This window comes from Talpa europaea (genome assembly GCF_964194135.1).
Source record: "Talpa europaea genome assembly, chromosome: 1".
Lineage (NCBI taxonomy): Eukaryota > Metazoa > Chordata > Mammalia > Eulipotyphla > Talpidae > Talpa > Talpa europaea.
The window spans coordinates 3,084,241-3,218,661 of NC_140073.1; the positions used below are offsets into that span (position 1 = coordinate 3,084,241).

Here is a 134,421-nt window from a genome sequence, read left to right on the forward strand (position 1 = left end):
AACCAACATGGAGTCAGCCCATTGGCCAAGACCTGGCCTTTTTCTAGAACTTGCAGAACTGAAGATGGTACTTTTCGGGCTGCTAGTTGAGTGGGCCGTGCAGGCATCCCCCGGCTCTCCTGAAGGTAGCAGTGAAAGCGGCTCGGTGTCCTGGGGCGGACTTGAGCTCTCCAGAGCTGCTGCCCCAGGGTGAGGAGGCAAAGGGAAGCAACAGCGCTGGCTGGGAGGCTGGAGGTGCAAACCCCCGCACCCCCAGCTAAGCTGCCCGGGGCCCTGGCGCAGGCGTGGCCTTTGATAGTGGAGTCCCACTTTGGTGATGAAGTGTCCGGGCCCGGTAGTGGACCAGCAGCACCCTCCCTGGCTCCCCCCAATGACTGCAGGGCTGCTCTGATCCCCCTCCGGGGGTGGGGGAGCAGAATCAGGTAATCCACATTGAAAATCTTCACACCCAGTAAGAAGCCACTTGGTGAAATGGCGTTTCCGGAAATGTTTTTAGGTGTATTTTTATTTATTTTCAAAAATATTGATTTACACAAGCACTGGGGTACAGGGCAGGGGCACGGGAGGGTGAGAGGACCCACCGGAACAGAACAGGCAGATGGATGAAACACACTGCTGAGGGGAGCAGCGGCCGAGACAGGAGAGGTCTGCCGCGCCATGTGGGGATCTCGCCGGCCGGGAATCGAACCAGCGCCGTGGAGGCTGCGGACAGCTTCACAGCGCAGCGCTTGGCGCTCAACCCGCTGCGCCACCAGGGGAGGCCCGTTAGGTGTATTTCTAAAAGGAAAGACAAGCACAGAGTTCTGCGGCCCTGCCCAGCGGGAGGCACGAGCCCTGGCTGTCCTTGGGGACCCCCCCACCTGCCCTCCCCGCGCGCACACATACCGAGGCAGAAGAGGTTTTGTTTTTACTTTTGTTTTTAAAGTCTTTTTATTAAAAAAAAAAAAAAACCCAAATCAAAATAGTTCCCATTGGAGGCTATTTCTTTTTTTGTCTTTTTAAAATTTTATTACACAAATATCTCCATTCCCACGTGTCAGAGGAAAGATTTCCTTGCGCGCCTAAAACCAATAGTGGAGAACGTTTAGAAAACAGAAGTCCAACTAGCTCCCTCTTTCCCTGGCCCAAAGTAACCCCAACGCGTCCACTGAGACCGCATGACTCGTCCCCTTAATGCTTACATTTAATTTAAAATTTTTTAGCACAACATTGGAGATTGACTCTAAATCGGCAACAAAAAATATATATTTACAATATTTCTCCGAAAAAACAAAAAACACAACCAAACCCTTTAAACATAGTGACTTTAGGAGTTTTATTTATGGAGCAGTTATTTTTTTTAATCACCAAGTGATTTTATATTATATATATATAAATTTTCTTCCTTTCCTTTGTGGTTTTTTGCCCCGGTGCTCGGAAAGATGGAGGCAGGGTGTCTGGTCCTGCGGTCTGAGGCGGGCGGGCTCTCCCGGCAAGGCCGGCGCGAAGAGCAGGTCGCGGGGAACGCAGCGCGACTCCGGGTCCCTCTGTCCCCAGACGGAGACGTTTCTCTCCTCCGCACAGACCAACCCTCACCCCTGAGGCCAGCTCCCCCCTCAGAGTCCCAGGGAAAAGGAAAACCCAGCAAGGGCACGTGGGTCCGTCTGCCGCCGCGCCAGGGCTGCCCTTCCTGCTGACCGGTGGACGTGCGTGGTGAAAATGCTTGTTTTTCCAAACCCCAAACTAACCAAAATAAAACCCAAAACAAACCACCAGCTTGGAAAATTCTGTGGATGAAATGTCCCAAAGTCAGAGGCACTCTCCCGGCACAATCCCTGCTCTGAAGGGGTCTCTCCACCTCCCCTTTTATAAAAAGTCAACAAAACAAAACAATCTTCAGTATTTTTCCACAGGAGCAACCAAGAAAAGGCAGGAAGCTTCCAATTATAGATCATTAACAATAATATTAATAAGGTTTTTGCTCGATACCCAGGGTTCTTTGCAGAGAAGTCCCCTAACTGAGGCACTCTTGAGTAAGTCACTGGCATTTCCTCAAAGTCTCAGCCCCAGGTCGCTGGGGCCTGGAGCCCAGTGGGAGGGGTGGAGGGTGGGGAGCAGACTGCTGCTTTTAAGGTGCAGCCAAGAGAATCAGCAGATTGGAAGAAACAGACACAACGCCACCCCCTGCGGGACCCAGTTCTCTCTCAGGCGGCCAGTCGGTGCCAGGGTCAAAGCGGTGCTAGGTGGCAGAGGGGCCCCGTGGCCTCTATTGCTTTGGAAGTGGCAAGGGCAGAGCTGGGGCCTCTCCTCGGGGTGGCTCACTTCAGAGCCCTGGTGCCTGGCTCCTTCCCCTCCCCCGTGGGGCTTCAGGAGGAGAGCCTGGGACTGGGCAGCAGGAAAGGGGCCAGCGAGGGGTGGGGCGGGAGGGCGAGGAGGGGCAAGGTTGTGCTATCACTATCCTTACAGATGGGGAGCAGAGTGCAAATCCGCGTCGATCACTTCTCAGCTCTTGCCGCAGGCCGCTGCTACGAGCATCTCCTCACACGCTTAAATATTGACCCAAAAGAAATTCCGACCTTTCTTTTTTTTTTTTAAAGTGCAAAAAGCTCTCTGCTGCCCTAGAGAGAGGATCTTTGGACAGGCCGTTCAATGCAAAGTGAAAGGGGGCAGCTGCTGGGGCTTGACACAGGGCGGTGGAGCAGGAGACGGACGCCCCCCATGCCTAACACACTCGGCCACACACACGAGGCACATGCACACCCCCTTCCATGGCTGCAGGCAGAGGGCAGGAGGCTGGCTCCTGAGCAGGACCTCCCTCCCCGAGCCTGTCGAAGGTGCCAGATCAGTGGGCCACTGGAGCTAGACATGGCCCCGGGCTAGGGGGGGCCGCACCAGAGCAAAGCCGGGAGCCCGCTGGGAGGCAGGTGGGGCATGTGGCCCAGTTCTCTGCTCTCCCCCCACCACCCCCACACTGGGGGAGACAGGCTGCTCCCTGTGAGGACACACATCCGGGGCAAGCCCTGCTCGGGCAGGAGGAAGGGCTTGTGGGAGGCGAGAGGGGGAAATGAGATGGTGCCTCAGAATCTGACTAGGAAGCAAATACAGGGGGTGTCCCTGGGCCCGACAGTTCCAGCTCCTCTGCAGAGCCTCAACCCCATTAAGTGCAACAAGGACCTAGACTAGCCGGCATCCGGGGGTGGGGCCACATCATGGGAACCATCACAAGCACGGACAGGATCAAGTACAGGGCGAGGAGAGGGAGCGCAGACGTGGACGAGGTCTGAGACACCTCAACAGCACCGTGTATTCTGGATGGGTCTGGCGTTTCTGGGGCTGCTGGCCCCTCCTGCATAAGCCGGGAGAGTGTGACGGAGGAGAGACACGCACTGGACACAAGGAGAAGCTGGCCACAGAGACAGGGCCACTTTCTTCCCTGGGAGTTTGCTCAGAACCAGGCACTGCTGGGGCCCTTGGGCAGGGAGGAGGGCCCCAGGGCCCAGCACAGATGACAGCTGCAGACACCCCCAACCTAGAGCCTGGCCTCCTGGCGGGCGGCGGGACTCGCGAGCAGGCACCTTGACAGCACACGCCTGTGCTTCCCCTCGGAACAATTTGCTGCTCCCTTCTCCTCAGGAGGGAGAGGAGTGGGCGAGCCTGGTGTCCACCGCCCTCTCTGCCCCGTCTGCAGGGGAAGGGCTCGGGGGCAGGAGAGCAGAGAGGGAGTGTGACGCTGGCCTCAGCCCGTGCAGGGTCGGGAGAGAAGCTCTCCTGGCTGGGGAGTCGGGGAAGATCGCTCTCCTGGTCAGCCTCGGCGTGTCTTAGCTGATCTTCTGTATCAGCTTCTCATCAGACAGGCAGTAGAGGCTGCTGATGGACAAGTCTGAGATGAAGTGCTCGCAGGCTTTTCGAGTGATCTGCTTGCATCCTCGAAGGTCGATCAAGGTGACATTGGCGATGCGTCGTAGGTAGATCAGGGTCTGGTCTGTCAATTTATTGCAACCTGTGGGGAAAGTGGCCGTGAGGACAATGCTGTGGACACAGCCAGGGGCCCTGGCCCTGCTGCTACCGCTTGCCCTGGAAAAAGCTACCCCAAAAGCCCACTCTGCCCCACAACTCTCTGGCCCTGAGACCAGAAGTGCCACCAGCACGCGCCGTCAGAGGCCCCGCCTGCAGCCTTGCACCCTGGCCCGCCGCGAGGGCCAAACTGCAGCTGGGCGGGCCAGCTCAGGCACTGCACACCGACTCGAGCTCCTGGACTCTCAGCACATAAAAATGGACGCATGTCCAGGTGTGGAGACCAGCTGACACGATTCTTTCTGATCACCTGGGGAAGCTCCGGAGAGGGCTGGGGTCTTGGGGAGGAGCACGGCTCACCGGCAGAAGTCGCAGCGGCCTACCTGCCATGTTGAGTTCGGTGAGGGAGTAGCGAGTGGAAGACCCGACGGCGGTGAGGAGGTTGGAGGACTGGTCTGTAAGGTGGCTGCAGTGACTGAGGTCGAGTCGAGACAGGAGGGGCATGTGGCGAATGATGAGGCGAAGTGTGGCATCCGTGATGTCGAGGCCGGCCAGCCGGAAGTCAGTCATGTTCCGGAGCTTGCTGCGATTGTCCTGACCTGCCGGGAAGAAAAGAGCCCAGACCCATACTCTGCATCCACTCAGGCCGCAGGCAGCTCCAGCTACTTACTGGCCAGGGCCCCTCGCAAGGGTTAAGCGGAACTGCCCACACCCAGCCCTGCTTCAGGGAGTGAGCAGCGTGTGGGGGCAGTTTCTAGGAAACCAGACACGATTTTTCTTCCCAGATGCTAGCTTGTGCCTCACGTACACAGCAAAAGGGTATGCGTGGAATGCTCTCCCTGCCACACTCCCACACTTGCCTACACCACCACACGAACAGTTCTTAGCATTCTACCTCGACCGTGAAGTCTTCCCAGACTTCCACAAGCTATGCCTCCCGGGCCCCAAACGTGGCTCTATCCTGTTTACTGGTGGGTGGCGGGCTGTGAACAAGGAACCTATATCTACTGTGTGCACAGGGCATCGCTGTTTTCTGTTCTTCCACAGTGCCACTGCTGTGGCTCCCTCAGCTTCTCCCTGACGAGTACAGAGACGCCAGAGCGTACCTGGTTTATCAGCCGGTGGAGTCAGCAAGTCCCGAATTTGAGGGTCCTTGATTCCGACCGCCCACCGAAGATCAAGGGTCCTGAGAAGGGGGCAGCTGGAGGTGCTGAGGGCAGAGACTGCAGACCAGGAGCAGCCTGCGAGGAGGAGGTCCTTCAGTCCTGCAACGAGAGGAGACGTGAAGTAACCTCCGTCGGCCAGTGCGCCGAGGGCCTCCACGACCTGCGGGTCTGACCAAGATAAACAGACCCCAGCCTGACAGGGGAGAGGGACCGTGTCCTACTCTGCTAGTCATCGGTCCAAAGACACCAGGGGTCCCCCATGACCTCTACTTTGGCAGCAACAAGACCGACTGCATAATTCCTACCAGAACAATGTTAAGTGTGAGCGAATTCCTGTCTTCCTGACACCTTGAAGGGCTAAAGGGAAGCAGGGCTTACAAAGGGCTGATTAAGGCCGCATCTGACTCAAATGTCCTCTTGGTGGCTCTGCTGAGAGCACCTGCAGGGCTGGCAGTGCTTGGCTGTGCAATGATTGGCCTGCCAGTCCAGGGGTGCCCTGGGGACTGCAGTTACGGTGGCCCAGGGTAAATCTGTCGCCAAGCAGGAAGGCAACAAAGGCATGGGAGCGCTGCCCTGAGCAGTCCTGAGAAGCGATGCTCCTGGGCCATGAGGACTGCAGTAGGACGCTCACCTGGCAGCCTGTTGACCAGCCACGTCAGTTGTTTTTTGGAGATATTGGTCCAACTGAGGTCGAGGCTGACTGGCTGCCTCTTGATGATGCCGCTGAGAGCCTGAGGGACAATAGCCTTACACCTACTTAAGTCAATTTTTGTCCAAAGTCTCTTGTCGCAGCACCTGTGACAGAGGAGAGAGATCTGTCAGTAACCCGATACCTCTTGTCACAGGAACTCCCCTTACAGGCGGCTGGAGGCTTCTGGGAAATGCTAGCAGGGCATCCGGAGGGTCACCTTCCCTGGGTGCCTCTACAAGCTAACAGGGGTCAAAACCCGTTGTCGCCTTTCTTGCCCTCTATGGCAAACCCAGGAGAAGCCGGGGAAAACTCAGCCAGTTCGCCATGATTTGCTTGGGATGGCTGGAGCCCAACTGCGCAGGACACACAGCGGACAGTGTAAGCCCTCACTTGCATTAAAATGGCTCCTACCAAGGCACATGGGAGGGAGCATTCACACATCTCCCGACTTCTTCTTGCCGGAGGTTGAAGGCTGCCCTCACGCTCGCCCTGGTCGGTCATTCCTGGCGCCGGGGCCGTAGGGCGCTCCCTGGCACACCTGCAGCTTGTCCTGCTTTCAGCTTTAGAACGCGCCTGGTACAGTATCAGGCCGAAAGAGGCTCTTTTATCAGGCCTGGGAGGCCTGTTCTACCTCGGCTTTCTCTCGGTGCTATCTTTACATTTCCCAGCCAGGCCAGACCAGAGCCCAAAGGAAGAGGCCTGCGTTTCCACCGTAGTCTACGTGTTCATAGGCCACAAATAGCACTGCAACATGCAGGCTTCTGTTTAATCTTTTACAGCCCCCGCCCCCAGCCAGGCTCCGAGTCTGGCTGGCAGGGGAAGGGGGAGGCGGCACATAATGGGAGTCTTATGCGGCTCGGCCTGGAAACCAAGGGGCAGCGCCAGGCGGCCCACTAGCCCCACAAAGAGAAATATTAGGAGAATTTAGGTAGGTCATGTATTAATTCAGATTTGGGAAATAAACTTGTGTTCGCAAAGAATGGGTTCCTTATTCAAAGACTGAAAACATTTCACGGTGGCACATGGGATTTCTATGGCAAAGACAAGCAGCTTACGATAGAGCAGTGGACTTCAAGGTAGACTGGGGTCTCCTGGAGAACAGCTGCGGCCCCCCCCCCCCCGAGGTTCTAACACAGGAGGTCTGACAGGTCCTGAGAACCTGCACTTCTGACAAGGTCCAGGTAAAGCCACTGGCCCAGGAGTCTGACTCTGAGAGCTACTCTGACAGGCCAGACTCGGATCTGAAGGACTCAAGAGAGGACCCAGGAGTTTAAGGAAAAACCCACAATGCTCTCTGGGAATCTCTGTTCATCACCTCCAGGGTTTTGCCCCAAGCGTCTTAATGTCTAACTTGGGAAGAAACGGTATAGGTCTGGTTAAAAAGGATGACTAACTCTCAGGAAGTTTCAAAGTACGATCTGGCTTGCTGGACAAAGGAATTCTAGTCCAGGTTTGGGGAATGAGGAATTAAAACTATGAAAACTTGTGAGCACCTTCAATTCTTTGGAAAAGCCACGTGTGCTTCTCTTGTTCACTAGAGGCAGCTGAGGCAGGGGCTTAGCGGTGTGACCAGCACCAGGCGAGTGACTGGCACCTCATGGACTCTCAGGAAAATGGGACGAATTCTGCGGACTTGGGGGAACAATCTTTGGCTCTCAGGGTACTGAGCACCAAGTGTACAAACCCACCTCCCAGAACCACTCCCCATGCCCAGCTGAGAGTGGGGCAGCACAGAGCAGGGAGGAGGCAGAGGGCCCAGGCTCCCTGAGGACAGCGGCAGGCTCGCCTGCCCACGCCTCTACCAGACCCTCCACAGCCCAGGCGGCTGCCCCCTCAGGAGCGGGCAGGCCTCCAGAGGCCAGGACACATGCTGTTCTCACACCGACAACCTGCCGCCTGTCCCATCCCCCTAACTCTTGATCCCTGTATCCCTGCTCACCATTTATACCACGTCTTGCACACTCGCATACATTCACAAAGTTCTCTGCGGCTGAGGTAGCGGAAGACAGACATCCAGACCTCCCGCTGCATCCAGCTTTCGTCTCCATCCTGAGCCCAACTGCCCCGGCCATTCAGCCTGGCTGCACCCCCCTCCTCTGCACTGTCATCTTCCTCCTCCTCCTCCTCGTCCTCCTCATCTCCCCCCAGCCCCTCCTCATCCCCACGCTGTGGGGTTCGGGCTGGGCAGTGCTGCACTAGCACACGGGGGGAATGGCGAAGGTTGGCAGAGGAGGCCGTGATGGCCTGCAGCTTGGGCACAATGGATGTCCCGTGGAGCTCTTTGGTGGGCCTCTGCAGCGTGACCGTGAGGTACGATCCCCGGATCTTGGCTTTCTCAACTTCAGACAGCTCCTTTTTGCCGCTGGGGTTGTTCTCCTTTTCCCGTACCATGGTGCGCTCTGTGGCCTGCAGCCGCAGCAACTGCCGCCGTTTGAAGCGCTCATCGCGGCTGGCACTGTGGTGGTCGCTGGGGCCAGCCCCAGGGGAGGACCGAGTCACCATACCCCGAGGGGAAACCGGGTCGTGGATGAGCTGCAGCATGGAGGTGGGTGAATGGGGCGGGGGTGTGAGGGGCTCGTCGCAGCTCCGCAGGGGCCGCAGGACTTTGGCTTGCACGGCTTCTTCATCGCTTTCTTCCATTTTCCGCTTCTGCAAAACAGGCCCCCAAAGCAACGTCAGTGCTGCCTTTCTTCAAAATCCTCTAAATGTACAGAGAGAGCCTCACAGTGGCTCTTCGGGGACTAGAGAAAAGCTCCTTTGTTGTGGGGTAGGAACACTGCCTGCTGATGGGCGGCGTCTCCTCAGAGTCTGCCGCAGGCCAGACTCGACTCTGCAGGAGTCAGCACACCTGAGCTCCCACCCGTGCAGAGAAAGCTGATCACAGAACAAAATCCTCAAAATAGGTCATTTGGGAAATCTACCTGTGACAGAGAGGCTGGCGCCAGAGTACAGAGTGGGCTCCAAACTGGGCTGCATGTTCCAAAACCCACCTTATTACTCTTGTCCCAATTTTGCGATTATAATTCTCTGAGTAAAAACATCCTTTAAAGAGGTCACAACTCCACCCCTATGTAATCTGACCATTTTTAATCCTGTCTCTAAATTAGCTTTCACCCAAGAGACAGTTCTCATTTTAGCGGCAGAAGCAAAGTGGCCTGCACAGGCCCTCGGCACTAGGACGCGCGGGGTCTGAGGCGTCAATGGCACGACTGAGCTCTCCCAGCGTCTGGGCTTGACTCTACCAGGCTGCTGCTTCCACTCAGCACCCCACCCTCTCCCTTGAGATCAACCATGTGGGAGAGATCGAGCAGAGAATGAGAAGCTCTGTGAGAAACGGCAGGGCTTCCCAAGGCCTACTCAGGAGAAAATGAGGAATTCAGGTCTGGTGAAGCCAACATTCTACAAAGGACCATAACCATCCCCCTGCGACTTGTGCTCTGCAGCCCCTGGCCTCTCTCGCTGCCCCTGTCTGTGCGGTCACCACAGCCACATCAGTGTGTTCCGCTGGGCGGCACAGCAGTTCCGACTTTCCTTAAGGAGACATTTTATGTCCCTAAGCAACCATCCTGTTTCCCTTTCTTCTTACGTTCTTAGATCACCATGATCACTACGGTTGCAAGAGAACAACCACCTTCTGCGTGCTGATTTTTACAACATGTCAGAGGGCAATCTAAACTACAGCATCCCCCAGCCTCCCTGCTCCAGCAGGGAGCATCATCACCGCCGCAGCCACCACCACCGAAGACAAATGGAATCGGGAAGAGGACAAGGAACTATGTCCTGCCCCTGTGGTATGCCCGAACAAGTCCTGATGACTGATACTAGGCCTGCTGCCTCCTCAGTGTGTGTCCCGACCAGGCTGTGTCATGCCCATCTGAGTAACGGGAGTCCTGCTGGCCCTTTGACATGACTGGTGACCACTGGGCCAGCAACCACAGCTGCTCTGGGCCAAGGTCATGGCACTGGTCCCCTCTGGGGGAGTGCCTGCCTCTGGAGGACATAGTTGGGCATGAGGGCAGGTGCTTTCTGGGAGGCCACAAAGGTGAAATGACAAAAAATGTGAATCTGCTTGACTGGAAATGCTAGCACACCATTGTGCGTCCCCTCAGGTTTCATTCCTCAGGACCAACCCTGCTCACCCAATGTCCCTCCTCAAGCAGCCCAGCTCCGGTTCCTCTTTCTAGGGCCCCAGATGGTAAAAAGGACCTCAGGAAATTGCAGATCCCAAGTGAAGTAATATTTAATACAAAACAAAAACCAAAAAACATTAAAAAACTCAAACAAAGGAAAACATAATTAACCAAGGTGAGGCGGGAAATGTAACATAAGGGGAAAAAAAAAAATTTCCTGGGCCTCCCTGGTGGCGCAAGGGGTTAGGTCTCAGCACTATGAAGCTATTGGCAGCCACTGCAGCAAAAGTTCCATCCCTGGCCAGGGAGCTACCCACCTAACACTTCTGTCTCCCCGCTGCTCCCCTTAGTGGTATATTTCAGTAGCTCTGCCTGTTCTGCTCCCCACTCTGTCTCTGGTGAACCCTCTTATCCCCCGGACCCTCTGGCCTACACCCCAGCTCTTACATGCATAAATAAATAAAATAACTCTTAAAAAAAAAAAAAAAGGAGGAAAAATCATCTCCCTGGTTCAGAAAAACTGTGTGTGAAACAAGTTGCAAAGGCAAATGTAGAGCCGTTGCCCCTGAATGTAGTCTCTTAATGTGGGTCTCAGTCAAGTTCGCCTTACCTGGGCTTTCTCTGAGCTGTCCTCCTGGTAGCACTTTGGACACTCCCAGCAATTTGGCAATTCCTCGTTAAGCAGCCCCTCTCCATCCATCTGTCGGCAGACAGGGATGTTAGAAATGTCTCATTTAAAAGAAGAAAGTCACATGGTAGGAAGAACCTGGAGGAATTACCCATTTCTGTGGATGGTGGTCCACAGGGAAGAGAAACTGGGAGCCGCTCACCCTCACTTAAATGCTCACTCCATCAAAGTGAAGCTCCACAAGGAAACCCCAGGCGTCTGGGTTAATCTGGGGTCTCTCCTCCTGACAAGTATATTCTTCTCAGGGCACCATCCCCCTCTGCAGAAGGAACTGAACACCCAGGAATGATGCCAGACATGACCCTGACAGTGGAGCACGCTAGTTATGGCAGCTTGTGTTCAGACTAGTGACCTAGTCTCAGTGACTCAGGGTCTCAACTGAGGTCACCTTTGTGGCCTCAGAAAGCATCCTGAGGGGCCTCCCTGGTGGTGCAAGGGGTTAGGCACCATACTCTGAAGCAATCCGCGGTCTCTGCAGCACGAGTTCAATCCCAGGCCGGCCAGAGAGAAACCTACATGGCGCAGCAGACCTCTCCTGTCTCGCCCGCTGCCCCCCTCAACAGTGTATTTCGGTCAGTCTTCCTGTTCTGTTCCCCACTCTGTCTATGGTGAAATCTCTCACCCCCCACATCTCTGGCCTGTACTCCAGCTCTTGTATGCCTAAAATGTTTAAAAAAAAAAAAAAAAAAAAAAAAAGCACCCTGAGGCTAGATAACAATACCCACCTTACAGGGTTGGTGAGGTTTAGGTTTAAATGAGTTACATATAAAGGAAAGTGTTCATAGAAGTGCCTGGCAGATATTAAAGTCTCTCTATTAACCACTATCATCATCATGGAGATAATACCCTATTTTATCAATTCTAAGATGCATATTTTTCACTTTCTAAAGCTGGGCTGCTTCTTATAATTGATGATGTCTTATAACCATTGGCAGTCACGATAAAGCTGATACCTCTGGGAAGATCAATAAAGTACCAGCACCAGTGTCCTTTAGAGTTACAGAAATATGAAAAAAGCAGGCGCTCCCAACTTCTTAGGGTGTCCTAAAGATTAACAGAGAAGGCACATGAACACTGGCTCTTCACCCTGGCTACACAGTGGAATCACTAGGGAACATCTGAACCCACGGAGGCCCAGGCCCATGCCAGAGGGGATGATGCAGCCTCTGAGGCTGAGACCTGAACTTCTGACTACCGTTCAGATGTGCCCTGAGCCTGACCTTGACCGGGTACTCATTAAATGTCAGCTCACATTACAACCTGCCTTTAGCAGGTAGCAGAGATGCCTAAAGGTGCGAAGCACTCCAGAACAGACAGGATGGCGTGGGGACCCCAAACACACCCTCCAGAGGTCAGACCTTCAGGGTGGGGGCCAGGGCTATTTTGTGGTCAATTCTTACTTAGCATCTATCACGGATGTCGGAATCAAGGGTTGAGGGCACAAGCAGATGGCCCGCGCAGTTGGGATGTAGGAGCCTCAGGGACAGACACCCCACTCTCCTTTTGTCGCCTCTGTCACTTAGACACACTCTTGTTGACATGTGAGGGTCCCTTAGGCCTCTCCTCACCTGGAGGCAGCCAGGATGAACAATCTCATTACAGATACAGCATTCCATAAGTTTCTTCTCAAAGTCTTGTGTCTCCTCATTTTGATCCACCTCGCCACAGAGGGAACATGTTACGGAGTGGGGCAGCCTGGGCTAAAGGGACAAAAAAAAAGAAACCAAGAAGACAGCAGACTTAGATCCTGATCATTTCAGCGTCCCTTTAGCTGAAGATGAGCAGTCTGGTTCCTGCGGTTCTCCAGTCCTCATGGAGGGAGCATGGAGACCGTGTGGGGAAGAGGTTTTCGGTGAGAAAATGGCTGAGGAAAAGAAGATGGGGGAGAAACCACTAGCTGGGCTCTAGAGACCAACAGAGAGACCAGTTCATTTTCAGTTGGCCAGTCCTTGGCCTCTCAAGGCCTTCTCCGCTAATCCATTTAAAGAGGGGACAGGCAGCAGTGATTTGCCCTTCGCATGCTGGTCTCTCATTTGAAAATTAGGTGAGGCCAAACGACTGAGTCAGAGTGTTCTGAATCCGGGGGGAAGGGACAGATGAAGAAAGCTACAAAGAGCACACAACTCCTCCCCCTCCCCCCACCCAGTTCTGGGGTCTCCCTGGCTGTTCCCTTGTGTGGTTGAGCCCTTCGGGCACTCTACCCCTCCCCAAATCTTTACCCAGCAGACCACTCACTGCTAAGCACTGCCGGAGGACACAGGACTGCTTCATGCGGCCAGGGCCCCCAAACTTCTTCATGTCCCTGCAGTAGTGGCACACACCGCACTCCCCCTGCACACAGGCCTTGCACTTCCGACACCGCACGCGTCTCCGCCGGGCCCCCGACACTATGGGGGAGGCTGCCGCAGGCCGCACAGGTGTTAGCCGTGGAGCTGGCTTCATAGTGTGAGGCTTGGTGATGGGGATGGTAGGAACCCGCACCTTTGGCCTGGTGGGGAATTTAAGCTGGAAAGAGAAAGTAGTGAGGTCAAATAGATCAGGTGGCTTTAAAGGCTGCAAAGGGTGGAAGATTACACGACTTGGCAAACTGCGAAGGCGGGGCAAATCTGCCTGCTCTTGTAAATAAAACTGTGCTGGAACAAAGACGCTCATTTGTTTACATGTCACTTATGGCTGCTTTCATGTTACAAGATCAAGGACCACGTTTTCTACTTATTTCCCAATGTGGCCTGAATGCCTTTCTGACACAAAACACTCAATAGCCAGATAGGACTAAATTATCTTGAGGTGGTCTGTGTGGCCGAGGAGAGGCCAAGTGGGACTCCGACACCTTTGGAGGAGGTGGTTCTCTCAAGACCTCTTTCACCACACACCTTCACATTCTTCCTAAACACCCTGCAATGTGTGATGGCTTTGCCAGTTTCAGCTGGGAACATCAAAGAAGGACCGAATATATTTGCCAAAATCAGAAAGCTAATCACTTATTTAATAAATAACCTTGACAAGGACAATATGGGAAAAAGTTATACAAGAGCTAACTTGAAGTGGCAGGAAAATTCACAGCTGATGATTTAATAGCTGATGCGAGGTTCCTTCCTTCTCTTCTCATTTCAGTTCACTACTAAAAAGTCCACACGAAGGGGAACCCTGAGAATGTGGTCCAACTCCAACACACCAGCACTGGCCTTTTAAACGCGTGTATGTATTTCACGTAGTTTTAAATCCTAGATGTGCAAATGACTGCTCCTCTGGGGCAGAAGGATGAGAAGTGATCCCCTCTGTGATCGGTTTACTTGTTTAAGTCAAGAGAGTCTGTTGAGGGAGTCACCTCCAAAGATGTGATGGCCAATTATCCTGACCTAAGAGTCAGAGCAGAACTGAGGAATGACACTCTGTCAGTTTATATTCATGCGCTAACAGCTGTCTGCTTCTAGTTCTTTTTCTTCCCAGAATGGTAATGGTTGACCAGCAATGCTTCAGCAGCCTGAAGTTCAAGAACAGTTCCTTACCTTATCCCTTTTTGGCCACTGTACTATAGGAACTCCAGTGAGGGCTAACTTGGGGTCGCTGTTGGCAAGCTCCTCCAGCAAAATCTACGAGTAGGGCAGGAGAGAAAAGGGAACAGGAGAGCACAGTGAACCAAGAGCCAGGCACTCCCAGTGGCATCTAGATTGAGGCAGAGTCCCCACAAGCACCGTGGGAGGGGCAGGACGGGGCAGGACGGTGTCTGTGTTTCCCTTCATACACTGACTGACTGTGAAACAAGTAAACTGAAGATGAAAGAGAAAACTCAAACTAGAGCAGTACTATCAAGACGGTGAGTTTACCTTTGCTCCCAACCCCCCACCCATGTAGCCACCTCAAGAAACACAACTTTTAGACACAATTCTATATAGGACAGTAAACTTTGTATCACCCCTTCACTTTTCTGTATCAGTTAACAGATATGATGAGGTAGTAAGGACTGGCTTCATTGTGCAGACGTCAGCAAAGTGGCCAGAAAAAGAGAGTGGCTAATACTGAATTAGTAAGATGAACAGCAGAGTCTTAATATGTTGATTCAGTTGACGGATCTGTTCTTCCAATGCTGATTACAGACATCTCAATATCAAATCTCTCTCTCTCTCTCTCTCCACACACACACACACACACACACACACACACACACACACGAGCACGCACAGTTATTTGCCTTTATTCTTATAACTGGGGCAGGAACTATCTTAGGGGCTGTAGCTCTGCCTTTAATCAATCTAGTGTGAATGGCTTGAGAAACAATGTTACAGTAAGAAACTTCCACTTAAGTGATTCAAGCTGGTTGAGTGTTAATTTGAAACAAATCATTTATGTTTTAGACAAGAAATTTCTGAAGCCCAAACCCTCTACTAGAATGAAATCTGACTCTGACCTCATAATCTCTAAAGCAACAGCAATAAATAGCAAAAGAACACAAATCCAGAAGACAAGACAAGCTTCCTCTCTGCTTGCCTGAGGAGCACACAGGATATTAACTGTTCCAGTGGAAACAAAACTTTGATCCTGGACAGGCTGGCACACCTGGGTCATCACTAACACTCATCAATTTTGGGGACTCAGCCTGGGACTTTTTTGGGAAGCATGAGGCCGTTCTTTATCAAGTGTTGTCATCTCTTCAACCTAAGGATCCTGCTCCATATCCCAGAGTTGGGTCACAGAAAAACTCTTTAATTTGCACCCCAAAGCTCCTCCATGAAGATCCCCTCTGCCAAGTCTCCAGATGCTTCTCACCCTCCCCCAAACTGATTTCATTTGCAGCCGGTTTATTTACTTCGAGTTGCTATGGCATCCTATTCTGGAGCCTCCTGTTAGCACCGCACTGCGTGGGGGTGAAGAGGCGGGGTGCGGTGCCACGTGGGACAAGGCTCTAGGACGGGCTCCTAACCTCCCTAGGGTGAAAAATCCAGGTCCATTCAAAATGTGTGCTAGGGAGGCGGCGCTCCCTTCCCCCACCTCCACCGCCGACCAGCAGGACTCTGCCCATTTCCTCCGCCTGAGAGAAACGGGCTGTCCACAAACAGGGACTTTCCACTTTCAGCAAAACAGACCGCACAGAAAGATCCACGATCGTTTAAGAGAGTAGAAAAGGAAGGTAACAGTCGCCCAAAAGCCGTCTCATTCGACCTAGCAGATCTTTGCAGGGGGCCTCGGAAGGGTAGGTGGAGAAACTGTCTGCATGGGGGTGGGGGGCAGCTGTTCACACGTACACGCCTCGGTTGCTGGGGTCTGTGTGGGTGTGGAGGGAAATGCAGATTTCCTTCCAAGCCTTATTTCGCTGGGGCCCTACAACCAAGCCCGCCCTGCCTTCATCAAAAAAGGCAGACTCCAGCTGGGGCCCTTCAAGAAACCATATAAAGCAGCCACCACCCTTCACCAGAGGGGGTTTGGGACAGGAGCGGGGGTGGAGTGCGGAAAGGCTGACGCCTATCTAGGCTCCCGGCAATCGGGGAGAACATTCAAACACAAGCCCACACCCCACACATCACAGGAAGGGGAAGAGAAACGCGGGGCTGGGCAGAGAAGGGGGAAGAATTCCCCAAAGCCAAGCGACCCAATTCGAAAGCACATCCCACCGGGCGAGGGAGTAAGTGCAGGACGCCGGGGAGCCGGTGACCCAAGCATTGTCCTGGGCTGGCCCCGCAGGCAGTTCCGCCGCCTCTCTGGGAGGCAGCGTCCCTCCAGGCACACAGACCCCGGCAGAACGCACTCTCCGCCCGCCTGCCCGCCTGACCTTGTGCTGCTCGTCGCCCTGGCGCTGCCGAGGCTCTTGGTTGAAGTTTCCCCGGCGTCTTTGTTTTGTTTTCTGTATTGGAAGTTGTACGGAAGGAGTTGGGTTTTCTGCTCTAGGAAAATCCCGATGTACTTAAAAATCCTGGAATCCCCCCCAGTACTCGAGGCAGGGCCGTCCGGCCAGAACCCTTCCGGCTGCCCGGAGGGAGCAGCGTGCAGTGCGCTGAGCTCCTTCTCGAGCCTTCAGCTCAGCCGCGGCTTCCTGTGCCTGCGAACAATGCTGCTGCGTCACCCACATGCAGCTCCCAGAAATGCTTTGCAACGGAAGATGGCAGGAGGGGGAGCAGAGCTCGAGTGAGCGAGCCAGGCAGAGGGCCCAGCCGTCCTGCTGCAGAGTCGGAGGGAGGAGGCGGCGCGCCGCGGGCGCCCGGGCGCCGCGATTGGAGGAGCGGCCGCCGGCCCAGCCCGCGCCGCCCCCGCCCTCCCACCACTGCAACCGGAGAACCCTGGGCCGGCCCCGAGGCTCCCGCTGGCCGCCTCCGAAGGCGCCAGGCTGAGGGCGAGCTTTAACCCGTTCCGCCTCTGGTTTGGCGTTTGTCCTTGTCTCAGTCCACACCCTTCCCCTCAGGGTCACCTCTCATTGTTACCGCCAGCGCTCTCGCTCTCCGCTCTCCGGCTGACTGCGCCCCACTCTCCCAGCTCCCAGGCAGGCAGGGAGTTGCCCGAAGTTCAACCTCGGTGGGTGAGCCAGGCACCCCACCCCACCCCCCGCCGGAGTTACCTTCTCCCCAGTCCCGGCCGGCTTCACCTGCCCTCACGGCTGTTCTCCCACCAGGAATCCAGAACCAGAAAAACCAGGTTCCCAGAAAAACCCTCAGGAATGACACGTTTCAACCAATACTGAGCTCTTGGATACAAGATGTCTGTTTAATATCAACCACTGCTACAACAGACGCCTGCCTCTGGTTATGACCGGCGCTCCACGCCAAGGAAGCTCTTGCGGCAGATCCACCGAACCCTGGCCACTCTCAGTCAAACAAGCAGAGGCCCAGGTCGGGCCTGGGAAGCAGGTGCAGGCGGCATGCACTCCACCTGCCAGCTCCACACCTGCTGTCTGGAACCTCTGCCCCTAAGGTTACCCCACCTCCAGGACAGCACTCCTGCTCTTCCTCCTTCCCCTCCGTGTTTTGCCTGCCTCCTTCTTGACATTCCCCAGAGTAAGCTGCCAGCCCTGCCTCCCGTCAGACACACCTCCTTGCCACTCAGATGCCACTTAGAGACGTGTCACCCACTCTTTGTGCACTGACCCAAGGCCAAGGTGAAGCTCAGAATGAACCACCACACTCTTGGGCCACAGTGTGCTGTATTTTGTGTTTGAATTTATGTAATTTTTTGACTCACACAAATGTAACTTGGCTACTTGGGAAATTTCAGATGCTGCTTTGACATAAAGATCACAGGCCACTAAGATGCCAGCTCTTACCCCTGGAGATGGCATTCTTCTTTACTTCCAGCACAAAGCTCCATTAGTTTATGTGTACAGTCAAAAGCCTAAGGTAAGAGGCCTTCTGGGGCCCGGGCTTTGCTACCAGGGGCTGTATATCTAAATTTTTACAGTAGTTTACCAAGGAAAAGAGACTTCCTTGCTCTTTGGTGGAGCTCTTCCTGGAAATGTTTGTATGGTCATCCTCCTGCGCGCACTTTATCAGAGACTCAAAGACCCAGCGCAACTACCTCAATGTGTTTGGAAACCGCCCCCCCCCCTTAGCAGTGTGAGAGGTCTTGGAAAATACTTATTTTGGTCTTAATGCTATCTAATCTTCAGAGAGGGTAAAGTACAAATACTTAAGAGAAACATGTTATCCCTAATAAAAATACAAGTTCAAGTTGCAGCAAGTGTAAATCCTAGAGGTCACTAGGAAAGGCTAAAAACCAGGTAGGTCATTAGGGAATTCATTCCAAATGAGTTTCCAAATCATAAATCAAACAAGGCATAATGTTTTCTCTATATATTTATCTATATAGTTGTTGCCTATCTTGATAGGCAACAAAGATTAGAATTATTAAGAACATGACATTAAGGATAAAAACTTTAAAAAAGAATTATGTCTACTTTAACCTAAACGCATATGCCTTGTAGCTGAGTTAAATTATTATTTCAAACTTTTTACTGGGTGAGATGTGTGAATGATTACAAATATCTTGTTAGTAAAAATCACAAGTGAGGTCTTATTTTTACAGGTTGCCCCCATCTGTTTTAAAGGATTAAGTTCTAATGACACTGGGTCCTCTATTGCTTTATCAGTATCAGATGAAGAAAATTTCTGGTTAGTGTTTCTGTATGTATTTGCAACATAACTCTCTGCTTCAGTTCCATCAGACTCCTGGGATGGAGCCTAGTGTAAGTTTTGAGCTCACAGCTAGAAAATAAAATGTTAGCACCTTAAGATCACAGCAGCAGTATCCACTGCATCACAAAGAACAATGTTCAAATTTATAACGTTTATGTAACAGTTCGGCAATCAATTTGCACCATCCAACAGCACAGTTGATAAACCGGCGAGATAGGGAGACTGGCACCAATTTCCCTTAGGCAGAATTTCGTGCTTGCTGGGTGCTCACTCAGGCCCACCCTGCACAGCACTGCCCACCTAGAGCTTGGTTCGCCTCTCAGGCCCCAGAACTGCTGGCTCCCTACTGCTGGGCAGTAAGCCCCTTGAGGGCTTGCTAGACAGCATGTTTGCATTTTTACCCAACACTCAGCCTGGTTCTGGGCACAGAGCCCGACAGGGATTATTCACAGTAGTGGAATAAATGAAATTCACAGAATTGTGACATCTGCTTTTTTTTTTTTCTGTAATAATCATATTGATTCTTAGTATCATTAATTTTCACCACAACCCCACTTATTTTATGTAAGAGAAAACCGACTAGTTTCCTAAGTATGTTTGCTAAGCTTATCAAAATCTTTTAGAGAAAAAGGGAAAGCAGAAAATACTCAACACTGAATTTGGTTCATTAAGAGAGCTGGGCAGCCAAATTTATCAATATAGTAAAAGTGCCTTTTAATATATGTGTACATACATTACAAGTTCCTTTATTACCAAAACAGACACAAACAAAACTGTAAGCCTGGCCTAGCTGGACCAGCTGTCAGCAGCTGGGCACCCCCCGGCCCCTCTGCACACACACACTCTTCTCACATGACTGTCCTGCCGCTTTACTGGACATCTATCAAGGACGTGACTTGTCAAGTTTAGAAATGGGGAAAAAACCTCACATAGGAGAAAACTCCATTTTATTTACCTTTAGCTCATTTTCAGGAGTCAAGGTCACCCACACATGCCCTTTATACACACTGATTACTACCTCGAACTCTCCCAGAGCTTTTTAATGCTCCGTCTTTCATCAAATCATCTTCTAACTCTATAGTCTATGATTCTTTCTTCAACATTTCAGAACTTAACAGCAGAACCTTCAAAGCCCATTTACCTTATCACCAAAACTGACTGTTCTTCCAGGGAATATGTAATGATGGTCTATCTCATCTCACCACTTCTCCTCTGAGCTCTTCCTGTGAGCTGTCTGTGACAGCCATGCAGGTTACGACAAGAAACAACTCCTCTCTCTGCAGGAAGGGTAAGTGCTGGGCTTGCTTGTGTCCTCCACTGCAGTGTTGCCTTCTGTGCTACCAGCACCAAGTTCTCTAGCACTGCAGTCTCCAGCTGTGCAGTGATTCGGCACCTACCCAAGTTAATGCTTTCTCTCTTTGGGTGATGCTCAGATTTTTATCAGATGCAAGCTCTAAACTCACTACTTTGTGACTCTCAGATTAAACAAATGGTCAAATGTAGGAATAATTAACCCATTTGATCTTAAGTGAAACTACCTGCAGAGTGGGGATTTCTATCTGCTGTCTTTTCCTAGCAGTTGCATTTTGACTATGGAACCGGGTAAAAAGAGGTGGTGTGAACACGCCTCTGCAGGGAGAATTCACACACTGTCGGCCCAGGCAGTCATTCCACTGGCCGCTCAGTCCTAAGGTTCTGGCCACTCTCTTTAAACTGGATGGCAGTCATGTCTTTTTATGATGCCTGAGAAACAAAAGGAAGCTTCTCTCTAGACACTTCTCATAATACTAAGAATTCTCTTTAGATGTCTCTTTTTAGTTCATTCCCCTTCTTGTCGTCTCCTTTTATTCTGCTCAATATTTGACCCATATCTTTCTACATTTCTCCCCAGGATGCTGCTTTACCAACTGTGTCTTCTCAAATATGATTATTTAGATACTTTACTTAAGGGAGTCTGTATATTTTTATCATGAAACTTGACTTCATACAACCGATCAGTGGATTATAATATGGCTTCCTGCACCTGGATTAAGTTGGATCGATAGACATAGAAGACTGAAAAGGTATTTTTCTCTTTCATGAATTAGGAATACAGATACCCAGGACAACAAAATGTCAGTGACATATGAACTCAGAAACCTTTCTTTTTAAGGTTCACAAAGGCAATTAAGCAAGTTAACAAGTCTCAAAAGTCACAATTCATGATGGAATAGCTACAGAAAAAAGAAACTTCTATAGAAAAAAAGATGTTTTACTCAACTCTCAGGATCACACAATTACATATGCCTCTTCAGAATGGAAAAGGAAAAATGTTTAATGTCATTTGCTTACTCAAGGGCAGGAAGTGAATCTGGAATCTGGTCTGTGAGTATAGAAAGGTATGGCTAAGTTTGTTTGCTGCACATTAATCATTATAGAAATAGAGCCACACCTACCTGGGACTTTGTCATTGCCTTTCCTAAACATAAGCTGCATGCATACCACCTGCCTCTTTTAGAGCAAACCTTATAAAACCAAACTGTGAAACTCACCATCCTGCTTCTGTTACTATTGGCCCTCTCCTTTCAACCTCACCAGGTTACCACCCCTTTTTATTCTCTTTACCTTTTTTACCTTTTCGGTGATGCATAAACAGTAAGATACAATTTTACATGTCAACCTTAAAAAGAGAGCCACAAAGTTGAGATCCTACCCCAGTTTTTGGAATTCTTTCCTGAGAGGGCTTGTAGAAGGTAGGGAACACCTCAGTTGATTATATGGTAACCAAGGAAAAACATGAATCAGAAATCAGGGATAGAAAAGACTACTACTATGAAGCATTTAGCCCACCTTCCTTAAGTGCACATATAATTATTTCCTGTAAATTCTACGATGTGAAGTAATCTGATAGATTTTTAAAATAACATGTATTACAAATTGTGTGCTAGCTCTCTAATACACAGCTTAATTCCTGCACCCAAGCCAGTGTTCTAACACTGATATTAAAAAAAATCATTATTCCATAATTTATATTTTTTGGTGTTCATGTTAATGGTTTACTTTTGAGGAAAGACTCATAATTAACTCCCTCCAATTTAAACCACTCAAACCTGGATTCCTAAAAACAAACAAACAAACAAACAGCTTTTTTCTTTGAGATCAATACATGAGGGTTGGCTAGGCCTTGAAGATTACTAAAGCCAGGAGACTCTTCGAAGAAAAGAAAAATATACAGTTAGAAAAAACTTGACACTTTTCTCAGAAGTTGCCCTGGATGTCTTCATACTAGATAAATTTGAAACATGGTAAAACCCTACTCAACATAACCCCACAAAGAACAATTTCTTTCATGTCAATCTGGTTGGGATGAGACAGCTAGAGACTTGTTATCAAGCTACTTTTGTTCTGAAATAGGCCTCTTTATCTGAGGGTAAAACTTAAGTTTAAAATAGTATTTCTTAATTACAAACACCTTTTCAGGTTCTCCTTTATTTTTAGGGTCAGCCAGAAGCCTGTGTTTTTAGAACTAAATTTAAGTCCTAACTGAACATACAATGTTAGTATTTTCATAATAGGGACCTAACCTCACTCCATTTGAAATACCGCAGCCCCAAATCACACCTGCACACATTAACTTCTCTCTGACAGAACCAGAGTACATCCCAAATCCCTCTACTTTCTCTCCTGGAATCCAAAATCTGACCGGCCTGGCCAGATGAGCAGGTGTCACGCAGCATAACCCAACCTTACCTTTACATCAGCAATGAGGGCGTCTTCATCTTCTATTCCCGTGGGGACACATTTCTTGTGCAGTGGCAGAGACTCCAACTTATCTACAAGGCAGCGAAGGCCTTCAAGCTCAAAATGGGTCAGATGCACCTGCCTGTCTTTTCGGGGGCTACACTGTGGATCCCACACCTGGCCATTGTGGGAGCCCCGGCTAGAGTCAGAGGATGAGTCCCCAGACAAGGTTTTCTTCAGGCTTGGGAGACTTCGGCAAGTTTTGCCCAGTCCGTCATAATCCAGGTTGACTCCATTGGCTACAGGGCTAGTGAGGATGGAACGCCTACTGCTCAAGCGTCGGGGTTCTCGATCCATGGCTTCCTCATCCCCGTTTCCAGACTCCAACCCATTTAATTCCAAATCTGCCAGTATGAAGAAAAGATGCAATGAGAACATGTACTTTGGTCACAAGGAGAGAAACTGGAGTCATGGGCGGGGGCCTGGAAAGTCATAAATGATGAAGCTGTCTCGTTTTAGAAATGGCCTCTCCTTATTCCAACCCATTTGCCTGTTGTTGAAAATCTTATTTACAGGCAAAAACATGATCCTGACCCAAGACAACTGGGGTAATTGTCATTTGGGTTTTCAAGAAAACTGGGAAAGGCCTAGTCTTTGAACCGTGTGCTAGAAATAAATTACCTATGAAAATGGCTGTAAATTAGTTTCAAGTAAAGCTTAAATTTGAGATTGTTTCATTATGTTTTAAAAGAACAGACTGTATAAAATGCATATATTTAAAAAGTAGCTTTGCTCATAAATTAAGCTTTGGGGTTGATGCTGCACATGCAACTCTGCATCCTGCTTCCACATACTGGATGAGTTATTTTGTTTTCAAATGAAAATATAAACTATTCTCTGTGGAAAATGCTAAAGTAAAAAACATCCACCTTTTGCACTGCAGTTACCATGAAATATGTGTCTGTAGGATAGTATAATGTTGGCTCCCCTCCACTTCAGGACAAGGAACACCCTAAAAATGTGTAAATGAAACTGTCCTGCCAGTCAATAAAAATATTTCTTTTAATAGAAGTTAGGGATATATAAAAGTGTAGAGGTTAAGGATATATATTAAGGACATTGAAATCTTACCAACCTAAGTTGAGCTGTGCTTTCTCATTTATTAATTGTAAAATCATAAGACAAGTTTTTACATCTCCTTAAACCTTAATATATTTCCATTTGTAAAATGAGGATTATAATACCTGAACCTCACAGGTAATACATAAACTGCTTAGTATACTGCCTGGAATATAGTAAAAGTTGTTATGATGACGATACATTTCTAGTTTTTATTGAGCACAAGATCATTTTTTGTACAATTAATACATATTTGACAATAATCTCATCTGAGGAGCTAAGTACTAACAATTCAGACAAAGATTAGACCCCAAGTATAGGTTTCTCCACTCTCTAAAAGTAGAAAGTTCTACTTTCAGATAGTGGGGGAAACCTGTACTTCATTTAGTCTACTAATTCACATATGAGTAGGAGATCAGCTTTGACTAGTGTTTTATTCTAGTGAATGAATTTGGTATTTCCAGGTAGATAAATAAAAAGCCAAAAAATAAAAACAGAGCTACTGAGCAACAGCCTGCTACGGAGAGTCTTGAAAGTTCATGCAGACAGAATACTTACCCATGTTGAGGGACTCTTTCTGAAACTCCTTAGTCAGGTGAGAGCGGTTGGTTATACAGTACACATAGCGCTCCAAAACGTACCAACACATCTCATAATAAAATGGATAGCGGAACTTATTTGGAACCTACATAGGAAGAGAAGGAGAAAGGCAAGCTAGTAATTTTCAAGGGAAAGAAAGTAAGACAAACTGAATCAATGCAATAATTAACCCTGGGCGAATTCTAAGTCAACCTGCAAACCCAGGTTGGCATTTGGGGCAAGATTTTAAGAGGATCTGTCAACCTAGGAAATGTTGTTCTTAGAAAACAATCACTAAAGATAAAAGGTACTTGGAAAAATTGTTCAGAACCACCAAGAAGCTGTCTTGGTTAAGTGGGAAAGCATCAAAGAGGTTTTGGGAGAGAGAGTAAGATGTTGAGAGTAAAACACATTATACTTCAGTGAAAAAAATTGTTTCAGAGGTCTTAGGACACAAAAGCATGTGTGCCATGCACTCCTGCCTTTACTGCAGTTTTATCCTGGGGTAGAAGGCCATGGAACAAAGACTCTAAAGAAAAAAACAGGAAATGAGGTGAATGCATGTTTTATTATGTCCTTACATACATGAAATTACTGTGTACACATATGTAGAGACCCAATGAAATTTATTTTTTAAAGATTTATTTTATTTATTTAGGTATACATGAATTGAGGTATAGGCCAGAGGTAAGGGGGGTGAGAGGATTCACCAGAGACAAAGTGGGGAGCAGAACAGGTGGATCTACTGAAATCCACTGCTGAGGGGAGCCGCGGGGAGACAGGAGAGGTCTGCTGTGCCAGGTCTGTCAGCTCTCTGGCCAGGGATGGAACTCGTGCTGCAGTGGCTACAGATAGCTTCATAATGCTGAGACTTAACCCTTTGTACCACCAGGGAGGCCTACCCTAATAAAATCTTTTTTTTAAATATATTTTACATCGTTCTTTTTTTTTTTTTTTTTAAGATTTATTTATTTATGCGTACAAGAGCTGGGGTACAGGCCAGAGGTGCGGGGAGGTGAGAGGATTCACCAGAGACAATGGGGGAACAGAACAGGCAGATAGACTGAAATTCGATGCTAAGGGGAGTAGCAGGTGAGTCAGGAGAGGTCTGCCGCGCCAAGTGGGTATTTCCCTGGCCGGGGATTGAACTCATGCTGCAGTGGCTGCAGACAGCTTCATAGGTTGCATCTTAACCCCTTGCGTCACCAGGGAGGCCCCACTGTTCATTTTTTTAAACATTGTTTGCTTTTTCTCAGGTGTAGTTTGCATAGAATTTCTACTACCAATTCACCCATGCACCATCACCACAGTCACCTGTGCTCCACCCTCCCCAAAAGAAAATTTATAGAAACACAGAAGGGTTCCTAATCTGGAATAAAAGAATTAAGCTGTACTTAGGAAAGCTGTACTAAAACAGTGGTTAGACACTGAAAGTTTGAGTTTTCAATAAACAAAGTCTAGAAAAATTATATTGGTGAGTCAAGACCCTTTTCACACAGACCTAAGGCATTCATTTCATCTATGCTTTTCTCTCTTTCCTCAAAATAAGCAACAAATAAAGTCACGTTTCTAATAGCATAGCAGCAATCTTTAGCCAAAAAAAGGGAATGCTCTCTAAAAACTAATTTGCAGATTGAATCTTATAACAATGAGATGGTAGTAATCTCTTTGAATGAATTTGGTTACATAAAAGCATTTTACTATGAAATTATGTAATTTTTCCTCTTCTGAACCACTGGAACTATATTATTACAATTTCAAACTTACTAAGTTATTCTTCTGTAGTTGTATTTTGTAGCACAGAAACTCACTTTTATAAAATTTATTTTATTTTTTTAAAAAGATGTATTTATTTATGCATACAAGAACTGGGGTGTAGTCCAGAGGTGGGCGGGGCTGAGAGGATTCACCAGAGTCAGAGAGCAGGTGAGGTGGGGAGATAGGTGAGGTCTGCTGCACCATGTGGGTCAGCTCCCTGGTCAGAGTCCGAACTTGTGCTGCAGCAGTGGCTGCTTATAGATTCATAGTGCCAAGACTTAACCCTTTGCACCACCAGGGAGGTCCTGTTTCCTCCCTTAATGTGACCAATAGAACAAGTCCTTATAACTCCAATAATACAACCTTGTGTTTGAGATAACAGGTAGCTCTTAAACCAAAATGTTTCCAAATAGGCACCGTAATGGACAACTGACCATGTGCAGAGTAAACAGCTCAATGATCATTCCTTACACTTTGTAAATTCTATCTGCTATTTTCTTTCTTTTTTCTTTTTTTGCTATTTTCTAATTTTGAAAACAAAATTCACATCGAAAACTTCTATATTCTCCGATATTCACCTAACAGTAACATTTCCTCATGTTTACTAATATTTAGTCATATACACGCTATTATTTTGCTGAACTACCTGAAAGTTGTGAGCATAAGGACCAGTAAATACTCTATACACACTAACACTTTAATTGCTCTTTTAATGCCAATACAATTTAAATTTTAATCATATATAATTCAGCCCTTACCAACTAGGGTTCTGGTAAAGAAGTAAGTCCTATTTCCCTAGGGCACAGGTACGTCAGCAAACAGCAGTTAGTGGGCTTGATTTGCTGCCTGTTTTTGTAAGGCCTTTGAGCTGCGTGTTTTTTACATATTTTTAAATGGCGGGAAAGGAACGTAAGAGAGCACCTTATAACACAAGAAAATTATGTGACATTCAAACTTCTGTGTCCATAAAGGAAAAGGTTATTTTATTGGAGCCATACTGGTATAAGTATTTCAAACTACAAGGCATAACTAAGTACGTATGTGGTCCACAAAGTTCAAGTATTTACTCTCTGATCCTTTATAGAAAAAGTTCGTCAACTCTTGCCTTAAGATAGCAACAGCAGGCTAGGACTGGGGGAGTCTAGGCGGGGGAAGATGACAACAGCAAATAATGAGCTAACATTTTCCCTATACATCCAGAATGGTATCAGCTTTGTACATCCTAGGGAAAACTAAGAAAATAAGATACACAGGCCTCCCCGATGGCGCTGCGGTTGAGCGCTGGGTTGCAAGGCTGCCCGCAGCCTCTGCAGAGCCGGTTCAAGCCTCTGCAGCGCCAGTTCGATCCCCGGCCACTGGGCGAGGGTCCCACATGGCACACAGACCTCTCCTGCCGCCTGCTGCTCCCCTCAGCAGTATATTTCGTCGGTCTGCCTGCTCTGTTCCCCTCTGGATCTGGTGAATTCTCTCACCCTCCCAAGCTTCTGACTGTACACAGTGCTTGTATAAATAAATAAATTAATTAAAAAATAAGATGCACGAATCATTGTCTAAAGGACTTAACTGTCTCACCGGAACCCCTATTGAGAAAGACTGTATACATACTAAGTATGATAGCTGGAGTGTTAAACTGTAATCAAAGTAAGGAAATATATGTGAATTTAAAGTTGTGAATCTTGAACTGATAAATTGCATCATGCCAAATTATTCTAGGACATAAAACTGAAAAACAAGGGTCAACAGATTAGCAGACATCTATCCCATGCCCTATAAAAGTCCTAGGAGACACCAAAAACCTCAAAGAATTGGGAGTCCCCAAAACCAAGCATATAGATTTTGTTAAAACATTTTTCTCAGTGTTACTGAAATGTGAATTTTAACCCAAAGAAAAACTGAAGTTTTGAGACAAAATCTCTTGTAATATCGGTCTTAAATGGAGTAAACCTCTTCATATACTCCTGTTACATACGATTACTTACCCGTGTCCGATCTTCAATGTTGTATATTCTTAACTGCATAGGAATATTGAAACTATGCAGGAAATTGCCTCCAAACACTAATGTGTCTGTAGGAGTGTACACAGCATGGATCCAGCCTAGAAGAAAGGCAATGGAGGGCAGAGGCTGTAAATGCACATGATAACACCGCTCTCTCAGAGAACTTAGTGGTCTCTCAAGATCACATTTTTACCCTGATTCTGCCTCTAAGTGATTGATCAAGATACTTAATCTCCTGAAGCTTCAATATCCTTTTTAAAACCAGGATAAATTATATGGGTGTTGGGTAAGTTTTCAATGGTGAGAAAATGCAGGTGAAATGCTTAGCATGTAATTAACTTTTAATAAATGCTACTTCCATTTATTGGAGCAACAACTAGAATCCAGGTATAGCACAAGCATTTACATGTATTCTCATTTACTCCTCACAACAAAATGAAACTCAACGAAATTTACATTTGACTAATGTGGTATCACTAGATAAATACAAACTCAGAATTCTAACACAGGTCTGTGATTGCAAAGTCTATGTTCTTTCTAAGCACTATTGTTGGAGCCAGTGACTTGATCAAAAATATTACTGATTTAGCACTCTGGTCTTCAGAGCCATCCCTTAGAAGAGCAGGTAGTTCTTAATTATGGGATATATATCAGTGGTTAAGCAGCCCTTGTACCTAGAGTCTGCATATCTGAGGTTAATGTGGAACCCAAACATGCAGGTCTGAAAAGTCTCCACTGGCAATTCTGATACACACTTTAGTGGAAAAACTACCTTTATTATTTATTATTTTTATTTATTTATTTATTTATAATTTATTTATACAAGAACTGGGGTACAGACCAGAGGTGCGGGAGGGTGAGGGAATTCACCAGTGACAGAGTGGGGAGCAGAACGGGCAGACGGACTGAAATACACTGCTGAGGGGAGCAGCGGGTGAGGCAGGAGAGGTCTGCCATGTCATGTGGGAATCTCCCTGGCTGGCCAGAATTGAACCCGCTCTGCAGAGACTGCAGACAGCTTCATAGCGCTGTGCTCAACCGGCTGCACCACTGGGGAGGCCCATCCTTTATTATTTTCTAAAATAAATTCTCATCATCTATTCCACAATGAAAGGAGAGGAAAGTAATGTATTCTGCCTACCCTTGCACCATGGCCAATCTTGGTGGAAAGAAGGAAAAAAAAAAAGGCCAGACAGCCCACTTTTCCCCATCTTGCTTACCTGAGGGAATGACGAAGGTATAGCCCTGCTTGAGCTCAATGCGTTGACAATCTGACACCCGGTCACCCAGAAAGATGTCTCCCTGTTTCCCTGACAGCAGCCAATTCTCGTACAGCTCCAGGTTGTGGGCTGTAGGGGGGATGAGCCAGAAGACCTGTGAGTTAAAAAACTTCAGTCTGTTAACAGCCATTGACATGACCCAGTCATCTCCCTCAACTGATAAACTTGCACAAAGTTAAAACCAACAGGCAGAATGTGACACACAATTCTCCCAGCCTACAGAACTTGACCAGCAGGGAATTGTAAGGAAGCAGATTTTTTTTGGTCTTCTACTTGATCAAAGAGCAGTTGGGCTTCCCTGTGGTTTGACTGTAGAACGCAGAATTCAGTAAGACTAAAAGGGGGAATGTGGCTTGTTACAGAGCCCTTATTCACCCCTGGCTGTTGGGCTCTATAGTTCTAAGAAGCACAGTTAGGGATAATGTCTGCAAGATTCAGGCCTGGGTTGCTTTGTTACAAGTAGTAATAAAGGCCAAAAGGACAAAACTTAAGATACCACTTTTAAATGGATCCAAAGTAAACAAAATGATTTAGATTTGGAGGTAGAGCTGTTCTGGATTAGGACCTCAGATTTTAAAAGCATGTTTTCATTCTAGTTCTATACTTTTCTCTCACAAATACATTTACTTTTAGTATGGGGAAAAAAGGCAATGATAAGAGTATTACAAACCTCTGATAGTAATTCTAGATTTCTCTTCTCACATAGCATAACATTCTGGTGAGCTATAATACAATTTATCAGCAATCTTCCACATTTATATCCTCAGAGAGCATGTAAAGTCTTCCTGTGGCCGCATTTCAGACCAATGCCTCCACATAGGGAAAGGTGTGGGTTTGGAACCAAATTTACTGATTTAATTGTGAATCTATCAAAAATTTGTGTTTCCTTCTATTTTATTATACCATCCATGTAAAGAAATTACTTGGTTCTCTTAAAACCATTTTCCTGTTTTCATTTGGAAAATTTTGCTTTGGAATCTAGAAACAGTATTGAGGTTTACTAAGTACAGTGCAATTACTGATGTAATGACAGTGGACTAGATGTATACGAACTCCTACTAATTCTAGCCAAGAAGGGAACTGAATCTATGGTCTCTCCAAATATAAGTAGGGACAATCTCCTAATAGATTCATTTTTAGGGTCTTTTAAGCATGCATGAACTGAAGCAAACAGCTCCAGGTTCCAACCCCCATCATAACTATGACCATACCTTTCCCCCTTGATGGATATGATACCAAACAGAGGTACCACCAAAGTCCACATGGAAGTCAGTATAGCAGCCTCGGACACTCATTAGACAGTACCTGACCCAAAAAAAGCAGTATTGTTAGTGCACTGACAAGAAAAAGACATGTCCCACCCGATGCCACACTCTCCCCTTGTGTACGCCCCCTCCCCCTGCCCATCTTACCCCAGATCAATTCCCAGAGAAGAATGAAATCTGAAGACACTACATTACCATACACCCTCCACATCCCCCTTTAACAATGTGATCATGGGCTATTGAACGCTCATGTATCACTTCCTTTTTGGACCTACAAAGTCTACTCTTTAAATAATGCTTTCTTTTTTAAAACCATTTAGGAGGACCTCCTTGGTGGCACAAGGTATTGAGCACAGCACTGTGACGCTGTCCCCGGCCTCTGCAGCATGAATTCGATCCCCAGCTGGCCAGGGAGTAACCCACATGGTGCAGCAGACCTCTCCTGCCTCGCCCACTGCTCCCCTCAGCAGCGTATTTCAGTCAGTCTGCCTGTTCTGCCTCCCACTCTGTCTCTGGTGAATCCTCTCACCCCCCACACCTCTAGCCTGTAGCCCAGTTCTTATATGCATAAATAAATAGATCTTAAAAAAAAAAATTTAGGACATGGTCCAAGGCTCCTAAGGGAGGAGCTACTCATTGCTATCACTTTGGTCTCTGGCAGCAGGCTGAAGAGAACACAGGGTGAGCTGCTTACTTCTGCACTTTAGGGTACTGCATCTCCAAGATGGCATTGGTTGATTCAGTCTGACTTTCCTTTAAATGCCTTGGCCACATGTTGTCAACCCAGTCAATGAAATCCACCTTTAAAAAAGAGGAGGAAACATTTAGGCTTCAAAAGAAGGGCTGGCATTAAAGACAATTTTAAAGCCAAGAAAAACAGAGTATCTCAAAATACACATGGAAAGTCTACAACTTAACTAAAACAATCTGTTGGTGAATCTTGTGAAATGAGAATGAAGACTGGCTCCATCAACATGATTCTGGACAGAACTAGTGCAGTCACTCAATGATAGAGTAGTATCCAAGCAAACCGGCTCTCGTCTGTCACTACTCATATATCGGCTCTAATAGAAAGCACTGTTGGGTAGGTACCTGTTAACCCACTGAAAGATACCATGCTGTTAGAAGACCTCAAATGCCAAAAGGGAGGAAGGCAAGGAGGAAGGAAGGAAAGAACTAAAGGCAGAAAGAGAGAGAGAAAGAAAGAAATCTAGTAGTATTTAAGACCTGTACGAGCAATGTGCTACTGGATCTAAGGCAGGAATCAGAAGGTCTAGGCCTGTCACATTTTCTCAAGATCACATGCAAGGCCCTGGGGCTCATTTGAGGGTAACTACCATTTCTTTTTAGGTTAAACTTCAGCCTCTAGGTGGGCCTTTTCTAAAGTGTCTTGATCCATAAGAAAGCAAGTCTCCACTGGGGATAATCACCAGTTTCTAATTGTTCTGTACCAGTAGCAGGTCCAAACTGGCAAAAAGTCCAATACCTAGGACCTCGTCTATTCACTCATTGTGCAAGCTCATGGCCTTCCATGAATTAATTTCCCCATCACCAAGCAAATATTCATATTGTACCCTTTGCTGTTTTTATCTACCTCTTAGTTACTGCTGGGATGACAACAATGAACTCTCTCTTCTCACCAGAGAACCTCACTTTATGCTAGCACCCACAGTGAGCACTGAAATGTTGCCTACTTTACAAATATACACTGGTCCAACCACAATAAAAAAGCTCTGTGGAGGTTCCTCAAAAAATTAAAAGTAAATCTAGCACACAATCTAGTAATTCCGCGCCTGGCTACATACACGAAAGAAATGAAAACAGGATTTTGACAAGATACACATGCTCTAATGTTTATTGCAGCATTACTCAAAATAATTAAGATATGGAAACAACCAAACTGCCCAGAAATAAATGAGTGGATAAAAAGGATCTCTCTCTCACACACATGCGCGGGCATGCACACACATACACACACACACACAGAGGAATATTTTCAGCCACGAGAAAGGACAATAACCTGGCATTTTCTTTTTTTTTTTTTTTTTAAAGATTTATTTATTTATACAAGCACTGGGTACAGTCAGAAGCGCGGGAGGGTGCGAGAATTCACCAGAGCCAGAGCGGGGAGCAGAGCAGGCAGAAGGACCAAAGTACACTGCTGAGGGGAGCAGCGGGCGGCAGGAGAGGTCTGCGCGCCATGTGGGACCTTCCTCCGGTGGCCGGGGAGCAGCCGGGGATCGAACCGGCGCCGCAGAGGCTGCGGGCAGCTTCGCAACCCAGCCCTCAACCGCTGCGCCACCGGGGAGGCCCTAACCTGGCATTTTCAACAAGAACCTTGAGCACACTGCTAAGGGAGATGAGTCACCAAAGCAAGACAAGTGCTATGTGCTATCAGTTACATGTGGACATGTAGAATCCGAGAAAAGTCAAACCTGGAAAAGACAGAATAAAACGGTGGTCTATCAGGGGATGGGGCGGGGGTTATGTGTGGGAAGATTAGATTGATGGTGTTTACAATGGATACAACTCAGCTATTAAAAAAGATGAACTTGAGCCTTCCTGCTGGCGCAGGCGGTTGAGTGCCGTGCTGTGGGGCTGTCTGCAGCCTCTGCAGCGTGGGTTCGATCCCAGCCAGCCCACTGGCGAGAATCCCACATGGTGGGGCAGACCTTTCCTGTCTCGCCCGCTGCTCCCTTCAGCAGTGTGTTTCGTCAGTCTGCCTGTTCTGTTCCCTGCTCTGTCTCTGGTGAACCTCTCACCCTCCCGCGCATCTGGCCTGTACCCCGGTTCTTGTATAAAAATGAATAAATCTTTAAAAAATAAAATAAATAAAATAAAAAAGATGAACTCTTGTCACCTGCAACAACATGGATGGAACTAGAGGGGATGCTAAGTGAAAGAAATCAGGAGGAAGACAAATGCCGAGTAGCATCACTTAGATGTGGAACAGAGAGAAACAAAACAGGTTAGATAAAGCCAAACCAGTAAGAAACCCGTGAAATCTGCATGTAGAACTAAGGCCACCACATGGAAAGGAAGAGGGCTGGCAGAGGGAAGGGAGCACAGTGGACTATGATGGTGGACCGTGGGTGCTTGGGTGGTGGGTGTGGTGTGGTAACAACACCTAAGGGAGGAAATCTTACCCTTTAAAACACAAGTATTGTAAACCAATGTTACCGCAATAATAATAAATAAGAAGACTGATGGTGTTTAAAGGTACAAACTTGTAATGAGTAAGTCACAAGAGATCTAATGCATGGTATAATGAAAACAGACAATAGTGATGTACTATAAATATGTAATGTGATAAATGCTGCTACAATTATAATCACATTATAATTTATAAATGCATCAAGGTAACAAGCTTGTCTCCCTTAAATTCATACAATGTTACATGTCAAATTTATTCAAGTGACAGAAAAAAGTTACTCACCTTCCGCTCCCCCTGGCACTACTTTTATATATCCTATTCTTACACTTAGTATTCCTTCCGTCTGGAATTTTAGTTTTCCCTCTCTTTGCTTTATGATTTTCTCCACGACAAGTTTAAGTATTATTTCCTCCAAAGAACTTCCCCAAACTCTCTTCTAGTTAAGATTAGGTGAGTCCTTCCAAAACACATTTTTATTCACTGGTGAAGCATTTACCATATTGTAGTTTACATAAAGGCCCCTTACTGTCTTTCTTCCCTGTAGAACACTAAGCATTTTGAAGACAAGAATTATCTTATTTTTCATGGTACTTCTAGCACCTACCACAGAGCTTACCATGTGGCAGGCTCTTGAATCAACGTGTTAACTTTAAAGGTGTGAAGATCATTGTGAACAAAAGATCACACAAATGAATACATTTGCCCCAAACTCATTGAAATGTATACTTTAAATGTATTCACTTTATTGCATATCAAAGGTGCCCAGTAAAGTTTTTTTTTTTTTTTTTTTTACAGCATTACTGGGATACATTAGAAAGGACCTAAATAAACCGAGGGACATATAGTGGGAAGAAAAATAACCCAGTAAATAAATAATACTCCAGCAGAATAAGCATGCTTTGTTTACATAGTGACACCATAAAAACCTTGTCTGCTTTCAGTAGGTGACTTAATTTTCCCAGCTATGTTCTAGGGACCTAACATATACTGGTACACTGTGATCTCTGCCCTATAGAAAGTCCCTCATTTCTGAGACCTTCCATAGGTTCTATTCCATTTAACAGGGCAGTATTTTTCTGATTTTTATAAAATAATGTACTATTAAAAGTAGAAATAGAAAAATAAATTCAGAATGATACAAAGAAAATTTCATGTGTGAGTAACATATCTCCAAACTTTAAGATTGGAAAAGTATAATCCAGGTCAAATTTTACTTTTAGCTACAATCACAGTATTTTTAAATTAAAATTCTGAAAGTACTAAAGTGCACATTTATAAACAATGTTATTATGAGCCCTCTCTTACTAAGTAAACAGATCGTGTCTGAATAATAAGGCTAAATTCTAACCACCTGTCTTCCTGTAGTTCTACATGACAGAACAAATGATAATTAATGTAAAAAAGGATTTTTGTTGATATAGGTGGGGAAAGTTTTCTTAAGGAGGAATTCTGTATTTAGTTGTAGTATCTCCAAGATGAAATGACAAAAAGTTAAACTGTTTCTACAGATAACACTGAAATACTACAAACATTTTCCTTTTGGTTTGTACATATTAATGTGCTAGTAATAACTATGCAACTTAAGATGAACTATGCAACTATGCAACACATATATACGCATACACACAATAACATTATAAGCAACTCTATATTCCAATTTTGAATTTAAACTGGTAATTTAAATAGAGATAGGGTAACACTGAGAATTGACTTTAAAAAAATGATCAGAACATTCCAAATTCTGCTCCTCCAGGTGGAATATTTGACTCGTGAGTACTGAATCAGGAATTAAATAAATAAAAATGGTCCAAATGATTAGGTATAATCCAAAAGTGAAACCAGTTCCCCCCAGGGAAATAGTATTCTCAATATCCTATAGTATTTTGTCAAGGGATGGGTTAAATCAGTACCGTCAGAAGAGCTAAGCATCAAAATCAAATTAATTTTCCCTTAAGATGGGTTGTCAAGGGTCTCCTTGGTGGTGCAAGGGGTTAAATCTCAGCACACGAAGCTATCCACAGCCATTGCAGCACAGAGTTCCATACCTGTCCAGGGAGCTGACTCACATGGCTGACTCACATGGCGCAATGGACCTCTCCTGTTTCTCCCACTGCTCCCCTCAGCCTGTTCTGCTCCCCCCACTCTCTCTGGTGAATCCTTTCACTACCACCCCCCACCTCTGTTCTACAAGGTTCGCCCAGCTCTTGTATACATAAATAAATAAAATAAATCTTAAAAAAAAAAAAAAAAAAGATGGGTTGTCAATTTATCACTACTAGTTATTCAGTAGAATCTACTCAAGAAATCATCTCAAAAAGTGATCACCTGGCTCTAAAATCAGTTTTTCCCCAAGCTTCTTAGCAAGTGCAAACCTATAGGATAGAAATTTATTATGCAAAGTTGCTACTTAAAGTTCTTATGAGAGTGATTTTTAAGATGCTCCTGTGTTACATCCAAAGGCCAATATTCCTAAATTAAGTTGCTGGTGATAAAAGCAGGATGACCCCTCCCTCTATCCTGATGAACCTTCTAAACATTCAAGTCATTCTTACGAAATTGTTTTGTTCATCTTCATCTTGGTATATCCAAAAAGTTATACATCCTCCCGGTAAATAACAATCCTCTCAGTGAAAACAACACATGGAGAAAGTGATCAGACTAACCGTAGAAGGCCTCTGCACCATGTTTTCCAGCCTGGTGTGGCTAAACTCCAGGCTGATAACATTATAGAGCTTTTCTCGTTCCTCCTCTGGGGTCTCATAGTAGCGAGTCCACTGAGCCATGGTCATTTCGATGCCTTTCTGGGTGTTCACATCCATGACATCCACCATGCGACGACTCCCTGCAACAAAGGATGCACCAATCATCTCAACTGAGCCACAAATATCCTTAAATATAGTAAACATATAAAACATAAAAGGAAGGAAACAAACTATCCTTTCTATTGGGGGTATTCAGTAATGAAAGAGTTGTCATTTGAGACAGATACACAAGAGAAGAGAAAATCAAGTCAGAGGATGGGAAAGACAATAGGTAACATACTATCACTCCTAATGGCATATTTACATGATCAGACATTGTATTTCATATTCAGTATCTTGCTCAAGCCTAGCACTTATAAACGCCAAGCACTGCTCTCCATGCCAGGATGAGACACAGGTCACCTGCGGGACAAGAGCCCTGGCAGTCCAACTCGGGCCACTGCTCTGGATCCACGGAGCTACACGGGTTTGATGCAGGTTTGAAGACTGACTTGGTCTACTCCACAATTTGAATGAGAGACCCATTATTTTGTGACTATTAGATTAAATTTACACCCATTTATTCTTTTTTTAAAAATTTATTTATTTATTTGTTTGTTTGTTTGTTTATACATACAAGCACTGGGTACAGTCAGAAGCGCAGGAGGGTGAGAGAATTCACCAGAGCCAGAGCGGGGAGCAGAGCAGGCAGAGGGACCGAAGGACACTGCTGAGGGGAGCAGCGGGCGGCAGGAGAGGTCTGCGCGCCATGTGGGACCCTCCTCCGGTGGCCGGGGAGCAGCCGGGGATCGAACCGGTGCTGCAGAGGCTGCGGGCAGCTTCGCAACCCAGCACTCAACCGCTGCGCCACCGGGGAGGCCCTACACCCATTTATTCTTTTGTTTAAAGGGTTATTTCCCAAACCTGTCAAGTATGTCTAATATAAACCTCCCTTTTTGTTCATACCACAAATATTTACTGAATGATAAACATACCACGAGGGACATAAAGATCTGTATCAGACTCTCAATGAACAATAACAACCACAACAGAGGGCAGAAGTGCCACAAGAAGCGGCATAAATCAGTAGGGGGGTGGAATAACAGCTCTGGATTCAAAGGAACCTAAGTTTATTATTATTTTTTTTAAAGGGACCTCAGTTTAAATCTCAGTTCTAATATTACCTGGGCAAGTTATTTACTTCTCTGAACTTTAATATCTTCCACAACTTGGGAACATCATCACCTTATGGGCCATCATGTTGATTTAGTCAATGAATTATACACTAAACAAAGTAGATGCTGAATCAAACAGTAAAAACGAAAGGGCAATATAATTTTTTAAATAGGCTGACCAGAGAAGGCTTTTAGGAAAAGAGGGGGAAGAAGAAACATTTGAATTGGGCCTTGAAGAATAAACAGAATTTTGGTCTCCCTGTTGGCGCAAGGGGTTAAGCACCGCAGCCTCTGCAGCATGAGTTCGATTCCCAGCCCGCCAGGGAACAACCCACATGGCGAGGCAGACCTCTCCTGTCTCGTCCGCTGCTCCCCTCAGCAGTGTATTTCAGTCAGTCTGCTTGTTCTGCTCCCTGCTCTGTCTCTGGTGAATCCTCTCACTCCCTGCATACCTGGCCTATGCCCCAGCTCTTGTATGCATAAATAAATATTAAAAAAAAGAATAAACAGAATTTCATTAAGAAAGATTCAACAGAGAGAATTTCAAGCAGCGGCAGATGCCTATGAGAAGATGTAGAGAGGCAGTAAAACTAAAATGTTTTAGAAATGGTGGTTAAGGTAAGAAGAAAAAGAGTATGAAGCTGCCATTGGAATGTTAGGAATATTGTTCAACTTGTAAGAATCTAATAAACACCTACTATACATCTGGCCTTGCTGGATATACCGAGTTGTATTAGGATCTCTGACTTCAAGGAGTGTTGAAGTAGGTATGGACAAGGAAACATAAAAATACAAATGATAATGTAAGGCAATGTATTACACCTACCCTTCCTATCTGAAAGAAAAATCGGACACTCAATCAAACTGCCTTGAAATACCACTTCACACCCACTAGGATAGTGATAATGAAAAAAAAGTTTAACTAGGAAAAATAACAAGTGTTGGCACAGATGCAGACAAACTGGACTCTTCAGACTTTCCTGGCAGGAATGTAAAATGGCGCAGCCACCATGGAAAACAGTTCGGAGGTTCCTCAATAAATTAAACACAGAGTGACTACATGACCCAGCAGTTCTACTTCTAGGTATATATTCAAAAGGTTTGAAATCGGATTGCACATGAATGTTCACAGCAGCTCCAGGTGCAATAAAAGGGTGGAAATAACACAAATGCACGTCAAGAGATACGTGAATAAACAAAATATGGACTAACACCTGCACAGCAGGGAATGCATTAGCACTGTGAAAAAGGAATGAGATACTGTTACATGCTACAACACAGATGAACCTCAAAAACATCATGCTAAGGGGAAAAAAAAAAAGCCAGACACAAAAATCTGTACATTTTATGATTCTATTTATGTGAAATATCCAGAAAGGGCAAATTCACAGAAAAAGAAAATACTAGTGGTAGCCAGGGCTGAAGGAAGGAAGGAATGGGGAATTACCACTTAATGGGCATGGAGTTTCTGTCTGAGGTAAAGAAGAAATTCTAGAGCTACATACTGGAGATGGTTGCACACTGTAAATATACTTGATGCCACTGAATTGCATACTTTGAAATTATTAAAAAGTGAATGTCTTCTTTCAAGAACATAGATCAAAGCAAAAGCAGTTCCATTCTGCCCATGCTGCCAGAGCACTCAGCACTCTGCGTGCACCAGGGCACTCAGGTAAGAGGACAGTCATAGCAATAACTAACATTCATTGAGCACTTTTTATGTGCCAGACAGTGCTCTAAGCACTTCACATGTAAGTGACCTGCCCAAGGTTGCAGAGCCGGTAATTAGTGAGATGGCATGTGAACCCAGACAGTTTTATTGAAGACCACTCTCAGCCAATATATCTATTAAAAATTGCAACCAGACGGGAAGCTCCCTAGTGGCACAGGGGTTAAGTCTCAGCACTATGAAGTTATCCGCAGCCACCGCAACATGAGTTTGATCCCCAGGCAGGAAGCTGACCCACAGGGCGCAGCAAACCTCTCCTGCCTCCCCGCTGCTCCCCTCAGCAGTGTATTTCAGTCAGTTCACCTGTTCTGCTCCCCACTCTGTCTCTAGTGAATCCTCTGATCCCCTCCACACCACCCCCCTCCACACCACCCCCCTCCACATACATATCTCTGGTCTACAACCCAGCTCTTGTATGTATAACTAAATACATCTTTTAAAAAAATTTACACCAGAGAATGGTTTTCTTCTTTTTAGAAAATGAACTGGCAATGGAGATGTCACATTCTACTTTAGGTAAAAAAGATTAACCAAAGTACATGCAGTGAAAATGGATTACTGTAATCACCAATATTTTGTTTACTACATAAAACACAGCTACACTTCATACAACCTGGACATCAAGCTAGGCATCAGTTAAAATTTCTGGTAAGCCTGTTAGTTAGATATAATCATTAGTTTATTTCAAATTACAGCAAATATCTGTGACCATCCACAGGTCTATTTGGAAAATACAAGGTTACGAGGGGTTGCAAAAATCATTATTAGTAGTAAACATACTATAAAGAAAATGAAAAAGTGGTTTGGAAGTGGGAAAAAAATCCAGAAGGAGACTAATGATTAAGTCCTTATGCCTGTATAGCTCAGAAGGTGGAACGCTACAAGTCTATAATGGTATCCAGAGCCTATATTTTTAATAAGTATCACAATGGTTCTGATACAAGTCATTTGTGGACCACGAACCATAAACACGCCTGACCAACAGAGGAAAGGCTGAGGTGGACCATTAACTTAGAGATCTAGGAAAAGGAGTGAAGCGATAGACTGGTGAGTAGAGTTCTGAGACGTCTTGTAATTTTAATCACTCAACAGATTTATTGAGCACCTACTGTTCTCGAGAAACCGCGCTTGGTACTAGGAAATACACAGTGACAGGCAGATAGATGGAATCTCACAGAGAAACAGTGAGGGAATGAAAAAGGCAGGGAATTAGAAAAGGTTCCTCTACCTAGGCTGTGAGTCACCTCTTGATAAATGAAGAGTTATTGAGCTCTCTGGGAAAGGCCCTCAAGTGGCCATGAGAAAGCAGTGCAACACTTGTCTCCAGGGCAAGAGACTGCGCTGCAGGAACGGCACAGAGGGTAATGCTGGGAGACAAGCGTCAGGAAATGCGTATCCTGTCCTGTCCTGCTGGAAATGTTTCTGAAAGATCCGACTCCATCCCACTGTCTTATTACGTACAGGACAGTGACCATCTCTGAACTCTTAAGGACCCTAGTGTGTCTCGGGTCACATTGAACACCAAAGGTCTGCAGAAAACTGAGCTGAACCTTTAGTGATTCCTGAAATCTTTTTTATTTAGATTGTTCTCATTTGTTCTCTTTTCCTAAATTTTGAAATATAAATCAGATTAAAGACTCACGTGGACCAGTCATTGATGAAGAGAAATTTTAATTTTATCTATTTCTCATCTTACAAAGTTTCAAATCTTGGCCAAGTTAACTAAATGTAGTGGTGGTGGAAATTTCCCTATTACTTTCAAGGAAAATTAAAGAATAACAGATATGAAAGAAGTTTCATTCGTGGCTTAGATATACAGAATTTCATTTATCTGGGTAGGCTGCCCTGGTAAGTAGGCTCTTTGTGAAGAGGAAGCAGTGATAAATATGGCAGGCAGGAAAATAGAGGTTCAAATGTTCTATGTCTAACAAGTACAAACTGAAACAACTTTTGTAACTCCCCTTCAGAAAAGCCTTAGTTGATAATGAAATAGTAGTTTCTAATCAAGAACTACTTCAAGTAGTATACAGTTCATTCAAAAATATGCCGAAAGTTAAATCTCAGTCAGAGGTATAGGTCTAAGTCTTCAATCTTTGCCTCAAAGACTCAAAGGGCATAAACTGGATACTTACCCACACACATTTTGACATCATTCACAGTGAAGTCTGGATCTGGCATCCTGGGAAACAAACACCATTAAGTACAGACAGGAAGCACCACCTATCTAATCAATAGAAAGGCTTTTTTTTAAAGATTTATTTATTTATGTATACAAGAACTGGGGTACAGGCCAGAGGTGTAGAGAAGAAGAGGATTCACCAGAGGCAGAGTGGGGAACAGAAAAGGCAGATTAACTGAAACACACTGCTGAGGGGAGCAGCGGGCGAGTCAGGAGAGGTCTGCTGCACCATGTGCTCCCTGGCTGGGGATCGAACTCATGCTGCAGAGGCTACGGACAGCTTCACAGCTTGCATCTTATCCCCTTGCGCTACCAGGGAGGCCCCACAATAGAAAGTTTTTCTGAGTTCTATCCCCGGCCAGGGAGCTGACCTACATGGCACAGCAGGCCTCTCCTGACTCGCCCGCTGCTCCCCTCAGCAGTGTGTTTCAGTCAACCCACATGTTCTGCTCCCCATTCTGTCTCTGGAGAATCCTGTCACCCCCCCACACCTCTGGCCTACACCCAGTTCTTGTATGTGTAAATAAATCAATTATTAGCAACAACAACAACAACAACAAAAGAGCTAAGAATGCTCCAGTTAAGATACATAATCCTCATATTTATTTAAAAATACAAATGATGGCATATGTAAATATTTACATAGGAAAAAAGAATATACAACAAAATCTTACTAGTGATTATTTACCTCAGGGTCGTAGATTTCAAGAGATCAAATTTGTTTTCATTAACCATGAATTGTTTTTGTAACAAGAAAAATACATACTCTTAAAATTAACTGGGAAATTATTTTCAATTTTCTTTGGGTTGGCTATCAATACACGGTCATTTTGCAACCACATCCAATCGGGGGACACTTACTTTATTCCAAGTCCTTCAGAATTCTTAAAAATCAGAGGGTCTCTTAAGCCACCTCGCTGGATATACTCTACATTAAAATCTGTCATAAGAGGAAAATACTTGTTAGAAAGGCAAGAGGTATAGCTGGGAAAAGATAAATGGAACTTAAAAAGGACCCTGAGTCACAGGAGGGGTGGGGTTTAGTATTCCCAGGTATACAGTTTTGCTCTGCTGGACAATACACCATCTCTCAGGACGTGGGGCGCGCATGCTAAGAAACAGGACTCAAGGTCTGCTGTCCGTATCTCCACGGTAAACCCAGCAATTAACAAGAGCAGGCAGCAGCAGTAATGAGAGTCAGTCATTTCATAAATCCTAAGCAAAAGTGATCATCAGCCTGACTCGTAATAGTCAAAAAATTCAATTCTATCGACTGCAATGCATACCATGACATCCATGTCAGTCTCCCAGGAGCAGAGCTGCGATGTCCACATGGATTCCCACCTCAGTGGGATGGGACAGGCATCAGAGGGTTTTTATTGTACTATTCTTAATTAATCCCAAACCAAGGGATGAGAGAGGAAAAGAAGGAAGAGGCCTTTAGAGACAAACTACAACAATGCTGCTGCCCTAACCAAAGCTTACTTCCAGTAGAGAGAGCTGACTGGCAGAGTGGAAGTGGGCGGGGGGAGAGGCCAGTGGAGGCACCATAGTAAGAGAACATCAAAGTAAACACCTTCATAGCCTCAACAGGTAATGCTCTAGCTGCACTGGTAGGCCCACGGTTCCCAGAGTCTAACCTGCCCTATATCAAAGGGCTACAGGTTTGAGCCAAAGCAATACTGACCTTTTCCCTCCATAAAAGTAACAAAATTTGCATTATATTTGTTGGTGTGGAGTTTTTCTTCCAAGTCAAAAGTTCTCTTCCCTTCAATTTCATCATCGGAAATGCCATCGTCTTCATAGCGCCGCCGCATGGTACCACGCTGGGGAGAAAGGCAGAGTAAGAATGAAGTCATGCACTTCTCCACACCTGGTACAGCGCCATGCAGCTCAGCTGCCATGTCACGCATCAGTTTTCCTTGCCTTATAGATGTTTCCCTTAACTAAAGGTCAGCTAATGTTCTCAGAATATGTAGAATAAAACAAAATTTTGATAAGCCAATTCTTTGAGTGGAGATATAATAAATTTACAATAAAAATGACCAAATATCATCTAAACATTTTATTTGTCTATCATTACTTATCAGAGTGGGACAAACCGACTATAGATATCTCAGATCAGGTTACAAAAATATCATTTTTTAATAGGGGAAAGCTGAATCTAGATCGATTTTCTAAAATAAAGCTTTAACAATATATGGAAACAGGGCCTCCCTGGTGGTGCAGCGGTTGAGCGCTGGGTTGAGAAGCTGCCCGCAGCCTTTGCAGCGCTGGTTAGATCTCCGGCTGCTCCCGGCCACCGGAGGAGGGTCCCACATGGCGCGCAGACCTCTCCCGCCGCCCGCTGCTCCCCTCAGCAGTGTACTTCGGTCCCTCTGCCTGCTCTGCTCCCCGCTCTGGCTCTGGTGAATTCTCTCACCCTCCCGCGCTTCTGACTGTACCCAGTGCTTGTATAAATAATAAATAAATCTTTTAAAAAAAAAAACAAAAAAAAATATGGAAACAAAAAAAAAGAATATATGAAAACATTTTAATTAATGAAGCAAAAGCTCTTTTACAACTCAGATAAAGGAAGACTATTAATCTAAACAATGGTGTTCTTTTTTTTTTTATAGAGGCATGTTTTTATTTATTTATTTATTTGTTTGTTTGTTTGTTTTGTTTATACATGCACTGGGTACAGTCAGAAGCGCAGGAGGGTGAGAGAATTCACCAGAGCCAGAGTGGGGAGCAGAGCAGGCAGAAGGACCGAAGTACACCGCTGAGAGGAGCAGCGGGCGGCAGGAGAGGTCTGCGCGCCATGTGGGACCCTCCTCCGGTGGCCGGGGAGCAGCTGAGGATCAAACCGGCGCTGCAGAGGCCGCGGGCAGCTTCGCAACCCAGCGCTCAACCGCTGTGCCACCGGGGAGGCCCTAAACAATGGTGTTCTAAACAGCAGTCCACCAGATACTTCGCTTTAAGGATATCTACCAAAGAAGATACACAAATGACCAAAATGCACCTGAACTGGTGCTCAATATCACTAGTCCCCTAATTAGTCATTAGGGGAAATGCAAATTAAAACCACAATGAGATACCACTTTCACATTCACTAGAATGTCTATTATCATCTTTTGGGAATGATGAAATTTTCTGGTATTATATAGTGGTGATATTTCCAAAACTGTGAATATACTAAAACCAAATGAATTGTACACTTTAAACAGGTGAAATTTATGGTAGGTAAGTTATGTCTCATAAGTTGCTATTTTTTTTTAAAGATGTTATTTATAGTTCATATTTGCCTTTTAGGATATTTTGCTTCAGCCATATTAAAACTAGCTGAAATGTTTTACATACATACATACATACACATTGGAACAATTGGTATGGGAGTGACATAGGCAAGGCTGAAGTAGCCCTATGTGCTACGAACCACCAAACCTGGACTTTAAAATTAGATGCTGATGACTTAAAATGAACTACACAGCTCCTGAATTTACATAAATACATTAGAAAATGAGACACTGGAGAAAGGCTGCTTACGGGATGTGTGTCAGCGAAGAGCAGAAATGAGTTGCAAGAAATAAGAATTAATAAAATTGAGTTATACATCAGAGGAAAACACGTTCAACTTTGTAGTTTTAGGTAGAAACATTGAGGGATACCTGATGGGTTTTTTTTTTTCCATTTGGCAAAATGTCTTCTAATATGCCTACCTAGCACCCCTGCTGTCCTAAGTCACAGTTCAAAAGCAAAAAGAAGACTTCATTTTGGTTGTCCTTTCACTTAGTCCAATAATACCATCATGGCTCAAAATATTTTTAGGCATCTTTATTGGGGAGGAGGGGAGTATTTTCACTGACCGTTTCTTACATTTTTTTTAAACGACATTACTCAGTTTTCTTCCTCACCTTATCTCACATATGCGCCCGTGAAGAGACCTCTGAAAGACGAGTTCCAAGAACAGAGAGGAAGGATAACACCGTCAGGACAAATGCAGTTTCCCAAAATAAGCACTTTCAGAACTCATTTGCACCCTAAGTTCTAATATGTCTGACAAAAGCATCCCAGTAATGTTTTCAAACATCAACCTTTCCCAGGTCTGCTATTTTACTGATTTTCCCAACATTTCTAGCACACTAGCCAAAAGTTCCTGCCTTTCTTTTTACGTGCTTTTCTTCTTTTTCCTGTCCTCACGAAGAATCATCCTTCTAATTAACACTGTTAAAACGGTCATCCTACCCAAGGCAATATACAGGTTCAGTGTAATCCCCATTCTAGGCTCCAATGGCACTCTTCAAAGAAACAGAAGGGAAATACTGAAATTCACATGGAACCACTAGCCAAAACAATGCTAACAAAAAAGAGGAAGAGTAGTGGTCACACTCCACACTTTGTACTACAAAACTACGAGATTCAAAACAGTATGCTACTGGAGCAGAAGCGCACACGGAGAGGGCTGAAACCAGACTGCCATCTCTCACCTTACATAAAAACTCAAAACGAATTAACAACATGGATGTAAGACCCTGAACTTAAAATACACTGGGGGAAAAAAAACAGGCAAAACACTCCTTGACATTGGTTCCAAGATGTCTTTGTGGGTTCATCTCCAATCACAAGAACAACAAAAGTAAATATAAACAAACGGGACCATATTAAACTAAAAAATTTCTGCACAGTGACAGGAAATATCAGTAAAACCATTTTTTTCCCTTCTCAATGGGAGAAAGTATTTGCTCATCATATATCTGACAAAGGGCTGATATCTAGGGGTTAAATCTCAGCACTATGAAGCTGTCCACAGTCACTGCAGCACAAGTTCGATTCCCGGCCAGTCTGACCCACATGGCGCAGCAGACCTCTCCTGTCTCCCTGCTGCTCCCCTCAGCATGTATTTCAGTCAATCCACCTGTTCTGCTCCCCACTCTGGTGCACGCCCTCACTACTCCCCACACCCCCGCACCTCTGGTCTACACCAGTTCTTGTAATGCATAATTCAATAAAATAAAACTTTTTAAAAGGGTTGATATCTAATAAAGAACTCAAGCAATTCCAAAAAGAGAAAAGAAAAAATGTGCAGAACTAAACAGACATTTCTCCAAAGATGGCCAATAGGCAGATGAAAAAATGCCCATTTTCGCCTCCCTGGTGGTGCAAGGAGTTAAGCCTCAGCACTATGAAGCTATTCGCTACTAGCTAACTACTGCAGCACAAGTTCGATCCCCGGCCAGGGAGATAACCCACATGGAGCAGCAGACCTCTCCTCTCTTGCCCGCTGCTCCCCTCAGCAGTGTATTTCAGTCAGTCTGTCTGTTCCACTCCCCACTCTGTCTCTGGTGAATCCTCTCACCCCCTGTACTTCTGGCCTGTACCCCAGCTCTTGTATGCATAAATAAATAAATCTTAAAAAAAAATGCCTATCTTCACTTATCAGGGAAATGCAAAACAAAACCATAATGAGTTACCATCTCATACCTGTGAGAATAGCCCATATAAAAAGGACCAGAGCAACAGGTGTTAGTAAGGATGTAGAGAAAAAAGAACCCTTGTACACTGTTGGTGGGCATGTGGAATGGTCCAGACCCTATGGAAAACAGTAAGGAAATATCTCAAAATATTAAAAATAACTAGCCACATGACCCACCAATTATCTATCTGAGAAATGCAAAAACACTAATTCGAAGGGCTATGTACGCTCCCATGTCCACTGTAGCACTACTTATTTTTTTTTTAAGATTTTTTTTTTTATAGAGGCATGTTTTTATTTATTTATTTATTTATTTGTTTGTTTGTTTTGTTTATACATGCACTGGGTACAGTCAGTAGCGCGGGAGGGTGAGAGAATTCACCAGAGCCAGAGCGGGGTGCAGAGCAGGCAGAAGGACCGAAGGACACTGCTGAGGGGAGCAGCGGGCGGCGGGAGAGGTCTGCGCGCCATGTGGGACCCTCCTCCGGTGGCCGGGAGCATCAGGGGATCGAACCAGCACTGCAGAGTCTGCGGGCAGCTTCGCAACCCAGCGCTCAACCGCTGCGCCACCGGGGAAGCCCTGTAGCCCTACTTATTGATAATAACAGTCAAGTTATGGAAAGTGTCCAACAATAGAGAAGTAGCTTAGAAAATGTGGTGTATATACACACAATGAAATACTACTCAGCTATTAAAAAAAGATGAACACTTGACATGTGTGACAACATGGGACTGGAGGGGATAATGCAAATACCGGATGATTTCACTTACTGTGGAATAGGAGTGAGAAACAAAGCAAAGAGCAAGGAAAAAAACAAACCAACAATGAATCCTAGAAATATGACTATGAATGAGGCTCTACGTGGGGGGCAAAGAAAGGAGGGGACACAATGGGCTATGGTGGGGGCTGAGGATGTCTTGTGGAAGGCATGGTGTGAAGACAACACACCTGAGGAGGTATGAATCCTATGCCTTTAAATCACATACAGTGTTGCAAACCAATGTTACCTCTCCTATGCAAAATTCCTCCTATTTGCATTTTCAACATACAGCAGATACAGACATGAGAGGCTCCCACGGTGGCCAAGGCATGTCTATTTTTTGAAGACAACAGAAAAGTGAACCTGAATAATGCAAACATGATTTGCGTCGATTTTCACACTGTCAAGGACGGGAGTTGTTTTTTTCCCTATCTCCCATCTTAATGTAAATTTTGGTGAAAGTAAACATCTGCAACAAATCTCTAAGTACTTTAAAAACACATTCAATCTTTGCAGTAAGGTGGGAAATCAGCAGGCCACAACACAGTCTGCTGCAGGTGAACCCAAAAGGTCCGGCCACTTTTTTAACAGTAAGGAAAGCAGCTGGCAATCTTCTCCAGTGCAGCAATATTATCAAATATCCCAAAATGTTTTATTAGTATGTTACGCCTTTTATCCTAGGTGCTTTTTACACAGCCTGTAGCAAGTTATTGGTCTCCCAGAGATACAGCCCTCACTGAACCAAGCAGCACAGTATAGAGCAGACACAAATGAACGTTGAAATGTAATCCAAACATATTTTCATTGAAAAGTAATTTTAACTTTGCAGGGTTAACATAAGTTGTACTCCTGAATAACCAATCACTACATTTAACGATCAAATTATATAGCAAATCCATGTTTTCCAGACTTCAAATAAAAATTATAAAATTGTCTTAAAAAATAGTCATCACTCTTGGTTAATTGGTAACTAACTATACTAAATGGTGAAAATGGCCATATAAACAAAAACTTATATTAACGCTAGTGCTGACAGATGTGCCAAACTGAAGAGATATGGATACTAGTTATACTATGAGATGGTAGAGATGAAGAAAAGATGATACCAAGACTAAATATAAATAATAATCAATTATTACACAGAAACTTCTGGTAACCTTTCTTCTAGAGCTGCGGTTAAAAAAAAAAAAAAAAAAAAAAGGTCAAAAGTATTTCCTCAAAATGTTTTTATACCTGGGCCTCCCCGGTGGCGCAGCGGTTGAGCTCTGGGTTGCAAAGCTGCCCACAGCCTCTGCAGCGCCGGTTCGATCCCCGGCTGCTCCCCGGCCACCGGAGGAGGGTCCCACATGGCGCGCTGACCTCTCCTGCCGCCCGCTGCTCCCCTCAGCAGTGTACTTCGGTCCTTCTGCCTGCTCTGCTCCCCGCTCTGGCTCTGGTGAATTCTCTCACCCTCCCGCGCTTCTGACTGTACCCAGTGCTTGTATAAATAAATAAAAAATAATAATAATAATAAATCTTTAAAAAAAATGTTTTTATACCTAAAAAGTAAAAATAATAGTCAGGAAATCAGGAATTTTGAGCAGGAAATATTCACTGGTTCAAGTAATCATCTTCCTCTCTTAGATATTTGGGGGAGTGGAATGGGGTGAGAAAAATAATTTTTTAAAAGTCAGATAAACCAGATTTATCATATAGGAAAACAGTCGAGTCATCCACAGCCACAGTCTCTGGTGAATGTAATGTGGTCATTAATATGCTTATTACAACAAACAGCACTAAAAAATGCTTATGAAATACTAAGTTTGAAAAATCAAAATATGATTTATTATTATGCCTATAAAACTGCAATGTTGTTTTCAAAAAGTATGCATAGAAAAGAAGCAATAAAAGACAGAAGTCCCTATTACTGGCTTCTAAGTGACTGGCTATGGAGCTGTGAGTCCTCAGGCTCTAGACACAATGCTTTTCCTACAATACTTGACTTTCAGTAATGCTGTTATACAAGTGAAGTGAGGAAATAAAGGACAAAAATCATACGATCACCTCAAGATACAGAAATAGCATCTGACAAAAGTCAGGACCTCCCCCCCACCAAAAGTCAGCACTTTCATGATAAAAGACATTCAAAAAACTAGGAATAGAACTTCCTTCAGCTGATAAAAGGAAATCTACCAAAACCCACAGCTAATATCACATTTAATGGTAAAAGAGAAAGAAAGCTTTCTTCCTAAGATAAAAAATAAGACAAGGATGTCTGCTCAAATCACATCTATACAACACTGTGTTGGAGGTTCCAGTCAGGCAAGCTGGCAAGAAAAAGAAACACAAGTTTGGAAAGGCAAAAGTAAAACCACCTCTATTAACAACTGACATGATCTTGTACACAAAAATGTGTAAGGGATCCATAAGAAAAGAATCTTACATAACTAATAAAAGCAGTTGTTTTTCTATACACTGGCAATGAAAAATTCAAAATTAAAATTCCATTTACAATAGATAATAAAATACCAAGAAATAATTTTAACAAAATAAGACCAAGATTTGTATAGGAAAAATACAAAATGCTGTTTAGGGAAATGAAAGTTCTAAATAAACGCAAAGACATCCTGTGTTCATGAACTGGAAGACAGACAAAGGGCCAATAAACACACGAAATTAGACATGGAATTACCATATGGTGATTCTACTTCTAGGTATCTATCCAAAAGAATCAGAAGCAGATACTCAAACAGATACTTTTTTACCAATGTTCAAAACAGTATTGTGTGTGATGGTTAAAAGTGGAAACAATTCCAGAGGTCAGCTGACAGATGAATGAACAAAATGAGGCCTATGCAATGGAATATTATTCTGCCATAAAAAGGAATGGAGTAATGATACATGCTGCAACATGGATGAATCTTGAAGACATTATATTAAGTAAAATAGGCCAGACACAAATGGATACATAGTGTACCGTTCTACTTTTGTGTAGCACCCAGAAGAGGCAAATTCATAGGTGGTCAATTAGAGGTTCCCAGGGACTAGGGGAAGAAAAATGGTTACTATTTTGTGGTCATAAGCTTTCTATATGGGGTAATGAAAAGGTTTTGTAACTAAATAGTAGAGAACAACATTGTGAAAGTAATTAATGACAATGGAGTGTACACTTATATATGATTAAAACTGCAAACTCTGTCATATTTTACCACAATTCAAGAAATTCATAATATACCCAAAATCACTCTTTGAGAACCACTGTGTGATTTTATCATTTTATACTTTATATCAAAGTTTTTCTTGCCTAAGATAGTCACTCTATGAGAATCAGGAAACATGATGGTTCTATTTTTACAACTAAAGAAAGGTATAATTGACCTACTTTAACCTTTTTTAGATAATAGCAGAAAAATAAGAAAGCAAAGTGCCCATGGGGATAACTCATCTAGTGTCAATTCTACTATTACTACTTTGCTCTGTGGTCTTAGGCAGTTAAGTAAATCATTTAACCTCTTAAATGATTTTTCCCTTAGAGGTTAAGTAACTTAAGGTCCCTTTGTGTTCTAAGATAAAGTCTGATAATCAGATAAAATCTGATTCCAACTAAGATCTCAGTCCGATTTCCGTTTATAGTACACCATACTGAAAATTTGCTACATACCAGCCTCCAAAGAACTTCTAATGCCAGACTCAGGCTTCTCTGTCTTTTAAAAAAAAAAAAATTTTTTTTTACTTATTTATGTGTACAAGAACTGGGGTACAGGCCAGAGGTGCGAGGGTGAGAGGATGTACCAGAGACAGAGTGAGGAACAGAACAGGCAGACTGACTGAAATACACTGCTGAGGGGAGCAGCGGGCGAGTCAGGAGAGGTCTGCTGTGCCATGTGGGTAGCTCCCTGGCTGGGATGGAACTTGTGCTGCAGAGGCTGGGGATAGCTTCACAGGTTGCGTCTTCACAGGTTGCGCCAGCAGGGAGGCCCTCAGCCTTCTCTGTCTTGACCAGGGACTCAGAGAGGGCCCTAGGGGTGGGTTAGCAGGGCAGCCCTCCTACAGATTTCCACACTTTCCTCTTCTCCTCCCACACACTCTCTCCATCTTAAGCAAACTTTCATATACACACCAGACGTTAGAAGCAGCTCTTCCTGGAGAGCTTCAGCATCTCCCACTCCTCAAGGGGGCACAAAGGAGTCAAAGGAAGAAGCTGTTTAAGTGTAAAAGGACTGCTGCTATTTTAAATGACACCCATAGGCTGTCTGTCTGAAGGTGAACTATGCTGCCAGAGCAAAGTAACAGCAGCAACAGCAGCTAACGCTGCAGTGCTTACCATGTGCCCGGGGCTATAAGTACTATTCATGTAGTAACACATTTAAACCCAAAATCCCCGTATGATTATTATCCTCTCTAGGAACAAGGAAAATAATAGAACTTGCCTAAGGTACAACTTAGATACAACTTGCCTAAGGCCCTACTAACTGGGGCCTTCCAGGTGGGCAGGGGTTAAGTCTCAGCACAATAAAGCTATTGTCAGCCACTGCAGCACAAGTTCCATCCCTGGCCAGGGAGCTGACCCCCTGCAACAGACCTCTCCTGTCTCCCTGCTGCTCTCCTCAGCAGTGGATTTCAGTAGATCCGCCTGTTCTGCTCACCACTCTGTCTCTGGTGAACCCTCTCATCCCCCTCACCTCTGGCCTGAACCCCAGTTCTTGTATGCATAAATAAATAAATCTTTAAAAAACAAAAAACAAAGCTGGGCTTCCTTGTTGGCGCAAGAGGTTAAGACACAACCTATGAAGCTGTCCGCAGCCACTGCAGCACAAGTTTGATCTACATGGTGTGGGAGACCTCTCCTGACTCGCCCACTGCTCCCCTCAGCAGTGTATTTCAGTCAATCTGCCTGTTCTGCTCCCCGCTCTGTCTCTGGTGAATCCTTTCAGCCCCCACACCTCTGGCCTATATCCCAGTTCTTGTATGCATAAATAAATCTTAAAAAAACAAAAAACAAAAATAAAGCTAGAAACTGACACATGTAGGATTTGAACTTGGGCGCTGTGATTCTATGATCACCCATTTTAACCATTGCTCTGCATTACTGAAATGGGTCTGGAGTGAAACTTCAGTCAGATCAGGGGGCCTCCTTGGTGGCGCAAGGGGTTAAGCATCAACACTATGTAGTAATCCCCACATGGCGCAGCAGACCTCTCCTGTCTCATCCACTACTCCCCTCAGCAGTGTATTTCAATCTGCCTGTTCTGCTCCCTACTCTGTCTCTGGTGAATCCTTTACAAGGATTCACACCTCTGGCCTGTACCCCCCACACCTCTGGCCTGTACCCCAGTTCTTGTATGCATAAATAAATAAATCTTTAAAAAAAAAAAAACAACACTTCAGTCAGATCAGTAGATTGAGACAGCTGGAAATAACTGTCAAAGGATGGCAACCCCAGACAGTTGAAATGGTTCTGGCAGAGAGGGAAGGTGAAATGCTGGGACCTGTTGGTAACAAAGAGACTGTCTCTAAATCAGAAACCATGCTCAGTACATGGAGGATTAGCAAAGGCTCTTCCTCAAGGTGGGAAGTTTCTGGTATTCACTATGGGGCATTTCTAGCTAGGCCACTGTTTAATTTTTTCATCATCATCATCATCATCATCATCATCATTCTAGACTTCTTTTTGCTTCTCCTTCCTATTTCCAATTCTAATTTTTACTTGACAAAATTATTTTACTATCATTCTGCCATTCTGACTGAAGTTGAAACAAATTTCTATTCCTAACCAGAGACCATTTTATGTCAGAGTGCTCTGAACAGTATACTTATTATATATGTGCTTTTAAAATTTATTCTCACTCTCTATTTGCAGTCAGTGACATTACACACTTTCTGTAAACATAAAATCTATTTCCCCCAAAATTCCGATGCATCATACGCCACAACTTGAGAGAAAACATTTAATTATAGAACGTCTTCGTTGTTGGGCCTCCCCGGTGGCACAGCGGTTAAGATGCAACCTATGAAGCCAGCCGCAGTCACTGCAGCACATGTTCCATCCCTGGCCAGGCGCACATGGTACAACAGACCTCTCCTGTCTCGCCCGCTGCTCCCCTCAGCATTTTATTTCCATCGATCTGCCTGTTCCGTTCCCCAATCGTCTCTGGCGAATCCTCTCACCGCCCCCCTCTGCTCCTCTGGCCTGTACCCCAGTTCTTACATGTATAAATAAATCTTAAAAAACAAAAAGTCTTTGTTGATGGTATAAGTCAAGTAACAAAGTAACAATTGGATTTTTATATCCTATCTCATGATGGGATATAAAAAAAAGATTGAGGGTATATTTAAAAAAAAAAGTTTGAGGGTATATTTTTATAAATTTATAAAGCTTATAGATTAAGTCTGAATCTTTGCAACATATACCAAACCCCCCACTCTCCATTCGTATAGCAATAATGTGAACTTAAACACGCTTTAAAGGAAAAAGTTCAGGTTCTCATCTTGCCCCTTCACAAACATCCCAGAAATCAACTGAACTTTAAAATGTTGTTCTTATTTTCTTTCTTTCTATGCTTTTGAAAACCCGACATTACCACAAGGTCACACACTGGTTCAGATACAGGTAGCTAGATGGCTGTGTCCCTGCTCCCTGTCTGTGGCTGTGTGTATACTGTAAAAACCATTACTGAATATATATTCATTCATAAAACAGGGACCCAGGAATATGGAGTAACAGCCAGATGCTCTGCACATGCAGATATAAAGGATGTCCTGCTCTCAAAGAGATAGCTGGCCAGTAGGGGGAGACAGACATGTAAGAAAACTACGGTGTTCCAATTCAATGTGGCAGCAAATAAAAAAAGTAGGTGCAGGGCCTCCCCGGTGGCGCAGCGGTTGAGCGCTGGGTTGCGAAGCTGCCAGCGACCTCTGCGGCGCTGGTTCGATCCCCGGCTGCTCCCCGGTCACCAGAGGAGGGTCCCACATGGCGCGCAGACCTCTCCTGCCGCCCGCTGCTCTCCTCAGCAGTGTGCTTCGTTTGTCTGCCTGCTCTGCTCCCCGCTCTGGCTCTGGTAAATTCTCTCACCCTCCCGCGCTTCTGACTGTACCCAGTGCATGTATAAACAAAAACGAACGAACAAACAAACAAATAAATAAATAAAACATGCCTCTATAAAAAAAAAAAAAAAAAAAAAAAAGTAGGTGCAAACATTGCAGGGGAAGACAACTAATGGAGGGTTATCAGTAAGATATAAGACCTTTTTTTTTTAAATTTATTTGTTTATTTATTTATACAAGCACTGGGTACAGTCAGAAGCGTGGGAGGGTGAGAGAATTCACCAGAGACAGAGCGGGGAGCAGAGCAGGTCTGCGCGCCATGAGGGACCCTCCTCCGGTGACCGGGGAGCAGCCGGGGATCGAACCGGCGCTGCAGAGGCTGTGGGCAGCTTCGCAACCCAGCGCTCAACCACTGCACCACCAGGGAGGCCCAGATATAAGACTCTTACATCAACCCAAGGGCTAAGGCCACAGACTCTGTCGCTCCTCTACAGCAGTGACCACATCAACGTTTTTGGGCTTTCCTCCGTGCCCTAGTCAATTTCTCAGTATCCCTAATTACTGAGAGATAAAGAGGAGCAGAGGGGCCCAGCAGCAGAGGGAACAAAGAAATACACCATTTATTAAAAATAAGTTTTTTTTTTAATCTTTGTTTAGAAAATCCGGTAATTTAATTATACCTCATGAGGGATTTTAATGGGAACACCCCAAGATAGTCAAAAACAGAGAGAATCACTGCCTTATAATGACTGAATGTTGGGCCCAAATTTTTATCTTTTGTTTTAGGTATTGCTCTGAAATAAAAAGAGGCCTGAGCGCAAGAACAGAGTAAGAACACTGGCTTTGTTGTTGTTGGTTGTTTTTTTTTTTTTTTTTTTTTTTTTGTGGGACCCTCGCCGGTGACGGGGATCGAACTGGTGCTACAGAAGCTGCGGGCAGCTCCGCAACCCAGCGCTCAACCGCTGTGCCACTGGGGAGACCCCACAGGCTTAGTTTTTTTTTTTTTTTTTTATTTTTTTTATAGAGGCATGCTTTATTTGTTTGCTGGTTTGTTTGTTTTGTTTTGTTTATACATGCACTGGGTACAGTCAGAAGCGCGGGAGGGCGAGAGAATTCACCAGAGCCAGAGCAGGGAGCAGAGCAGGCAGAAGGACCGAAGTACACTGCTGAGGGGAGCAGCGGGCGGCAGGAGAGGTCTGCGCGCCATGTGGGACCCTCCTCCGGTGGCCTGGGAGCAGCCGGGGATCGAACCGGCGCCGCAGAGGCCGCGGGCAGCTTCGCAACCCAGCGCTCAACCGCTGCGCCACCGGGGAGGCCCACCCACAGGCTTAGTTTTAACAGAAGTGTTTTAATGTATTACAAAGGACATGTACCAGTAACTGACATGGCTGAAAGAGCTTGCATTTCTTTTGTTGAAAGTTCAGCTAGATCAGCCTTCAAATATTTTCTGAGCTGGGGCCTCCCTGGTGACGCAAGGGGTTGAGCACCGCACTATGAAGAAATCTGCAGTCTCTGCAGCACAGGTTGGATCCCCGGCCAGCCAGGGAGCTACCCACATGGCGCGGCTGAACTCTCCTGTCTCGCCCGCTGCTCCTCTCAGCAGTATATTTCAGTCAGTCTGACTGTTCTGCTCCCCACTCTGTCTCTGGTGAGTCCTCTCAACCCCCACATTTCTGACCTGTACCCTACTTGTTGTATGCATAAATAATAAATCTTTAAAAAAAAATATTTTCTGAGCTAACTTACAACTTAGATCAACAGTCCATAGAACACTTTATGTATGAAAAACTCTAGCAGACCATAGTAATTCAAATAAGATAGTTATCCATAAAAGGAAACAATCACACACAACTTGGCAAGTTTATTCACATTTAATCTCCTTTGATTAAAAAGAAAAAAAAAAAAAAGACCCCTGAGAAGACTGCTCAGAAGCAGCAGGATAAACACAAAGTGAATTTTCCCTGCAAAGTTCACTCAGGATTTACATCCAATACGAACAGAGCCAATGTAAAACTCTGTGACTAACAGGATACCTCACCTGGACCACAAATACACCCTCCACAAAACCAACTGGCTGAGAAATGAGTTAAAGTGCTTTATCTCTTCCACCCTGCTTTTCTACATACCATTTAGAGTAACCAGCTCTTCAGTTTGTTCACTGCACATTTTTTTTTTTAAAGATTTATGTATTTAGGCACACAAGAGCTGGGGTACAGGCCAGAGATGGGGGGGTGAGAGGATTCACCAGAGACAGAGTGGGGAGCAGAACAAGCAGATCGACCGAGGTACACTGCTGAGGGGAGCAGCGGGCGAGATAGGAGAGGTTTGCTCGCCATGTGGGTAGCTCCCTGGCCAGCTGGGGGATTGAATTTGTGCTGCAAAGGCTGCGGATTGCTTCATAGTGCAGGCTGAAGATTGCTTCATAGTACGGTGCTTAATCCCTTGCACCACCAAGGAAGCCCCTCACCGTGCATTTAACCATGGTATTACCACAATTCTAAAATGGAAAAAACCTGACAAGTAGCAAAATTATTCTCTAAAATTTAGAATGAAGATAAAGGCATCTCAACTTCATCTTGAAGAGAAAACATCTGAGTTCAGATGTTCTATCAAGAACACATTTTTGTTCTTCCAAAAGTTTTTGCTAGAATATACATGTACACTCTTAGATACCGGCAAAGAGCACTCAGCAATATTACACTTTCCATCGACATGCAAATGTTCAACCAGTTTATCCTCACATCAGCCAACACATCAGAGAAACTAGAAATAAGCAGGTAACAATAGCATTTGTCAATGGCCATCTCGGGATTGCATTTTTAAGCAACTGCAAAGCACAGATGCCAGCGCCTCGCTCAACCTCCACCCCACTCGTTCAGGTCTTCACTTCCCTTTTGCAGCTCCAGAACAATTCTTAGACTTTACATTCCGAGGTTTAAAAATGAGCTTAAGTGAAATCATATACCAAAAGGAATATGAAATTGTTGCCTTTTCTAATTATTTTCCTCCTAGAATAGGAAAGAAGATAATTTTTGAGGGCCTAATCATTAGGAAATAGTCTTTAAAAATGACTTGCATGCACACAATAAAAATACCACCCTCTAAAAATGGAAACAATAATGAACTCAGAAATATTGCTCCTCTCTCAAGTCAACCAATTTCTTTACTTTATTTTCATTAGCCAATGAATATCCACTGAGATTCAAATACTCCCTGAACACATCTGTTTACTGCCTGATTGGTTTCCATAGCAACAGACACCCAGAACATGGAAACAAAGATAATGCCCAGCATTTTTGCCACCTTCGTAACTGATGCAACTGTAAGTCATTAGTATGATATATGGTGCAAGTCATCAAGTCATGCCATTTCAGTTCCTAGAAGGTAAAAATTAGTAGATGTTCGGCAAGAACAATTTATAGAAAAAGTAAAAGCCCCTAGAAGTTTATTATACATCTAAAGGGGAAATAAGAGTGACTTTCTGCCAGTACTATGAGCCTTAAAGGACGGCTTGTTCTAAAAAATGCTCACTTTATAGACATTTGCTCACTAAATGATATATGTGTCTCGCATGCCACTTCTCCCAAGTCTTCAGGTGAGTTCAGGCTGAGAGCGAGCAGTCACTTGAGGCCGAAAGCTATTCTATACATACACCTATGTCCAGTCTTGCTACACTTCTCTCATCACGACGCTTTCCTCCCTGACCCTTTCCTCCCTGACTCTTGGCGGTGGAGTTATGATTAATGTTTTGATTCACAAAGGTCAACCTCTTAACCAATGTACGACCTGTTTTTCAAACTATCAAACGAGATTTAGAAGAGTCCGATTTCATGTCAAGGAGTAGAAGCCCTAGAAGGAATTGGCAAAAGATCAAAAGCTGGTATTCCAGACTCTCAGCCCCAAACACACACACTCCTCCCTCCCGTCGTCCACGGCCACGATGATGTTAGGACTCTGGCAAGAGCTCTTTCCTTCTCGGCTTTCAGCCACTCAACTGTGCCAACAAAAGTTAAAGCAATGAAAAGTATATTTTCGTTTATGAATATGCTAAACTTGAACCTTGAATAAGAGCACTAAATGCTGACCCACAGCATTAAATAGCAAAAGGAATACTTAATAAATAAAGCAGTTATAGGGTCTTCCTGGTGGCGCAGGGGTTAAAGACACAGCACTATCAAGCGATCTCCAGCCACTTCAGCATGAGTTCTATGCCGGGCCAGGCAGGTGACCTACATGACGCAGAAGACCTTACCCGTCTTGCCTGCTGCTCCCCTCAGCAGTGGATTTCAGTCGATCCGCCTGTTCTGCTCCCCACTCTCTGGTAGATCCCTCACCCCAGCACCTCTGACCTACACCCCAGTTCTTGTATGCATAAATAAATAAAGCTTTAAGAGTAAATAAAAAAATAAAGCAGTTATACTCAAGCTACCATAGAAACCTAACGCAAGTTAATGATCATGTCTGTGCTAAATTTCTCCAGGCTTACACATATCACATCTAAAATATTACAAATCACTTTCAACCAAGTTAAGACTTAAAAAATTCTCCTTCAGATATCACCCTATTTGTTTTATATATGTATGTGTGTGTGTGTGTGTGTGTGTGTGTGTGTGGGTGGGTGTGTTTGTTTATTTTGGGGGGGGGACAAAGCCAGTTGAAACTTTATTTTGGAAAAAACACTCCAGAAATGACGTTTAATTGGGGGCTTGAGCAAGAGGCGGGTAGGTGAGGCTGGGAGGGTCTGCAATGGCCATTCACTTGGGCAATACAGCAGTTGACTTGGACACTTGACTCCCACCACAGACAGAAATTCCTACCACCGCAGAGGAGCTGACACGGGTGAAGGAGCTGGAGCCCCGCTGAAGTCAAAGCTGGACTGGATGAAGCTGCTGTGGAGACCAGGGCTTGTGAGATCTCCAGAGGCCTAGCTCAGCCCATTTGAGCAGCCAGGTGTTGGTATGGGTACTTAGGTTCTGCATCCCACTTGCAGTTCTCTTTGCCCTCCAGCTTGCAGTATTCATGGCAGCTGCTGTGCCATGCCCTGCTTGGCCCCAGCATGGAGCTGGCATTCTTTTCTTTTTTTAAAAAAAAGATTTATTAAAAAAGATTTATATAAGAACTGGGATGAAGTCAGAAGTGCAGGGGTTGAGAGGATGCACCAGAGACAGAGTGGGGAACAGAACAGGCAGACTGACCAAAATATACTGCTGAGGGGAGCAGCGGGTGAGTCAGGAGAGGTCTGCGCCATGTGGGTGACTCCTGGCTGGGGATTAAACTCGTGCTGCAGTGGCTGTGGATAGCTTCACAGGTTGTCTTAACCCCTCGTGCCTCCAGGGAGGCCCCTTGGAGTTGGCATTCTTAATGGCCAGCTTCCCCCACTGCTCAGCCATCAGTGATGGCAGCCTCCAGGGAAGCTCTCTGGCCTTTGAGGCCTTCAATCTCAGTGTGGCGTCTGCTAATGCTCTGGTTCATCTCCGTCGTCTGTCCTTGTGTGACAGAGGTCATCCCCATGCTTCCCAGACAGTGCAGGCAGCTCCTCGTACTTAATCTGGTACGTGGTCTCGGCCTCAACCCTGCTACAGTGGGTCATCTCCTCATACTGGGCCTTGACTTCAGCAATGATGCTGTCCAGGTCCAGGGATTAATGACTGTCCGTGGTCAGGACCATGGATGTGTCTTGAGATTTGAACCTGCAGTTCACAACTGCCTGATCTCCTTGGTCATCTCTCTCCCAGGCAGAACTCCAGCTCTACCTTGCTCATGTAAGATCCATGCATGTCCTTCTTGACGAGGGCACATTCGTTCTCTGCATGTTTGCTGATCTCATGATCACACTTACTCTTGAAGTCCTCTACCAGCCCCTACGTGTTGCCAAGCCCCACCTCCAGCATCTTCTTCTCCTGGCTCAGTGTATCCAGCTGCGGCTGAAGGTTGTTGAGGCAGTTCTCAAACATGTTATCTGTGTAGCTCTGAGCTGTCCTCTGCTGTGGCAGGAGGCTCCATCTGGTCTCCAGAATCTATTTCTGCTGCTCTAGGGTCCACACTTATCAACGAATGAGGCAAACTTGTTGAGGATCTTGATCTGCTCCTTCTTCTGGGACATTAGGTTCCACCACCTGTGGGCTCTGGTTCACCGTGACAGTTGTGTTGTCCCCCATACCTTGCCGAAGCCCCCAATCAGACTCATGTTGGTACCCAGGCCACCCTGGAGGAAGGCCAAGTGAGTGCCAGGTACACTCAAGTTAAGAGTGGCTGCTGAAGACCCAGGGGCCAAAGCTGGACGTCTTGTAGGACTTCTGGGTCACTCGACAGACATGGTGGAGGCTGAAACGGGAGTGAGTAGGCCGAAACAGACAGAAATTCAAGAAGGGGCAGAGAAGCTACTTCTCGATGGGGGACCTATTTGTTATGATTTGTTATCTATTATGTTTAGCAAAATATATAACGAGGTCAAAGGAATTGGAGTCAGACTGAATGGCAAAATTTCATGGATGGAATTAGGGGGTTGGGGGAGTTTTGCTTACACAAAATACAGCAGATGATGAGAGACAAATATAGATGACTTCACTAATGTGGAATATAAAGGAACAAAAAAGTAACAGACAAAATCAAACTAAAACCTTTGAAATTTGATTGTAGCTCTGAGATTACCAGAAAGGGAGGGTTTAGAGTGGGGTAATGGCAGTTCAATGGACTATGGTGGAGGATTATTGGTGCTCTGATGGTGGGTGTGATGTGATTACATTTGAAGAGGTGTGAACCTGTATCCCTAAAACATACATCATTGCAAACCAATGTTACTTAGATTAAAAAATTCATAATACGGGCCTCCCTGGTGGCGCAAGCGGTTAAGCACTACACTATGAAGCAGTCCGCAGCCTCTGCAGCATGAGTTCAATCCCCAGCAGGCCAGAGAGAAACCCACATGGCGCGTCAGACCTCTCCTGTCTCGCCCGCTGCTCCCCTCTGCAGTGCATTTCAGTTGGTCTGTCTGTTCTGTTCCCTACACTGTCTCTGGTGGATCCTCTCACCCCCCGCATCTCTGGCCTGTACCCCAGCTCTTGTATGCATAAATAAATAAATCTTTTTTAAAAATTCATAATACACTTGAAAAATAAAACAGAAGCCACTTCACATAACTATATGAGGATTCAATGAAATAAAAGACAAAGTAGCCAGCACAGGCTCAAAAAATATTAGCAATTTTGTGTGTGTGTGTGTATAGAATAACTGGGGTGTAGACCAGAGGTGTGGGTGGTGAGAAGATTCACCAGAGACAGAGTGGGGAGCAGAACCTGTTGATCTACTGAACTACACTGCTGAGGGGAGCAGTGGGCAAGACAGGAGAGGTTTGCTCTTCCCTGGCTTGGGGTTGAACTCAGGCCGTAGTGGTGATAGTGCTGAGACTCAACCCCTAGGCCATGAGGGAAGCCTAGCAATTGTGGTTTTGAACATGAATCAACATTGGACTGGGAAACCAACTATCTTTCCCCCAAAAAAATGGCTTGTGTGGCTGGAGACAAGTCATACTTCATATGACTTTTCTCAAATACCATTAAACATCAGACAAGATGGCATCTATTAAGTTTTCCATGTCTATCCCTTTCAGGAGCTCATTTACAATTTCACCATTTTTAGATCTCTGCACACCAAATGTCTGAAATATTATGATAGCCCAGGGATGAAATACAATGATAGCCAACAACTGTGTCCTCTTTACTTCCACACTGCCAACAATTTAATATGACGTGGTCATTTCTGGAAGGTGCTATTTGGGAGAAGCACCTGATCTAAGAGGTTGAGTTGGTTATAGCATTGATTTCTGAGTAAAGGAAGCTCAAAGGAATAGTCACATGTGAACAGGGGCAGTATAGAGCCAGAAGACAGAGTAGTAATGTGTTTATACAAGAACCAGATTCCAGACATCAAGACTGCCACTAGAGCAGAAGGTTGAAGACAAAGAAGTGACCAAGAGAAGTGCAAGATTTGGAAGGCAGGTCAATTTCTGAATCAAAAACAAATCCACACATGCTTCCCTGTGTTGCTCTACATCTCAGAAGGTGCTACAGTTGAATTATTAAATATATTTTCAAAGAGAAAGAATTGTACTACTTTGAATTACTGGGGGCATCTATTGATCTCATTCTCTTGTATTGTTGAGCTGTAATGAGAGAAAACCCAGTAAAAAGTATGAAAACTAAGTCTGAATTTCAGATGGCCAAGAGAAAGGGGCTTCACCGAAGAAATGGACATGATTTGATTTTCTATGGATACGTGTCTACATATGGGCATGCATAGTCATTCTTCACACTGCTTCTTAGAAAGCTGGTTCAGTAGCGAAAGAAAGAACCTCAGATCAATTACCTAAAAAGTTCCTTTCCCATCGCCTCTGCGGAGGCATTCTAAGCCTGTATGTCCCAGGCCGCTGCACTAAGACTTACATGTCTTGAGCACTTGCTACAGGTTGAGTACTGTCCAAGACACAACAGAAAGAGGAGAGAGCTGCTATTTTCAAGAACCTCACCACGATTCAGAAAACAAAACCTACTTAAGTAAGAAAAGTCTAGAAGTATAGGCAAGATCAGAATGAGAACAAGATCTTGAAATTTAAACAATTTAGTTTCACACAGGTTGTGTTGCCAAGAAATGTGGCAGTTAAATATCAATGTGGCTACATGTTACTATACCTTCTATCACAATAATAGCTAACTTCTTTCCTATGAGCTAAGCATTTCCAAGTCCATTTTTCTAGTTCACTGAACCCTCACAACAACCTTGTGAAGTTAAATGTCAATTTTAGTTAGTAAGAATCAAAAAGCTTGGGTAGCCTAAACCAGGATGACTAAAATAACCAAAATGCAAGGCAAGAGAGGTTAAGCTCTGTCAGTCACAAAAAAATGGGTCCTCTTTACTTCCCTCTAAATAGAGCTCTTGCTCTTAATCACAGGGTTTACTTTCCAAATGAAGGGCCTGCCTTCACAGCAAACTGGTCAACAATCACTTTGCTGTCGGCATTACAATCATTGTTCTCATGCAGAATCTACAGGATTTCTTGGGTCAAAACGGCAGTATTCCAAACAAAGGGTCAAGTGGTGGATCGCTCTCAGGATCCTGGCGAAGGAACAAATGGCAGTGGAAGGCAGAGCCTGTTGTCACCCACAGATAAAACTCCCTATAGCCCAGAACCACCCAGGACACCAGGGATCGCAACAATGGTCTCCCTGAGAATCTATAAAGACAGCAGGTAGAGAATCTATAGAAACAGCAGGTGAAATGCAACATCACTGCCTTTTTCTTTTTACTAGAATTAAACTATAGGATTTTATTTCAGAAAGTTTCTCCCCTAAATAATCTAAATATACCAAGAGGAACCTTGATGAAAATTATCAGAGAAAAGGCAATGAGACTGGGCTGAGTGTGTTAACATACTTAAAAAACAGATTTATAATTTTAACCATTTTTTGGAAAGATTTATTTTTATGTGTACAAGAGCTGGGGGTACAGGCCAGAGGTGTGGGGTATGAGAGGATTCACCAGAGACAGAGCGGGGAACAGAACAGGCAGACTGACTGAAACACACTGCTGAGGGGAGCAGCGGGCGAGTCAGGAGAGGTCTGCTGCACCATGTGGGTTGCTCCCTGGCTGGGGATTGAACTCGTGCTGCAGAAGTTGCGGTTAGCTTCATAGGTTGCATCTTAACCCCTTGCGCCACCAGGGAGGCCCAATTGTAACCATTTTTAAGTGTACAGTTCAATAGCCATCTCCAGAACTTTTACGTTTTCCCACACCGAAAAGCTCCACATTCAATGCTTTCATCAACTTACTCTCAGCTATGAGCCCCCTCTCCAAAGATGGATCCATTCCCACTACTGTCTTCAAACTTGGAGGGGAAAAAGGGAATTTTGTGAGAACAGAAATCTTTTCCTTTACTGCTATCTCTCCAAAACCTAACACATACCTGGCAAACAGTTTCAAATACTCACTACATAGCTAAATTACTACTCCACAGATTATTTAATAATTTCAATGGGTAAATACATTGTTATATCGAAGACATGCTGCTGGTGGCTCCCCCAGCCAATCCTAACCATCACCACCAGGGGGACAACCTAGTACTATGTAGCTCCTGACCTGATACAATGCAAAGCGCTCCACCAACCAAGAAGCATTCCTGGCCATGTGTTTAACATGAATCTCATTCTCTAGACCCAAGTCTCAGTTTATGAAGAAAACAGTTTAAGAAAACAAACTGTAATATGCACTGGGAAAACAGAAACATCCAGAACACAGGATATATTTTAAAAGACAAGGCTACTCACACAAGTATATTTTACTCAATTGATGTTTGACAAAGAAGCAAAGGCAATCCAATGTGGAAAGGACAATCTTTCAACAATTGGTGCTAAACCACTAGACATTCATAAATAAATAAATAAATCCTTCTGCCCAATTTAACTCAAAATAGATCACAGACCTCAATGGAAAACCCAAACTATAAAATTTCTAAAATTTAATAGGAGAAAACCTAGGTGTCACCTCAGGTTTAGCAATGAGTTTTTAGATACAATACCAAAAACACAATTCATGGGAAAAAATTAAGATGTTGGGCTTCATTAAAATTAAAAACTCCTGCTCTGGGAAAGCCACTACTTAAGAGAATGAAAAGATAAGCCACATGTTTGGAATTCGTAAAACATTTATCTTATAATAAACCAGTATTCAAAATATACAATGAACTCTTACCTCAAAAACTTCTCTGAAACCCTTTACCAGAAAAGATACACAGATGACAAAGAAGCATATGAAAAGAAATTCAACAATATGGGGCCTCCCTGGTGGCACAAGGAGGTTAAGACACAACCTATGAAGCTATTCCACAGCCACTGCAGCACGAGTTCCATCCCCCACCAGGAAGCCACTCACATGGCGCAGACCTTACCTGACTCCCCACTGCTCCCCTCAGCAGTGTATTTCAGTCAGTCTGCCTGTTCTTTCCCCCACTCTCTCTGGTGAGTCCTCTCACCCCCCCCCATCTCTGGCCAGTACCCCAGTTCCTGTATGCATAAATAAATAAATCTTATTAAAAAAAAAAAAATTCAGGGCCGCCCTGGTGGCACAGCAGTTAAGCGCTGGGCTGCGAAGCTGCCCGCAGCCTCTGCAGCTCCGGTTCCATCCCAGTTCAAACAGTTTTACTGATAATTGCCCAAACTTGGAAGCAACCAAGATGATATTCAGTAGGTGGATGAATAAACTGAGGCACATATAGACAATGAATTACTGTTTAGCACTAAAAAGAAGTGAATTGCCAAGCCATGAAAAGGCATAGAGGAAACTTAGATGCTTATCAGTAAGTAGAAGAAGCCAGTTAGTTTTATTTTTTTTATATAAACAAATATATTTTATTTTATTTTTTAATAATAAATTTTATTTTTATATTCCCCATACAATTGCAACCCCCCCATTTTGACCCCAATCCCTCTCCTTCCCGCCACCCACCCCCCCAAAAGTGTCTCTGGTTCATAGATTTTTGTTGATTTTGATTTTCACTTTCTTATAGTTATTCATTTTCCTGGTCCCTTATTTAAGTTTTCTAGATTCCTGCTATGAGTGAGACCATCCGGTATTTTTCTTTTTCTTTCTGGCTTATTTCACTGAGCATGATCCCTTCCAGCGCCATCCATGTTGCTGCAAATGGCATGTGTTTATCTTTTTTGAATGCTGAGTAATATTCCATGGTGCATATGGACCACATCTTCTTGATCCAGTCACCTATTTTTGGGCATTTGGGTTGATTCCAAAGCTTAGCTACTGTAAACAGTGCTGCTATAAACATAGGGGTGCAGGTGTTCTTTGGAATTGATGTTTCTGTGTCCTTTGGGTAAATACCTAGGAGTGGAATTGCTGGGTCCTATGGAAGCTCTATGTTTAGTAGGTCCAGAAATCTCCACACAGCTCTCCATAGTGGTTGGACCAGTTTGCACTCCCACCAACAGTGCAGGAGAGTTCCTTCTTCTCCACACCCTCACCAACATTTGTTGTTGCTAGTTTTTTTAATATGTGCCATTCTCACTGGTGTAAGATGGTATCTCATGGTAGTTTTGATTTGCATTTCCCTGATTACAAGTGATGTTGAACATTTTTTCATATGACTGTTGGCCATTCGCATTTCTTCTTCAGAAGTTTCTTTTTAGCTCTTCTGCCCATTTTTTTTTTTTTTTAAAAGTCAACAAGGCATGTTTTATTTATTTGTTTGTTTGTTTGTTTGTTTTTGTTTGTACATGCACTGGGTACAGTCAGAAGTGTGGGAGGGTGAGAGAATTCACCAGAGCCAGAGCGGGGAGCAGAGCAGGCAGAAGGACCGAAATACACTGCTGAGGGGAGCAGCGGGCGGCAGGAGAGGTCTGCGCGCCATGTGGGACCCTCCTCCTGTGGCCAGGGAGCAGCCGGGGATCGAACCGGCGCCGCAGAGGCCGCAGGCAGCTTCCCAACCCAGCGCTCAACCACTGCGCCACCGGGGAGGCCCTCTTCTGCCCATTTTTGACAGGATTATTTTCTTTGTTGTTGTTGAGTCTCATCAGCTCTTTGCAGATTTTTGTGATCCGTCCTTTATCATTAGTGTTGTGTACAAAAATGTTCTCCCAGTTGGTGGGGTTTCTCTTTGTTTTGGTTATTGTCTCTTTTGCTGTACAGAAGCTCTTTAATTTGATGGAGTCCCAGCTGTTTATCTTTGCCTTCACTATCACTGCTTTGGGTGATGTGTCTGTAAAGATGTCTTTGAGGTGCATATCCCGTAGTGTTTCGCCTATATTTCCTTCTATGTATTTTATGGTTTCAGGTTTTATGTCTAGTTCTTTAATCCATTCTGAGTTGGTTTTTGTGTATGGTGTGAGGTAGTAGTCAAGCTTCATTCTTTTGCATGTAGCGACCCAGTTTTCCCAGCACCATTTATTGAACAAACTGAAGCCAGTTAGTTTTAATAACTGGTTTTTACATTTTTTTAATGGTTACTTACATAGATAAAGCCATGTTAACTCATTTATGTTATCTATAACTGCTTTTTTCCTACACCATGCTACAGTGGTAGAGTTGAGTAGCTGTAACAGAGTTCCTATGTCCCACAACACTTTTATGAAACACGCTATATAAATCACATTCTGGAAAAGACAAGACTATAAAGCTATAAAGGGGTGTGTAGCTGCCAGGAGCGGGGTGGGGGGCATTCGGGGCAGGGGGAGACAAGAGGAGCATGGAAGATTTTGAGGTCAGCGCATCCATTCTGTATAGTGATATATGTCATTACACACGGTCAAAACCCAACAGTGATAGGGCCTCCCCTGGTGGCGCAGTGGTTGAGCGCTGGGCTGCGAAGCTGCCCGCAGCCTCGGCAGCGCCAGTTCGAACCCCGGCTGCTGGCAAGAGTCCCACATGGCGCGCAGATCCTGCTGCACACACTGCTCCCCTCAGCAGTGTTTATTGTCAGTCTGCCTGTTCTGTCCCCCGCTCTGGCTCTGGTGAATTCTCTCATCCTCCCGCGCTTCTGACTCTACCCAGTACTTGCATAAATAAATAAATATTAAAAAAAAAAAAAACCCAACAGTGATAACACCAAGAGTGAGTCCTAATGTAAACTATGGGCTTTGGGTAGTAAGTTTGGTGCCAATGTAGGTTCACCAATTCTAACAAATGTACAACACTTATGCAAGATGTAAATAGGGGAACTGGGTAACAGAAAAGGGTATGTGGGGAACTCACTATACTTTCTGCTCCATTTTGTATACATTTAAAACTGCTTTAAGGGCCTCCCCGGTGGCGCAGCGGTTGAGCGCTGCGTTGCGAAGCTGCCCGCGGCCTCTGCAGCGCCGGTTCGATCCCCGGCTGCTCCCCGGCCACCAGAGGAGGGTCCCACATGGTGCGCAGACCTCTCCTGCCGCCCGCTGCTCCCCTCAGCAGTGTACTTCGGTCCTTCTGCCTGTTCTGCTCCCCGGTCTGGCTCTGGTGAATTCTCTCACCCTCCCGCCCTTCTGACTGTACCCAGTGCTTGTATAAATAAATAAATCTTTAAAAAAAAAAAAATTCCTTTAAGATTCTTAAAAAAAATAAAACTGCTTTAAAATTAAAGGTCTTGGGCCTCCCTGGTGGCGCAGGGGTTAAAGACACAGCACCATGAAGCTATCACTTCAGTAGGCGGATGAAGTGTGAAGCTATCACACAGCACCATGCAGCCACTGCAGCACAATCCCTGGGGCTAACCCACATGGGGCAGCAGACCTCTCCCACCTCCCCGCTGCTCCCCGCAGCAGTGTATTTCAGTAGAACTGCCTGTTCGGTTCCTCACTCTGTCTCTGGTGAATCCTCTCACCCCCTGCACCTCTGGCTTACACCCTAGTTCTTGTATACATAAATAAATCTTTTTTTAAAATACAATTAAAAGTCTTTAAAGAAAAAAAAAGTCTTTAAAGAAGTAAATATCATAAAAAGAGGGACTCTTCAGAGTCAGCAAATTTTTTTACTGGTGAGGGAGTGTTTCATAAAAGCATTGTGGGACATAGGAACTCTGTTACAGCTACTCAACTCTACCACTGTAGCATGGTGTAGAAAAAAAGCAGTCATAGACAACACAAATGCGTTAGCATGGCTTTATCTGTGTAAGTAACCATTAAAAAACGTCAAAACCAGTTATTAAAACAAATGTTCACAGCAACACAACTCAAAATAACCAAATGGTGGGGCCTCCCCAGTGGCGTTAACGGGTTGAGTGCAGCACTGTGAAGCTGTCTGCAGCCTCTGTGGCGCAGGTTCGATTTCCAGCCGGCCAGGGAGATGCCCACATGGCGCAGCAGACCTCTCCCGTTGCATCTGCTGCTCCCCTCAGCAGTGCTTTCAGTCCGTCTGCCTGTTCTGCTCCCCACTCTGTCTCTGGTGAATCCTCTCAACCTCCCGCGCTTCTGTCTTGTATCCCAGCTCTTGTATAAATAAATTAAAAAAAAAATAACCAAATGGTAGAAGGAACCTAAATGTCCAGTAACAGGTGATTGGAAAACAAAATGTGGTCTATCTAACCTATACAATGGAATGTTAGTCGCAAAAAGAATGAAATGCTGATGTATGCCACAATGTGAATGAACTGGGAAAGTATGCCAAGCAGAAAAGCCAGATACAAAAGGTCAAATAGATGATTCCTCTGTGTGAAAAATCCAGAATAGGTGAACCCTCACAGATAGAAAGTCAACAACCAGTGCTTATCAGGAGACTGCTTCATGGGTACAGGACTTCTTTTGGGGATGCCTAAAATTTTAAATATCTTGAAACTAGATGGTTACACATCAAACTGAATATATGCAATATCAATAAATTATATACCTTAATATGGTTATATGAATTCTTAAAATTTTAATGTTTAACTTTACTTGAATTTTGTTGTCATTTTTGCTCTTCCATATGTGCACATGTTCCACTCACCCTCCACCTAATCACCACGCCGATACGCCCCACTTCTGGCTCTCTCCCCTCCTCCTTCTCCCCCTCCCTGTGGTTACCATTCAATTCTTCCACTAAGTCCAAGACTATTATGTGAATTTTACATCCATTTTAAAAAACAGTGTATAAAAAAAAATTATTCTTATCTGGTGGGCTGTACTAAAAACAAGCAGCTACCGAAATTTGGCACATGGATTGTAATATGCCAACCTCTAATCTAGATTCAGAGACTAAAAGGTCAAAACTGATCAATGCCCTTGCTGTTAGGAGAGACATGCTAATATATTTAGGGTAAGATGTCATGATGTACAAATTAGTTTCAAATAATTTAGCCCCTTTATGTGTGTGTGTTTAAGTAAAGAAATGTGGCCATTGTTTTAAAACAACTGGGGGGCCTCCCCTGGTGGCGCAGCGGTTGAGCACTGGGTTGCGAGGCTGCCCGCAGCCTCTGCAGTGCCAGTTCGATCCATGGCCACCGGCAAGGGTCCCATGAAAAAAAAAAAACTGGGGCCTCCAGGTGAAGGTGATACTCATTATACTACTTTTTCAATTGTTCTTTATTTGAACTTTTTCAGAATAAAAGTTTTGGAGAAAAAATACATTTCATGAATACAGAAAACTGGTTCTAGATAGCTAAATACAAAGTTTGACAACATATTAAACCTCATGTTCTGCATTTCTTAGAAGTAAGGGGTTCTAAGAACTGGATTGGGGAAGATACCTGGAGATTCCAGGATCTTTTTCTGGGACAGGCATATTAATCAGGTAGGAAGAATGGCAGGACCTGTTGCTATGGACATGGGTGTGAGGAACAACATAAGCACTATAAAAGAAATTCCTAAGATAACATGGATACTTGCATGCATGTGAGCATACACCTCATACCACATGCCCCAGTATATGCAATATAGTATCTTTGCCAAAAGGTTTAACTTGAATCTAATCACCTAAAATTCCATTATCTAAAATGTCCCTTTCTCATGTTTTAGTCTCAGTTTAGTTATTGTAAGAGGTCTCTGGGAAGACCCCTAACAACCCCTACAGGAAATGCAGTGGTAGAATAAGTATGGCTTTGGAGCCAGACATACCTAAGACTGAATCCTGGATCTGAAGCCATGAGCTTCATTTTCCTTATCTAGAGAAGGAGTCTGTGTAAAATACTACCAATTTCAGGGGCCTTCCTGGTGGCGCAAGGGATTAAGTCTCAGCACTATGAAGCTATCCGCAGCCAGTGCAGCACAAGTTAGATCCCCCACCAGGGAGCTGACCCACTTGGAGCAGCAGACCTCTCCTGTCTTCACATGCTGCTCCCCTCAGCAGTGCATTTCAGTCAATTCGCCTGTTCTGCTCCCCACTCTGTCTCAGTGAATCCTCTCACTCCCCCCTACCCCCTGCACCTCTGGTCTATACCCCAGCTCTTATATGCATAAATAAATAAATCTTTAAAAAATAATAATAACAACACTATAATCTACAATACTGCCTGGCGTGTTAGAGCTTTTCAGTAATGTGGTTGCCCTGTCTTATGTATTTTTTCTTCTACAAAGTGTCATGGCTAACAAAAGACTTTTATATACACATGGTGTCTAATCATCTGATCATTTACTGATCACAAGTCAGTAAAAAAGAATACAATGGCATAAATCCTTCTGCAAGGAGGTAATCTCATATTATAAAAGGAGGTAATCTCATATTATAAAAATCAAAGCATTTGCACTCATCCTACATGCTCTTTACACAGTAGGACTTGTTCTGTATGGTTCCAATATGCTCAAATTTTGGTTACCATAACTTAGCTAAACAGCACCAGTCCTCCAACAACAGAATTCAAATTCCACTGTATGCCAACTGTAAGTAGCTGCAAACTTTACTGCTAGCTCGTCAGTTCACAAATCACTCCGTAAATCACCTCAATTCTTTCAAAATTTGTTGGTGATGAGTCAATGGACATATTATTCAGGTCACACAGAAACAGCACAGCGTGTGGCTGTGTTGCCTCCTAGTCTCCCAGTGATAAACCCACACGACATTTTACAAAAATGGACAGTCAAAAGACAAATTTGGCCAACAAAAATGAAAATGAAGCAAAGAGATTGAAAAGTGATAATGTTGGAAGCAAAATCTGAAGAGAATAAATGGAGAGGCATCAGAGGAACTTAGTGCAGGGATACTTATAAATACAAATAAAGACAGTGATGATGATGAAAAGGAAGATGATGACCCAGAGGGAGTGACGCCAGGACACAAACTTAAAGGAACTCTCAAAGACACTTCATGACATTGAAAGTGCAGGTGTGGGCCTCCCCAGTGGCGCAGCGGTTGAGCGCTGGGTTGCGAAGCTGCCCGCAGCCTCTGCAGTGCCAGTTCGATCCCCGGCTACCGGGCGAGGGTCCCACATGGCACACAGACCTCTCCTGCCGCCTGCTGCTCCCCTCAGCAGTGTACTTCAGTCCTTCTGCCTGTTCTGCTCCCTGCTCTAGCTCTGGTGAATTCTCTCACCTCCCGCGCTTCTGACTGTACCCAGTGCTTGTATAAATAAATAAATCTTAAAAAAAAAATTAAAAATAAAATAACACACTTAAAAAAAAAAAAGTGCAGGTGTGGGAAGTCGAAGAATCCAAAAGATATCTGCTCTCTAACATAAATTATTATATGGCAAGAAGCAAGTAAGCACTGTTCAAACTACTCTTGGTAAGTTTTAACAAAGAAGTAAAACTCTTTAATATTCAATGTATCTAATACTTTAAGTTACAGTGTGCCAAATAAAGTTAGTTTTACTATTTTTTCATTTCCTCACACAGTCGTATAAGCAACAATGAAAGTCTTAAATATTTTAACCAAAAACCTTAATGCTCACATCATAATTTTTCCCACTGATCATTTTGCATGGTTTTAGCTTGCAAGGTCATTTTCACAGACCCACACTACCATGCAAAGGGAGAGTTGCCTTTGCAACATAAATGTGGATATAAACGAGTGTGTGCACATTTTTTTCTACTCTCTCCCAAACCATCTGAGAATAAGTTGCACATACCACAGCCCTTTACCCCTAACCACAGAGCGGTAGTTGTCACCTTCAGTACATTCTGTAAGCTATTTTTTAAGAATCTATCTACATCTTAGAATGAAAGATGGAATCAATGCCTGCTGGCCGAAGATAGTAGCTATGGAATTTTTTTTTTTTTAAGATTTTATTCATTTATGCATACAAGAGCTCAGGCACAGGCCAGAGATGTGGGGGGCGAGAGGATTCACCAGAGACAGAGCGGGAAACAGAACAGGCAGACTGACTGAAATACACTACTGAGGGGAGCAGAGGGCAAGACAGGAGAGACCTGCTGTGCATGTGGGTTGCTCCCTGGCAAGCCGGGGATCGAACTCATGCTGCAGTGGCTACTGACTGCTTCATAGTGCGGTGCTTAACCCCTTGTACCACCAGGGAGGCCCTAGCTATGGAATTTAAAAATTATTTTTCAACTATAGTATCTTCCTGGCAATTATAAAGTTAAAATTGAAGTTTAAGGCATTATCTGTAGTTAAAGTAAATGAATAAAGTAAACAGGTAAAGAAAACTTTCCATACTTCTCATAAGCTGCTCAAATATTCAATAATTTTTAATACTTTTTAGGTACATAGGAAATACAAAATGTTTATAACCTTCACGTTAAAATACATAGTAACCGGGGCCTCCCCAGTGGCGCAGCAGTTAAGCGCTGGGTTGCGAGGCTGCCCGTAGCCTCTGCAGTACCGGTTCGATCCCCGGCTGCTCCCCGGCCACAGGAGGAGGGTCCCACATGGCGCGCAGACCTCTCCTGCCACCCGCTGCTCCCCTCAGCAGTGTACTTCGGTCCTTCTGCCTGCTCTGCTCCCCGCTCTGGCTCTGGTGAATTCTCTCACCCTCCCACACTTCTGACTGTACCCAATGCTTGTATGTATGTATGTATAAATCAATAAATCAATCAATAAATAAATCTTTTAAAAAAATAAAATAAAATACATAGTAACCCTTTAAGAAATTCAACAATCACAAATGAACAATGATATTATATAAAGAAAAGAAAAGAAACAATTTTTTTTTTTTTTATAGAGGCATGCTTTATTTATTTGTTTGCTGGTTTGTTTGTTTGTTTGTTTTGTTTATACATGCACTGGGTACGGTCAGAAGCGCGGGAGGGTGAGAGAATTCACCAGAGCCAGAGCGGGGAGCAGAGCAGGCAGAAGGACCAAAGCACACTGCTGAGGGGAGCAGCGGGCGGCAGGAGAGGTCTGCACGCCATGCGGGACCCTCCTCTGGTGGCCGGGGAGCAGCCGGGGATCGAACCGGCGCCACAGAGGCCGCACGCAGCTTCGCAACCCAGCGCTCAACCGCTGCGCCACCGGGGAGGCCCCAACAATGATATTATATAAAGAATGTTAAACTAAATCCACCAGAGGGTCTGTACATGGTACAAAAATATCTGTCACAAGCAGACAGGGAGAGAATTATATTCAGTTGAATTCACTACATTTTTAGCATCTACCTTGTGCCAGATACTACCAATATTCTGGCAAATAAGACTATCCTGACTCCTCCTCTCAGTAGCTAGGGGAGTGAGTAGAAAGACAACCAGAGTATTATTAGCTATGATAGCAGAAAAATCTGACGTTGAAGAATTGGGGAGAAGAGGTACCTTATCTAGCAGGAAAGGAGGGAGATGTCAAGAAGTTCCCAAAGAACATAACCTCTAAGCTGAAGCCTGATAATCTAATGTATAAATAAAATTTAAAAGAAATGGTGGCCTTGGGGTTAAGTCTCAGCACTATCAACTCTGTGAACTCAGTTTGATCCCCCACAAGGGAGCTAACCCACATATGGCGTAGCAGACCTCTCCTGTCTCAGCTGATGCTCCCTTTAGTTGTGTATTTCAGTAGATCTGCCTGTTCTGCTCCCCACTCTGTCTCTGGTAGAGCTTCTCCACTCTGTCACCTCTGACCTACACCCCAGTTCTTCTATGCAACCCCCCCCCCCAAAAAAAAACCTTGTGGGGTCTTCTATAACTCTGGGCAATATCGGACTTGAAATGAATTATAGTATATCCAATGGGTTCTGGAGAGTTGGAAAACTGGGTGTTGTGGAGAAAAAAACTCCATACAGTTGGTGTTAATAATAACAGTGTTGCAAATAAAAAAAAGAGAGAGAGAGAGAGAAAGAAATGGAAAAGCATCCAACTCAGAAAGAACTACATCTACAAGGGCCCATACATTAAAGAGGGCATAGAAGGCTGAGAAAAGAGAAAGTGGCTGAGTCTAGTATCATTTTCAGGTAGTGGGAAAAGTGAAAGGGAGAATATAGTGTAATGGAAAGAAATTCAACCTGATGTAAAAAGACCTGGTCTCCAGGAATTCGTTCTGCCAATTATTAGCTGTACACCTTCAGGACCAGTCATTTTAGTTTTCTGGACCTCTATTTCCTAATGAGCCAAATGGAGATACTACCACAGTCCCCTTTCAAAAGGATGTCTCAAGAACCAAATTTTAAGAATCATGTAACAAGTCATTAAAGAAGAAAAAAACTGTTTAATTCTGTCGCCAAAATATACCATTAAAAAAATAAAGCAACAGGGGCCTCCCCAGTGGCGCAGCAGTTGAGCAATGGGTTGCGAAGTTGCCCGCAGCCTCCGCAGCACCGGTTCGATCCCTGGCCACCGGCGAGGGTCCCACATGGTGCACAGACCTCTCCTGCTGCGCCCACTGCTCCCCTCAGCAGTGTATTTCGTCAGTCCGAATGTTCTCCCCACTCTGGTGAATTCTCTCACCCTTCCGTGCTTCTGACTGTACCGGTGTTGTATAAATAAATAAATAAATCTTTAAAAATAAAGAAATAAAGCAACAAAGTACAGACTGGGAAAAATATTTGCAACAAATACATCCAATAAATATATCCAAATACCCAAAGAACTACAAATCAACAATTAAAGATAAATTCACTAATAGAAGAGACAAAAGACTTAAGCTGACACCTCATCGAAGAAGATACACAAATAGTCAATAAATGCATGAAAAGACACTCATCGTTAGAGAAATACCAACTGAAATCATGAGATGCTACTTCACACATATTAGAATGGCTAACATCAAAACCCAAATGTTGACAACGGTACGAAGCAAGTCAACTCTCATATGCTACGGGTGGGAGTATAAATGGAATAGAGTTTTAAGTAGCTTGGCAATCTCATCGAAGTTCCCCATAACTATGACCCAGCAACTACTCCTTTGTATTTTCTCAAGAAAATGAAAACACATCCACATCAAGAGTAGTACAGGAACATCAGTCTTAGTCATACTAGCCAAAACCTGAAAACAATTTAAATATCCACCAGAAGGAGAAATGATGGTGTATATACACAGTGGAATATATTCAGCAATAAAAAGAGATAAACTGTGGAAACACAAATCTCGAAAATATAAAGGTGAAAAAGCCCCTTGGATAAGAGCACATGCTGTGACTCCACAGACAGGAAAACCAAACAGGCAGCCTCATCTATGGTGACAGAAGTCACATATGGGGTAAAGGGAAATACTAAATGCAAAGGAACTATCCATGCAGGTGGAAATATTCTCTGTATCTGGTTTTGAATAGTGATTACACTGTCAAAACTCACCAGACTGAACACAAGAACTGTTCCATTTTACTGAATGCTACATATATCCCAATTTTTTCTTTAAAAAATGACACCGTGATATGCAATTAAAAAAATTCAGAAAGTAGGCAAGTCTATGGGACAAGTGACCAGATTTTTCCATAAGAAAAGGGAAAAAGGGCAGAAGTAACCCAAAGGTTAAGAGACTTCAGACATGTGTGAACCATCCACAGCATATGGGTGGAGCTTGTCTGGCTCATGATTCAACCAACCAATCATTTTATTTATTTATTTTTAAAGATTTATTTATTTATTTATACAAGCACTGGATACAGTCAGAAGCACAGGAGGATGAGAGAATTCACCAGAGCAGGGAGCAGAACAGGCAGAAGGACTGAGGTACACTGCTGAGAGGAGCAGCGGGCCAGACAGGAGAGATCTGTCGAGCCATGTGGGACCCTCGCCTGGCGGCCGGGGATTGAACCAGCGCTGCAGAGGCTGTGGGCAGCTTCACAGACCAGCGCTCAACCGCTGCGCCACCGGGGAGGCCCCAACCAATCATTTTAAAAAAAGAAATCAGACAATTAGGAAAATGTGAACAATGAACATACTAAGAAAATGGTCGCTGCTTTTCAGTGATACTAGTAACATGGTTATGTTTTTTAAGTCTTTACATTATAGAGCAACATGGATGAATCTCACAAATGCTGGGTAAAAACAAAAGCATACATACTGTATGCATTATTCTGTTTTCCTAAAGCTTAAAATCGAGTAAAATGAGAGGCCTCCCTGGTGGCATAGGAGTTGAAGTCTTAGCACTATCCCAAGCTGTCGCCAGCCACATGGCGCAGCAGACCTCTCCTCTCTTGCCCACTGCTCCCCTCAGCAGTGTATTTCAGTCAGTCTGCCTGTTCTGTTCCCCGCTCTGTCTCTGATGAATCCTCTCACCCCCTGCACCTCTGGCCTATATCCCAATTCTGTATGCATAAATAAAAAATAATTAAAAAAAAATAAAATATAAAATCAAGTAAAGTGAAATGTTAGTGCTAGAAGTCTCCACTGGGTAAGGAAAACCAGATAGTGCTTGGGTGAGCCTTAGGAAGCTGCTGAGGTGGTGAAAACACCAAATCTTAATTGAGCGGTACTTACAAGGGTATCACTTTGCAGTCATTCATTGAACTACAAATTTATGTTTTTTGTTCCTTATTATATACTTCACAGTGATACTAAAAACCTTAGATATATATAACTAAAGTACATATATATGAAATAAGTAAAAGTACTTGGGATTTAATTCAGAATAAATGAGAGGGAGTGGAAGACACAGATGAAAGAGGAGTTCCATGTTCTGATGACACTGAAACTGGGGTGGGACATGGGAGTTCAGGACTTGCATTGTTTCTTTGTGTGTGTTTAAATTTTTCCATGGTAAGCTTTTCAATGTCCATAAACCTTATTACTGTACTTCTAGGGAGGATAACGATATATTCAGGAACACAGAAAACAAATACAAAATTAAGTCCACTGTATTTTTATTTTTAATGTTTCCCAAGTAGATACAATCTAATGTCTAATAACAGAGAAATAGGAAAACAAACTATAAGAAATTACAGCACAACTTTTATAAGATATTTATGTTTTTAGTGAAATGGGAAATTATTATAATTTTAGGAAACAAAATATAAAATTAATCAAGCATAATCTCAGCTATATAAAAATACTTTCATGCATGGGAAAAAACCTGAAGGAGATAAGCAGTTAAAAAAGTAATGTTGGGGGCCTCCCCTGGTGGCACAGTGGTTGAGCGCTGGGCTGCAAAGCTGCCCGCAGCCTGAGCAGTGCCAGTTCAATCCCCGCCCACCAGCGAGGGTCCCACATGGCGTGACAGACCTCTCCTGCCTCGCCCGCTGCTCCCCTCAGCAGTGTACTTCAGTCCTTCTGCCTGTTCTGTTCCCTGCTCTGGCTCTGGTGAATTCTCTCACCCTCCCGCAATTCTGACCGTACCCAGTGCTTGTATAAATAAATAAATAAATAAATAAATAAATAAATAAATCTTTTTTTTTTTTTTTTAAAAACCAGTAATGATGGTTAAGTTTGGGATTATAAATGACTTCTTTGACATATTTTTCAAACAACATATATCACCAGAAGGGAGGAAGTCCTTTAAGGTTTTCCCTCACTTAGCTAAAATATCAATTTTATCAAAGTAAGGGAAGAAAGCAAATTGTGGAAGAGTCATCAGTGTAAAGACTGAAAAGTATGGAAAAAGGCAAACGAAACTTTGCCCCTGGGAAAATCCTATTTCAATTTTTCTCAAGTCCTTTGTATTATCCAATAGGTGTCTTTTTAATATCAAATTAATCCCACAATACAACAAGCCAAATGAATTACTTTTAGAATTTAGCAGCATATAAAAAAGCATTATATCCCAAGAAGCATTATACTACACAGCCACTGAATAGACTCTGTCATACCTAAGCCAGCCCTCCTACTTTAGAGTCCTGTGCCAACTGAACCTATCACATGATTGTAAAATGAACAGACTGATTCTGACTCAAATGGACAAGTGTCAGCTTGCCACTCTATTCCCACTTCAGTTAGCAGAAGCCAATGAGTTTGATTAGTATGGGTAGGCATATATAAGTCACTCAAATGACTTACAATAAAACAAGATTGAAAAATTTTAGCCCATAGTTTTCTGTTTTCAGACAGGTCTTAAAATTAAATCTCGCACCAAATTAAGGAAATGTAGCTAGGTAACTAAAAAACTCCCAATCCATGAAAAATGAGAGAAGACTGTTCTTATAGGAAAGGCTGTAGGAGAGGCCCAGAGAGGTTATGCCTTTCCAGATCTGAAACTTAATACTTAACTATGGTGTTGGAAACTTCTATTCTACTTTTACCCAGTGGAGTTCCTGGCTCATGGCTGGTAACTGAGAGCCCCTTCAAAGTTCCAACTTGAATTAGGATGGCAATTAAGCATCAACAGGGGCTTTTCCAAATGTGCTGTTACAATTGTAGGTTACAGGGATTCCATAAGAGGAAAAACTCAAGAAATATCATTAGAAAAATATTTAAGGAGACTTCACTATAGAATTTTTAGGATAAAGAATCTGGAAGAGGGCCTCCCTGGTGGCGCAAGGGTTTAAGACGCAACCTATAAAGCTATCTGCAGCCATTGCAGCACAAGTTCAATTCCCCGGCCAGCCAGGGAGCAACCCACATGGCGCAGCAGACCCCTCCTGACTTGCCCCGCTGCTCCCCTCAGCAGTGTATTTCAGTCAGTCTGCCTGTTCTGCTCCCCACTCTGTCTCTGGTGAATCCTCTCACCTTCCCCATACCTCTGGCCTGTACCGCAGCTCTTGTATGAATGGATAAATAAATAAATAAATCTTTTTAAAAAATCTGGAAGAATTTATATCAAGTATGAAGAACAGATGAAAAATAAATAATGAACAGACGTAAATGGTGCCTCCAGATGTCTGTGGTGGCCACAATGCAATATGTGGGACAATTCCTATTATTTTCTTTTTTAAAGATTTATTTTTATTTATGTTTACAAGAGTTGGGGTATAGGCCAGAGGTTTGGAGGGGGGAGGTGAGAGGGCTCACCTGAGACAGAGTGGGGAGCATAACAAGCGGATTTACTGAAACCCACTGCTGAGGGGAGCAGTAGGCAAGAGTCAGCCATGTAGGGCAGCTCCCTGGCTGGGGATGGAACTCATGCCACAGTAGCTGGAGACAGCTTGATAGCACTGAGACTTTAACCCATGCCACCAGGGAGGCCCAACAAATCCTATTATTTTCTTAAGACATTACAGAAGACAATACAGTGACATTCCAAACAGAGGGAGTTAGACTGAGAAAGAGCTTAAAAAGCTAAGTGAATAAGCAATAATATACTATTTGCCTCTGACTTAGGTAAACATCAGGCAAAAGGCCTAAAGAAAATTTGATTTATCCACATAATAATTAAAATGTAATGGTTTCTAAACCAGTTTTACCTAATCTAACATCATTCAAATCTATAAATCGAGAGATACTTTATTATGACATTAATCCAGAATCTCTGGTAAAAGACTCAATAAATAATTGGTAAATTAAGTATGTTACTATTGACATAAAGATCAAATCAAAATACCACCTTTGTATAAAACCACAGTATTCTCGGGGCCTCCTTGGTGGCACAAGAGGTTAAGTCTCAGCACTATGAAGCTATCACAGCCACTGCACCACAAGTTTCATTCCCAATCCCCTGGACCCCCCTCCTCCCCCCACCACCAGGGAGGTGACCCACATGGCGCAGCAGACCTCTGCTGTCTGGCGTGCTGCTTCCCTCAGCAGTGTATTTCAGTCAATCCACCTGTTCTGCTCCCTACTCTCTCTCTCTGGTGAATCTTCTCACCCCCGCACACCTCTGGCCTGTACCCCAGTTCTTGTATGCATAAATAAACAAATCTTTAAAGAAATAACAAGCCATAGTATTCTCTCTCAATTACTGCTACCATCCAGGAACTCAAGACAAGATAGAATCCAGGAAAACCCTCCACTCCAAAAACATCTTATAGGCTCACCAAGCCCCATCAACTCTTCCAAAATACTTTGACTAAACCTCTCCTCCCGTCCATCTACATTCTTGGGAACAAGGCTTCAGTTGTCCTAGCTTTCTAAACTATTACAAAAAATTCTTATCTTGTTTCCTCATCTCTGCAATTCTTCCCTTGTAGTCTTATCCTCCATAACCTCCTCCAAGGGCAATCTTTCTAAATCAGAAATATCATCTGGTCTCCTCCATGTTCACAGTCCTGCTAATGTCTTCCCATTACCTCCTGCACAAGGTACAAACAACCTGATACAACTGAGACTCTGCATTTCAGACTTCCACCCCACCCTCCATTCTTATGTTCCAGTAACACGGAACCACTGACAATGCTGTTCTGAGCGTGTAGCGGTGTTTCACACTTCTTTGCCGCTGAACATACTGCTCCTCTGCTTGGAATTGTCTTCTTCATCCTCTGGTCCACTCAGACAACCCTTGATTCCCAATATCCAACTTAGTAGCAACCCCTGCTTTGAACACTTTCTTTATTCCTCAGTCACTTCCTCCTTTCTCTTGCCTTTGTACTCTGTACCTCCTAAATTTCATTTATCACATAGCATAATGATTTATGTGACTCTTATCAGAATGTGAACAAGGCACAAGGTATTTATTTTTGTATACCCAGCATATTCATTAAACACCAACAGTACATCCAACAATTTGTTGGATTCTTCAGTTTGCTGAAGAAGTGAATAAATGAACAAAAGATCAAAAAGAACTAAACTATGACAATTATTGTAATTTTGGTAACCAGACTAAAGAATAGTTAATAGTTATAAAATATCTGTAGAAAGGCCATTAAAATAATTCAGAGAGGGGAAAAAAAGCAACTTCCATGTGAGGAAGAAATACAGTTCTTCAATTGAGTCTGAGATGAGTTATAGCTCAAGGTATGAGAGGCAAGTGGAGCAAATGTGATACAGATGACTATGTCCTAGAAGCCTTCGACCAGGCAGCACTGCTGGGTTTCACCAGGAGTCCTTTTTAGGAGTTCTAACAGAATCTCTGGTAACAGAGATTTATTTAACAAAGAGTAAACTCAAATCTCAGAATTAAACCAAAACAATGGTGAAGTAGGTCACAGTAAAGCATTCAGCCAAGCACAAAATATGCATCTGATAAATGCTATTTATCAGATAAGTTGTTATTATTATGGTTCTCATAAGTGTGCAAACTCCCTCTACAGGAAGTAAAAGAATACCAACAACAATCAGTGCTTCTCAGTCCACAAAGACAACCTGCACAGGTAACACTGAGGCAAATATCTACTGCTAAGAAAGTTCCTTACCAAAAGAGGTAAATAAGTACGTGTATGTGCTACTGAAAAAAGCAACTTCTCCTTTCTGGTACTTTTTATTCTGTCATACCACTCATTAAAGTCTGCAAAAATGTGTTTCCACTGAAAGAAAAGGATGTAGATCTGCTAGATGCACATATACAGGTGAAAATACACACGTACACCATTTTATTCTGTGCAGTGTTTTGTTTTGTTTTGTTTTTTCACATTTTGAAAGGACAGATTTATTAGGAAAAGGAGAAAGGAAAAAGAGAGACACTGGCCTAGACTCAGATGAGCAGTCTTGGGATGAAAGCTGCCTGTTTTGCGCAGATTTCAGAGCAGTCTTCAAACACTGTTGAATCTACTACGTACTCTGACGTGAAGATATTTTCCCTATCTAGCTATCATTAGCAGCTCAGAAAAGTGTCCACCAATTCAACTGACAGGCAACATGTATGAAGAAAAGCATTAAAAATAATCAAAAAAAAGGTATAAAGTTTAAGATAATCAACTAATTTGGGGAGAGAAAAACAAAGTGCTAAAACAATTCTGGCCGTGCTCACACTTTCCCCAAGTCTATCAGCATCACGTGGTAGGCTTGCTGAAACACAAGACTGTTGGGCCGCACTGCCCGAATGCCTGAGTCAGTATGACTGGGGTAGGACCCCAGAATCTGATGTCTAACAAGTTTCCAAATAATGTGATCAGGTACCACACTTCAAAAACAATTATTTTAAACTATTAAAATTGAGAGGGACCTTACAAGTGAATAAAACAAAACTTAAATAACACAGGTTTCCTAATTACTAATCTGAGGCTCTTTCCATTGTTAGGGTTCCATTGTTAGGCTGTTATTTATATGTATATGTACACACACACACACACACACACACAAACACTATTTTTAGGAAATGCCTAACACATTTTTATGCAATTCAACAGGCTTCTTTGGAACAACTGAATACAACATGGTCCTTTCATTAAAGAAGTCTACTCTAGGTGGGTAAAGAGACTCATGGTGAAATAATTGCAATACAAAGTCACTGGTCCCACAAAAGAAACACATACAAAGTATATTGGGAATGCAAGTGAGACGCACTCAAGAAAAGCACAACATCTGGGGGGCATGGAGAATAAACCAGGCATTTACCAAGAGGACAGAATGAGGTGGGAAGAACATGTCAGACACATAAATTCACAGGAAAAAAAATCCATCAAGTACCTACTGTGGACCAGACACTGTGCCAAGCATGGAGATGAAATGATGAGCAAAGGCACTGTAGCAGTGTTTAAATGATGCATATACTCTAACAGGGGAAAAGACAATCAAATAATAATCCAAATGGATATAAAGTACCAATTTTGAAGAGTGCGAGGCATGCCAGGCACATCTTGCAACAGGACAACCTGACTTAACCAAGGAAATGCTCCCCTGAGAAGGTCTGGGGTGAGGTGTACGGAGGGTGGCGCCTCGGCATTCCACGCACCGTGTTCAAGCCCTCACAAGCGGGTATCCGTAGCCACCACTGCTGGGCAAAGGACATCCGGCTTCCCACAAAGTTCAGAGCAGGGATCTCGGCAGGCTGGCATCCACCTCTGCAGGGCACAGGGCCTCTCGCAAACTGCACAGCTCAAGGCCCTGCTGTGAATGCCCACCCCCGCCACCCAGGAAGCACATTTCCCAGCACCAAGGCGCAGGGGACGAAAGGAATCAGGAAAGCAGTCTGTGGGCACAGCACATCCCAAGGGGCACTGGGTGACCTCGACAGACACCAGCAGTCCATTCCTCCTTTCTCTGATGACCAGATCAAGTGGGATAGCGTTTTATTCCTTGGCTCCCCTTCTCTTTGACTCCAGCCTGACCACCACAGTCCTGGAAACCAGAGTGTGACTGCTGGCACGCACCCAGAGTGAAGTAACAGCATTACATTCTACTTGTCTTCATGACACCACACATCCAGACAGCACGTGACGTCAGGGTCTCCATGACAGAAACGACCGTGCTGTGTGTGCACACAGGAAGTCTGGTCTGGTCCTCAAGGAGCATATGGGGACATAACTAAACTCCTGACTCCAGTTAGATACCATTATTAGGGGGAAATGATGAGGATTGGGAAAAGGTTTCTTTCAATACCTGAGACCAGGAAAATAATACTGCACACGGGCTTGAGAGGAGGAGAACCAGGGTAGAGACAGGGAGAGACAGAACACGCAGGAACACACACGAACACACACGGCAGGTGATAAAAATCAACTGGGGCCTGACCAGCAAACTTAGGAGTTTGTGCCTACAATGGCAAAGCCTTTCAAGTTGACCAAGCACTCACAGAATACTCTCGAAAGGTAAACTTTATTTTCGCTATACCGTGTATGAAAAAATTAAAGTTCAAGATTAAAGTAACTTGCACAGGATCAGACTTTCCAAGCTGAAATTCAAATCCAGGTCTCGTGAACCAAACCGCAGTGTCCATCCCACACCACCAGTGGCTTCACGGAGTGGGACTATCACAGAACCTTGGAAGCACAACATTAGAGATAATGGACAAGGCCCTCCCCCACCCCCAAACTGTCTGCAATAGTCCAGACAAGAAGTCAGAACTAGGAGTAGCAGAGGGAAGGCCAGCGAGACGAGTATCAGAAGTCCAGTGGGCCTCAGCAGCAAATGTAATCTGGAGAATAACAGAGGATGGTCTATGAGTTAAAAACACCATTAACAATCACCGAAAATGTGCTGCAGTCTCATCTCAAAACAACAGCGGCCAAATGAACCTTCCAAGTTTCAGTGCACTTGTAGGGTGACTTGCTCCCCTTCTCCTGGCACAGGGAGACTTCTCTTCACTCACTCACTGTTCAATTCACATTTACTTTGAGGAATGTTTTCTGCCCCTGCATGTCACTGAAATTCCCATCAAAAGTCACCAATAACCTCTATGCTACCAAATCCGAGAGAAACCCTAGCGTCCACATCGTATCCTGGCTAGGGGATGCTGACCACACCCTCCCCCTGGAAAGGCCATCAGTATGGAGTGGTGTGTAAGAAAACAAACCAGAGCCAGACAAACCTGAGCGCAAAAACCCACTTCTCCAATTACTACCTGGTGGTCTTGGACAAATTACACAGTCCCTTCTCGTGTTGTTTTCCTGCTCTAAAAAATAAAGAATAAAAGCACCTACACTTCACTAAGTCACGAGCATTAGACGAGTTAAAACAAATGCTTAGACCAGTGTCTGACAGTGAGTGTTACACCGTTCCTTGGATTCCAAGACACCACTACCTCCTGACTCTCCTCATGTCTCCCCCACTCCCCCTGACTCCCTCGGCACGCCACTCCACGTCTGCCCAACTTCACTCATCACGTATGTGCCAGTGAGACCCAGCTTACTGTGTGCCAATAAGCCCTTCCTGACTGCCAGAATCCTACCCACTCAACCTACTCAATAGTTCTACCAGGGCGTTTCACAGGTTCTTTGTATTCTACCTGTCCGAGCTCACTCAAAACTGGTGAACGTAGGCTCTCCCCTCAATCTCCAAACCCACTCCTACAACACAGGTCACTCACGCGAGAAAAACTTAGAAGTCATGCTTATATGTATCTCCTTAACCCCATGCGCCACACACCCACGGAACCAACCACACCTTATGGTTCTGTTTCTCAAGTATTTCTCACAACCTCTCGAACCCTACAGGCAGCATTTTCAACCACACTGCCACCATCATACCTTACCTGAACCACTGCCACAGCCAAACTGGTCTCACCAAATCTATTCTTGCTCTCTCCCTGATCCTTTATACTGCAGCTATTGGTAGCAGTCCAAACATACTACTCTTCTGCTGAATTTCTGCCACCCCACTGCCCTTGGGGTAGATAAAGCCCCACCTGCCCTGGCCCCTGACCACCTCATCCAGATTTTAACTTTCTCTGCTCAGTTAACACCAGTTACGCTGGGCCTTTTTGGATTTGGTTGGCTGGTACGGTATGTTCCTCAAATGTTAAATTCCTTCCAACCTCAGGATTTTTGCATATGTTAATCACTTCTCCTCCCCCCCCCCCCATCTCTTACCCTACAGGACTCAGCTTTGAAGATTTTCTCAAAAAAAGTGCCCTCTGTTGCCTCCTCTCACTCCTGAGGCATAGATTAGGGCACCCTATTATGCACTCACTGTACAATGTATTTACCTTTGGAGTCCTTTGAGTAACTATAATTAACATTACGAATAAAAGTATTTGCTTAATACCTGACTTTCCAACCAGAATTAAGCTTCATGACCCACCCACCCCCCACCCACCCCCACCCCCCGCCAGGGACCAGGCCTGTCATGCCTCATCAATGTATCCCAAGAGGCTTACAAGGTGTCTGACGCATGGCGAAGTGCGACATTCTCTGATTCCTGCCACAGGGCTCTGTGCAGCCATCCTTCCACCTCGAGCTCCCTTCACCCAGGCTGGGTCCCCCTCAGCCCTGGCATTTCCCAAGATTGGCTCCTCAACATTCAAGTCTCAGTTACAGAATGCCGTCTTCTCGGGAAGTCTTTAGTGATCGCTCAGTCTCAAGGAGTGATCCTTCCCCATAGGCATTTCATCACTCTCTTAATTTCTTCAAAGCAGTCAGCACTATCTGAAGCCACAGTATTTGGAAGTTTTAAAAAAGAAAGGCCCAAGTAAAATGCCTGGCACAGGTTAAGCACTCCATGAATATTTAAGTGAATGAAGCTCCTGAATGAGAAAAAGATGACTTGGGGAGCACCCTGAATCTATCAGCACAACAGTTACAAACTGTGCTCCAACAAAGTCAAGAGGAGCCAGGAGTGCTTAGTATGCCTGGGAACCAGTCTGCCTACAATGAAAACCTGCTCTATCCCTTCTTTGCTAGAAAACGTCAGACAAGTTACTTACTTAACTGCTATGCCTGAGATTACAAACTAGTAGAATGGGAACCACAGACCATCTCAAAGGATTGCAGAGAATGAAAATAGTTAATACATGTGAAGTGCCAGTGCACGTAACACACTCACTGACTACATACACAGCATGACCCATCACAACATAGTAGCACATGCCCCAAGTTCCAACACTCCCTAGACTTGTGATGATCAAAAGGTTAAGATGGTCAAAAGACACGAAAAACAGAGAAGTGCTTTGGAAACTATAAAAGCAATATAAAAAGATCACAATATTTATGAATCTACATTCTCTTCAAGTCACCATCAGAAATAAGAGCAGGTGGGCCTCCCCGGTGGCGCAGCGGTTGAGCGCTGGGTTGCGAAGCTGCCCGCAGCCTCTGCAGCACCAGTTCCCATCCCCGGCTGCCATCCCCGGTCCCGCATGGCGCACAGGTCCTTCTGCCTATTCTGCTCCCCGCTCTGGCTCTGGTGAATTCTCTCACCCTCCAGCGCTTCTGACTGTACCCAGTGCTTATATGTATAAATAAATAAAAATAAATCTTAAAAAAAAAAAAAAAGAAAGAAGAGCAGGCTAGCCAGATTATTATCTTGACACAAATGAGTTCCTAACCTCTGTGATTGAGGGATATACACAGATGGCTATAGATTGGGACTACCTTGAATTCACACTGAGGGCCACAACCAGCTCATGGGCTATTTCTCAGAAAAGGTTACAGGTTATTTAGCAACAGGGCAATTCATAATATCCTATTTGCGCACACCAACACCACAGCTTTTATCTCATTTTCCTACCTTCAAAGATAGTATCAAAAGGAAATTTCTTGCTATAACTTTATTGATCTCAAGATAGTGAATAGTTACTTTGATTTCCCAGGTAAGCTGGTCTCAGGATAAGTTAAAAGAGTCATAAGGCAATCTGCAACCTGGCTGAGGGTTTCCCATGACCATGAAATCGGCTTTTGTAGAAATTCAACAATGAAAAAGCCTTCATGCTTAACTTTGGGAAGGCTTTGCAAAGCCCTGGGAAACAGACCGAAGGGTGTTTCAAGGTGTTTTGTGTTAGACTTAAAATTCTGTATGAACAGAGAAACAGGATACGAACATAACAGAACCCATCTAACTGGACGTTTCCCCATAGATGAGGTTTTCAATCTCACACCGATGACATCTGGACCAGATGTGACTCTTTGTTGTCACAATGACTTGTGTGGTTAGGATGTTTTAGCAGCTTCCCTGCCTCTCTACTCATTAAACACCGGTAGTTTTCCTCCCTATGGAACATCAAAAATGTCCCCAGAGACCTCCTTGGTGGAGCAAGGGGTTAAGTCTCAGCACTATAAGGCTATCAGCAGTGATCCCCAGCCGGGGAGCAGCCCACATGGCTCAGCAGACCTGTCCTGTCTCATCCGCTGCTCCCCTCAGCAGTGTATTTCAGTAGATCTGCCTGTTCTGTTCCCCGCTCTGTCTCTGGTGAATCCTCTCACCATCACCCTCCCCCCTCCACACACACACATCTAGCCAATACCCAAGCTCTTGTATGCGTAAATAAATAAATCTTTTAAAAAACAAAAGTCTCCATGTTTTTGTGTCAGGTGCCAAGGGGACGAAAGTGCACTCCTGCCCCCACCATGAAAACCCTGCTTTAAACAAATCTGTTCCATTGGTCTAAAGTATCCGCCTTGGGGCCTCCCTGGTGGCACAGGGGTTAAAGGCGGCTCTATCAAGCTATTGCCAGCCACTACAGCATGAGTTCGATCCCGGTCAGCCAGGGAGCAGACCCACATGGCGCAGCAGACCTCTCCTGCCTTGCCCACTGCTCCCTCAGCAGTGGATTTCAGTAGATCCACCTGTTCTGCTCCCCATTCTGTCTCTGGTGAATCCTCTCACTGCCCCCCCACCCCCACCCTCCACCAAACCTCTGGTCAAGATCCCAGTTCTTATATGGATAAATAAATCTTTGGAAAAAATAATAAAAAATAAAATATCCACCCACATTCTCCCCTCCCTCTTTCAAAAATCTCTTCTTCCAGTCATACTGGTAACCTAGACTTAATTCCCAAGTCCACCTTAAATCTTCATTTGCCTTTCCCTCCAAAACTCTCAGATATCACTTAGTACAACTCCCTCAAGGACAGGTCGAAACCACAGCTGGTGGAAGGGTTGATACTAGGACTCAAAGCCCATGATCCCCAATTAAGCAAGCATTCTTTTCCATTATAACATACTGCAACCAGTCACCAAGTTCTGTCAGTCCTTTACTGCCCACGTGTCTTGCTTCATATCCCTTCCTATTCCTACCGCCTATACCCCAGAGCAATTGGTTCTCAAACTTTTGAATGCTTCAGAATCACCTGGCTTGTTAAAATGCAGACTGCTGGGTCCCAGCCAGAGTTTTTGACTGAGTAAGCCCCCAAATCTGCATTTCTAACAAGTTTCCAGATACCCAGATGTTTCTGCTGCTAGTGAAGAGATACACTTTGAGAACCACTGCCCTGGAGTTCAGGTACCTAATACCTCAAGAGCTAATAATTTCAATTTCCTTCAGCTCCCTTCCAGACACCTTCCTACAAGTGCATGTTCCTAAAACACCACTTTGATCAAAGAACTGTTCTAGTAAAAAGAAAGCACAACTTCTAATGCCTCTCTATGATCCCTATCTGGCTGACATATTGTTTAAAATGTGTTCCCAGCATTATCAACTGTGACTCCCAAAACAAATTTTCTAGTCCTCATAATCGAATGAGTGTCCTCAGAACAGGTTGTACGGGCTTCCCACCACAGTAGAGCTTGTGCTGTCTTTATCTCCTAGGAGGCCACCCTCCTTCCCTCCTCTTCTCTACCTACCTGAAGGCGGCCTTCACCACTGTATTTGCCAAAACCACTCGTTTGGTCACTATCTGATGCCTTTTATCTTTATGGTTTAAGCTTTTACCAAGTACTCACAGATAGAGAAAACCCCCAAGAACCTAAAATTTAAAACAGAAAACAGTAATATGAGTGATAGGTATACATAAAAGGGTTGACATATATACAAATACTGTGGTTTTAGCGGATTAAGTACGATAAGTTCAAAGTTCAAAATAGAATGTGCCAATTTTTTTTAAAAAGCATGATTAAACACCAGCTATCACATATTTGCGGCTAACTCATCGAAGATGTTCAACAGACGTGTTGGGGAAGAACCATAAAAAAAGGGAAAATACTCAGTCTGTAACTTCCCACAATAAGAGCGGGTGTCATTTTTTTCTTTTTTTTTTTTTCTTTTCTTTTTTTTTTTTTATTTTTTTAAAGGTTGTTTTTTTTTAAGACCTCAACAGATTCCTTTTTTTTTTTTTTTTAAGATTTATTTATTTATTTATACAAGCACTGGGTACAGTCAGAAGCGCAGGAGGGTGAGAGAATTAACCAGAGCCAGAGCAGGGAGCAGAGCAGGCAGAAGGACCGAAGTACACTGCTGAGGGGAGCAGCGGGCGGCAGGAGAGGTCTGCGCGCCATGTGGGACCCTCCTCCGGTGGCCGGGGAGCAGCCGGGGATCGAACCGGCGCTGCAGAGGCCGCAGGGAGCTTGGCAACCCAGCGCTCAACCGCTGCGCCACCGGGGAGGCCCAGGTGTCATTTTTTTCTGTGTGAAATACACCGCAAGAGAGATGACATGGTGTGAGAGAAGAAACATGGCTGGTCTCACCCCACATGGACTCTGCAGTCTTGGACAAATCAACGCTCCTCCTTAAGCCTCCATTTCCATACTAATAAAAAAATAAGGTTTAGACCATACCCTACCTTGCGGCATTATTCTGCGGATTATATGAGGTACCGTATATGAAAGAAACCATCCCAGTACTTGGCACATGATAAACGTTTACTGAATTTTAACCTTTGTTGATATGAAAGCACAGTACAAAAGCACAGTTACTAGCCAAATATGAGATAAACAGAGCAATTAATGAAACCTGATCAAGGATGTCCATTTCCCAAAAAGGAAAACAGAAAGGACACAAAATAAAGAATGTATGCACCTCTGGTTGGTACATGTACCAATTCCCTGACTTTACAGCCCAAGCCAAGACATGAGAATAATATAAACACCGTCACCTCCAACTTCCCAACTTCAAGGTTGCTGAAGAGTCAGCAAAAACATGGACATAGAGGCTTTAGAACATGATAGAGATAGGATTTAAAATTCCAGGTGAGGACCTCCCCGGTGGCGCAGTGGTTGAGTGCTGGGTTGCGAAGCTGCCCGCAGCTTCTGCAGCGCCGGTTCGATCCCCAGCTGCTCCCCAGCCACAGGAGGAGGGTCCCGCATGGCGCGCAGACCTCTCCTGCCACCCGCTGCTCCCCTCAGCAGTGGACTTCGGTCCTTCTGCCTGCTCTGCTCCCCGCTCTGGCTCTGGTGAATTCTCTCACCCTCCCGCGCTTCTGACTGTACCCAGTGCTTGTATGTATAAATAAGTAAATAAATCTTAAAAAAAAAATTAAAAAACAAATAAATAAAATAAAATTCCAAGTGAGCTTTTAAAGTTAACTAAACATTTTCTTATTTGTTCTAATGGCCCAAATACTACAAGTGTGTCCAGGTGCACGTATAACTTTGTGTTACCAGGTGGCACGTATAACTCTGTGTTATAGCTTAGACCTTCTGGTTCCTGTGTATACTGCAAGACCCAATACCAGATACTTTGCTCATCATCCCTTTACATCAAACTCCTCCATTCTAGTGATCTTTCCTTAGCACTCGGGTAGCAAAGGTATTGGGGCTTTCAACAATATTAACAAATACTTAACACTTGCTATGGTGTAGACTGAGGACTTTCTCCCTTTTTGAGGCGTCATATTGAGCACTGTCTGTGTCAGGTACTATTCAGTATATACCCAACTCTCAAGAAGTTCACATTCCAACAAACTCAAGTATGCTAATGATTAGTTAGCTAATGATTTATCAGCAAAATAAAACAAGAGAAAGTGATAGGGCTTACTTAGCTATAGACCTCATTCTGGGTCCCCAAGATACAGCTTACTGTGAAAGACTGATGCCTAAGAATAAAAAATTTGTTCCCACATTATCTGTATTTTGAGTCGCCCAAAATTTTCTACATCATCAGGAATGAGGCTTTCACCTGAAGAAGACTGTATTCCTCTAGCAGCACAGACCGCTGGGTAAGTGTGCAAATGCAACTATTCAACAATTTTGACCACATACCATTTTTCTAGTTATTAACTATGTGATGTCTTCTTGCTAAAGAAAAGATGGCTTAACATTTTTATTCTGCCTGGTTCATTCCTGGTCAGAAAGATCTTAGAATGGGGTCACTCAAAGTGGGGTTGTTTATAATAGGGGTAATCTGGTATTTGCTGCTGAGTCTTGGGAGATAACTTCAAGGGTAACCCAAAGAAAAGTGAAAATCTCATCAAGACTTCAGTACCCCCAGTTTACTGCAACAAATAAATGATTAAGCTATTTCAGAGAGACTCAAATATAAGGCACATTGACAAGATTGAACATCTGATAGTACAGTAACACCCTTTAGAAAATCTCAATCTCATCATCAAGAGTGACAAGTAAACTAAATTCTGAAGTAAATCAAAATTTTCCCTTTCGGGTAACACTAGGCTTAGGTAAATTCAACAGAATTTGCATAACTTCTCACTGTCTTCACTTTCTTTTATGCTGAGCTAGCATTTATTTCTACAAGTGCCTATAGCAGGGATTAGTCGATTTTTTCTACATTAAATGTAACAGTATAAACAATATACTAGACAGGTTGAAGGCAGGTATTATAATTCAGTATATTAAAACACAGAATAAATATGGTGATTCACAGGAAATAGGGTGACAGGAGAACTATGGTGTCTACACCTGAGGGAAGAAACCAACTACAAAAATGAACAACAATGTAAGAAAAAAAAATTATCAATATGAAAAAATAAAATAAAATGTGTAACAAAGGTCATCTTTTCCAACAAAGATGAAAAAGTCCCAAGTCAAAACTAAAGGTCATCATACTATATAGCAGAGAAATGTTGGGCATGTACTTCAGATTATTTTGCCCTTGATTTTCTGTTGCAGTAAGGATTACCCAGTACTGGTGTGATTACAAAAATCTCAAAGATTATCAAATATGACTGCTAAGGATTTAATGAACATTTTAGAACAAGAAACTGTTTAAGATATTAAGCTGCACATTCTCTATAAATGGTTACGTCTACATGGACACACTGACCGACATTCAAAACTACTTTAACACTTTGGCTCCTGGAAAGAAATGAAAGGGCAAATTTCCATCTTCAGCGCCTATCAGTGTTTCAGTAAGGTCCTACATCTAAATTTACCAAAATACAACAGTAAACCAACTTTACCTCAGGACAACCAAACATCAAAACTGAAGTTTCCAACCTTCTCACTTGAATGCCTCCTCAGGTATATCAAGTTGTTTTGGAAATATATCTAGCTTTGTTCTAGGAATCTACACATTACAAACTACTGATCTTTTTGTTTAAAAAAAAAATCTGTCTTGCTGGGGAAAAGCCAAACATTCTGCCCCCCCCTTTTTTTTTACAGCACTGCAAAATAAGTATTCTAATTCCAGAAATTAGATCTTATGCCCCAAATCTTCAAAGGCACAATTCTCTTCCACATGTACCAGGCAAGTAATAATTTGGCAAAAGACAAGCCAATTTTTTTTAACCCAGCTATTTCTGATTTTTAAAAAAGTCCCATCACAAAGATGACACAAACACATCAATATTTACCAAATTCAATTTTCGCACTTGAAATAGCTATGTCAGTAAAAAGCACTAAAAGGATCTACTCAATCATGAATAGTATACTCCTTGATAAGAATATAACTTTTTTTTTTTTAACATATGTAAAGGGTCCTGGAAACAAAAAGTCATTCTTGTTCCAAAATGAGTTTGGAGTCAAGATTTTTAATACGGGGAGTGTGTTTTCTCTCCCAAGAGGCAACTGTGAAAGTATGTCACAGAAGGGGGGACCATTAGGTTTTTGTCCCCAAAACCTATGAAAGTAACAATTAAAGGAGATTTGATTCAATTTGACAAATAAGTATTATATGAGAACCACTCAAACTTTAATCACTAAGCCAAATTAATAAGTCTGTTGCTTTGTCTCTCTTTCAAACTTTATGTTCCATGGCCAATAAGTGCCAAACGAAAGGTAGTTCTATTTTAAATACAGGTACAGTTTGTTTGCATACACATTTAACTCCTATAAAAACTAGCCTTTATATCCTTGTGTTAATTTTAATATTCTTCAAGTAAGAACTAACTTGATAGCGAATTCTGAAATGAGTATATACCACAAAGACATTAAAAGTTAGGTAGGCAGACTGCCAATCAAATTAGGCACTTATATGGCTTCTTATCAAAAGTTAAGTTATAGAAGGGGTTTACACTTAAGATATAATTTCATCTTAGAAAGGAAAACAGACATGGGCCTCCCCTGGTGGCGCAGCGGTTGAGCTCTGGGTTGCAAGGCTGCCCGCAGCCTCTGCAGAACCAGTTCGTTCCCCGGCCACCCGCAAGGGTCCCACCAAAAATAAAAAATAAATAAATAAAAAAGGAAACCAGACATCAGCCACCCTAAACTTCGCGATTATTACCCATAACCCATGATGTACCCTCTTAGACAACACTGCCACAACAGCACATAAACACAAAGAATGCTGGGCCTCCCTGGTGGCACAGCAGGTTGAGCGCAGCACTGTGAAGCTGTCCACAGCCTCCGCGGTGCTGGTTCGATTCCCAGCGGCCAGGGAGAGTCCCACATGGTTCCGCATACCTCTCCTGTCTCGCCCGCTGCTCCCCTCAGCAGTGTATTTCGGTCCTTCTGCCTGTTCTGCTCCCCGCTCTGTCTCTGGTGGATTCTCTCACCCTCCCACGCCTCTGGCCTGTACCCTAGTGCTTGTATAAATAAATAAATAAATAAATCTTTAATAAAAATAACAAAAAGAATGCTAAATAAGAAAGCATTGATGTGCGCAACAGGTAGCAATCACTACAATAAAAAAAAAAATCTTATCAACAGAAGGACAAAAATCAGGGATTCCTTGGATCTCCTGACTGCTACCTCCCCACATTGTTAAAAAATGAATAAACTCTTGCTTGCTGAAAGACCCCCTCCCTTGAAAGATTAGGTCCCAAGAACCTCCCCAATACTTTATGTAACAATTCAACAATCCTACAAGCCTGATATGATAAAAATGAATTCCATATAGTGAAACTACCTGGAAAGAGTTTTGCAGCATCCTTTCTTTTCTTTTCCAAAAGAAAAATTGAATTCAAAAAACGTCAACACAAAAATAAATCCCGAATGTACAAAATTACACTGATATAAATGTATATTTTTTAAAAGCTCTAACTCTTTTAAAAGTTAGAGCTAAAGAATTGTAATCTCAACATATGAATTAGGAGGCAAGAGGCAAATCTCTGAAATAAGGCTTGCCTGAACACATACCTGCTAGATATAGTTGCTAATACACTGCACACCTTTTTAACAGTCACACTGAAAATAAAAACAAACCCCCAAAAGCAGCCTTGCCTCAAAAAGATTGGATACCATCAGAAAATGGATTAGAAAGTCATTATTTTTTCTTTCAAACTAAGTCTAAAACACGGAGCCAAATAAAACCACCATAAATTCCTTTACTAAATAATCTTCTAGGTCATTCAGTGCAGCAATTTTCATATAATACCTACCATTCTATGGCTTTCCTCATGCCCAACTCCACAAACACAAATTCAATTTCTGAAGTGAATATATGTGAGAATATTAATAAAGCATTCTTTGACTAGGGAAAAGAAAAATCAAATTCTTAAACTCTAACAGGGAAACCTTGAGAGAAAGCAGGACCTACAGGAACAAGTATTCACATGTATACACATCCCCTCCAAATCTTCATTAAATAAAAATTTCTATCAATGAGACATAGCTCATATATTACTCCCAAATACAAAATACTGAATTTTATCACTGTCCGGTATTCCATCTTTTCTCAATCTCCTCAACCCTCCAAACCTACCAAAGTGCTGATTTATAAAGAAAGAAAATAATCCATAGTTCTACTCTGCAGTTCCAAACCAGCACAATGTAACTGAAAAAACTGTATCCAAGTTTTATATTCTAAACTAAAACTTGCATTCTAAACTCAGATTTATTACACAGTCAATATTGCAAAATTAGGAGTCCCTGTCATGTTATAATCTGCAAAATCCTTTGCTTTACAAATGGCTTCTATGTGGTCAAAGGCTACACCTAAGTCAACCTCCACACAAGATGAACACTGAGATTCTTACCAGCTGGCCTAAAAACCAAATGCGATATTAATATACCTTCCCTCCTTCACTGATGCACAAAGCCACCTGAAAAGTTATGATCACAGTATTTTCACAAATGGAAACAAAATAGTTATTCTGCTTCAAATGGGGAGGGGGGGAGGGACCAAAAAAATACTAACCAATCTCTGGCTGTAACGAATCCTTTCTTCTTCAGGTTCCATCTCTCACTCTTCTGTTGAAATTACTGTAAAGAAACCACTCCAGGGCTGCCTTCCTCTTCCTCCTTAGGAACCAGATTGTAACACTAAAGAAAAATGACAGGAGCAGAGGTAAGAACTTATCCTCAAACTCAAGCTTTTGTTTTCACGGAGAGGAGTATTTAAAATGTGTGCAATGGCTCTGGGAAATCTGGCCCCTCTTCACTTTGCTCTTGGGCAAGCGGTTCCATGACAAGATCAAAATCACCTTCTAACTGTGGGCGGCCTAGGCAAAAGGAGAGGTTGGTTTCAGTTCCCTGAGGATGGGCCACACCACTTGTTTCTCCCCATAGGATTACAATTAGCAAAGTTCCCCTTCCTGGCGGCATCAGGAAAAAAAAAGGGGGGGGCGGGGCACCAGACTTTTATCTCTGGAGAGCTGACCAGGTGAAGGAAGCGGCTTTTGAACTAACGTGGATCCTAACCAAATCAGTTCTCTCACCGGTAATTAGAAACTAAAAGAAAGGCAGTCAGGCTAACAACCTAAAAAGAGAACAGGAAATTAGGATTTAAAGACCCCAAAACAATTCCCCTTGGCCCTCCAGCGAAGGGGCACACAATCGCCGCCTGCCTTCCAGACGCCCCGATCTTTTCCTCCAGCCCAACACAAGACGTGTGCAACTCTAAAACAAATTCCAGAGAGTTGCAAATCGGAGACAAAAATTCCATCAGAGCCTCTGGGATACGGTCATCAACGACCCCCCCACGGGCAGAAGGAAAATCCCCCGTTCCCAAAAATCACATAAAGGCCGGGCAGCGCGACGGTCAAGCCCGAGCGCCCAGAAAGGTCTGTCTTTTTTCTAAATATTCTCCCAGCTAATGGCTTCCAGAGGAAATGCAGATTTCTTTTTCCCTTTTTGTAGCTACAGCACGGCCACGTTCACAGCATCCTTTCAGAACTGCTGCGCGACCAGGGCGCCGCTGACACAGTTGGCGAGAGCAGCTCGCGGCGGAGCCCGCCCGGGGCCGCCCGCCCGGCCGAGGGCAGCGCGTCGGCAGCCGCGGGCGAGCCCCGCCGGGCGGAGCGCCGAGGCCGGGAGGGCAGCGCCGCGGCGCGCCGGGCCGGGCCGGGCCGCCCCGGAGACGGCTGCGGAGGTGCCCCCGTCGGAAGAAGACACGGAAACTTTACATTGAGTCCTCAGACGACGCAGCCCAGCAAACTTCCAGGGGGGAGGGGGAATCTCACCGGGGATTTGGCTCCTGAGTTCTGGTCCAAGTGAGAAGTTCAAGATTCCAACAACTGCGAGGAAAACGAGCTCCCGAGCGTCGCCTTCGGCTTTTCCGGGGATCAAGCCCGGATCCAGAGCGGGTCGCAGCGGCCCGGGGAGAGCGGAAACAGGCGCCGGGTCCAGCCCCCGCCGCTGGCTTCGGAGCCCGGGGCCGGAGGCGTCGGCAGCGCGGAGCGCGACCCCTGGGCGCCGAGCCCGGGCGCCCCCGCCTCCCCCGGGCCGGCGGTCAGCGGCCCGAGCCCGAGCCCCGGGCCGGCCCCGGCCGCGGGGAGCGCCGTGCCCTCGGCGAGCAGCCGCCCGGCCGCCTCCGGAGCTCGGGAGCGGCGGCCGATCAGCTGAGACCGGCCGGCCCGAGGCGCCCCGCGCCGCCCCGGCCCCCCGGAACGCGGGCCCCGGCCCCGGGGGGCGGAGAGGGCGGGAGCGGCGCGGCGCGCCGGGCTGGGGGCCCGGGCTGCCCTCGCGTCTCCCCCTCAGCCCGGACTCCGCGCTGCGGGACGAGCCCCCGGCTACTCCCCAGGCGCAGAGGAGGGATTCCGGGGGATGGGCCCCCTGGCGTTGCCCCTCCTCCAGGAGCGCCCCCTGCCCAGGAGAGACAGAGCGGCGACAGGCCCGGGCGCCGGGAAGGTGCTCTGCGAGCCACCGCCGCCGCCGCCGCCGCCGCCGCCGCCGGGGAGGGGTGTTGTTTCCCTCACACAGGAGGAGCCGCTGAAGCAGCCGCCGCCATTTTGAACCCGTCAGACTCGCACATACACACAGCTCCTCCGCGGCGCACTGCGCAGGCGCCGCCTCCCCACCCCTCCTCCGGCTGCCCTCTCCACCCCCACCCCCACCCCCTTCAAGCCTCCCTCGGCTTCTTACCGCTCTCCCGGGCGCACGTGAACGCGCACGCGTCACTCCCCTCAAACGCGGACACTCCGCCGGCGCGCGCACGCGCGGATGCGTCGGCCTCGAATCGCCCGCGCCCGGCGACGCCGACGCGGCTCCCCGCCCCCCCTCGCGTCAGCCCGCCCGCCCTCTCTCCCGCCGGCCCACCGCCCCCGCTGCCCGCCGGCCTCCTTCCAGGGCCCCGGCCCCGGCCGCGGCTCGCGCCTGCGCGCAGGGCACGGGTCCTCCTCCGCGCGCGCGCCCTCCCCCCGCCCGCCCTCGCTGGAACACACACACTTCGCCTCTGTGACCCCGCCCCTCGCCGGCCAGCTGCGCCGCGGCCCTCCCCCACCGCGCCCCGGAGGGTGGTGACCCCCGACCCCCCACCAAGCACACCCGCCCCCCCAGCCGCGGGGCGAGGCGCCCGGCTCCCCTTCAACCGCCCTCGGCCCGGTCGGCCCACCACAGTCACACAACCCGAGGCCCGGGCCGCCTGGGCCAGGCCGGCCGTGGCCCGCCCCAAAGCGGGGTCTCCCGGGGTCAGGCCGCGGGGCCCGGCCGGTCCGACCGGGGCGCCCCGCTCGGGCCGGCCCACGGCCAGGGGCGCCGGGGAGGGCCGCCTCCCCGCCCCTGCCCGCCCCTCGCGCGCCGGCCGGTGGGCCGAGGCCGACCTGCCCGCCATCCCCGGGCAGGCCCCGGCGCCCCCGCCGCGGAGCCCGGCCGCTCTGGGCTCCGGGGGCTCCTCGGAGCAGCGGCCCGGCCCCGCCTCACCCACTCCTCGCCGCTCCGAAGGGGCAGGAAACGGGAGCGGCGTGTCTGTCGTGGGCCCGGCTCCCCCGGGGAGCTCCAGGCGCCGGCCCCCGGCGTCCACCGGCCCCCAGCTCGGGCGAGGTCTCCGCGACGGCCCGGGGCGGCGGCGGCCGGCGCGCCCACCGCGGGCCCGAGGCACCGGAGGAGGCCCGCGAAGCCCCCGCTCCTCGGCCACGCTCGGGTTTCCGCCGCGCCGGTGCCCCCGGCGGCCCGGGGGAGGCGTGACCCCGCCCCCGGCGAGTCGGGGCGCCCCCCCAGGGAGCGGGGCGCGGGCCGCCCCCGGCCCCCGGGCCGACCCGGCGGCCCGGGCCGCGGCAGGCGCGGGAGGCCCGGCCGGGAAGATGTCGCCTCTCGGTGCGCGCAGCTTCGCGCGAGGGTCAGCGACGGGGCAGCGGCCGCCGGGGCCGCGCCGGCCCTCCCACGAACGGGCTCCCGCGGCTCGACAGCTGCCCGACGGGCTGGCGGGCTGCGGACGTCGACGGAGCCCGGCCGGAGGCACCCGAGCACCGCCATGCGAGCAGCCCGAGCGCGATCAGGGCATCCCCAGCCAATCTCGTGCTCGGGGGCCCGTGTCAATGATAAATCCCGTGCAGGACCGTGACTCGGCGTTGCGCCCGGGGTGGGCCCCGCGGGCGTCCCTGCGCTCGTGCCGAGAGGCGTCATCCAGGGCTTTTCCTCCCAACCTTGGTTTCCCACTCTTTGACCTGGGATTCCGGGGGTCCCGGGATGGGGCAAGAGGAAGGGCATGGAATGAGCCATGAAACTTCCAGCAACAGCCTTCAACTCTTGGAGGACGACTTTAGAGAGAGACAATTGAAATAATGATGCCTTCTGTTTCTAGCAAGATCTGAACTCCAGGAAAAGGCACTGTGTAAACCCAAGGTAGAAGTATTTATTGCCCACACAACCTGAGGTGAGGTTTTTCTATGTGCAGACTTTGGGGGTTTTCACACACATTCTCTATATGTTTCACAACATCCTTGGGAGACCAGCTCGAGTGCCCCGTAGCATTATATCGTTTCAAAGACAGGCAGTTGAATCAGAGAAAGGTGAAACAGGAGACCCTTGCTCTGCAATAGCAGGCTGCCACATCTCGCAGACCACAAAAAAGGGGGGGAAAGTGTGTTAATATGGTATCACGTTCTTGCATCCAATCCCTGGGAAATTAATTTCTTTTTTTCTTTGTTGAGACTTCTGAGGTTTTCAGAGCCTGATAGACTGTCACCAAAACTTTATCAGGTCTCAAGCCTCTAAGATATCTAGACTATAATAAAATATATTGTAAAGCAGCAGTCTTTTATTCTGGCACTACCAGATGTGGCCCCAGAGGTGTCTGATGCTCAGTAGGTATAGAAAAAGGAAGCAGCTTGGTTTGTTTTGTTCTTAAGTAGAAGAGAAAGACTTTTGCAAAGTCCCTTAAGTAAGAGTTGGGCCTCATTGCTATTTGCAAAATAAATGACTTTCTTTCCTTCCCTCTCCACATATCACCCACAGAATTCTTGGGGGCAAAGAGAGAGAAAAGGAGGTTGAGAGCAGTAGCTCAATTTGGTCTTGCTCTGTTTCTTAAGGTCCAGAGCCCCTTAAGTAATTAACCAACAAACTTGAGTGGCTCATCCTCAGCAAACAGATGCCTCCTACAGGTTTAACTCAGGTGGGCATACTGGGAGGAATCTGGGAGCCTCTGAGAACAATAATGGACAGACTTATTTTGAATAGGGCTGCAAGTGAAGGTTTGTCAAATTGCAGCCAGCTCTTTTCCAGTTGACACCATGTGTCCGTGTTGGGGGGAACTAACTAGTCTGCATTGGTGGGGGGGATGGCGTTTTAAATAGATACACACAATCGTTTCTCCACAGGCAGGCTTTGTTAATATTCCAAAGCAGATGTGCAGGGTCAGATAGGAGATAGGCAGATGGCTAGTGATCCCCGCACACACAAGCACGATGGCTCTGGTTGGCAAGGGCATATTGTGAGGCTTACTGTGTTGCCCTAAAAGAGCCATTTTTGAAGAGAATAGAGCTTGGGGGATTCCCCAAGAAGGTCACCAGAACTATGAACTGTATGGTTTCAACTAAGAGAGAGGGACAGTGCTAGATGGGAAGGGGGGAGGGGTGGTTCCTTCTAGAGACATTGAGACGAGGATCCCTGACTGGAATAGCTGGTGCCTTAATAAGATATATACAAATCTCTGCCTTCGTGAGCAAAGCTCAAACCCATCAAATGTTGGATGTCAAAAGTCCAGATCACCCACTTCTTTCGGGAGACTTCAGTGGGTAGAAAGAGAACTCTAGCTCGGTGGACTAAGTTTTCCAACTTATCTGCACTCCTGAAGTGCTAACGAGGAAGGGGGGATGTCCTGAACACTGGAGGTCTAAGCCAAGAGAGAGAAGTTGGTCTTGAAGGTCCCCCAGGCAGCAGCATAACCAATGCTTGAAGAGCTTTGGAATCAGACACCAAAGGTCTGCTCTGTTGGCTACTAGCTCTTCCGTCCTAATGAGTGCTTCACACACCTCAGTTCTTCATGTCTACAGTGGGAACAATACCTCGCTGTCAGGGCAAAATCTTGAAATCTTAGTGGCTGATGCATAATAACCACCAATGATGATGGTTCATGAGCATCTGCTGTGTTTCTGACCTCCAGTTTTGTTTTGTTTTTAAGATTTATTTATTTATGGGCCTCCCTGGTGGCGCAGCGGTTGAGCGCTGGGTTGCGAAGGTGCCTGCAGCCTCTGCAGCACCGGTTCGATCCCCGGCTGCTCCCCGGCTACAGGAGGAGGGTCCCACATGGCGCGCAGACCTCTCCTGCCGCCCGCTGCTCCCCTCAGCAGTGTACTTCAGTCCTTCTGCCTGCTCTGCTCCCCGCTCTGGCTCTGGTGATTTCTCTCACCCTCCCGCGCTTCTGACTGTACCCAGTGCTTGTATAAATAAATAAATCTTAAAAAAAAAAAAAGAGCTGATAGCACGGTGTAATTCTCCTACTATCTTTCTAATGCTAAATCTCTCTACTTTAAAACAACAATGCAATATAATAAAGTCATTAAAAATAAATAAATAAATAAAAGATTTATTTATTTATGCATACAAGAACTGGGGTACAGGCCAGAGGTGCAGAGGGTGAGAGGATTCATCAGAGACAGAGCGGGGAACAGAACAGGCAGATTGACTGAAACACACTGCTGAGGGGAGCAGCAGGCGAGACACGAAAGGTTTCCCGCACCATGTGGGTAGCTCCCCGGCTGAGGATCAAACTTGTGCTGCAGTGGCTGCAAGCAGCTTCATAGGTTGTGTCTTAACCCCTTGTGCCACCAGGGAGGCCCCTGACCTCCAGTTTTGTGAAAGGATGTTTTGAGTAAAGATGCTTCAGTATTTCAGCAATTTGCATAGAGCATAAGTAGAAACTTAGGCATTGCTCCTCTGTCCTTTCGAGCTCCTAGTCTCCCCACCCCCACCCCCCACCCATGCCTAGATTCTCTGAGCTCCATTTTTCTCTCTTCTTTTACTCTGTCTGCCTCTCTCATCATCACCTGCTTCCTGAGAACTCCTTCTTCCCACCCTTCTCTCCAGCACCCCGCTGCTCCCCGCGAGCTGTGTCGGTTGCCACCACCACCCCCCACCCCCTCCACCCCCCCACCCCCGGCCTCCCCGGCTGTCCTCTGTCATCAGCAGAGTAACCTGCTTTACTGTAACTTCCCTTTAACCATCCACTTGGGGCACTTAATCACATGCTGTCTATTTTGTAACTTAATCATTTCCTGAGCTGCTCCCTCCACCACCTTCCACTACATTCTAAATTCTTTGAAGGCAGCAATGGCCAGGCCACACTTGCAGCCCTCCAGAGAACTTCCAAAACCATACACTTACTGTGTCAACCCCAGGAGAGACAAAAACTAATATGAGATGGGCTGATGATGAGTATTCAGGGAAAGAAAGTTTTCTTTGGAATCGCAGAGTAATATCTGAATTGATCAGGGAGAACAAAAGAAGACAGAAATGCCCTGCAGGCTCTAGAATCACTGAACCTGGTTGGCACATGAGGTTCTTAGAAGTTTCATGGACCACGGTTGTCCATTTCTTTGGGACTAACAGGCCCTCCCTGGCCCAGTGCCTCCTTGCTGCCATCTTTTCCAGGCATCTGGCCTTCCTTTGTGCAGACCCGCCTCTCCCGAGTCTTGGGGTTGACTGTGGCTTTCGGGCAGCTGCAGCAGCATCTGGGATCCACCTGCTCTTTTAACAGCCTTAGCTGCTCGCCTTGGGGCTAGGCCATCCTCACTTCCTCCTTCTAAAACGGGCTTTCTACCCTTCTCAGGAGTGGTCCTGGAAGGTGGTGCCGAGAGCCCTGTACGTCACTACACCAGTGCTTGGTAGGGGGCATTTTCTGGGTTACAGGCCCGTATGTTCACTGCTGGGCTGGGTTGTGCAATGCTCCATTCATACCCCACATGGGACGTGGCACCCCAACACTCAGATCTCTTCAGGTATCCTCCCAGAGGGTCTGACCTTTGCTCATCTTCAAGGGCATTCACTGGCTTTGTCAGCTTCAGTCAAGGCCCCATCAGCTGCTCAGGGCGGGTTCCCAGTCCCTAACCTATCAGGAACCCAGTTCTCTCTTTAATGAAACAGAGATGATAGCCTTTGCCTGTTTCCTCCTAGGATCATTGTGGAGTTGAATGAACTGGTGAAAGCTGGAAGAAATCTCTAGAACGGGTCGTTGGTTGTTATCTTATTTATTTTTCTTTCCTACATAAAGGGTTTGTTTTGTTCCTGGATATCTTGTGTGTCCAAACACTAAATTAAATGCTTGGGGTGAGAAAGAAGATTTGAAAAATTAGAAAACTTGGCTTTTACCCTTGGAGACCATGGGTAGAGCCCTCCACCATGGAGGAAGGCCACAACGATGTGATCTGATGAATAACTCCTAGGCCGTGAATTGCTAGAAGGCAATGTGGCAGTGAGAACCGGATATAGAATCCCCTTGGATGTCGGCTCTGTGGGAAGGAAGTTCAGTTGGTCTGTTCGTGTTCCTTACTTCATCCCCAGAGTCTAGGGGCCTGCCAGGGTGCTTGGCATACTCGGTGGGCACTGAAGTGTTGGATAAAATAGTGCAGTAAGGACTTCCCTGGTGGCACAGGGGTTAAAGTCTCAAAACTATCGAGCTATCGCCAGCCACTGTGGCATGAATTCCATCCTGGGCCAAGAAGCTGACCCACATGGCACAGCAGACCTCTCCTGTCTCCCCGCTGCTCCCCTCAGCAGTGGATTTCATAGCTCTGCCTGTTCTGCTCCCCACTCTGTCTCTGGTGAGTCCTCTCACCCCCCACACTCTGGCCTACACCCCAGTTCTTACATGCATAAATAAATAAAAATAAATCTTAAAAAAAAAAAAATAGTGCAGTGATGCTCTTGAGGACTAGAGGGCTTTGAATCCTTGAAGAGAAGTTTGATTTTGCTAGAGTAAGACAGTATGTTCTGGAGCAGAGGGTGAAGTAATAGCACTTTTTCCAGGTAAAATGTTCTTGCAGTTGTTGCTGAAGTTGAAAGGGGGGTAGTCAGACTGAAGCCCCTACTCCAGCAAACCCAGACAGGAGATGAGTATTTCAGTCTTGGGCCTCCCTAGTGGCGCAAGGGGTTGAGGTGCGGCTTGTGAGGCTATCTGTAGCCTCTGCGGCACAAGTTCGAGCCCTGGCCAGGGAGCTACCCACATGGTGCAGCAGACCTCTCCTGTCTCACCCGTTGCTCCCCTCAGCAGTGTATTTTGGTCTATCTGCCTGTCCTGTTCCCTGCTCTGTCTCTGGTGGATCCTCTCACACACACACCCCCCCACACCTCTGGCCTGTACCCCAGCTCTTGTGTGCATAAATAAATAAATCTTAAAAAATAAAAAAAAAGAGTATTTCAATTTTTTATTTTTTGCAATCTACCCAACTGGACTTTATTAAACCTTACTCCAAAAAGAGTATTCCAGTCTTGGGCGAAATTCATCTCGCTCTTTTTTTATTCCACCTTCTCTTCCCATCTAGTCTTTCTGTTCCACTTCTCTCTGCCACCTCCAATTTCTGGGTGCTTTCTCTGTAGGCTCCCTGTCAGAACACAGCTCTAGCTGAATCTGTTTTCGCACTTTCTGGGGACCCCCAAGATAATATTGACTGCATTTAAGGAGAGATTTCCATATTATGTTTTTTGCACTAACGCTACTTGCACAGCTTGGAGTTCATGTTTTCTGTGGTCATAATTGCTAGAGCTGCTTTAATTTTGGTCTAATTCTTCTTATTGGTGAACTGCATATTCTTAGTTTTCTATTCCTATATAATTTTAAGGGATATGAGAGATCATCTGTCCTTTAATACTGAAATCGATCACAAGTCATATCCATGTATGTTTTTAATGCATATGATTATATTGGTGCAGGTTTACATTCTGTGGAAATATTGGTATTTTCTATAATATATTTTAGCATTTTGTTTTATTTTAATATTTAGCATTTATCTACTGTGTCCTGTATTTTCTGTAGTCCACAAGTTCAGAAAAGTGGGAAAATTGAATTCTCAATTCTGGCTTGGTGGAAGAGAAACATGGAATCAATGATGGCTTCCTTTTTATCCATTTCCTTTTTTCCTCTTGAAAGGGTCTTATTTTGGGCCTCCCTGGTGGTGCAGGCGGTTGAACGCAGTGCTGTGAAGATGTCCACAGCCTCTGCAGTGCCGGTTCGAACCACCCCGGCTGGGGAGCTACCCACATGGTGGGGCAGACCTCTCCTGTCTCGCCTGCTGTTCCCCTCAGCAGTGTGTTTCAGTCAGTCTGCCTGTTCTGTTCCCCACTCTGTCTCTGATGAATTCTCTCACCCTCCAACACATCTAGCCTGTACCCCGGTTCTTATATAAATAAATAAATCTTAGGGGAAAAAAAAGAAAGGGTCATATTTCTTTCTGTATGCGCTTTCTTTGCTCTTTAATACACAGACATGTCATTTGGATGCTGTTGCTAGTAGAACAATCCCTTATGCCCACTGCTTTCTTTGTTTTCTGGTGTCCTCCCATTTAACCCCTGGTCACGTTGGATTGAATCTCTGCATGACCGTTCTCAGCATCGACCACTAAAGACATGCAACTTCTGCCTACCTCTGGGTCCTCAAGATTTAAAATATAAGACTTGGTCCTGTCCTCAGGAAGAGAAGTTAGGGGCATGACTTCCAAAATGCCACCGAGCGACAGCATGGCCGAGCCGGCGAAGGGAGGAATGAAGACTGTGCCTACACAGCTTGGGAAGTCGTAGCAAGGCCCCCCTTATGACTCCTGGCGTGTTTGGTTGGGGCTGCAGTGACTTCTACAGTGTCTGCTAGGTCCTCATCTATTAAGGGATACTGGTCCTCATTCACAGAATCTTAGAGTTGGCCTGGAGCTCTGAGGTCATGTTGTCCAACCTACTCACTTTAAAAACGGGCAGTTTGAGCCCCAAAGATGTTAAGCAGCTTGGCCAAGGTCATGCAGCTAGTTTTGTAATGAAATTAGAACCATAAAGCATGTCTTCTGATGGCCGCTCTCTCTGCTGCTCCTCAGATTGACGGCGTGTTTAACCATTAGAGCAAATGTTCATCCATCCATCCCTTCCCCAGGAAGAGCAGCTGTCTGTGGGGCACCCTGTGGTTGGCACTGGGGCTGCAAAGTGAGTAGGCACAAGACCACATTAGGGGCAGGGGAGGCAGGTGACTGTGTCAACTGGTCTCCAGAGTGAGATTCTTTGAAGGAGTGGAAAGTTCTAGTAATAACCTACACATGAGGTGTCAGCCAGGAAGCTTGCCATGGTGGATGTCAAGTCTATGCAGGGTCTATATGCAGTCTGTGAGGATGCTGTGAGGGCACAAAGGTGGGAGGGATCACCTCTGCTGTCAGCCCCCACCCCCTTCATGGAGGCAGTGAAGCTTGACAGTTGCAGAGGTCTTGACCTTCACCCAGACACCAGTTGAGGGGGGTGGGGTGGAGGCTAGTTTTCATGCCTGGCGTGCTCCGCCTTCAGCAGGTGGCTGACTAGAGCTGAGCCTGCCCAGGGGGACCCTCCCACCACACTCAGCAAGGACTTGGGCTTCTCCCTTGTTGGAAACTGGGATTTGAACTTCAAGGCAGCACATGTTTATTATCCAATAGGTGGCAGGCCTTGCTGTAGGCTTTGGGGATACCGTGGATGCAACACACAGATCCCCCCACCCCAAGACACCACGTAGCCCGTGGGACCGAGAGGCCCCCGCCCCTTTCCCGGGGCCGTCACGTCTCCTTGCTCAAACCATCTGGCTCTCGCCTTTCGGGGTTTCGGTTCCTCTTTTGTGAAATGCGGCTAAGTCTCTCCTTCGAGGTCCGGGTTCGATTCCGCGAGCTAAGGGCCCCGCGGCGCGGGAGCAGTCCCGAGGCCGGCGCGGGCCTGTGAAAGCACATCTGCGAGACACAGCAGCTGCGAGGCCGGCTGCGGCCGGGCTCCCCAGGAGCGCCCCAAATGGCCCAAGAAGGCCCTGGGCCGCCTTCCCGGAGGAGGAGGAGGTCGCGAGGCACCTTCTAGGCGGCGGGAGCGGCCGAGCCAAGGCCGCGGCGGGAAGGGGCGCGGGGGCTGCGAGGCGCAGGCCGAGGCCGGGCACCCCGACGCTCCCGAGGCAGCGCAGGCCAAGGTCGATGCGGGTTTCAGATCCCGGGCACCAAAGCACATCGGGGTGTCCCGGGGGAGACGAGGCGCTGGCCTCCAGGGCCGAAGGGTCTAGCGGGAGAGCCGAGCCTGGAGCCCGACCCCGCGGGGTGTGGACGCGCGTGGGAGCGCGGCGCGGGCCCGGCTGCCTTGCGCCTCCACTGCGCCCTGACCACGACCGCCGCAGACACCAGGAGACGCTGGGGGAGCGGCCGCGAGGTCAGGGCCCCCCTGGCTGTGGTTGAGGCCGAGGGGCGCCATGAGGAGGGGTGCAGGTGCGCCCCATTTGGCGGCCCAAGAATCCGCAGCACCAAGACAAGATGGCCCACGAAGGCCGGGGAGCAGGCGGCCCGGATCCCCGGGGTGGGGTCCGGCTGCGGAGAGGAGGCGGGCGCCTGCCTGGGGGCTCCGCAGCTGGGGACTGCGGCTCAGGCCCAGAGGCGGGACAGAAGGAAGGCCCTGCATGGGGAGGGTGAGCGGGCGGGCGCAGGGGTGAGTCCGGGCTGGGAGAGGAGCCACTATGACGTTACTGGTGGCCTTTGACGCCCCGTCAGTGCAACTGCGTTGGGCGGGGCGGGATCCAGAATGCAAGGAGCCAAGGATGACCGGGAGAAAGAAAAGGTGGTGGCGACTGCTTCTTTCAAGGACAGAAGGGGAGCAGTGACAAGAAAAGGGGGCGACAGCATGGGGGCCAGCAATGGGACAGTCTGGGTGGGGGTGTGGCCTGCAAAAGGGTGTCAGGAGAGAGAAGACTTGCACTAGAACCTGGAAATATGGGGGAGAGGCAGAGCAGGACACGCTGGCCCTGGGGTGAGCTGCAGCTGAGAGCAGGGGTGAGCTGCAGCTGAGAGCAGATGCTCTTCCTCTCAGGGTGGAGAGAGGTTGTGAGGGCGGTGCCTGGACAACCTTGGGAAAGTGTGGGGGCCGAAGCTGAGGGAGTTTGTGCTTGAAACCCCCTGGAATAATCTTGGGGCTGGGGAAGGCAATGCAGCTGAAGTAGGTTTTGAATTCCAACCTCTTCCTCAGTGACAGAAGCTACATCTTATGCTCTTCTTCCTACTTTTTCTCCGCAGTCTTTTTTTTTTTTAAAGATTTTATTTATTTATTTTTAACAGAAGAGCTGGTGTCAAAGCCAGAGGTGCGGGGCTTGAGAGGATTCACCAGTGACAGAGTAGGGAGCAGAGCAGGAGGATTGGCTGAAATACACTGCTGAGGGGCGCAGCGGGAGAGCAGGAGAGGTGGTTCAGCTACTCGGCCAGGGATCCAACTCAGGCCATAGCAGTGACAAGGTTGAGACTTAACCCCTAGGCCACCAGGGAGGCCCTTGTGCAAAGTCTTACACCCCTCAGAGGTGGATGCAGCAGTCGGTGGATTCTGGAAGCTGAGTGAGCCATCCTAGGAGGCCACCTTCTGTGACTGCCCGTCACGGCAGCGGTCAGGTAGGACCTGGGCAGGTGCCCTGTGCAGGAAGCAGGCCCCTGTGGCCCCAGCTGATGGACACCGGGGCTTCTGCCTCGCTAGGGCTCAGCCTCTGCCTCCCCTCCCAGGGTGGCCCTTGAGCTTTCTGCGAGGTCTTGGCCCTCGGTCCTCAGCAGCTCTTCCTCTTGCAGTCCTCATTTATTCTGCTAACTTCAAATAACATCCCTGGGGGGGCGCCCCCTGGCCACTGTGGCCTGGCCCGTCCTGCCCCACAGGGCCAGCGTCTTCAATGTTGGAGTCTAGCCTGGATGCCCCTACAGCAGCCTCAGCCTGTGTCCCCTTCTGTGCCCCAGGCACCTCCGAGCGCGGAGAGGCGCTTCTGGCGTGTGCTCGTCCAGGAGCGTCCGGACGCCGTGTTCCCCCGCAGCGGAAGCTTCCTGAAGACTGGAGCTGGCCGCGCGCTTATTTCCTCCACTGGGCCTGGAATCAGGCCTCGAAAACAGTCATTTCCTTACACACCAAGTGCTGGTGGAGGGGCCGGGCGAGCTGGCCTCCGCGGGGTGGCTGAGGGCACAGGGCCACGGCAGCCAGCTTGCAGGAAGAGGTGGCATCTGTGAGAGTCACTGCAGAGGACGCTGCCGGCACTTACAGAGCTCGCCTCTGAGCAAAGACTCAAGTACAGCCCCTCAGCCTGTGTCCCCTTCTGTGCCCCAGGCACCTCCGAGTGCAGAGTGGCACTTCTTGCGAGTGCTAGTACAGGAGCTTCCCACACGCCTTGCTGGGAGGGGATGTTGAGTCACCTTGCCGCGGAGGCCCTGCCCCTGGACTGTGCAGCGGGAAGAGGAAGAGCCAGAGGCCTTGGGCAGAAGGCACTGGTGGCGAGCCCAGGAAGGGAAGAGGTGGCCACCAGGAGCCCCCGAAGGCTTTGGAAAGAAGTGCGTCCTACGCCCAAGGATGATCTGGAAAAGCACACGGCCCCACGCTGGGTGCCTGGCAGGCCCAGGCGGGAGGCTGGATCCCCAGGGAGGATCCCTGGTGGCGCAGGGGTTAAGCCTCAGTGCTATCAAGCTAGTGCCAGCCACTGCAGCACGAGTTCCATCCCCGGCCAGGGAGCTGACCCATGGGGTTCAGCAGACCTCTCCTGTCTCCCCGCTGTACCCCTCTGCAGTGGATTTCAGTCAGTCTGCCTGTTCTGCTCCCCACTCTGTCTCTGGTGAATCCTCACCCCCTGCACCTCTGGCCTGTACCCCAGCTCTTGCATACATAAATAAACCAATCTTAAAAAAAATGAGAGAGCACAGGCCTGTTAAAGGTTGAGAAGACTCTGATTCTGATGCGGAGCAGAGGAGAGTGTGTGCCAGACCCTCTGGAACGACCAGGGATCCAGAGGACACCCCAGGCCCTGGTCATAACCTCAGCAAGCTGGTTTGTTTTAATTTGCATTCACCCAGAAGCAAACCCTGAGACCAAAATTCCAGTGCCTTTAGTTTATCTGGGATGCCGTCCTAGGACGTACCCAGGGGAGTGGGGGAGTCAGCCCAAGGAGAGGCCAGCAGAGGGGCCTTATCCAGCGCCGGCTGCTGGGAGCCCACAGGCTGGGGCGTCTGGGAGGCTGCAAACAGACCCCCAAGTTCATTTCTCCCCCGGCCTCCTCTGTCAGTGCACAGGCAGCTTCCAGAGGCTGGTGGGCTGTGGCTGCTTTTTCCGCCCTCCCCCCCCCCCCACGCCTGCGGAAAGAGTGGCCTGAACAGGAGCTGACTGGACTGAGGCACAGAATGGGCCTGCCGGGGCCAGGCATGTGCACAGCTGTGGAATGCAGTGGAGAGCTCTGTGGGTGCTCCAGGGAACTAGGGCCGGACGGCGGGCACCAGAACGGCGCGCAGTCCCCAAGAGACAGGGACTCTGCGCTGAGGCTCTCCAGGGAGGATGGGTTTTGAGTTTGAACTTGCAGATGTGGCAGAGGAAGGCCAGCTGGAAAGAAAACCCGTGCCAAGATCCCAGCCCAGGAGCGGCAGCCAGACCAGGACCAGGACTGGGGCAGAGGCAGGAGGGAAGGGCGGGTCGGTGGAGGCCGGGGGTGTGGGGTGTGGGTGTGCCAGCTTCTCTCCAGCCTCCCCACTGGGGCGTCTCCACCAGCTGCCAGAGACGCCCTTTAAACCAGGAGCTTTTATGGGGGCCCAACCCTGTCCCAGCCCTTCACGTGGAATCCATGACTCCCTTGGGAAGTGTGGGCTCTTATTACCCCACTTCAGAGACAGGGCGAAGCTCTGGGAGGCCAGGTCCTGCCCAAGGTCATGCGGCTTGAACAAGGTAGAGCTCGAGCTTGACACTGAGCGGCGGGCTTGCCTGGCCTGTGCTCCCAGAAAGACCATTAAAAATTGCAGGACAGGTCGTGCCCATCGACACAGAGTAGGCCGCGCGCGTGACCGGTGACCTGGAACCCACGGAGGCGGCGGCGGGCCTCCCCGGGAAGGGGCCTGCAGGGCGGCGGGCATGATGTGTGCAGGGTGAGAGCGATGCGGAAGCGGCTTCCCCGGGGGCGCCAGGCTGGGGCTCGGCCGGGGACGGGAACAGGCCCCTGCGGCTGGGGAGGAGGTGGTCCCGGTGAAGTGGCCAAGGAGCCCATGGTGGGAGGCCCCCTTCGGCCAGCCTTTTACTACAAAAAGTGAGGAAGGCCCTTTTGCCACAGGCCCTTTGCCTCGAGCAGAACCACAGTCCAGTGCAAGAGTCAAAAAGCCCCGAAGTAATGGCGGAGGGAGGTGACCTTGCAGGACCGGACCGCAGCCCGGGGACAGGGAGGAGCCGGGAAGCAGGGAGGCAGCAGGTTCCAGCTCCTTCTGGGAAAGACAGGCCCAGCCTCACCCTCCACGCACACTCCTCCCTCCTGCCTGGTGCTCCTACCCCTCCCCCAGCCCGCCCAGAGGCACCTGCCCCCCCCCCAGGCCCCAGCCCAGCTCCTCCTCGCAAGAGTCAACAGGTTGCAATTAAGGAACTGCCAGCTCCTGCTGTTTGTCAGCAGATAAATGCCCCCAGGTGGTCGATGAGCTTTGGGTGGCCGCTGGGGGGGTGGGGGCAGTGGAGTCCTGGGGCTCAGTCTATGACAAGTCCGAGGACATGGCTTCCTTTGGGGGCAGCCCATCGCTTCATGGCTGAGCTGGGGCACAGGGTGGCTCTGGGTGCTGAGGAGGCAGGAAACCAGCTGCTGACCAGGGGCCCTGCGCCCGAGTTACTTTGGCCCTTGTTTCATCGGGAACGTCTCCAGGGTGGGCGCGAGCCACGCTGCAGTTCTGCTGCTTTCAGGAGGGCCCACCAGGGCTAAAGAGACCTTGTGTAAACCCCTCACCGACTGCGCCTGGATGGCCTGGGGGTCCAGGGAGGGCTGGCGATGGGAGGGTGACCCTGCTGCGGGAAGGCCCCGTGCCTGCGACACATTTACCCCCATCTTACTTCCCAGCAGCCTTCACCTTGGCCAGGACGGAAGAAAGGAGGGGGCTGGCTTGAGCACCCCCAGTCTGGGCAGGGTGGCTTGTCCTGGGGATCCCACTCTGGTCCCCCCTCTGTCCCGCTCCACCCTCAGCCCAGCTGCAAAAACTCTCCAAGGTTCCTACCACCTGGCTTAGCTTTTAATCCTTCCCTCACCTCCACCACGGTGCTCCATGCCAGGCTGCCCCATGCGCAGGTGCCCACAAGCATTGCCCAGGAACTGGACTGGGCAGGACCTCAGCCCAGGAGGCCGGGACCAGGCGAATGGAGAGGCTGGGGCTTCTTCTGGTCAGTGGACAGCAGAGCACATGTCCGGCTGCCCTTGCACAGGTCAGGCAAACTCTGCCGCACCCTGACAGCCTTTTAATACCCACCGTCCACGCGCTCTTCTTCTGATGAGGCTGCCTGGGGCGGGAGGTGGGCTGGCGTCCCGGGCCCTCAAACCAGAGCCACTCCCTCAGACAGGCTCTCGGCCCAGGGCGCCCGGGTGAGCCTGGAGGCTCCGATTTGACCTCCTGGGACAAAGTCCTTAGTCCCAATTGGAAACTGGGTTTGGATAATTTACTGCCAGGAAGCAGCTTCTCCTGATTGCTGGCCTCGGGGAACCCAGGCTGGGGCGGACAGTGGGGTGAAAGGGAAAACGGGTCCACAGACCCATCAAGGGCTGTTTACATTTCTATTGTCAGCAGCCCCGCAGCTGTTTGTTTAACCCCCAGGAGGTCTTCCCTGGTTCGGTGGGGGTCTCTGCTCCAGACCAAAACTTGAATTTCGCAGGTGAGTGTGACTCACGCCCCGTGACACCTGTCTGGCCTGACTTGGAGCTGTCGGGACAGGACAGCCCACCTGCGGGTGGTGGGTGTTACTGGCCCAGCAGGAAGCCCAGAAGGGGTGCGGGGGCAGCTCTCAGCGGAAAGATTAAGGGGCCCCAACCCCAGCCTAGACGATAGGCGGGCTAGCGACTAGGAAGATAGCTTTTGATTTTTCAGATAGCTTTGTAATGTTAGAACAGTTTTAGGTTTACAGAAAAGGTGTGAAGCGAGCACAGAGCTTCCGTCACCCCTGCCCGCCGCCCCTCCACCCCCGCCGGCCGTTAATAGCATCTCACATGAGCCTGGCGCATTCGCCAGCGAGGAGACGACCCCACCTTCACTGGTAACCAGCAAGTGCTTCAGGCGGAGCCCCTGGTTTCTGCCCCCGTCCTTCCTGGCCAGGGTCCCGTCCAGGCCACATGACAGCTCAGACTCTCCCAGCTCTGGTGACCTTGGCCCCTGGGAGGAGCACCTGCGGGTAGCTCGGAGATTGCCCCTCACTGGGGATCAGATGACCTCTCCCGATTAGATGGGGGTGATGGATTTGGAGCAGAAGATAACAAAGGTAAAGTGCTTTGAATTTTTTTAATCAAAAATTAAAGTTTGATATAAAAATCAAGTTGGGCCTCCCCTGGTGGCGCAGCGGTTGAGCGATGGGTTGCGAAGCTGCCCGCGGCCTCTGCAGCGCCGGTTCTGTTGTAGAGCAACCCCGATACAAAACGGGGTGCCTGACTGGGTCCTCACCCGCGCGCTTAAAAGGACTTATCCATGCTCTACTGCAGGCACACGTGAAAGGTTCATAAAAGGTTTATTGACAAGGGAAGGGGAAATGAGGAAATGTACAGCTCAGGGAGAAAAGTGGGAGACAAAGTTTTAAATGCGTCCTACCCGATCCGCCGACCAGGAATCCCAAAATGGCGCTCTCAGAGTTCGCCGCCAGCCAGGAGCGGTGAAGCCAGGAGGCGAGCGATCGCGAGCCAGAGAGAGACCAAGGCCCACGTGTTTGGTTTTTATATCCAACCTGGCTGCCCAACTCCACCCTCAGGTCCCAGCCACCCTCCCTTTGGTGGTGATGGGATGTGTCTTTCCCAAAGTCTTGATGGCTTTAGTCTGGAGTGGGGGTGGGGTCCACAAAGCCTGTATGGGATTAACTCAGGACATCCTCTCCCCCTAACAGTTTGATCCCGGCTGCTCCCCGGTCACCGGAGGAGGGTCCCTCATGGCGCACAGACCTCTCCTGCCGCCCGCTGCTCCCCTTAGCAGTGTACTTCGGTCCTTCTGCCTGCTCTGCTCCCCGCTCTGGCTCTGGTGAATTCTCTCACCCTCCCGCGCTTCTGACTGTACCCAGTGCTTGTGTAAACAAACAAATAAATATTTTAAAATAAATAAAAATCAAGTTATCTCCAAAATTGTTTCTTTTCCCTCCTCCCTTCCCTTCCTCTCTTTCTTCCCCAGGGAACTGCTTCCCTGTCCCAGGTGTGTCCTGCATTTCTCTGTGGGGGGTGCAGGGCACCGGACATGGCAGAGCAGAGGGGTAGAGGGGCTCAGTGGGCCAGGAGAGGGCCCCAGGAGGTTACCACCCCAGACTTGTGATTTCAAACCGCGGGGGGCCTTGCACTCTCCACCTGTGTTAAGCTAATCCACCTCCTCAGAGTGATGGGGCACTGCAAGAGAATGGCCAGGCAGACCTGGAGCCAGCTGGGTCCCACAGCGTCTCAGGGCTGGGAGATGAGGCTCTCCCCCTGTAAAGGCTCTTCAGGGGCCTCCCTGGTGGTGCAAGGGGTTAAATCTCAGCACTAGGTATGGGCAGCCACTGCAGCACGAGCTCAATCCCCAGCCAAGGAGGTGACCCATAAGGCGCAGCAGACCTCTCCCGTCTCCCGCTTCTGCTCCCCTCAGCAGTGGATTTCAGTAGATTCCCTGTTCTGCTCCCCATTCCGTTTCTGGCGAATCCTCTCAACTCCCTCTCCCCCCAGATCTCTGGCCTGCACCTTGGCTCTTGTATGCATAAAAAAAAAAAAAAATCTTTTTAAAAAAGAAAGGCTCTGGGGCCTTCCTGGTGGCACAGGGGGATTAAGACACAACCTATGAAGGTTTCCACAGCCTCTGCAGCACGAGTTCGATCCTCAGCCGGCCAGGGAGCAACCCACATGGTGCAGCGGACCTCTCCTGACTCACCTGTTGCTCTCCTCAGCAGTGTACTTCAGTGGATCTGCCTGTCCTGCTCCCCACTCTATCTCTGGTGAATCCTCTCACACACACACACCTCCCCCCACCCCCGCACCTCTGGCCTGTATCCCAGCTCTTATATGCATAAATAAACCTTTTAAAAAAATTAAAAAAATAAAGGCTCTTCAGCAGAACTGCCCTCTGGGCTGGAGGTGTCACTAGTGACCGTGACAGGTGTCGTCTCCCTGGAACACCCACCAGGCTCCTGTCTGCTGAGCCCCACCAGGACAGGCACTGGCCTCATCCAGCTCTCACAGGAAGGTGCTGTCATGACCACCGCTTAGCAGTAGAGGAAACCGAGGCCCCGCCCACCGGGTGAGACCCGTGTGCTGATCTCCATCTGACAATAAATCCACGCAAACAGGAATGTCGTGGAAAAAATCCAAAAAATGTGTTTCCTTCTCTAAAACCTTTCTCTTCTAGTTGACTGATTGCTGCTCCCCCGGGCAGCGCTGACGGGACAGTTTCAATTAGGGGACAGTCAGGATTTAGGAGCAGGAAGACCTTAGCTCCAGCCCCCGCTCTGGCTCTGTGCCCCACCAGCACTGCATGACCTGAGTGGTGTGTGTGCATGCGCGCCAGTGTTTTGGGGGTGATGGTATTTGCAACTGCAGGGCTGTTACTGAAATGGCATTTGTTGTTTTGGAATAAGGTTACTAGCTGAAAAACTAGAAACAATGCAGATGTAAAACAGCCATTAAGTTGAAAAAACAGAAAACAAAAAACCGTCTTAGAGTATTCACTGGATGAAACAATACGTAGTCAAATAACATTCACCTGAACGCAACGTGGAATCCTGGATTGGATCCCTGGATCCAATCTCTTCCTGGATTAGAACAGAAAAGGGACATTATCAGAAAAACAGGGGATGTCGAATAAAGTCTGGACTGTACTCAATAGTATTCATGTCCATTTCCAACTGTTGATAAATTAATGTTAACACGAGGCGATGCCAGTACTATTTTTTGTTGTTGTTCAAAAGTTTAAATAAAGTTCATTAAAAATCTACAAATCACAATGTACCATGTACTCATTTTGTGGTTCTTGCTCCAATCTAAAATCATTCCCCATTCCCCAAAATGTTGAATAACATTCACAGGTAATATTCACGTCGTCTATTCAGTGCTGCCCAAGGGAGCCCAGGGATCGGTCAACCAGAGGAGAAAGGTTAGAGCAGGAAACGAATAGTTTGGATTTTTCCATGATGTTCTTGGGTGCGTGGATTTGCTGTCAGAGGGAGATCAGCAAATGGAGCTCACCTGGGGGGTGGGGCCTCGGCTTTCTCTTCCGTAATTTGAAATATTCTGTTTGGAGTATAGGAATGTTTAAGCCACAATGTTAAATGAAAAAAAAGAAAAGCAGAATATTTTTCTAGGTAGTGTGATGACAACTAGGCAGAAGTTTTTTTCTTTAAAAAGAGAGAAAAGATGTGCAAACGATCAACAGTTGTTTGGGGCGGCCATGAAACTGACAGTAACTTAAATCCTGCTGTTTTTATGTTCCCCAATGTTGCCATCACATGGGCTCGCGCCCTCAGAGCCCTGCAGAGGCTGCCCGGCCCAGAGGGGCTAGCTGATTTCAGCAGGACAGGTCCCTGGGATGGCCGCCCGGTCCACCTCAGAGGCCCCTGGCGGCTGGGGAGCAGCCCTGAGCGCTCGTGGGACCGCGCCCCCATCCACGCCTGGAGGTGCGTGCACCAGCCTGGTTTCAAATCCCAACTGTGTCACTTACTCGCTCTCGATCTGGGACGAGTTGCTTAACCTCCTGGCTCCCCGTCTGCAGACGGGGCTGCTGACTCATCCCCCTTGTAGGTGGTGACAAGCACTGGCTGAGTCTGGCTTGCAGGGAGCTCTGAGTACTTATTTAAAAAAATGCAGCTGGTGTCCCTGGAATGAATTTAAACTTCCCTTTTTGTCTGTTGCCCCAGATTCACAGCGGACCAGAAACCAGGGCGGCGGCCGGGTCTGGGCGGGAGGCGGCCCTTGTAGTAAGGGCCCGGCAAGGGCTGTTGAATGAATGGGCGGGCGGTCCCTGCAACCCTCAGCCAGCTCGCAGGGGGGAGGGTGGGAAAACGAGATGGGAGGGGGAGGAGCTCCCAATGGGGTGTCAGAGGTGGCCCCTGGGGAGATGGGAGTCCCAGGGTTGGGGGGTGGGGAGGTGAGGTCACAGGAAGTTGCACAGAGGAGGATCTGGGCACGTGACTGGTGACAATAGTGTCAAATTCTGTCTCAGGCCTTTTCTCTTTCCACTTGGCGGGGAAGTGAAAGATTATAGAGTGCAGGGTGTCCAGCGCGGCAGGGAACCCCTGGGGGGTGCCGCCTCTTGGCCCGTGGAAGTGAACCTGTGTCCCATGACCCAGGGCCGGCGACCTTGCCAGGAGAAGACTCTTCCCAGCTGGGCTGGGGCAAGGTCTGGGGCCCCTGGTGGGCTTGCTCTCTAGAAGGATCCGCCAGATCCTTTCCTTCTTGCCCTGACACCTCCTCCTGCTAGCCCCCCAGGATTGCCGGTCCAGGGGCCAGCCCACAGCACCTCACTTCCTGAGCGCCTTCTCTTGGGATTCCTTGTCATTCTTTTTTTTTTTTAATATTTTATTTTATAGAATTCTTACATCATTTTTCATCTTTGCACAATGTATGCATTTTCGTTTTGGTTATATTCCCCATACAACTGCACCCCCCCCCCTTATTTTGACCCTAATCCTTCCTCTCCCCGCCCACCATTCCTTGACATTCTTAAGTACTTTGACCATTGCCCCCTGAACCGTGGTACAAACTCTGGGGTCGGGGGAGGAAGACAGGGGCTGCGACCCCCCCCCCCCAAGTCCCAGCTGCCTCAGGTGTAGCGGAGACAAAGTGAAGCCCGGGCCGGGGTGTCTCCCTCCAGCCCCCGGTCCACACACTTGCCGCGGCCCCCGGGCCCCAGGGCAGACTCGGGACAGCACGACCCTCATCCTGGATCGGCCGGGCCTGGCCGAGGGGTCCGGTCACCTGGCCTCTCTGAGCCTCGTTTTTTCTGCAGTGACTTGTTGGGGTGGGCGCGGCCGGTGGGCGGGGGCGGCGGGGCGGGGGCGCAGGGGCGGATCCGGGCCGGGCCCGCCGGCCGCACCCCTGCCCGGCCGGGAAGGGCTCCTGGCCTTGGGCCTGCTGCCCCCTGCTGGCCGCGGCCCCTCCCGGCGGCACCGAGGCCCGGCCCCGCGGGCGCTGCCTTCGCTCCGGCCTGAGGCTTCTGGCGCGGTTTCCTCGTCCGCAGGGGAGGGCAGGGGAGGGGAGGGCAGGGGAGAGGAGGGCAGGGGAGGGGGGAGGGGGGAGGGGGGAGGGGGGAGGGGGGAGGGGGGAGGGGGGAGGGGAGGGGAGGGCAGGGCGAGCGGGATGTGTCTGCGGGTGGTGCTCCCTCCCGACGCGGCCCCGGCGAAGCCCCTCCGAGGGCCGCGGAGGCAGAGGCCGGACGGCCAGGACCCCGCCCTGCTCACGCCCCTCCACTTGGGGCCCGGCCGGAGCCGCCGGACACGACTCCCCCCCCTCCCCCACCCCCGCCAGAGCCTGCGCCCCGCGCTCCCCACCGGACCTGGCGGGGGTCTCCTCCCCGCGGGGGCGGCCCTGGACCTGGCGGGGGTCTCCTCCCCGCGGGGGCGGCCCTGGCTGCCGCCCGCCGTCTCCCCGGCCCTGCCAGGAGCCCCCGCCCCGCCCCGGGCGCGCCGAGGCCCCGTCCTGTCCCGGGAGGGCCTGCGCCCCGCCTCTGCCCCCGGGCCTGGCGAGCCAGGGCGGGAAGCGGGACAGGGTCAGACACACGCGCTGGGCCGCTCGGCGGACCCCGACGCCCCCGCGTGACCGAGGCCTCGCGCAGGGCTGGCGACTGTGTGGGCAGGTCGCACCCACGGGGTCCTCCCAGTCACCCTGGAGGCGTCGCTCACCCTCACTGCACAGGTAAGGCCCCCACCCCAGAGTCCGTGCACCCCGTCCCGGGTCAGAGCGGGTGGATGACCAGCGGCCCGACCCAGAAAGAGCCCCAGCTCCCGGCACCCAGCCCCCTGGTCTGACACAGCTGCAGGAACGCAGGGGCGGGCGGGCGCTGTTCCACTCTGTTTTGGGGGGTCTCTGCTACTCACCCTGGCCCCAGACTGGGTCAGTTTCCTAGCCTGCGGCTTTGGGATGACTTCCTGGGCCCTGAGTTTTCGTCCTCCAAGGGGAGGGCCCAGGAGCCAAAGGAGGCCAGAGAGCGGAGGAGGGGGTTCTGACGTGGGTGATCTGCCAGTCACCCTCCCCTCTCCGCACCCAGATGGGGGCCCGAGGGTGCTCTCTGGGCAGAGGGAAGTAGAGGCTTCATGACTCAGTGTGGGCCCCACCTTTCCCGGCCCAGGAAGCCAGGGAGTGGCCTGTCTAGAGGAGGTGACTTGGGGTCCCCACCCCAGGCCCTGCCTTCCGGGCAGACAACCCCAAGGCTCAGCGGAGGTGGACAAACAAAGCCGTGGTGGTTTGTGGCTCTTGGCCCCAGCAGGTCCTCCCTGGCTCCCACCATCTGGCTGTGCCTTACCTTGGAGGAGGGGGTGCTAGGGGGCAGTGAAAGGGGGGCTGGGGGTGAGGAGGAGGAGAGGACAATATCAAAAACCAACACTCACAACCAGCTCCTGAGCGGCTTGCCCGCCCTCCTTTGACACCTGGGGTGGCATGGTGGGACGGCAGAGGCGTTCAGTGTGTCCGCGCCCCCATCTCTGGCGCTGGCTGCCTTCTGAGCTCCCCACGGTGGGAAGAGGCCTGCGTTCTTCACTCTCAGGGACCCCACCCTCCCTACAGGTCTCTCACTGCTGCCGCAGAGCTTCCCAGCCCAGAGTCCCCGGCCTTGAGGCCTTGGCGTGTGGTGGCTTGTTTCTTGTGTCTGGATGTCTGCAGCGACCGGCCTGTCTCCTGCCGCCTCCGCGCCCGGACTCCTGCCCTCCTGCCGCCCTGGCTGGCTTCTCAGAGTGCAACCCGGCCTCCCCACAGCCCGGAGCAGCTGGCTCCACCACGGAGGGCCCGGCTGTGTGTGGGGTGTGTGAGCGCTGGAGAAGAGGGTGTTTGACTCTGCAGGGTTTGGGGTTGGGGGTGGGTGGTGAACAGGCAGCGACCAGAGTGAAGGGCTTGTCTAGGTGGGGAAACAGCTGGGAAAAGGCAAGGCTGGTCGGGCTCCCTGGTGGAGCTAGTGGCAGGCCACAGGGTGCAGGCTGGGGTGGGGGCTGGGGCTGGCCAGGCCTGCTCCTCTGGGCAGAAGGGCTGTGGAAGGCTCGAGGTGACGAGGTTACAGGTCACATGAGCTTTGGAGAGAGCTGTGCTGGGGCGAGGGGAAGGAGGCCTAGAGCCTGGACACAGGAGACTCCTGTGACCAGGAGGGCCTGAGGGAGGGAGTGCTGAGTGTTTCCGACGTGCAAGGCTCTGAGAAGTGGGTCCTGGCAAGCCCGTGTTCCCAGGGAGCTGGAGAGGATCATGGCAAATGGTGATGAGGAGGCAAGAGAGGAGGTGAGGCTGAGGAGAAAGTGCTTGCATCCTCCCCTGCAGGATCCCTCCCCTCCAGCCTGCCCCAGCCTGCTCAAGGCCAGGCACCTGCAGCGCCCCCTCCCCTGCCTCCACAGGCCTCTGGATCCTCTGCTCCCTGACCTTGACCTCCCAGCATGAGTCTTGGATGAAGCCCTCCCTCTGGCTACGGGTCCCTCTTCTTGGCAGACCTCCCTCTACTGAGGTCACCTGATGTAAACGTCTATCACGTCCGAAAAGCCCCTTCACAGCCACACAGAGGCCCGTGGTGGACCAAACCACAGGGCGCTGTAGCTACTCCAGTTGCACGTGGCTTTAACCTTAACGCCAATTTATTTCTCCATCTGATGACTGGTTTGCAATATTCCTGACACCGCCCAGAGATAAGCAACAAGGTGGAACTGATCCCTCCCGCTTATCAGGTAAGAAGCCGGATGGACAGAGACCACTCCAGGACCACGCCCGCCTCTTATCCACTGCCTTATTAATACTCTCCGCCTCCTCGGTGCTCATTCTCGGTCTTGCCAGCCTGTCCAAACGTCACATGGCATCCTGGGACTCTGTCAGGTCACATGAAGGGACTCACCACCCTGCTCCCTCCACCCCGCTCAGGGTGGCTTCCCTCACCTTCATTCTGGGTCAGCCTGTCCTCTGGGCTTATCTTACAAACAGGCCAGTCTTGGGGGGGCACAAGCTGTGGCGTTCCCTGTGTAATGTCCCCTGCTCTTGTCATAGTGTCAGGCACATCAGTCCCTCTGTTGGAAGAACAGCGGATTGAGTCCCTGGGCATCTCAGGACCAGCAGCATGTAGGGGCCTGACATCTGGGTTGACATCTGTCCTCACGCACAGGACGCATCCCCAGCCTGGCTGGGCTCCCTGCCACTCCTGCGTTTCCTGCATGCTGCCCCTCTGCCGTCTGGGGCTGGGCACCTGAGCAGCATGGCACCCCTGAGGTGGGGCTTGGGCCAGTCCCCATGGCCAGATGGGAGATTGAGTTTTGAGGAGTGTAGCCCCCTTACAATGGCACTTCTGTGTGCAAACCCAGATCTACTCCTGGCTCTTGAGATGGGACACCGTGATCCACCCCTTCCACCAGGGGCTCGGCACAGACATGAGGTGGCAGGATCCTGACTTCACCGAAGCTGAGGTCCTCACGCGAGAAGACTGCTGAGCAGGGCCAAAGTCAGCGTGAGGGTATCAGGCAAAATACCTCCCGAGGGAGCCAGGAACACTCATTTTTGGGAGTTAGAGATGGCTGAGCTGGGTTTCTCTCTCTGGGATGAGGGGCAAGGAAGGGAGAACAGGGAAGAACATTCTGGACAGGGGGTGTGTTTTGGGAGGAGCCATCTGGCTAGAAATCTAGGCCAGGACAATTTGCCTCCCGTGTCTGAAAGCTTATACTAAACCCCTCGGAGTGGATCCCGTAATCCAAGGCGGGTGTGTGTGTGTGTGTGTGTGTGTGTGTGTTTCTCAGCAGCTCCCTAACATCATTTCACCTGCCAGAGCTCAGTCCTAAAACCTGAGCCCTCACCTGGCGGAAGTGGTCCCGCCCCTGGACCAGTTTGGATGAAACTGAGAAAGGGGTTGGAGGTGGTTTGGCTTCATCAGGTCATTGAAGGCTTTGAGAAAAGACTGAGGTTTGCCGAGGAAGCTGGAATTCAAGTGCATGACCCAGAACCCGCCCGATTTTCTGGCCGGCCGCCCTGCTGGGTTTGGACTGAGACTTCAACATCAGCTCAGCTGGTCTCCAGCCTGCCCAACAGGTTTGAGATTTGCCAGCGCGGCGCCTGTTTACGATGACTGTGAGCCTTAAAAGTTCTCTCCCTCATGTCTCTCTCTCTCTCTCTCTCTCTCTCTCTCTCTCTCACCCCCGCCCTCGTTCTGTTTCTCTACAGAACCCTGACTCATTGGTAATACAACATCATCTATTGTATTTGCAGGTAAAATCCTCGCGAGCCTTTGTGAGCACTGGCCACGGGCCAGGCACCTGCTAAGCTCTCTGCACGTAGCTCCGTGGCTCCGTGACACAGCCCTGGTTCACGGATGAGGACGCGGAGGCCTGGATAACTTGCCTAAGGTCCTGGTGTGGTAAAGCCGGGTTTGGATTCAGGCTGTTCCACTCCACGCCTCCACGGGGTGGACTCGCATGTAAGATGGAACTGGAACGGTGTGAAAAGGCATTCAACACAAGAGGACAAAAGGGACCAGAGATGTCATTTCAGTTGTTAATTACTGGGGGATGGGCCTGGCCGAGAAACACGCCCGGGGAGGCCAAGTCCCGAAGGTGCAGTCCCGGGAACAGCCATAAGGGGGCGGCAGGTCCAGGATGTGCCGTCCAGGGCTGGGAGCTGGGACTCCTGTCTGAGATTCTATGGGAACCCATGACTGCCTGCCCCCGGCCGGGTGGGCCCCAGCGCCCCTTAACCCAGGCCTCAGAAGGGATTCACTCCAGTCCAGGGATCAACTCTGGGGTGGGTCCGACCTCGAAGGGGTCCACCTGTTTGAAATGCAGTTCGGAGGTCTGCCTGGGGGTGGGGTCCAGTCCAGCCTAGCCAACTGGGCAGAGGGTCAGTGCCAGGCTCCTTCCGGTGCTGTGGGTGCGGGGAGGGCCCCAAGCCGGGAGTCAGGTCACCATGCAAAAGATCCTCCGGGTAATCCGCCGCCAGATGTTGCGACCGCGGCTGCTGAGGGCCACCTTGGCCGCCTCCTGGAAGACGGCCTGGATGTTCTCCTGGAGCAGAGCTGAGCACTCGAGGTAGGCCACCGCGCCCACCGACCTCGCCATCTCCTGGCCCTAATAGGGAGAGAGCGGTCAAGTTGCAGGGAGCTAGGGGCCGCCGGGAGTGGGTGGAGGTGGGGGGACCAGGTGCCATCCCATACCCCGGCCACCCCAGGGTGTCTGCAGGACAGCAGTGGAAGGTCAGTTTTTCTCCAGGCTGGACCAAGCTTGCTCACAGCTTCAGCGGGGCGCCCCTCAGTTCCTGCACTGGGTGTCTGTTTCCCAAAGCATCGACAAACCAACCAATGAGCTTCCAGCCTGACCCTGGCCTGCAGACTGAAAGCTGGGGGTGCCCAGGTTCCCCATCTGTGAAGTGGGTGGGTAGGACTATCTGGTGTATACACCACGCCCGGCTTGGCCTCCCACTGGCAGAAATTTCCAGAGTATTCCAGGTACCTTTCCAAGTATCCCTCCACACCCTTCATACCCTGAGTGTGTGGGTGATCCGTGCTGCCGAGACAGAAGGCTGAGTCCCAGAGGTTCCCTCTGGGGGACCCCCTCCCCTGCCGGTCAGGCCACCTACCCTGTGATAGGTCACTGGCTCCAAACGATTCTTCCGCAGCTTCTTCACCAGCACCTTGTCCTTGCGCAGGTCAGTCTTGCAGCCCACGAGGATGATGGGCACCTCCTTGCAGAAGTGACTCACCTCTGGGTACCACTGTGGGGCAGGGTGGCGAGGGCATGTGTGTCAGCCTGGAGGGTGTCCCTCTCCACCGATGGGAGGATGGGCAATCCCCCCGCCCAGGCACATGCTGGCCATGATGCCCAGCAAGGCCAGCTTCGGGAGCAGAGCTGAGCCAGGCGCTAAGACTTACAGGGAGGGGCTGGCCAACCCCACGAGTGCCCTCCAAACAAGTTCTAGCATCCTTGGTAACCTGGGCTCAGAGAAGGTGCTAGAACTTTGCCTCGGTCACACAACTGCAAGTGGTCTGATCTCTGGAGGTGGGGCCCCGAGCTCTGCTCCCAACTACTCCTGAATCTTGCCCCTCTCCAAGGTCAGGGGCCCCATGATCGCCTCCCAAATTGGGTAAAACATGAAGGAAATAAGTGATCTTTTCAAAATCAAGCCGCTCATGCAGCAGCTGTGGGCCTGCTGGACGGGGCCTTCCTGCCCTGTGTCAGCTGCTCTGTGGAATGTGAGGCGCTGGGGCCTGGGGGTTTCAGCCAGGACTGGGGGGGAGGGAACCCACAGAGGGGGCTTTATATCTCCAGCAGCACATGCCTGCTTAGTTTCAGAAAAATGTTGGCATCAAACCATTTGGCTTCTGGAGACAGATGGGGTCCTGGGCACACGCCCCACCCCTCCACTCTTCAGAACCTGACCTCGGAAGGGCCCCCTCTGTGACCCCTCCTGGGGGACCCCACAGTGAATGCTCAGCCCTCATCCCACCTGAGTGCTGAAACCTCCTGACCAGGTCTGACCCTCCCAGACCCCACCCCCCAGGTTCCCCAAGCCCCTCCCCTGCCCCCTCTTTCCATCAGCAGCGCCTATGCCTACGTCTACCTGGGTCTGTCCAGCCTGGCCCTGCCCTCTCCCAGGACCTGCAGACTCAGATTTCTCCCCACCCCCTCCCCGGGATGTCTACAGTCCTCGATTCACCCCACCGGGCCCAGCTCACTCCTTCTCATGGTGGGAAAGAGCAAGTTCCACTGTCTCCCCTCCGCAGGCCGCTCCCTCTGCAAATCCCGATCTCCCTGCCTTGCAGGGTCCGGAGCCACGGCCCCTCTCCGCCAGCTGGCATCCTGGTCCTAGTCCCTACCATCTTGCTGGGCCCTCCGTGCCTGCAGCTGCGCCTGGCACATAGCGGGGCTCAGTGGGGACTTGGGGGTGACTGCGGAGCAGACCGCCTGGGCTCCAGTCCTGGGGCGGCCACTTCCCTGGAGTCACACCTGGGCGTTCACCACCCTCCCCAATCTGGACATAATATTAGCACCTACTCTTAAGGGGACTGGGGGGAAGCCCGGAACAGCACCTGGCACACAGCGAGGCTTCAGCACAGGCTGCCATCATCCCCATAGTGACTGTCTCTTTGTGGCCCCCATGGCACCACAAAGGGGTCAGCTGGCACCCATGCCTTGGCTGGAGGTGATCCCAGCAGAGGCACTGGAGGGACGCCATCTCTGATACCCAGGGACAGCCTAGAGGACCCCTCATATTCCAGGGGGACATCCTGGAGGCAGTGGCCATGCCAACAGTGGCTGGAGTCAGGGGTTCATATGTAGCCCTTGGGCAGATCCAGACTGGGGAGATACGGGGGCCTCTGGGACATGCCAGGCATGGAATCTGCAGCGTGGGGCAGGTTGGGAGCACTGGACTTGGGTGTCCAGGCCAGACCCTGCCACTGAATCCCTGGGGTGGGGGGCAGGGAAGTTGCTGTCGGGGCCTCCATGTCCCCATATATTTGCGGTACTCCATGTCTTCCAGGGCCTGCTGTGCTCCAGGCTGGGTTAAAGGTGTGGGTGCAGGGAGCAGCCTGGCTTCCGGGTGTGCCTCCCAGTCCAGTACCTACCCGGTTAGGGATGTTGTCAAAGCTGTACGGGCTGGTTACGTCGAAGCAGAGGAGCAGGACACTGGCATCAGGGTAGAAGAGGGGCCGCAGGCGATCATAATCCACTTGTCCTGGGCCGAATGGGGTAGTCACGCCCTCTGGCTCTCTTGCCCACCCTCGGCACCCTCCAACATCCGGGAGATCATTCCACCAGATGGGGGTCGGGGCCAGGACCCAGTTCTGTGTCTCAGGGTCTGACCCAAATTTGACAGCAAGGGGCCCAATTCCACCTGAAAGCCCCCAGCGGCGCTGACCCTGCATGTATAGCTCAGCCCAGCTGAGAGGTCCTGTTCTGGAAGGAGTGGGAGGCCAGGCAGAGGCCCAGCCCTGAGGAACAGGCCGCCATGCAGAGCCTGCTTTGCCCTGGGCTTGAGGGGAGGGAGAAAGAGGCCCCTCCAAGGTCAGGGGGCAGCTGGGGTACCCTCATGTCAAAGGAGGCAGGAGGGCAGAACTTCTAGAAACTGAAGCCAGAGTGGAATGCTTAGGAGGCCTGGGACAGCCGCCCCTTGGGAGGAAAGACCTCTGGGCGCTCCTGTCTCTAGGACCTGGAGGACGCTTCCCCAGGGCAGGGGAGGCAGAGGACACAGACACAGGAACAATGAGAGTTCGGTTCCCTGGCCTCCCACTGCCTTGGACCTGTTCGGAAGGAATGAGGGAAGGGGATGCTCGGCCCGCCCCGCCCCCAGCCCCGCACACCCACCTGCTGTGTCCCAGATTTGGAGGTGCACAGGTTTGCCCTTCATCTGCAGATTCACACTGAGCCGCTCGAACACTGTGGGGGTGTAGCTCTGAGGAAGAAGGGGGCAAAGGGGAACACTGTGAAGACAGTTTCTGAAGGGGGCAGGTCCCAGTGTCACCCTCGCAGCCCTCTTGGAAGCCCAGAGTGGGCAGTTCTGGGAAGAGGCTGACTGTGGTTGAGGCTCAGAGTTTCCCAGCTGGGACCCCTGCAAGACAGGAGCAGCGGGCCTCCCAGGACATCGTCGGGCCTCCCAGGACATCGTCGGGCCTCTCAGGACATCATCGGGCCTCCCCAGGACATCGTCGGGCCTCCCAGGACATCGTCGGGCCTCCCAGGACATCGTTGGGCCTCCCAGGACAGCTTCGCAGTTTTACCCTCAAAGCCCGGTGCGCTAAGGCCTCAGCGCGGTGCTCCGTGCCCTGCCCGGACCTTAGCCCAAGGCCTGGCGCGAAACAGACACTCTGCAGCCAACTCCTGTTTTCACCGTCGTGTCCCGAGATGGGGAGATGACCCCATTCCTGAGCCTGCCTTCACGCTGCTCGCGGCTTGCGCCTTCTTCCTCCTTCGCTGCCTCCCCACTCCCCCCTCCCCGCCCCGCGCCTCCACACTAGCATCTTCCTGCGGTCTAGTTCTGGGTGCTGAGGAACAAGCAACAAGCAGAGCTCAGTGCCTGCCCTGGGAAGCGTGCCACTTTTTGGGGTTCGTCCTTTGCCTCTCACACCCAACAAGTCCACGTTCCCCAGACAACCCTCTGGACACACCCCATTTCGGCCTCTCATTTGTCTGGTCTCCCAGAGGTCACCCAGGCCTGAGGCCTCTCGCCCTGGGTTTGCTGGGCCCATGCTCTGCTTTCTATGGAACCCTAACAAGTGAAGGGACGGGGCCTCCCTGGTGGCGCAAGGGGTGGACCACAGCACCGTGATGCAGCCTCTGCGGCATGAGCTCCATCCCCAGCCGGCCTGGGAGCTGATCCACGGGGCGGGGCGCAGCAGACCTCTCCCGTCTCCCTGCTGCTCCCCTAAGCAGTGCATTTCGTGGATCCGCCTGCTCTGCTCCCTACTCTGTCTCTGGTGAATCCTCTCACCCGCTCCCCACCCTTCACCTCTGGCCTGTACCCCAGTTCTTATATGCAAAAAATAAATAAATAAAAAACCCGGGCCACAGCACAGGCCCTCTCCCCAGGGTCGCAGTGGAGGGCTGCTCACTGGGGGCTGGTTGGTGGGGTCACAGCCCGGGGGTGTGTGGGGAGACCCTGTCCCTCCCCCGTCCTCTGCTCCACGCCGGGTGGGGCTCCCACCTGCCTGTGCCCAGGAGGACTTGGAGCTACTGATGCCCGAGCTGGGAGGGGCGTGCCCTCTGTGGTGGAGTGTGGGCCACCCATCGAGCCTCAGGAGGCTGGGGGGGCGGGAAGGAGAGCCCCAGAGAGGCAGCAGGGACTGGGCTGCTGGACAGGCGGAGGATGGCCTTGGGGTAGCCGCTCAGCCCGCCCTGCCCTGGCGTCCTGCCCCTGGTCACTGCCTCTAACAAAGGTGACCCCCAGACCCCCGCCTGCCCGGGCTCCTCCCCTCGGGCCTTGGCCTGGTAGGGCTCAGTGTGGCACCCCTGCTAGGACTGCTGGCTTGGGAAGCACATATGCCTGGCTTAGGAGCTGGTGCTGGCACACACTGGCCGTGTGGCCGTGTGCCGGTCCCCTCACTGGTCATAGCCGAAGCGTGTCGCTCCCTACTGTGCCGGGAAGACTGGCTGGTGCCGGGACCCGGCATAAAGGCCGCCCTTTTAGAATGCTGGTTGCCAGGCAGTGTCCGACCTGGCCATTGGCCGGCCCTCCAGATGGTGTCCCCTGCCTCGGCGCTGCCAGCGCGTCACCCACACCTCAGCAGAAAGGAGGCAGCGCAGGGCTCCAGGGAGACACTCATCAGGGCTCCACCAGTGCCCGCGGAGATGACACCTTCGCCTGAGTCCTCCGGAGGTCAGCTGTGCATGGCCTGCGAGCTTTGCCACCTTGGGGAGCCACTGCTGTCCCCCCCATGAAGGGGAGTCAGTACTGTCCCATTCCTGAGGACGCGGAGCCCAGAGGAAGTGACTTGCCTGAGGTAACACTGGGACAGCCGGCCGAGGACAGAGCCAGGCCTTCGGGCCGCAGAGGCAGGCTCTGTCCTGGGCAGGAGAGAAGGAAAGCCGCACTTCAAGGTGCGGGGCTGGGGGGCTCCTCAGGCTTAGAAATGGCACAGCCCCTCCCCCTGATGCTGGAACGTCACCCTGGAGACTGTCCACACCTTCTGTGGTGTTCTTTGGACCCAGAGGCAGGTCACTCTGTGCAAAGGCCCAGCGGGGCTCAGCCTTATCTGTCAGCTCTCCGTAGTCAGAGCAGGGCTGGGCCGGGCCGAGCTGGGTCAGCCCGATGACTCAGGCTTGGTCTGCTCTCACGAAGCTCACAGATGGTTCCAGGATGGGGGACACAGAATGGCAGCACACTCCTGGGACCCGCCCTATGTGAACTAAGAAGGACCCAGCTGGTCCCGGAAGGCTGCGCTGGTGCTCCCTGCCCCCTCCTGCCCCCACCTGCTGGGGGCCCCTGGGCTTTGGCCCTGTGGGAGGGTTGCTGCCCCTACTGCCACCAGGCCCAGGCAGGGACTGGAGGACCCCTCCCACAGGAGCTCTCTCTATCCTATGCCCCTGCTCTGAACCCAAGGTTGGGCCACAGTCAGATGAGGGTCCCCGAGGCCCCTCCAAACCCCAGCCTGCTTCTGCTTTGTGCAGAAGGGAGTGAGATGGACCCCAAGTCTCCCTTATGTTGGCGCTCTGGGCTTGGAGAACTGCCTGGAGGAGGAGTCCAGAGGCAGGAGGAAAAGACTAGGTTGGATGGGCTTCAGAGGGTATCTTGATCAGGGCTGGGGGTCACTGTTGGTCCTTGACCCCAAGGTGAGATGGTCTCTCTGGCTTCTGGCTTCTCAGCTACCAAATGAAGGCCTTTCCAGCTCTTGGACCTTGGGGTGCTTTCAAAGCCAGAGGGGCTTCGCATGCCAGGAGGGGGAGGAGCCCCAAGGAATCCAGGGTTCCCCAAACAGGAGAAGAGCCTAGATAAGGCAGGGTCCATCCCCTGGGGACAAGCATGGTTCTCTGTCTCCTGACCGGCCTCAGCATGTCCTTCAAACAATCAGCAGCATGATACCTACCTCCGCAGCGAAACCTGCCTGAACCCGGTACACCCCCCAGACCCAGCCTGCGAGGTGCCCTCTCCCGGGTCCTGGCTGACCTGGCCCCTCTGTGGGACTCTGGGTGGTGCCATAATTGTTGGTTTCGCGGGGCAGCATCTGGGGGCCCGGAAACACGCCCCCTCAGCTTAAACCAAATGTGCCTGGCCAGCGGAGATGACATCAGCTCCACAAACCACACCAGAGCAGGCTCAGGGCTGCCACCACGGGAGCAAGGCCTGGCCTTTCCTGCTCCTCCATGGACTCCCCGGCACCAGCACTACCCTGGGGTGTTGGCAGACACTGGAGTAGGCAGGGGGACAAAAAATGCTGGAAGCAAACCCTTGGGCTCCCAGAACTGGGCTGAGAGGTAGGTGCCAGGAGGGTGGGTCCAGCCCCATCCTGGCCCTGGCAGGTCCCGGTGCCCAGCTGCAAGTGCGCTGGGGGACCATGGCAGCCAGCATGCCGGAGGGGTGTGGCCGTGCCCGGGCAGGTGCAGTGGTCTCTCCCCCTCACCTCCCCCTAGAGTCCTCTACCCTGTGTTTGTGGGAGGAAACGGGCTGGGAGAGGTGCGCAAATTACTCAGGGCCACACCTTTGATGCCAAGGTGCCACGCCAGCCGTGGGCCCCGAGCCTGGCGCGCTCAGGCCAAGGCAGAGCCCACGATGTCCACTGCCCGGCAAGAGCTGGGGGAGGAGAGCCTCAGTTTCCCCAGAGTGACCTTTCAGAGACCCCTGGGTCTGCCTGACTGCCCTCCCGGGGGCCCGGGGGTGAGCGCCGGCCTTACTCTCACCAGGGGAGAAGGCACCAGGCACAGCAGGGCAGGGCTCCCCACGGGCGCGCAGCTCTCAGTGGCGAAGGGTCCCGACCCCAGCCCTCGGCTGAGCCCCGGTGCTCTCCCCGGCCGGCGGCCGACGCCTCTCCGGGCAGCTGTGCTGCTGCCCTCCCAGGCGGTGCCGCGGGCCGGGAGCCCCGGGCCGGCCAGGGCGACCCCGCGCCGGCCCGGCGAGGCGGGCGCAGCGCCCAGGGCGCGGGCACTCACCTCGGGGAAGGCCCCTTGGGCGAAGACCATCAGCAGCGACGTCTTCCCGCAGCCGCCGTCGCCCACCAGGACCACCTTGGCCGAGCGCGCGCCCGGCGGCGCCTCCTCGCCCGCGGGCTGGGCCGCCCTCATCGCGGGCCGGCGGGACCGGGCTGCGCGCGGGGCGCCCGGCGGGGCAGGAATGTGGAAGGGGCGGGGCGGCCGGAGGAAGTGCGGCGGCGGGCGCCGGCCCAGGTGAGGGGCGGGCCGGCCCGCGGGCCCCGCGAAGAGCAGCTGGCGAGCACCTGCCGTGTGCGCGCGCTCGGCACAGCCTCAGCCTCGCGCTCGAGGGCACCCCGTCTGTTGTAGGGGGGCACAGGTAGCCGGTCAGTGGAAAGGGGGGCAGGGCGAGGAAGGTGGCGTCAGGCTTGTTGCCCCACCAGCTTAGTGAGGACCGGGGCTCCGTCCCTGGTGCCCGTCGGGCGCCAAGCAGGAGCTGGGGACTCCTGGCGCGTGCATGTCTGCAGCCAGGTGGGAGCCGTGACCCCTTTCGGGTTAGTCGCGGAAGCTACCAGCCTGGCCTCCCCACCCTCAGCACCAGAAGTTTCGCTGCAGGCCGGTGGGTGCCTGGTCCCACCTCTGACTAGTCTCTGGGAAGTGATGGAATCTTCCAACTATAAAGAGCTGGGACAAGACCTGGCACAGGGTTGGCACCATGTGCAAAAGATTCTGATTATTTAGTCAATGCTGATGGACCCTGTGTGCCCGGGGACTCTGTGCCCAAGGGGTGGGGACCTAGAACTGTTCAAGACAAAGGCCCCTGCTGGGAAGCGCAGCCTGGAATGGCAGCAGGCAGGGCACTGGAGTGACCCCCCAGGGTCAGGAAAAGGTGCTCCTCCAGGGGCTGAGGGTCAGGGGCGCTGTCCAAGAGGAGGGGTCAGAGGCTTGAGGAAAAAGGGAGACACGGTCTGATGCAGGAGAGGGAAAAGTGTTCCAGGCAGGAGGAACAGCACATGCTAAGGCAAGAGACAGTGGCGCACTCTGGAGTCAGAAATACACAGAATTAAACGAGACGCTCCGCCACGTGACTGCTCACCCCTGTTGGGAGCCAAATTCTTTTAAAAGTGGGTTCCAGGGTTTTCCCAGATCCTGGATGGGGTGTTTTCATTGAAGCTCAAAGAAACAGGGTGGGAGGTTTTGGGTTTTGCAATGCTCCCTGCCACAGGTCATGATGTCATCTTTTGTGGATTCAAAGGCAGGCAGGTGCAAAAGCACCCTCTGCCCCCCATCTCTCTGTGACCCAAAAGGGCAGCTGTGCCCCCCCACCTCTGCACTGGCACAGAGGCGGAGCTCAGATCCTTGATTCTTACTCCAGCCTCCCCCAGGGTCATAGTCATCAGGCTGAATGAAGCCTCACTGAGTGGCTGGAGCACCCCAGACACCCCACTTTTCAGGTGCCCCTTGTTGCCCGAAACTGCTGCGGGGCTGGGCAGTCACCGGGCACTGGGTAAGGTGTAGAATTACGCAGGTCTCCCCGCCCCAAGGAGTGGTGGGGAGGGCCCCCTGGTCAGTTGTCAGCTTTGTCACCCCCAGTCCTCTGCACTGCTGCTGTCATCGCCTCTGAGCGGCAGGGCTGGGTGGCAGGTGGGGCCAGACTGCGGGTGGAGGGAGCCGAGAGGCAGGCTGAGGCGGCAGGCCTTGGTTGCCATAGCGACACTCACGCGGATGACACCCTTGATGTCTCATCATGCTTCACAGTTTCACTGAACATCTGACACCAACAGCCAGGCTGGCTAACGCGTGCGGGCGCTGCCCCTGGCGGCAGGAGTCGGCCCCATTTCACGGATGTGGAGCCTGAGGCTCGGGATGGTGCCAGAAATTCTCACCTAAGTTCTCCAACTAGTCAGCAAGTGGCAGAACCCAAATTTGAACCCAGGTCTGACCCCCAAACCAGATGTGTTATTTCATTCCACACTCAGGT

The 134,421-nt window shown here is 48.4% G+C and overlaps 2 protein-coding genes and 1 pseudogene across 4 annotated transcripts; all 3 read right to left on the reverse strand.

Annotated features, from left to right (window-relative positions):
• Positions 1-3,797: 3,797 nt before the first annotated feature.
• KDM2A (lysine demethylase 2A) lies at positions 3,798-97,110 on the reverse strand (the record flags this gene model as incomplete). Its single annotated transcript, XM_084248412.1, has 20 exons — positions 3,798-3,979; positions 4,377-4,592; positions 5,100-5,258; positions 5,791-5,954; positions 7,790-8,499; positions 10,591-10,680; positions 12,237-12,368; positions 12,904-13,173; positions 14,178-14,261; positions 22,515-22,909; positions 24,183-24,309; positions 27,941-28,056; positions 29,179-29,332; positions 30,450-30,543; positions 31,198-31,304; positions 36,321-36,499; positions 41,435-41,481; positions 42,343-42,421; positions 43,169-43,307; positions 97,069-97,110. 20 exons carry the CDS (start codon positions 97,108-97,110, stop codon positions 3,798-3,800), a joined length of 3,486 nt encoding a protein of 1,161 aa, XP_084104538.1.
• LOC311170069 (keratin, type II cytoskeletal 8-like) lies at positions 59,534-60,823 on the reverse strand (annotated as a pseudogene). The gene is made up of 3 exons: positions 60,474-60,823; positions 60,040-60,361; positions 59,534-59,609 (listed from the first exon to the last, which is right to left on the reverse strand). The product of its transcript is annotated as a keratin, type II cytoskeletal 8-like (transcript).
• Positions 97,111-124,781: 27,671 nt separating the features above from the next.
• Positions 124,782-132,593, reverse strand: RHOD (ras homolog family member D; the record flags this gene model as incomplete). Of its 2 annotated transcripts, XM_084241426.1 has the most annotated exons (5): positions 124,782-124,952; positions 125,461-125,595; positions 127,448-127,557; positions 128,187-128,274; positions 132,462-132,593. In XM_084241426.1, the coding sequence occupies 5 exons, from the start codon at positions 132,591-132,593 to the stop codon at positions 124,782-124,784; spliced, it is 636 nt and encodes a 211-aa protein (XP_084097552.1). The 2 variants fall into 2 exon arrangements, with proteins under 2 accessions (XP_084097552.1, XP_084097553.1); XM_084241427.1 differs by lacking the exons at positions 127,448-127,557; positions 128,187-128,274.
• Between the last annotated feature and the right edge of the window lie 1,828 nt (positions 132,594-134,421).